Source organism: Artemia franciscana, chromosome 10 (genome assembly GCF_032884065.1).
Source record: "Artemia franciscana chromosome 10, ASM3288406v1, whole genome shotgun sequence".
Classification (NCBI taxonomy): domain Eukaryota; kingdom Metazoa; phylum Arthropoda; class Branchiopoda; order Anostraca; family Artemiidae; genus Artemia; species Artemia franciscana.
The window spans coordinates 10,244,982-10,388,419 of record NC_088872.1 but is presented as its reverse complement, the minus strand read 5'-3'; the positions used below and the strand labels follow the sequence as shown (position 1 = coordinate 10,388,419).

Here is a 143,438-nt window from a genome sequence, read left to right as displayed (position 1 = left end):
TTTCATAGCTGATTCTAAAATTTTTTCGTTTATCTCATGATTTGTTTTTGAAAGATCTGGTAAGCTCTGGGTTTTTATTTGGAAGCCAAAAGTCTCGTCTTGTGGGTATTTGGTTTTGGACGAATTCCAAAGGTCTTAGAACATTAGGATCTGTATTGTATAAGGTTCTTTTATACGACATTTTCCCCGGTTAGTATAAGCGATTAGTTGATTGGATTATTACCTGATTTGGGTTCCTTCTGGTTGTGGATCTAAAAATAATATTTCGTATTTAGAATTTAAAATTTTTGAAGATAACTCGTTTTTATATGCGTCTTTTTTTGACTGTTTAGATTTTTTACGTCTTAAGAAAATTTTATCCCCCTTTAAGGCATACTCTTGTGCTCTCGGATCATATAAAAACTTTGCGTAATACCGGATTTCCTCTAATGGATGATGTACCCCTTCATATTTGGCACAATTTTTATTTTCTTCGATTTTATAGCAAATTTTCGGGTTTTTACATTTATCAATTAAAAGAAGATCTGTTTGGGTCGGGCCTTTGCAAAACAAGTAGCGGATATTAAATTTTTGCTGTAATTTTCTTATTGTTAATTGTAGGCTTGTTAAGTTTTTACCTTTTTTGCTTTTGTTCGAGTATTTATTTTTTACTTCCCCTCTTGCGGGTCGATATTTTGGGGTGTTCGCTAATTTTAGCCCAAATTTATACGTGTGAGGTTTAAATTTCGTTAAATCATAATTTAGGTACCAGGCTTCTGCGAATACTTCTTTACCATTTTCGTCTTGAATTAACATTGCAGCCGAATAAATTACATTTTCCTTAGCATGAATAACTGAAATAAATTCTGTGTCTATAATTGCTTTGGCCATAATTACGAAGAAAATTAGATTATTAATTAATAGAGGTGGAATTAGTAACTAATATAATAATTTTAAAAACTATTTAGGCGCGACATTGATACCGCGGGGAGGATTGGATGGCGTCCTTAGGAAATTTTTAATGTGAATAATAAGTTGTTCTTACTTTGTCGGGTAAATTATCCGACAATAATTTCAAAAGGTCTTTTATTCGAGTAGAATTACAAGTCTTATTTACAATCTTAATTGAACAAAGTAGATTCGATGCCAAATGTAAATGCCTGTTAGGTATCGCAAGTTATAGCTGTATTAATGACGTTTTTAGCTAAAAGTTAATTTGTTCGATGCCACTAAATTTATTTAATAGCAAAAAACGAACTAAGAATATGCCCAAAAGGAATATGGGAATGATAATCAAAAAAAATTATTGTATAAGCAACTTGGAACAAGTTTGGTTTTTCGACCACAGTTCACGAGGACGCTCGTTGTCACTTGATTATTTGTAACTTATTATTATCTTCTTTTTGTTTAAGGCCAATGATGAACTTTAATTGACTTTTGTTTGATGGTTGTCTCTATAGGCCTTTATGTTTTACAATATTTCAATCTTACGTTAGATAAGAGGACAGCGACTCCTGTAGGGCAAGTGTTAGTTATAGTGGTGTTAATAAGCTTTTACGGTAAGGGATTATTTTTGCGGTAGAATATGTTAACAAAACAGTTGCACTTTTATGATTATTCTTGTTAAGAAAAGATGATTCGTGACTTACTTAAAATACTGATCGCTTTTTGACAAAGCAGGCCAACTTTTCAATTTTTGTCTTGGCAGACTTCCTGAAAAGTATTTTCTTTAGGGGTATTTTATTACGGGGTGGTTTCTTGGCGACAAAAAAATTTTTAAATAATTTTTTTTTTGAATTATCTTGAATTTTTAAATAAATAACTATTTTTTATTTTACCCAAGGCTGATAGATTGCTTATTAAAAATCTAATTTATCTGGTTTTTTGACAACCCGGCCTGATCTTGTTGTTACCTGTTCTTCTTTAGGCTCAGTTTTCTTCTTTGGTTTTGCTAGCGATGTTAAGTCAAATTTTTTATACTGTTTCTTAAGGAACTTTTGACCTTTTAGTTGTGCCCTTTTAGCTTGGGCAGCAGCACTATGTGGTCTTGTTCCTTCTGAGTCCTTGGGCTTATCTACATCTGATTCATTTTCAGTATCTGTGGAACTAGTACTTAAATAATTAGTTTCTGGTTCTTTTTAAGAAGAAGTTTGAGATTTAGGTGTTGACCCTGCTTGTCCTTCATAAATTTCTTCTCCTCGCGAAGTAGAGGGTTTACTAATTGACTCGTCTTGTAGATTTTCTTGGTTCGGGAGAATTGAAGGATTCTTGGGAGCTTTGGGAGGATTCAAATGTTCTCTTGGGGTGCCTCAATTGCTTGAAAGCCATATCTTCGGGGGGATGAGGAAATGATTGCATCATGGTTTCCTTCCAAGAAACCCAGTCCTTTGGTTTTGCTTTCGATACTGTTATGTTGTGATACTGTTGTTCACCCTTGGCCGGACTAGCATTAAATGTACTTTGTCTAGTTTTAATCGGATAATTAATAGGATCCATGGCTTCTCGTAATGTTCGTCTTTGGGGCTGGTTGACCCTTTCTGACTCTATGTCACCAGGGGTCTGTATAGCCTTATTTAATTCATCGTGTAAGGAAAAAGGTTTGTGGATCGGTGGAACAGGGTTTACCAAATTGTCGAGGAAATGTTTTGGAGGGTAAGGCGTTGAAATTCTATATGGGAAAAATTGTGTTTGTGGAGAAATCGTAGAGTCCAATGCTTCTGACTCCTCACTTGAAGATGAGTCGGTTTTTCTTTGTCTCTACGTGACGGAGGTACTTTTTTGGGGGGTAACCATATTTGTCATCGTTAAAAATTCATTAAATTTCTCCTCGTCACTACTATTCTCAAAATATCCTTGTTTAAAATTGAAAGGTTTAAGCTCGCTTAGTCTAGAGCGGGGTGGTTCATTTTCGTCTTCCGAGGTGTTCGATGTGGAAGATTGAGGGGTCCATGTTTCTGTGAATTTTGCCCTTTTTATACGACTGACATGCGTTTTATAGATTTTTCCCGTTTTTGGTTTAAATAGTTTAAATGTAACGTTATTGTAATATTTTTTAATTATTCTATAGGGTCCGGTGTATCTATTAGAGAGCTTTTTGCCGTCCGATTTGTTTTCATTTTTTAAGTAAACGCAATCTCCCACTTGAAACTCGAGTTCACCTTTGACATTCTGGATATTTTTGGCCTCTTGTTTCCTTTTTGATTTTTCTATTTCTTGTTTTACAAGTTTATAAGTTTTTCTCATTCTATTGATAAATTTTTGCTTATAATCTTCAGAGTCATTATAGTATTGTCTTGACTCTATAATTTCATTATATGGGATTCTAAAGTCTCGTCCGAATAATATATAAAATGGGTTATCACGTATAACTGGGGAGTGAGCTGTATTAATCACATTTGTTAAATAAGGTAAGGTTTCGTGCCAATCCCTCCGATTTTCTTTTGTATAAATGATTAAAATATTGGAGAATAGCTTGTGTCTGTTCTCGATTTTTCCATTGGCCTAGGGATGGTAGGGGGTCGTTACCAATTTATTTATGTGAAGAAAATAAATTAGATCCTTGGTTACTTTTGATACGAAATTAGGACCATTGTCGCTTAATGCTGTATTAGGAATACCGAAATTAAGAAATATTTTAGCAAGAGCTTTTGACGTCGTGTAAGCGCTTTGATTTTTTAATGGTTTAGCAAATGTGAAACCGGAAAAATTATCAATTACTGAAAGTACGCAGGTGTGTCCTTTATTAGACGTGGGTAATCCTCCACTGGTACCATATAAATCAAAAGAAACTATATCAAATGGAAATTTGGCCGTAGGAGTCCTTTCAATTGTAGGATTAGGGTAGGTTTAGGGATTTTTCCTTAAATTACATGTTTCACAAGTATTAACATAATTCTTCAACTTTGTTAAGGCTGAAGTGACGGAAAAGTATTGTTTTAGTTTATGGAAAATCTTATCTATTCCCAAAGGACCTCCCACTTCAGAATGAAAAAATTCAAAAGCGGGTTTTTCTAAAATTTGGGGTAAAACTGGTACAATGGAAGTTTGATTTCTGTTATTGCTATCGGTTATGATTCTACATAATATTTACTCATCTAAATCATAATAATAATTATCAATTTCTTTTTAAAAGATTTCATTTCATCAGGTAGATCTTTATTATATAAGAAATATTCTATTACAGCAGCGCAAGTATTGTCTTTCTTTTGATATATTTTTATATTATTTAAGGAAAGCGGGCTGTCTTTGTTTTCTTTCTTAACCGAATTATTGTTTTTTATTTTTAAACCTTTATTTTTTGGAGCATATTTTGCTTTTATTGTGTTGACTTCTTCGTTTTCATTTTCTACGGGGGTATTATCTGGAAATCTACTTAGATAATCACATGGGGCGTTTTGTTTTCCCTTAATATATTCAAATTCATAATCTAAATCCTGGACTTTTAGTATCCATCTTGCGAGTATTCCTGGTGGCTTTATGAAAGTATGTATGTATTGAAGACTTTTATGGTCGGAATCTAGTTTAAATTTTCTTCCTATCAAGTAATGTTTAAATTTTTCTAAATGATGGATAATCAAAAATAATTCAAGTTGTGTCGCAGAGTAATTGCTTTCTTCGGGTGTGAGTGTACGAGAAGCGTACGCTATTACTCTTTCTTCCCCATTTATTATTTGGGAGAGAATCGCCCCAATCCCCTTGGTTGAGGCATCCGTTGTAACAACGAATTGTCCTGTTTGGAAGTCGGGTAATGATAAAACAGGTTCTGAAGTTAAAGCCTTTTTCAAATGATCTAATGAATCTTGAGCTAATTTAGACCAAGTAATTTTTTGTGGGTTCCCTCTAGTGAGGTCCGTTAGAGGTTTCGCTACTTGTGTGTAATTTCTTATAAATTTTCGAAAATAACTCATTAAACCTAAGATTCCTCGTAATTGTTTTTTTAACAGATTTTATATTTTCAGGGTCTGGAGAAATTTGTCCTTGTGTTACAACTACTCCTAAAAATTTTAGTTTTGTTTGAAAAAGATTTACTTTTTCTGGTCTACATTTTAAATTACCTTCTCTGAATTTTTCAAATACTTTTGCTAGGGTTACTAAATGGTTTTCTGAATCTTTGTCCATGGCTATGATGTCGTCAACAAAATGAATTATGTTATTTAGACCTCTTAATAAATGAAGTAGGGGTCTACACAATGCACTTGAACTGGTTTTTAGTCCAAACGGTACTCTTAAATATTCATAAGAGCCACATTCTGTCTTAGAAAACGCAGTTTTATAAACATCCCCCTCTGCTATTTTTACTTGATGATAGCCTTGTGTCAAATCCAGGGAAGTAAATATTTTATTTTCATTTGATATTGAATCTAAAATTTCATCTATTCTATGCAGGGGAAATTTGTCACTAACTTCCTGTTTATTTAGGGCTCTATGATCTACTACAAGTCTAAGATCATTATTTGTCTTTGGCACGAGTATAACGGGTGCAGAAAATGGACTTATGCTCGGTCTTATGATTTGGTTCTTTTCGAGTTCCTGTATTTTATTTATTAGCCATTCTTTATGTTTATAAGGAATACGGTAGGGTTGTTTTGCCACTGGCAGCCCCGTAGTTTGGATTGCATGTTCATAAAATGGGATAAGTCCTATATCGTCTTCAGATGTCGAAAAAACATCTTTATATTCCCATAATAAGTCACATAATTTTTGTTTCAATGGAATGTCGGTTATGTGACTTAGCTCGAATTTTTCAGAAAATTGAGGTCTTGTTAGGGGGTATTCTTTGTCAACTTCCGATTTTTTTCTGAATTTTCCCAATTATTAGTATCGGTTTCCGATACTACTTGTATCTCTACTAGGCATGTTCCTTTGCTTAGGGTAATCAGGTCATTTTCGTGAGTGTTTGTTACCCAAATGTAACCTTCACCCTTTTCGTAATTTATAATTTGTTCTTCACAGATTACATTTTTCGGGAGATCTTCCAACGGCGAGGCTATCCAAATTTCATTTTTATCATTAATGGGTTCTAACATTTGACATATTTGCACTCTCTGCATTGATTTTGGGGGAATCCTAGTTTTTCGTACTACAAATCCATAATATTTTTCGTTATGACTTTCTTTTATTGAGTTTAGAATATTATCTGCTGGTTTTTTCCTGGGAGTTTCTATATTTGCTAGTTTTTTCCATAAATAGGAAATTTCTTGAATTTGTTTCTTTCTATACTCTTTAATGTTGCCTATGATCTCCTTTACCTTGTTTCCTTGTATGTTATTTATTACTGATTTGGTTCCCGTCGGATAGATAAACTTTGAATTTGCTACATCTAATAATATTTTATTGGCTTTTAAAAAATTAGCGCCTATAATGGCTTCGTAGGGAAAATTCTTACAAATTATAAATCGAGTATCTTGGCCTGTCAAGACGTCTCTTTTTTAATAAATGAAACCTGTGATTTTTAAGTGAAGACACGAGATCAGCCTTGTTGAACTTTTCTCTAGCAAGTACCAGTGCTAATCCTGGCTTAGGCAACCAGGTTTCAGTTGAAGATATAGTGTCCAATTCAAGGTCTGTGTCTCGTTTTTGTTCCTTAGCCTAGAATGTCCCATCCTTGTAATGATTGCTACAGAAAATGTGGAACTGGGTCATTCCAGTGTTCTAAGTGCAATGCATGGTTGCACCCAGCTTGTGCTGGCATCACAAAAAGTAGTCGCCTAAAAAACCCTAAATGGTTATGTGTACAGTGCCGATCAACAATGGTCGTAAATGACGAGATTATTACCAACGATAACCAACCTGAAGTGATCCAACCACCCGAGGTTAAAAAGCCTCACCTTATTTTTATTGAAGAAAATTCAACTAATTCCAAGGATAATCAACTGGAAGTGATCATTCCAATTGGTATTGTTAATTCCCCATCCATACCTCGTGTTTCGAATAATGATAAAAATAGTTCCCCTGGATCGATTGATTCTGCAAAAATTACCACCTACCATCAACCCCAAATTACCCCACAAATTTCTTGCTCCAGTAAAGATGAAGTCACGTGCAATGCAAAAAAGGCTAGTGTGTTTGAGCCCCATACCTGTGAAGATTGCCTAAAAAAAGATGCACAAATCGTCAATCTCAAGAAACGGATTATTAATCTCAAATTTCTTTATGATAGCTTGTCTGATCTTTACGAGCGCCAGAATAGTAATCTCTTCAAGGACAAAGAAATCAAATTGTTAAAAGTCGGTTTTCAGCTCGCAATTGTTGAAGCTTTACATACTTTAAATTCCCCTACACAGCCCAGAATTCCTCATTTAGCTGATACTTCCGCAAATATTCATTACCAAAATTCTTCGGTTCATCAAGCAAGGGCTAGTGAACTTCCTTCGTCAGAATTTTCTCAAGGGATTAAAAAGGTTACGCAACCTAATCATACTGACCTCGCTTCAACCGAAGATAATTTATTGTTGAAATGCAGTGTTAACGACACATCTTTGAAAAGTGACAATGCAGTTGAACTGACAAGCGGAAATTCTTACACAATGCAATCAAATATTCAAAAAAATGAGCTTAATGATTTTACGCGTAATAAACCTAATGTGTGTTTTAACTTCTTAGATAGTAGATGTATTTCTAATAATTGTAAATATTTACACATTTGTAAATTTTTTGTTTTTAGCCATTGTACAAATAATCTGTGTAAATACCCCCATGTTGATATTTGTAAAAAGTTTTCAAGTGGAAGGTGCTTTGGCTGTACAAAAGCTCATATTGAATCGCCAATTAAAGGTCGTAGTAGGCTCCACAAAACTGGGCTGCCCAGAAGCCACCTTAATCCTGCTAAATCTACAAAGCATTTTAAGTCGTGTAATTTTGCTCATGTATCATCAGACGCGGGGGGTAGGTTTAAAACCCAACCTTTTTAGGGCAGCGTCGAAGGCACTCACGACCTCCTCCTCCCCTTGGTCAGGTTCCTGTCGACTTTCATTATTATCCCCCTGCATTCTCAGATCAACAATTAATAAACCCTTCCCGATTACATACTCCCCCCCTTACCCCTTGTTATCTCCTCTCCCTCTCCGTATACAGAAGTCATATTTTCTTCCCCCTTACAGTATGCTGCCCCATACCCTCCCTACTCCGCCGCAAACCAGCAATTTTTTGACGGACATGAATCACTATTCCCACCCAGCCCCCCTTTCCCAGCACTTTACGAAACCCCAGCCCATTCGTTTTATCCCTCGTGCCTACCCTGTAAACGTGACTCAGGTCTGAGACTTTTTCCGTCCAATAATTGTCATATAATAAGTCCTCGTGCTTCGTCCATATCCTTGCCCGTCCCCCCACATCCAAATCCCCAAAGCAAATCCTTCCCTTACCCCTCTTCTCCAAAGCATAATAAAATTAAATTAAAACCCTACCCCCCAGGGACCTATAAATTATTTTGCCACCAAATTTAGGTCCTATGAATTTTGGAGGCTTGAATCGTTTCCCTGGGGTTCCCAGATGTCAGGTGTAGAACTTTCATTTGTTCTACTTTGGTTTCCTTGATTATTATTTGAGGTGGAGTTGTTATATTGTTGCCGTCGGCTTATATAACTACCTCTTGTATTTCTATTCCAATTGTTACTAGGTTGATATGTTCTTCCGCGATATCCTCCGCGATACTGATACGTATTGTGTTCAAAAGTCTGATTTTGGGTTGGGTAATTACCTCTTGTTAAAAAGGTGTTCCCTCGATTGCCTCTAGGGGCGTACCCACTATAATTTGTCCCCCTCCACAAATGGATACTTGTCCCTCTGAAATTAGGGCGAAAATTATTGCTTACAAAACAATTCCTGGTTACGTGGCCTAATCGGTTGCAGGTGTAACAACTGATTGGTTGGTTATTGGTTTGTGATTGCAATTGATTATTGGGGGCAAAGCGCACTTGTCTTGGAGATGTCGGGGTTCGAATTTGATTTCGAAGTGGTTTTGGCGATGTTTCTCTGGAGAAAAATCGCGGAGAGGGATCTCTTGATTTTATAGCCGTTTTGCTTTCTACTGCATTTATTGATAGTTTTTGATGCTGTAAGACTATTGAATCAATTTCTACGGCTCTCTCCACTTCCTGAACTGCTAATTCTAAGTTATCGATATTTTTAGCTATCAATAGGTGGTATAATTTTGGGTTGAGTCCCTGTTTAAATGTATTAAGTATTATTTTTTTTCATATAATTCTACTTCTCCTGGACCGTATCGCGCTTCTGTTGCAATTCTAATTTTATGTAACTACTCTCGAACGTTTTGGGTCTGTTCGAATGTAACTAGGCCATGTTTCAGTTTATTCAATGAACTTCTTTCAATAAATCTTTTCTGGAAGGCCTGTTGCAATAATTCTATCGAGTTAAGTGTTGAGGTGGCTTCTGTGCCTATTGTGTTTTCAATTTGTTTTAAAAACGTTAGCGCCTGTCCTTTTAGTCTTATAAGCAGCATGCTTTTTAATACTTTCAAGTCAATTTTTGTCATTTCTACGAATTGTCCTAAATGGATGTTGAATTGATCCACATCCATATCCCCTTCATACTCAGGTAATGATTTGGCAATTTCTACTGAGGTTGCAATAATTTGTTGCGCTTTTAATAATTCATCTTGTTCCTGAGTCAAATTTGTTATTTTAGTTCAGTTTTTCTTTAAAGGATTGTCGAAGGTATTCGGTATATAAAAATTTAGTTTTTTCAATTTTATTGGTATTTAATTTTAACTATTAAAGATTCTAATTATTTTTAGATGGGATACACACGTAAAAAAACACATAAGTAGAAATAAAATTATATTGCACTTAAAATAATGTAAACTTATACTGCATTTAAAAATCAAAAAATAATTTGTAAATAATCATATTTGTCTATGGTAGTAGGCAGTCATATTGTCTGCCTTCCTTTAATGTCTTTATTGAAGGCCGTGCCACTGTTACGGGGGGGGGGTTCTTATGAAGTTTAGTTAATTGGATGTTCGGATCTGAACATGGGAGCAGGGTAGTTAAGGGGCATAGACTGAGAGGGTTTTATTGACAAATCTCTATAACCATGGAGACAAAATCATTATCGTGATGTTCAGGTCTCCCGAGTTGGGCAGATTCCCTTGGGAACGATCCAATAGACAATAGGAACTGTACCTGATACCTTGACTCATAGACTAACACAATTATTGACAATAACTTTATTTTCTTACTTCATACACAACTTCAGATAAAATGACTTCAATATGAGTTAGCAATATGTTGCGCATCAAAGACAGAGCTTTACTGAATACTCTCCTGGCTTCCAGGTCTACCTTATATATCCAGAATCAACCCGGATTTCTAAATTGAGCGCTGGGTAGACTGACCTCAGAAATGTTGCAATACAACTGTTCTTTTAATTATCCAACATATTGCCTAACCTCCATGCAAAAGATGTATTACAATGAGGATTTTAACCTCTAGTTCGTTGACCAAACCAGTAATAGAAATCTGGTTTCTAATTGGCTTTAATCAAAAGTTACATTTTTGAATCCAATTTTGATAATTTAAAAAGTATCATTTTTGCTTGCTGTAAAACTTGTGCCAAAAGTAAAAATTATCATTTTTTGCTTGCTGTAAAACTTGTGCCAAAAGCACACATCCTATGATGAATTTACACTTTAAAATCTTTAGACATATAAGAGATTCTTATTTTAACTTTATAAAGTGAACAAATGAGGGATTTGGTTCTGAGTTCTGTAAGGGGGAAGGGGGTTGCTGGTCCATATGTTACACAATTTTCATAGTTTCTTGTTAATCTTATAATCTCAATTTTTGCAATTTTCTTGTTTCTTTACCACTTCAGTGGTATTCTTTTAACCTGTTCTTGTTCTTTGTAATATGCCTTTACCATATTTGGGATATACCTGTAGGCTTCTCTTTGATACTCTACAATAGCATCCTTATTTAGATCAGGTTGCATGTAGCTTTTTCTAAATGTTGTCAAGTCTCTTAAGTCACTTATACCTGATGCTTTCCCTACTGTTTTTAGTTGGTAAAAAAAAAAATCCAAAGAAAGTTCCCATTGAAAAGAGCCCAAAAGTGAGATTGAATTTGTCAAAGCTTGGAGGTTTGCTCCTTCAGTCTGTTTAAAGAAAACAGATTCATAATTGAAGCTTTGTTCATTTCAATCTTAAGAAAGACCTACATTTGTAACAATTCATTAAATGGTTGAAAAGGGATACTTTTATTTATTTATTTGTCTTGTTTGAATTCTAAATGATTGTTTTTTAATCTTTAAATTGATATACATTCCTTACAAATTAATTAGTCACACCACAGTTCCATCTGCAAGTTTTGACCTACTTTGTAACCTCTGGTCTCAAAATTGCATATAATTTCATTGAAGCTAGGGAACATAGAACTCCTGTCTGTTTGAAGAAAATGGGTGGATGTAAGTTGGTTTAATTACACTAAAGTCCTAGGGCCATTGCAATTAAAACAAAACAATAAAGATTAACTATAAAATACTTGACATTACATAAGTATAACAGTCACAAAGAAAAACCATTCACAAAATTTTACTTTTGTGCTTAGTTGCCAACCTGAGCAATTGCCCTAAATTTTTAAACCTTGCAAAAAATTCACCCCTGTTACATTCACCAGCCATCTCTCATGACCCACACTCTTGTCTATACATCATTAATTCATTGAAAAGGAACAACTTCCCTACTGGCATTTTTTCATTTGTTCTTATGTTTAATAAGTTTAAAAGAAAGCTTATATGGCTAAGTCAGTAGGCCAGTAAAGGACCAGGTGTTCCTTTAGTCAGGAAGTACAATAGAAAGCTAGGGGCCAGCCATCCTATGCTTTTGCATGCCCTTCCTGCTTACTGTTCCCACATTTCCTTAGGTAACCTTTTAAAGTTGGGCCAATTCTAGCTGAGCTAATAGAGTCACATCACTGATCCCTGTCCCAAACCAAATAAACTGGTAATGCCAGGAATTAAACCTGTGCCCTTTGGACAAAGGATTCTCAAGCTAGAGAGCCAGCCACTTAGGAAGGAACACAAATAAAACCACAGAACAACAATTGTTTGAAAAAAGAAAATATTGAAAAAAACTCAAGTCATAGTTGCTGCCCATAAATAATATGCATTTTATTTAGACAAATTAAATTTAAGACAGGTATCAACAAAACTCCATCAGGAATTGTATTTATTTAAGGTACAATAAGCAATATGAATGCTTAGTTTTGTGATATTCTAGTCTTGGAATAATACAAAATAAGAAAAATTACATGTTCTATTTGTTTTCTACAGGCTCATTTGAGACTGCAATATGCCCATGGTGCACTTATAATCCCTCTAAAATTCTTTAAACAGAAGGAATTTTAAAGACAATTGTTCTGATCAACAAGAAAAATATTAACATAACTCTCAAGACTTGGCACTTTTCAAGACAACATTTTATCAAAGCAAATGCAAAACAAAAGAGTTCAGCTAAAAGGTGGTAAAACATATGACAAACCTAATTGGTCTAAATATTCAAGGCCGTAAAACACAACTGCCTTCTAATCTCAATTCTTTGTGTTTCTGATTCTTAGCAGCAGCTTGGTAATGGAAAATCTCAGTTCTATTAGCCTACTAGATATGGTCTAGATGGTTCTGGAGACATTTACATTTTATTTTCTCTAGAGATATATTTAGTGCATAAGTGGATATGCACTATGTTATAAATCTAATGATCACCCAATTTGCATGACCACTAGATTTCAAGGGCCAAAGAAAATTCGATCCTTGAATCTAATGATGACCATCTTGATTGCCATCATAAGAAAGTCATGGGCCTTACTTATTGTTAGGCATAGGCCTACCAAAGACTATAGTGAATGTTATATATACCCAGTGTCTGACCTGAGCTATCCAAAATCAAAGTCTTGACAATTGTGCATGCATTATTTGTAAGAGAAAAAATTGCTCCTCCATCAGAAAGAGCAAAAGAATGTCCAGTACTTTAATTTGCAGTAGTAGCAAAGTGATCAGGAGTTACGCGATGGAAGCTGTTTTCCATCTGATGGTTGATTTCTGTTTCTTCCCCTGCTACTGAGTTGCTGTTGAGTAGGGATTTCAGGTTCAAAGAACAAATGATGAAAACAGCTTTCGGACTGAGTATTCAGAATAAACCCTGCATCCGGATGCAGCATTCTTTATGAAATAAGATTTCGGACACGGTCTATGACAACCCCTAAGGGAAAGAGAGATTCTTGGCATTGCCGTTAGATCGTCTATAAAAAGCGGCAACGGTGTAGTTGCTCATTGGGTGCGTTTCTTTACTTGTCCAATGGGATTTTTACTAATCGAGGTTTAACCCCTAAAAGATAGCAACAAATACTTGTCTGGCCACGTGTTACTGAAAACGGCAAGATTAATTGCGAATAATAACAACATTGGTCACGTGTAATTATTATTTTAATGCTATGTGAAGTTTTTACAAGGAAGAGGCTAGGACTTTGGGCCTGTCTCAAATTTTACAGGCAAATACAGCTTCAGCAATTATTTCAGAGCTGGGTAGCCTAATACAATTTGTGTGGCCAGAAGTTTAACTGTAAGATTTCAAATTGTGGTTGTCATTTGCCTTTTTAAGTCATTCCATTCAAGATGCTTTGGATATTTTTTATTGTGATAAATTGTCTTAATGCTCTGAAAAGGGAAAATTATTTCAATTGCATAGGATAGGAAAATTTTGGTAGGCTAATTAATTCAAAGTCCTAAATTAGCCAGGGAAGTGCTTTTTTTTTTCACTAAAAAATCACCACGTTCTTTGAACTCCAATTATATAGCCCTGTTTTTGGCCCCCTTGATCCAGTTCCTGATTGTCATTTACACTAAATTTCACTTTTTCTGTTACCTATTTATGTTTGCACCAGTTTTACCATTGGGTAAAACTGGTACAAACAGTATTACTGGCTTTCATATAATTTGAATATACCACTTGATGCCTTTTGTAATGCTGTTTACAAATATAATAATTGCTTCTACCGCAAGTTCATATTTAAGCACTTTTTGACCTCTTAAAAATGACCTATATATGGGGTCATTACAAATCTGTAATAGTTTAGAAACAAATTTGGGCTATATATTTGCACATCAGGGGGTGGGGGTAAAGTGTAGCATATATTAAATATGTAAACTAACCATTGCTTGAATTTTTTTGTCTGTGCTGTTGCACTGGTGATTTCTCTTTTCATTAAAATTTGATGTGCACAAACAAATTAAAAAAAAACAGCAATGGTTAGTCTACATATATAATATATGCTATGCTTTACCCCCACCCCCCTGATGTGCAAATATATAGCCCAAATTTGTTTCTAAACTATTACAGATTTGTAATGACTCCATTAATAGGTCATTTTTAAGAGGTCAAGAGGTGAAAAAGTGCTTAAATCTGAATTTGCAGTAGAAGAAATTATTATATTTGTAAAGAGCATATAAGAAGGCATCAAGTGGTATATTCACTTTATATGAAAGCCAGTAATACTGTTTGCACCAGTTTTACCCTTGTTTCGTGTTAATATTACTAAGGGGTCATAGTTAAGCACTAGAGAAGTCATTGTTAAATAACATGTGCTTATGTATATATAGCTTTTTGCTACTTGTTCTTCTTTGGTTATATAATGCTTGATGTGGTATAAGCCAAGAGAAGGACCTGTAGACCTATAGAAGAAAACCTGTTAAACAAAGATGATTCTTTGTAATTTACATAATAATTATAGCTTTCTACATGCAGCCCTGCTCTACTTTAGCCCCAACCCTGCTAATATGGAAATCTATAGCTGAAATTACATATTTTCTATTGATTCTGCCAATCTATCCCTCAACCCTTGTACCTGTTAATTGAGGCAACCGTGGCAAAACAAGAACTGGAAAAACAAGTAACAGGTGGCAGAAAACATTGGAAATATATAATTTGGGCTATATGTTTGCAAATTAGGCATGATAGAGGTGAATTTCTTGTTGTTCATATTTTGATTTAAAAATAAAATGAATATACCACTTGATGCCTTTTTGTATGTTCTTTACAAATATAATAATTGCTTATTTTGCTAGTTCAAGTTTAAGCACTTTTTGACCTTACTTAACCTAACAAATTTTGGCAGTGAAAAACATACATTATTTTGTCAAAAATGACCAAAAACACATACCTTAATTGAAAATTTGGCATCAAAGAAGAAGAAATACAGCATAATATTGTAAAATTTATTAATCCAACTTAATTGTGGAAAATCAGTGCTCATAGATTATACAACATGTAAAAAATGGATTAATAATGAAACAGTAAGTTTGAGACCAATGTTTTAAGCTTTCTTATACCCAAAAACTATTTGAGTATACTTTGGTCATTTTCAAGAGCTCAAAAACTTGTACTTGAAGCACTTATTATGTTTGTAAAAAATAAAAAAGGGCATCAAGGAGTATGTTCACTTTATTTGTAAATCAAACACATGAACAACAAAAAATTTACCAATTATTAGTATAGCTGCACAATTTTCCCCTGGGTATGTAGGCTTAGTGGAAGGTCACTTATACCTGATCATGTCCCTAATGTTTTTACTTGGTTGAAAAAAAATCCAAAGAAAGTTCCTATTGAAAAGGAAAGAGATCAAAAGTGAGATTGAATTTGTCATAGCTTGGAGGTTTGTCCCTTCAGTCTGTTTAAAGAAAACAGATTCATAATTGAAGCTTTGTTCATTTCAATCTTAGGGATAATCTACATTTGTTACACTTAATTAAATGGTTGTAAAGGGATACTTTTATTTATTTGTCTTGTTTGTTTTCTACATAATTTTTTAATCTTTAAATTGATATACATTTCTTACAAATTAATTAGTCATATCATAGTTCCACTTGCAAGTTTTGACCTACTTTGTAACCCTGGTCTCAAAATTGCATATAAATTTATTGGAGCTAGGAAACATAGAACTTCTCTCTGTTTAAAAGAAAATGGATGGACATAGGTAGGTTTTAATACACTAAAGTCCTAGGGCCATGGAAATTAAAAAAAACAAACAATGAAGATTAACTTTAAAATTCTGGACATGACATAAATATGACATTCACAAAGAAAAACCATTCACAAAATTTTACTTTTGTGCTCAGTTGCCAACCTGAGCAATTGCCCTAAATTTTTAAACCTTGCAAAACATTCACCAGCCAATTCTTATGACCTACACTGTTGTCTGTACATCAAAAATTCATGGAAAAGGAAGGACCACCTTACTGACATTTCTTCCTTTGTACTTATATTTAATGGGTTTAAAAGAAAGCTCCTATGGCTAAGTCAGAAGCCTAGTAAAGGACCAGGTAATCCTTTAGACAGGAAGTGCAATAGGAAGCTAGGGGCCAGTCATCCTATGCTTTTGCATGTCCTTCCTGCTTACTGACCCCAGATTTCTCTAGGTAACCTGTTAAGTTTGGGCCAATTCTGGCTGAACTTACAGAGTTACATCACTGACCTTCGTCCCAAACCAAATAAACTGCTAATGCCAGAAATTAAACCTGTGCCCTTTGGATAAAGGATTCTCAACCTAGAGTGCCAGCCACTTAGGAAGGAATACAAATGTCACCAGAGAACAAAAATTATTCGGAAAAAAGAAAATATTGAAAAAAAAAAAAAAAACTCAAGTCATAGTTGCTCATTGCTGTCCCACAAACAATATGTATTTCATTAAGACAAATAAATTTTTAAACAGGTATCAACAAAACTCCATCAGGGATTGTATTTACTTAAGGTACAATCAGCAATATTAATGCTTAGTTTTGTGATATTCTGGTTTTGAAATAATAAAAAAAGAGAAATTATATGTTCTACTTGTTTTCCACAACCCCATTTGAGAAAAATCATTTGTAACAACAATATACCCATGGTTGGCTCAGAATCTCTCTAAAATTCTTTAAACAGAAGGAATTTAAAAAAAAATTATACTCATCAGCAAGAAAAATATTAACATAACTCTCTAAACTTGGCACTTTTTAAGACAATTTTTAGCAAAGCAAATGCAAAACTTTAATGGTGTCCTATGTCATCTAAAAAAAAAAAAACATTAAAATGTGTCAAATGAATTTTGATGTAAGATGCCTCTAATACTTTCAGTTGAATCTGTGAAATGAAGGGCCAGGTATTCCTTTACATTTTATACAATATATAAAAGAAAAACAGTTCAAATTTTTTCACAAAAGAAGAAGCTTGATGTAAAAAAATAAATATATTTTTAACAGAAAGCAACTGACATCAATGAAATCAAATAAAACAAAAATTCATGGAGAATAAATAATATAAGCCATATATTTAACCTATAATGAGGTGGCATAAAAGATTATTTTTAGAATTAGAAAAAAACAGTGTTATGGCTTAAAGTTCTGCTCAATCAACAGGAGTTGTCTAAGGCCAGAATAATTAAGAACTAAGGCCAGAGAAAAAGAAACTGATAACCAAAAAAATAAGGCACCCAAAAATTTCAGGACCCTTTAGAGGGAAAATAGTAGAAGTAGGTACTTCAAAATACCTTCCTGGGAAATACTTTAGCCTGTAGACACATCCCTGAAAGTTTCATTTTCCTAGCCTAACCTCTTTCAAAGATAGCCAAAAGTAGCTAAAGTAAAATTTTACCCCTACTGTATCTTAAAAATCCAGTTTAAATAGCAGTCTCAACAAATATAGACTATATAAAAGGCTATAGGTATTGGCCTAATCATTCTAAATTTTTTCCAACTAATAATTATAGGATGGTTTAGAAACTAGGCCTGTTTGATATAATAACATTTGACTAACTCACCAATGTGATAGCTGCCTCCCTAAGAATCAACCTTTTTAATAACAAAAAAACTTTTCTTCTGACTCCTTATGAAGCTTAGCCTATGCAAGACAGGCCTAGAACACCAAAAACCCTTTAGATACTAAGGAATATGCATAATATTACTTACAGGTCACTGAAAAGCTAAGATTATTTCTATTATTTACAGTTTCCTTGTCTTTTCTCTAGACTTAACGATTTCACATGTTTATCCATTTAAAAAAATATATAGCATTGACGTCACAGTCCTCAAATAATCTTTTTATTTGGGGGTTATAAAGTGCCAGCCCTCGGACAAGTAATCCTGAGCGTTTGTGGGGATAATCCGACTAACCTCTGACGTCATATGTGTCTAAAGAAACGCTTGGATTAATCAGATTAATAATCGGACAAGTAATGAAACGCACCCATTGGCATTTAGGCTCATTTGCATTAAGGGTGCGTTTGTTTACTTGTCCAATGGGATTTTTACTAATCGAGGTTTAACCCTTAAAAGATAGCAACAAATACTTGTCTGGCCACTTGTCACTTAAAACGGCAAGATTAATTGCGAATAATGACAACATTGGTCACGTGTAATTATTGTTTTAATGCTATGTGAAGTTTTGACAAGGGAGAGGCTAGGACTTTTTTCCTGTTTCAAATTTTATAGGCAAATACAGCTTCAGCAATTATTTCAGAGCTGGGTAGCCTAATACAATTTGTGTGGCCAGAACCTTAATTGTAAGATTTCAAATTGTGGTTGTCATTTGCCTTTTTAAGTCATTCCATTCAAGATGCTTTGGATATTTTTTATTGTGATAAATTGTCTTAATGCTCTGAAAAGGGGAAAATTATTTCAATTGCATAGGATAGGAAAATTTTGGTAGGCTAATTAATTCAAAGTCCTAAATTAGCCAGGGAAGTGTTTTTTTTTTCACTAAAAAATCACCACGTTCTTTGAACTCCAATTATATAGCCCTGTTTTTGGCCCCCTTGATCCAGTTCCTGATTGTCATTTACACTAAATTTCACTTTTTCTGTTACCTATTTATGTTTGCACCAGTTTTACCATTGGGTAAAACTGGTACAAACAGTATTACTGGCTTTCATATAAAGTGAATATACCACTTGATGCCTTTTGTAATGCTGTTTACAAATATAATAATCGCTTCTACCGCAAGTTCAGATTTAAGCACTTTTTGACCTCTTAAAAATGACCTATATATGGGGTCATTACAAATCTGTAATAGTTTAGAAACAAATTTGGGCTATATATTTGCACATCAGGGGGTGAGGGTAAAGTGTAGCATATATTAAATATGTAAACTAACCATTGCTTGAATTTTTTTATGTGTATGCTGTTGCACTGGTGATTTCTCTTTTTGTTAAAATTTGATGTGCACAAACACGTTAAAAAAAAAAAAAACAGCAATGGTTAGTTTACATATATAATATATGCTATGCTTTACCCCCACCCCCCTGATGTGCAAATATATAGCCCAAATTTGTTTCTAAACTATTACAGATTTGTAATGACTCAATTTATAGGTCATTTTTAAGAGGTCAAGAGGTGAAAAAGTGCTTAAATCTGAATTTGCAGTAGAAGAAATTATTATATTTGTAAAGAGCATATAAGAAGGCATCAAGTGGTATATTCACTTTATATGAAAGCCAGTAATACTGTTTGCACCAGTTTTACCCTTGTTTCTTGTTAATATTACTAAGGGGTCATAGTTAAGCACTAGAGAAGTCATTGTTAAATAACATGTGCTTATGTATATATAGCTTTTTGCTACTTATTCTTCTTTGGTTATATAATGCTTGATGTGGTATAAGCCAAGAGAAGGACCTGTAGACCTATAGAAGAAAACCTGTTAAAAAAAGATGATTCTTTGTAATTTACATAATAATTATAGCTTTCTACATGCAGCCCTGCTCTACTTTAGCCCCAACCCTCCTAATATGGAAATCTATAGCTGAAATTACATATTTTCTATTGATTCTGCCAATCTATCCCTCAACCTTTGTACCTGTTAGTTGAGGCAACTGTGGCAAAACAAGAACTGGAAAAACAAGTAAAAGGTGGCAGAAAACATTGGAAATATATAATTTGGGCTATATGTTTGCAAATTAAGCATGTTAGAGGTGAATTTCTTGTTGTTCATATTTTGATTTACAAATAAAGTGAATATACCACTTGATGCCTTTTTGTATGTTCTTTACAAATATAATAATTGCTTATTTTGCTAGTTCAAGTTTAAGCACTTTTTGACCTTACTTAACCTAACAAATTTTGGCAGTGAAAAACATACATTATTTTGTCAAAAATGACCAAAAACATGTACCTTAATTGAAAATTTGGCATCAAAGAAGAAGAAATACAGCATAATATTGTAAAATTTATTAATCCAACTTAATTGTGGAAAATCAGTGCTCATAGATTATACAGCATGTAAAAAATGGATTAATAATGAAACAGTAAGTTTGAGACCAATGTTTTAAGCTTTCTTATACCCAAAAACTATTTGAGTATACTTTGGTCATTTTCAAGAGCTCAAAAACTTGTACTTGAAGCACTTATTATGTTTGTAAAAAATAAAAAAGGGCATCAAGGAGTATGTTCACTTTATTTGTAAATCAAACATATGAACAACAAAATATTTACCAATTATTAGTATAGCTGCACAATTTTCCCCTGGGTATGTAGGCTTAGTGGAAGGTCACTTATACCTGATCATGTCCCTACTGTTTTTACTTGGTTGAAAAAAAATCCAAAGAAAGTTCCTATTGAAAAGGAAAGAGATCAAAAGTGAGATTGAATTTGTCATAGCTTGGAGGTTTTTCCCTTCAGTCTGTTTAAAGAAAACAGATTCATAATTGAAGCTTTGTTCATTTCAATCTTAGGGATACTTTTATTTATTTGTCTTGTTTGTTTTCTACATAATTTCTTAATCTTTAAATTGATATACATTTCTTACAAATTAATTAGTCATATCATAGTTCCACTTGCAAGTTTTGACCTACTTTGTAACCCTGGTCTCAAAATTGCATATAAATTTATTGAAGCTAGGAAACATACAACTCCTCTCTGTTTAAAAGAAAATGGATGGACATAGGTAGGTTTTAATACACTAAAATCCTAGGGCCATGGAAATTAAAAAAAAACAATGAAGATTAACTTTAAAATTCTGGACATGACATAAATATAACATTCACAAAGAAAAACCATTCACAAAATTTTACTTTTGTGCTCAGTTGCCAACCTGAGCAATTGCCCTAAATTTTTAAACCTTGCAAAACATTCACCAGCCAATTCTTATGACCTACACTATTGTCTGTACATCAAAAATTCATTGAAAAGGAAGGACCACCTTACTGACATTTCTTCCTTTGTACTTATATTTAATGGGTTTAAAAGAAAGCTCCTATGGCTAATTCAGAAGCCTAGTAAAGGACCAGGTAATCCTTTAGACAGGAAGTGCAATAGGAAGCTAGGGGCCAGTCATCCTATGCTTTTGCATGTCCTTCCTGCTTACTGACCCCAGATTTCTCTAGGTAACCTGTTAAGTTTGGGCCAATTCTGGCTGAACTTACAGAGTTACATCACTGACCTTTGTCCCAAACCAAATAAACTGCTAATGCCAGAAATTAAACCTGTGCCCTTTGGATAAAGGATTCTCAACCTAGAGTGCCAGCCACTTAGGAAGGAACACAAATGTCACCAGAGAACAAAAATTATTTGGAAAAAAGAAAATATTGAAAAAAAAAACTCAAGTCATAGTTGCTCATTGCTGTCCCACAAACAATATGTATTTCATTAAGACAAATAAATTTTTAAACAGGTATCAACAAAACTCCATCAGGGATTGTATTTACTTAAGGTACAATCAGCAATATTAATGCTTAGTTTTGTGATATTCTGGTTTTGAAATAATAAAAAAAGAGAAATTATATGTTCTACTTGTTTTCCACAAGCCCATTTGAGAAAAATCATTTGTGACAACAATATACCCATGGTTGGCTCAGAATCTCTCTAAAATGCTTTAAACAGAAGGAATTTTAAAAACAATTATACTCATCAGCAAGAAAAATATTAACATAACTCTCTAAACTTGGCACTTTTTAAGACAATTTTTAGCAAAGCAAATGCAAAACTTTAATGGTGTCCTATGTCATCTAAAAAAAAAAACATTAAAATGTGTCAAATGAATTTTGATGTAAGATGCCTCAAATACTTTCAGTTGAATCTGTGAAATGAAGGGCCAGGTATTCCTTTACATTTTATACAATATATAAAAAGAAAAACAGTTCAAATTTTTTCACGAAAGAAGAAGCTTGATGTAAAAAAATAAATGTATTTTTAACAGAAAGCAACTGACATCAATGAAATCAAATAAAACAAAAATTCATGGAGAATAAATAATATAAGCCATATATTTAACCTATAATGAGGTGGCATAAAAGATTATTTCTAGAATTAGAAAAAAACAGTGTTATGGCTTAAAGTTCTGCTCAATCAACAGGAGTTGTCTAAGGCCAGAATAATTAAGAACTAAGGCCAGAGAAAAAGAAACTGATAACCAAACAATAAGGCACCCAAAAATTTCAGGACCCTTTAGAGGGAAAAGAAGTAGAAGTAGGTACTTCAAAATACCTTCCTGGGACATACTTTAGCCTGTAGACACATCCCTGAAAGTTTCATTTTCCTAGCCTAACCTCTTTCAAAGATAGCCAAAAGTAGCTAAAGTAAAATTTTACCCCTACTGTATCTTAAAAATCGAGTTTAAATAGCAATCTCAACAAATATAGACTATATAAAAGGCTATAGGTATTGGCCTAATCATTCTAAATTTTTTCCAACTAATAATTATAGGATGGTTTAGAAACTAGGCCTGTTTGATATAACATTTGACTAACTCACCAATGTGATAGCTGCCTCCCTAAGAATCAACCTTTTTAATAACAAAAAAACTTTTCTTCTGACTCCTTATGAAGCTTAGCCTATTCAAGACAGGCCTAGAACACCAAAAACCCTTTAGATACTAGGGAATATGCATAATATTACTTACAGGTTACTGAAAAGCTAAGATTATTTCTATTATTTAAAGTTTCCTTGTCTTTTCTCTAGACTTAACGATTTCACATGTTTATCCATTTAAAAAAATATATAGCATTGACGTCACAATCCTCAAATAATCTTTTTATTTGGGGGTTATAAAGTGCCAGCCCACGGACAAGTAATCCTGAGCGTTTGTGGGGTTAATCCGACTAATCTATGACGTCATATGTGTCTCAAAAAACGCTTGGATTAATCAGATTAGTAATCGGACAAGTAAACAAACGCACCCAAGATCGTTTTTAAAAACCGGCAACTCTGTCGTTTAGTCAGTCAAATTTCTCTGGCAGCCTAAATTCCTAAATTAGTGAGGCAGTATAGCCTAATATCTACTGTATGACATTTTAGTGCATTACATATATATGAGGATCAGATCCAAAGAGTCATATGTAAGACTTTACTCATGCTGCTTTATAACAGAATGATTATTTAAAAATTCATCAGTAAAATTCTAGTTTAGCCACTTGGGCTATTGCTATCTTGGAAAGGGGTTAGATTAGAAAATTGATTCTTTCAAGGATGGGTTTACCGACTAAAGTATGGCCTGGGAAGGTATATTGAAATATCTACCTCCACTTCTCACTCTAGAGGGCCCTGATCTTTGATTACCTTTAAAACCTTGGTAAATTTGCTGTAGGTGATATAATTTAGTTAAGGTAAAAGTGAAAACGTCATTTGATGCCTTTTTTATTTTCTTTCATAATTCAATAACTGCTTCTGGGGCTAAGAAAGTTTTGAGCCCTTAAAGGGGCCCCAAAGGTAGCCTAATTCATTTCTGTAGCCATAAAAAGAAGTTATCAAGGTAAAATTCTTGTTTATTGACTTTTGGCTATCTCAGAAAGGGGTTAGGTTAGGAAAATGAAACTTTCAGGGATGGGTCTACAGGCTAAAGTATGTCCTGGGAAGGTATTTTGAAGTACCCACCTCCACTCCTTCTCCCTCTTGAGGGCCCTGAAATCCACCTACATGACAGGTTTAGGTATACCTATTGACAAAACAACATTTTACCTTAATTTTCATTTACCAGGTGCTTTTTCTTTAACTTTAGTTCTGAAAATGCAATTTCTGATATTAAAGTAGAATTCTGAGCCATATCCATGTTTTTTTTTCCAAAATTTAGGAAATGAATTTGCACCTCTTTAAAACCTTATAAATTGGGACTGAGCAAAGTTGTGAAGCTGAAAACAATTTTGTTGTACTTCATTCAAGCAGAAGATCTATTTTGCAAGGTTTTACTTTCAAAACACACATATTTTAAAGCTCATCAAAGGTCAGGACCCTCTATAGGGAGAGGGAGTAGAGGTAGGTATTTCAAAATACCTTCCTGAGACATACTTTAGCCTTTAGACCCATCCCTGAAAGTTTCATTTTCCTAATTTAACTCCTTTCCAAGATAGCCAAAAGTCAATAAACTAGAATTTTACCATTATCAACACTAGTTAAGCTATTGAAAAGTGGCTAAAAACATATCACTAGTTTATAAATAAGCTGTTCAGGAGTAATATATTAAAAAATCCTTATTTATACAGATTCAAGCCTTATCTATCAGGCAACTGAAATATCTTCAAATATAAAAAATTTTTCTACTGTTTCAATTTAAGAAATAAATTGACTACCATTTCAATTCAAGATTTGAAACATCACCTACTTTCTAGGTGATATGATAGAGATTTACAATGGTTTAGCTGTTAAGATTTGATTAGCTAGCCAACCAGGCTACTGGGTATCATAGGGTACTTGGTAAATGTATCACAGTTCATATTACTGACTTACCAATAAAGTGAACATACCACTTGGTGCCTTTTTTATGCTTTTTACAAATATAATAATTGCTTCTATCCCAGATTCAAATTTAAGCACTTTTTGAGCTCTTAAAAATGGCAAATTTTCAATTAAAGTATCAGTTATTGGTTGTTTTCAACAAAATAATACCATATTTTCTCAGTGCTATATTCTTGGTTGTTTTTGACAAAATAATACTACATTTTCTCAGTGCCAAAATTATTAATATTTAGGTTAGGTTGGGTTAGGTAAAAAACAGCCTAAATTTGAATTTGCAATAGAAGCAATTATCATATTTGTGAAGAGCATAAAAAAAAGGCATCAATTGGTATATTCATTTCATTAGTAAGGTAATAATATAAACCATGATAAGTTTGCCTCATACTCTAGGATTTCTAGATTCATCCAAAGGAGTTAAGGTAGTTTACAGATCCCTAATGCTATGCTAGGATACTTGTTTTGATTAAAATTAAAATTGCATGCTAAAATAGTTAGATCCATGTAGGGTGTAGGTAAATTTGGAATCTACTAAATAATTTAGCTAGGATGAAGGTGAATATGTCATTTGATGTTCTTTTTTTTATTCTCTTTCATAATTTAGTAATCACTTCTGGGGTAAATTATAGTATGAGCCTTAAAATGGCTCAAAACAGCCCATAGTAACCAAAAGTTTAAAGATAGCCTATGTTTAAAAAGAAACTAGCTAGTGAGAAAAATTTGCCACTTGTAGTTGATTCAGCAAGGGTAATTATTATTTTCTTAATAGTAAAATGTTATTTTGAGAACAAATTTACAGGAATTATTAACAAGACCTTGACTCCTCAAAAATGATGTCAGCTTTGCTTGTCTTATTCAAGAGATTTTAGGCTCTTTAAAAGTTCCTTGTCTTTAAAATAACATTTTACTATTAGACTAAGGAAAATAATAATTGCCATTCCTGAATCAGCTGCAAGTGGCAGTCTTTCTTAGAAATGTTTTTTATCTTGTGGTTACTGGGTCTGGTTTACCTTGGGGCCTTGTTAAGAGCTTGGAATGGAATTTCCCCCAGAAATGATTATTGAACTGTTAAATAACAAGAAAAGGCATAATGTGGTATATTCACTTTCAGCAAAGGTAGATTACATTGAAAACTGTTAATTTACATGGAAATAATATTCATGATTAGGGTAGAGGCACCAATGATTCAACAGAGCAATTTTGGAACCACTGTCAAAATTTTCCTACAAAACAGGATAACTCTGCTTAGTCATGACTGGGAGTGCCATCTCTTGAAGCCATTGTTATATTTTGACTATGCAAAATGTGGACACTATTTCAAATACATCCAGATAAGAAAAGATTGATAAAACTAAACTGAAATAGCAGTGAATATTATATTGACAAATGTATGTTCCAAAGTGTCAAAAATTCTTGTCTGATATGGTAGAATACCAGACCAATCAAAAATGTTCCTTCAGCTAAATTCGAATGTAGATATTGGGTTCTATCATGGGATTTCTTTCTGTTGTGAATCCTTGTAGTAATCTTAATGCAATTTTGACAGACAGCAACATGCCCTGTTGAAATATAGGTGACTATTGATACTTTGCTGAATATGTAAAACAGATGAAAAACAATTGGTTTTGAAATTCAAGGGTCATCAGATAAGAACATAGTTGTCATATTTACAGGTGCTTTCTCAACAATGAGGGATTTTGATGGATATTATTTCTAATAATAATTCAGATGAAAAAACATAAATTTTTTTTATTGTAGTTTTATTCAGGTGCTAGATTTTTCCATCATCTAAGGAACTGTCACTTAGCTTCATGTTCATATTTTTAAGCATTTGACTTAGTTGTATACAATATCCTAACCAATGTATTCCTAAATAATTTAGAAATATACCCTCTATTAGTAAATTTTGTATATGTTTTCTTTCAAATAAATCCAAGTTGTAAAATACAAAATGTTTTCTCTCAACCCCTCTACTTAGCATGAAATTCCTATTTATAAGAGTCAAGAATAATGTTCCAAGCATTGAAACTGCTCATGTCTTCCTTCTCATGACTATTCAAAGGAGACCACTTGTATTTTGAACTAAGAACTCATCATTTTTTTTTCTTTTCCACTATTCCCAATTCAATACAAAGATTTAGAGTGCCATATCTCTCTTTTTTTTTTCTTTTTTTTTTAAATCCAGCAACTGTATTTCGAAGTTACCAATGTCAATTTCAAAAAAAAAAAAAAATATCAGTTCGGTTATCATAGCAATAAGAGGATTTTTGACAAATGCTAAGCAGCTTTGCTGTTTTTGGATTCCTGAAACCTGCTGAGAAATGCTTTTTTTATATTTGAAATTATTGTTTTACTATGGTATTTATCTATAGATGAATTATTTTCTTGGCAATGCTTCAACAGGCTCAGAAAAAGGAGAACAATGTTTCTCTCTCAATATCCTTACCAAAAATGGATATTTTTTTCAAATGTTATTGCTTCTTCTAACATAAACAAATCATTTCCCTTGTAGTTCACAATGAAGCTGATTCAGATGAGACATAACATCTACTATGACATAAAAGTTTTGGAGCCACTGATTGTCAGTTAGCTCTGGATATTGAATGCCATTCTCAAGGAGAAATGCATTCATTTTTGGAAAAGGGACACAACATTTTTTGAAACATTCCCTCTTGATAACCAATGTACTTGGTTATGAAGTAGAAGATCAGCATACTCACTCTCCATTTCAAATGAAAAATCTTTGAATTAGCAATGATTACTACCTTTAGCTAAAATGGAGTTGATGATTCTAATCACTAATTCCATAAGTTTATAAATTTCTTCTGTGAATGTTGGCACACAAAGCGTTTCTTGATGGATGACACAATGGTAAACAAGTATCTTGTGATTAATATTTTCTTTCAAATAACAACAAACCCTTTTTCTTATGTCAATCATACTTTTGGCCCTATTTGTTGTAATCAATGCAATTTTGTCAAGAGAATATGATATTTATCCATACACTCAATTACAGCACTTGTAATATCTTCTCACGTGTCTGACCGTTGAGTGGTAAATCTGGTAATAAATCCTAACAGTTCTTCTTTAAGATCTGAATGCAAAAAAAAATCTTACAAAAAGTTAAACTTGTACTGCATAATTTATGTAACAAGACTTGTCAACTGCTGTTGGTAAAGCTGAAACCAATTTCAGATCTTCCATGTGCTGCGTGTTTATATTCAACCAAATTTTTATTGTTTTAACTTTAATGGTTTTTGAAGGAAATTCTTTTCAGAATATCTGATTTGATCTTAAAATCCTTTAACTTAAACAAGAAATTAAACCTGTTCTTGATTTATAGAAGAAATTTAATTTATCAAAATAAGATGCAATTTTTTTCTTACCAAGTCTTTTTTTTTTGAAAATATTATCGTGCCTTCTGTGGATATTTGTGCTAGAGCTGCATTTAAGGAACCAAAGAGTCACATGCAGCTCTGGAGCTGCACTTTGCCAACCTTTGACCTAGGTCACACAATTACACTCTGTATTATTATCCAGTTTTCTTCCTGTACTTGAGACAATTGTGTCAGTTTTTTGCTTCCACTATCTGAATAATGTTTTATGCTTTTACACATTAAACAAAGTTGAGGAGAAACAAAGAAATAAAAAAGAATAGGTATGTTGAATGTACCAGGATCCACCCACAAGTATTGCCCAAGTATTTTGACACATGTTGAATTGGGTTTTGACTTGCATCAAAAATAGGTAATATCTTTTTTCTGTCAAATTTGTTGGTGAAAATGCTCCAATTTCAGAAAATCAGAGTTTTGTACCCTTTTATGATAAAACTTCAAACTTCTGATCAGTTATATTCCTAGATGTTTTCCTAAATACTGAAACCCTTCTCAAACCAAAAGTCTTTTAATTAAGCCTATTGGAGTAGAGAAAGTTTTTTTTTTTATATAAAAACTGTTGAATCATTGGTGCCTTTACCCTATCTATAGTAACATAGTAAAGGCAAGCTTACTGTCATTTAGGGTGGTAGGGTATTCTATTTATTTATTAAATGTATAGTAGGTTTTTTTTTTGTTTGGATAGGCCTAAACAGTAAAACTGAGGAATATGGCTTTTTCATTGCTTTTGTTTGTAGATGAAATTGTATTGGTGGCAAAATCTGCAGATGAAAAAAATTCTTAATCTTTTCTTAGATTGCCAATATTTCAAAAGATTGCATTTACATGGTGATTAAGTGGAAATTATGTTTTTTTCCTAACTAAAAAGCAATAATCAACAATTTTGCTGATTTTACTATAATAAGCCAATGTTTATTTCTGCAAAAATTAATCAATGTTCCATTTTTTGAATGGATTTTACAAATATATGCTTCAAAAACATAAATACTATGTAGTGACTCTTGGACTTGACATTGCTCGAAAGATGACATATTTAGAAGCTGCTTTAACTAAGTTTGGGAGGGACTATTAACCATTGAATACATCAAAGATAGTATGAGCCTTAAAATGGCTCAAAACAGCCCATAGTAACCAAAAGTTTAAAGATAGCCCATGTTTAAAAAGAAACTAGCTAGTGAGAAAAATTTGCCACTTGTAGTTGATTCAGCAAGGGTAATTATTATTTTCTTAATAGTAAAATGTTATTTTGAAAACAAATTTACAGGAATTATTAACAAGACCTTGACTCCTCAAAAATGCTGTCAGCTTTGCTTGTCTTATTCAAGAGATTTTAGGCTCTTTAAAAGTTCCTTGTCTTTAAAATAACATTTTACTATTAGACTAAGGAAAATAATAATTGCAATTCCTGAATCAGCTGCAAGTGGCAGTCTTTCTTAGAAATGTTTTTTATCTTGTGGTTTCTGGGTCTGGTCTACCTTGGGGCCTTGTTAAGAGCTTGGAATGGAATTTCCCCCAGAAATGATTATTGAACTGTTAAATAACATAAGAAAAGACATAATGTGGTATATTCACTTTCAGCATAGGTAGATTACATTGAAAACTGTTAATTTACATGGAAATAATATTCATGATTAGGGTAGAGGTACCAATGATTCAACAGAGCAATTTTGGAACCACTGTAAAAATTTTCCTACAAAACAGGATAACTCTGCTTAGTCATGACTGGGAGTGCCATCTCTTGAAGCCATTGTTATATTTTGACTATGCAAAATGTGGACACTATTTCAAATACACCCAGATAAGAAAAGATTGATAAAACTAAATTGAAATAGCAGTGAATATTATATTGACAAATGTATGTTCCAAAGTGTCAAAAATTCTTGTCTGATATGGTAGAATACAAGACCAATCAAAAATGTTCCTTCAGCTAAATTCAAATGTAGATATTGGGTTCTATCATGGGATTTCTTTCTGTTGAGAATCCTTGTAGTAATCTTAATGCAATTTTGACAGACAGCAAAATCCAAGTTGTAAAATCCAAAATGTTTTCTCTCAACCCCTCTACTTAGCATGAAATTCCTATTTATAAGAGTCAAGAATAATGTTCCAAGCATTGAAACTGCTCATGTCTTCCTTCTCATGATTATTCAAAGGAGACCACTTGTATTTTGAACTAAGAACTCATCATTTTTTTTCTTTTCCACTATTCCCAATTCAATACAAAGAATTTAGAGTGCCATATCTTTTTTTTTTTTTTTTTTTTTTTTTTTTTTTTTTTTTTTTTTTAAATCCAGCAACTGTATTTCGAAGTTACCAATGTCAATTTCAAAAAGAAAATAAATTCAGTTCGGTTATCATAGCAATAAGAGGATTTTTGACAAATGCTAAGCAGCTTTGCTGTTTTTGGATTCCTGAAACCTGCTGAGAAATGCTTTTTTTATATTTGAAATTATTGTTTTACTATGGTATTTATCTATAGATGAATTATTTTCTTGGCAATGCTTCAACAGGCTCAGAAAAAGGAGAACAATGTTTCTCTCTCAATATCCTTACCAAAAATGGATATTTTTTTCAAATGTTATTGCTTCTTCTAACATAAACAAATCATTTCCCTTGTAGTTCACAATGAAGCTGATTCAGATGAGACATAACATCTACTATGACATAAAAGTTTTGGAGCCACTGATTGTCAGTTAGCTCTGGATATTGAATGCCATTCTCAAGGAGAAATGCATTCATTTTTGGAAAAGGGACACAACATTTTTTGAAACATTCCCTCTTGATAACCAATGTACTTGGTTATGAAGTAGAAGATCAGCATACTCACTCTCCATTTCAAATGAAAAATCTTTGAATTAGCAATGATTACTACCTTTAGCTAAAATGGAGTTGATGATTCTAATCACTAATTCCATAAGTTTATAAATTTCTTCTGTGAATGTTGGCACACAAAGCGTTTCTTGATGGATGACACAATGGTAAACAAGTATCTTGTGATTAATATTTTCTTTCAAATAACAACAAACCCTTTTTCTTATGTCAATCATACTTTTGGCCCTATTTGTTGTAATCAATGCAATTTTGTCAAGAGAATATGATATTTATCCATACACTCAATTGCAGCACTTGTAATATCTTCTCACGTGTCTGACCGTTGAGTGGTAAATCTGGTAATAAATCCTAACAGTTCTTCTTTAGGATCTGAATGCAAAAAAAAATCTTACAAAAAGTTAAACTTGTACTGCATAATTTATGTAACAAGACTTGTCAACTGCTGTTGGTAAAGCTGAAACCAATTTCAGATCTTCCATGTGCTGCGTGTTTATATTCAAACAAATTTTTATTGTTTTAACTTTAATGGTTTTTGAAGGAAATTCTTTTCAGAATATCTGATTTGATCTTAAAATCCTTTAACTTAAACAAGAAATTAAACCTGTTCTTGATTTATAGAAGAAATTTAATTTATCAAAATAAGATGCAATTTTTTTCTTACCAAGTCTTTTTTTTGAAAATATTATCGTGCCTTCTGTGGATATTTGTGCCAGAGCTACATTTAAGGAACCAAAGAGTCACATGCAGCTCTGGAGCTGCACTTTGCCAACCTTTGACCTAGGTCACACAATTACACTCTGTATTATTATCCAGTTTTCTTCCTGTACTTGAGACAATTGTGTCAGTTTTATGCTTCCACTATCTGAATAATGTTTTATGCTTTTACACATTAAACAAAGTTGAGGAGAAACAAAGAAATAAAAAAGAATAGGTATGTTGAATGTACCAGGATCCACCCACAAGTATTGCCCAAGTATTTTGACACATGTTGAATTGGGTTTTGACTTGCATCAAAAATAGGTAATATCTTTTTTCTGTCAAATTTGTTGGTGAAAATACTCCAATTTCAGAAAATCGGAGTTTTGTACCCTTTTATGATAAAACTTCAAACTTCTAATCAGTTATATTCCTAGATGTTTTCCTAAATACTGAAGCCCTTTTCAAACCAAAAGTCTTTTAATTAAGCCTATTGGAGTAGAGAAAGTTTTTTTTTTATATAAAAACTGTTGAATCATTGGTGTCTTTACCCTATCTATAGTAACATAGTAAAGGCAAGCTTACTGTCATTTAGGGTGGTAGGGTATTCTATTTATTTATTAAATGTATAGTAGGTTTTTTTTTGTTTGGATAGGCCTAAACAGTAAAACTGAGGAATATGGCTTTTTCATTGCTTTTGTTTGTAGATGAAATTGTATTGGTGGCAAAATCTGCAGATGAAAAAATTCTAAATCTTTTCTTAGATTGCCAATATTTCAAAAGATTGCATTTACATGGTGATTAAGTGGAAATTATGTTTTTTTCCTAACTAAAAAGCAATAATCAACAATTTTGCTGATTTTACTATAGTAAGCCAATGTTTATTACTGCAAAAATTAATCAATGTTCCATTTTTTGAATGGATTTTACAAATATATGCTTCAAAAACATAAATACTATGTAGTGACTCTTGGACTTGACATTGCTCGAAAGATGACATATTTAGAAGCTGCTTTAACTAAGTTTGGGAGGGACTATTAACCATTGAATACATCAAAGATCACACCAAAGATCTTCCTGTGGGTTAAAGTCAGCTTCTGGGATCTTGGCAGACAGGAGGGATTAGAGTCCTTATGGGACAAGTCTCTTTCTGGCATTAAACCTGTAAACATCTATCCTGGGTAAATTTTGTAACATGTTTTGAAAGTTATTATAATCCCAAATTCAGTCACTGACCAGTTCCGAGCTTTATAATCTGGATTATTCACATGCCCAGAGTACAGACATCATGCCACTAGTGGAACATTGCAGTGCAGTTTGTGTCAGCAGTGGTTTCATCCAAAGTGTGCAACCATTTCTATTGAGGAGAGAAAACAATATGATGAGTTGTTATGTTTAAACTGCCAGTCCCCCATTATCTGAATGAGGACCCTGAACCATGTTTAAAACCACTTTAAAAAAAATTGTGGTTTAGAGCCCCCTGGCTCTAAACCATGCTGTACACCCAAGTCTGTCATAAAATCAACAACCCCAAAATCCATTTAAAAAAATCAAGCTTCCCAAGTCCCCCCTTGTGTTGACTGTAATAAATATATCTAACAGCTTGCTAATCTCTGAGTTCAACAAAATTCACTGCTTGAGAAGAATTTAGACCATGAAGTAGCCATGGAAGATGTAAAAAAAAACAAAAAAAAAAACAAGTTGACATATTTCTTAATGACCAAAAAAGGGTAATGATATACTCCATGAACGTGATCTGGAAATTAAAAAACTAAGTGAAGATATCAACTCCCATCACCTTCTTATGGAAGATGAACTTTTAATTCTACAAAACAATCAAGTGACCATAAAATCAAAAATCATTAAGTTACAAGAGGACTTGATAAACAACAAAGCAATTACACACTAGCAATTATTACGCTAGGGAATCAACTGTCAAAGCTCAGTAACTCCAGCATTAACTGCAAGATATCTCAAGAGAGCATACAAATACCTAGTTGTAGAATGACTGCCGATGAAGCTCTGGAGTTCGTGAATGGTTTAGTGACTTCAGGTTTGCTATAAAAAGTATCAGGTCTAATGGAACAAAGGAAAGGAATAACAAGGTTATTGAGGAGTCATTACCAGAAGATGATATAGTTATTATTTTTGAAAAATTTGGGAAAGAGAAGGATAAAAAAAAGAAATTTAAAAAGAAGCAGAAAAAAAAATGTGATCTATAATCATTTTAATGGTGGTTTCTTTAAGTTTTGCAAACAATGTAAGTTTCTACATATTTGTCGTCTTTTTATTTCTGGAATATGTGTGTCTGATAAGTGTATTTTTGATCATATTGACCTGTGTTCTGCTCTATCTTGTATTAATTAGTTGTTTAATTTTGCTCATGCATCATCAGTGTTGGAGGGTTGGTTTTACACCCAACCTTTTTTTAGGGCAGCACTGAAAGTATTCACGACTCCCTCCTCCCCTAGATCATGTTCCATTCGACTTTCAGCCTTATCCCCCTGCATACCTGATGCAGAGCTGTATACCCCAGGTATCCCCTCCCCTCTCAGACACCCTCCACTGTACTTTCCTCTCCCATCATCATCTTGCCTTCTCATTACCCCATATAAAGAACACTCCCAATTTGACTTATTCCCGAATCACCGGGAAACCTTCCCCCCATTCCTTGCACTTTATCCCCCCTGGCTACCCTACCAGTGTGACTCTGGTTTGAGAGTTCCTACATGCGAAAATTATCCTATAATAAATAGTCCGCCCCCCGAAAATTATCCACTCCATCCTATCGCCCAGTTAAAGCTTCACTCCAACTCCAACTATAGACCAGTTAAGGCTTCACTGATAACCCATAAATTATCCACATAAAAGATATAGTTTCCCCTCTTTAATAGAAGAAAATCTTGCAAAAGAGCAAAATTTTACCCATGGCCCTCTCAATTTACCCACAACTTTTAGAAGTGAACCTGAATAGAGGTACTTTATTACCAAGCAAACTCTCACAACATAAAACTGCTGAACTTGTTGCCTTCAGTCAGCTAGCTTACATAAACACATAAGTAAAACATTAAAACATTGCCTACAGCAATGGCCTGTCAATCAAACAGGCTTGTCAAATATAGTGAGTACAATGAATAAAAAAAAAAAAAAAAAAAAATGGGGACATAAGCAAAAACATAAGTACAATCAAACTGACACATTAACGTGATGCATTACAAATTTCATTTGTTCGTGATTCCAACAAACGCTGGCACAAAGCTCTTTCTGTAGTGATCAGTTCTTGCATTAATAGGATTTAAAACTGGGATTTTTTTGTGCTTTTGATCGGGGTAAACGGGCTTTGGTGGGCAATAATGGGCTGGGAGTATTTATTGAAAGTATGGGTTGCAACGCAGGTTATTTCCGAAATTGGTACAAAGAGTAACACGTCGGGCTGCCAAGGTAGAGGGGTGGAATTCCTTGAGAAGAATATAAGGCACTTTGCCCTAACCTTAATAATTCTCAGGGCTCTCTACTGGATAATTGCTAGTCTTTCAGACTGATCTACCGTAAGACAAAATGCAAAACCGGGCAAGCATACTCAAGCTGTTGATGGATAAAAGATATATAAAGGCAGAGGATATGTGCTTTTGGGCACGACAAGTTAGCAAATAGCTTAAGGAGAGACTGAGATGTACTAGCCTGTTTAACAATAGAGCAAATATGGGCTTCCCATTTCAAATCGCTAGTCAGTGTGACTCCTAAGAATTTGGTTTTTGTTATAATTATTCACTAGTAAGGCTATAAATGATGGCTTTCATTTAAGAAAACTAAAGTTCATAATATGAGCGTTATGGGAGTTCACTTTCATTTTTGACTGGGCTGCTTCACTTGCATCGTCTTCGAGAATTTCCATTGCACTGCTCTTAATATTTCTTCTGCTTTTTTTGAGCAATGACATGTCATCCACAAACTTCCATTTACTGGCTGAATCATTAGCAAGATTGTTAATCATTACCAAAAATAGTAAGGGATCTTAAAAGCGTACCCTGCAGAACTCCGCAAGAAATAGGGAGTGAATCAGAATAAACGTTTTTATACTTAACAACTTGACTCCTATTTGACAGAAAAGATGCAATAACATTGACTAGAAAATGGGGGACATTGAATTCATTCAGCAATTTTTCAACTAAAACATCATGACTAACTAGATCAGAAGCCTTTCGGAGGTCAATTGAAAGGAGGTTGAGCCAGTACAATAGCGGCAAGGTGTTTATTTAATGAGTTAGCTGCAGTTTCAGGGGGAACAACAAGATTAAAGTCAACATTTTTTGACTGTTTTACCAATGATTTTCTTGACTTTGGCCGTACTTTAAAGAGTTCACTTACTTTATTTTATATTACTTTATTACGGAGACACAGACCTTGAATTGGAAGCTATATCTTCAACTAAAACCTGGTTGTCTAGGCCAGGATTAGCACTGGTACTTGCTAGAGAAAAGTTCACAAGGATGATCACGCGTCTTCACTTAAAAATCACAAGCGTCATTTATTTAAAAGCAAGACGTCTTGACAGGTCAACATCTAGATGAATACGGTTTTGAAATGGGAGGGAAGACCTCTTTCCCTCCCACTTCAAAACCGGTATAGTAGTCCCTTGGTTCCCGGGTGGTGAGTTTGAGCCTTACGACAAACCTTCCTACAATACCCCGAATGATAACATTTCACTTCTAAGGGTTGTCCTCCCCACCCCCAGCATTAATTTTGATACTCACACCTTGTCAAAGTTGCTTCAGAATAAAGCTTTTTTGAAGAAATCTGTTGTTAAAGAGTTCGATAAAAACGTTATCATTTTCTCGTTTCCTCTTTACAAACGGCGAAAAGTTGAATTTTCATAAGTTAGTTGAGTTCTGTGTTATCTGTGCAGCAGGAAAATTGACCCATATTTATATAATTGCAGTTACTGAAGTCCAGGCACAAAATTCAGACCTCCTTAAAATAACTAATTTTCAGGAAAGTTGACCGGTTGACTGGGGAAAAAAGGAGGAGGAGTAATGAATTTCGCAAAGGATTACCTATCTCCTATCCTTATCCACGTGCCAGGTCTAGGTAATTGCATTGAAACCATTTGGATATCTACTAAGCCCAAATGCCTACTGCAGCCTTACACTAAGTTAATAATTTGCCTATTTTATTATTCACTCGGACAGAATGCTTGTTCTCGTCGTAATATTCATGACAGGCTACAAGCAAGTCTTGACTTTGTGACGACAAAGTATCCAAATGCCGGCATTTTTATAGCAGGAAACGCAAACGAACTAAGTCTTAGTTATATGTGCAAAGATCAGAAGCTTAAGCGAATTGTTGATTTCCCTACTACAAAAGGCGGAACCAGTTTGGATGCTATTTGCACCCACCATAAAACCTTTTACAATATTCTAACTACCCCCCCCCCCCCTCCTTGATGGTAGATATAATTTCATGCTACATTTGAAACCACTGCTGATTTTTAAAACAAAATAACTCAGATTCTGAATTTTCGTACTGGCCAATAACAAGTCAAAGTTTCTTTGACTTTGGATCTTGGATTACGTCTGAGAGTTGGGATCATGTTTTGTCATTTGTAAAATTCCTCAGATAAACTTTACATTAATGAAAAAAAAATAAAAGGACTAATCCATTTGAAACTAAAACCTTTTCGACTCGGAAAGAAAGAGGATGCCTTAAACCTCCGGAAAAAAAAGAAATACGTCATACTGCTTCTCGTTATGGTAAGAATAAATTTAATTACTTAAATAGAGCAAACCTCTGCAATGGTTTAAGAAAGTGCAAGAACTTCCTTGTGCAAGAACCTCTATTTTCTTCTGGATGAACCACCTGAGAAGGCAGCCAGTAAGCTTAATAAACACCGAGCAAGCGCTGTGTAAACATTCTTCCCTCTCTCAGAAAACCAGCTAATCCCTGAAACTCCAAAAGAAAAAATCCCTGAAATTTCAGCAAAGCAAACAATAGAAAAAATACAGAAACTGAAAAATACCAGTGTTTGTCCCATTGATATCCCAATTGATCTAATAAAAGCATTTCCTGATAAACTATTAACACCTCTTGTTATTATTTTTAATGATACTAGTAATTTCGGTTGTTACTCGTCATGCTGGAAGCTGGGCTATATTACTCCAATCCAAAAGAAGGGAGGCCTGAACGATTTTATTGGAGTAAGACCAATCTCCTTAACCCCAGCTTTTTCAAAAATGTTCAAGGGTTCTTAGATAATTGGTTAAAGGTAGAGATTCTTGAAGTTATTGACTTACAACAATTTGGTAACCTGAAGGAGACATCTACTTCAGACTACCTTGTTACTCTTCTTGGCACTGTTCTTAAAAACCCTGAAAATCCTGATACTTCGTTGGATCTTTTATTAATTGATCTTTAGAAAGCGTTCGACCTAATTGACCACAATACTCTTGTAAATAAACTGCTGACGGAGTTTCAAGTGAGCCCCTTTCTAGTTAACATTGTTGCCTCCTTTTTAATAAATTGTTCTCAAGTGATTAAATATACAAATGTTTATTCCGATCCCCTTCCTGTGTTTTGTGGGGTCCCCTGGGAACTCCTATGGTTCCGATCTCTCTGTTTATATTGGTTATTTGCCTCATGACTGACCACACAGAGCGATGGAAGTATGTGGACGGCCATGAAACTCCAATGAGTCCCAAAATCTCTGTCACACGCATTAAACTACTTGGAGTGACAATTACTGCTGACTTGAAGTGAGATGCCCATGTTCAAAAACATCCTGAAACAAGCTTCCTCTTTGGTTTCCCTTCTAAAATTTTTCATAAAAATTTCTTGCTTCCCTTAGGATCGTCTCCAACTTTATTGTTCTTTTATTCGGTCAATACTTGAGTATGCTTGTCCAGTTTGGTATTTCGGTCTTTCTTCAGAGCATATCTATATGATTGAAAATGTCCAAAAAGGAGCACGTAGAATCATAAATGGTGAAGGGAAGGTTCCATATCATTACCTAATAGGTAAGTTCAAGTTACCTAATAGAAAAGAAACCTCCTATGCTTCGTTTCAGTACCAAGACTCTGTCTGTTCCCAGATTACGTTCCATAATCCCTGAACCCTGCCTTCCCGCCCCTAACAGACCGCCCCTTATAAAATCCCAAAAAGTTCCCAAACTGACTCCCTTCCCCGCTTAACATGAAAGATATCGCAAAAGTGTTGTTCCAAGTTTTGTTGAGCTGTATAATAACCAGGAAAACTAGTCATTATGCTTACTGTTATTTATTTATTTTATATTTTTGACATATTACCTAAGTGTTGACTCTTCATCTTTTTTTATGTATTTGTACATTTATGTATTTTGTACAATGTGTTATGATTGACGTAAAGGTCAAGTTCTTTCGATATGATATATATATATATATATATATATATATATATATATATATATATATATATATATATATATATGTATACGAGTGGTTTTTGGATGTAAAATTCAAATTCGGCAACCATGCTAGTATAGACATTTTAAAATAAATTTTATTCTATTCTAGATATAAGTTCCTTGTGTTTTGATTTTTCATGCGATATTTTCTAGAAAACAAAAACATTATAGCCACTTTTTTAAGGAGCAAAGCAGCCATGTTTACACCATATAAAAATAGCAACTTAAAAGAAGCCAATGGTCTGAAAATACTAAAACAGGTGTTTAAATTAACGATAATGTCAGTCCTTTATTACCATGCTTGGGGGATACCCCCCACTAAACAAATGGAGACTTTTCAGCTTGTGAACAAAATTTCGACACAGATGGTAAACTTCGGCTAAATATGTTGTATCATCCACAATGGAAGCAACCGTGCATGACCAATTTTTTAGAGCTGAACGTGAGATCTTTGGTGCATTCCAGATGAAAAAAAACCCAACTGGATGAAAGTGGTTTCTATTACATATGGTATAATGGTCAAGACCCCACAGAAAGTGAGGATATTTTCTTAGGAATATAATGACTAGGCTAGAAGCACAATAAGTTCAGCATTGGTGTGCTAGCACAAGTGCTTCAATTAGATTATTTTTTGTGCATAGTTAAGGAAGAGAGTCTTGAGAAAGAATATTATTTATGCAAGCTACAACTTGGTTCTTTTTTTTAAGTTTCATTAGGCCTTGACAGTGGTGCTCAAATGCAACATCTTACCCCAGAACACCAATTTTTATGGCACTTGATATTAACCGTCAATTCGGCACCCGTCAATTCGTTAAAAATGAAGTATTTTTAATTTACGAACGGGTGATGGGATAAATACGTTCTGAGACCATATTGGCTATGCATGACGTATGAAAACAAAGAAAGGAAATAATAAATGAAAAGAGAAAAAACAGATAGGTGAAAAACGAGGATTGTATCAGCCGGTAGCAAAATATGAAAAACAAGCAAATATTTCGACAAGAACCTCCGCCAAGTCGTCCTCAGTGCTAAAAAAAAGTGCTCAAATATATATATAAACATAATCTAACTCCGATTTTACATGATTACGTGAACATATTTTTAGAACCCTGTCGACTAAAGAAATTACTACCCCTCTTTTATGGTATGATTATGTTAAAGATATTCTATTCTGCAATGGCTACCAATCAACCTCATTGAAAATATAATAGATAGACGATTAAAAAAGATAAAACAGGAAAATAGGGAGCCCGTACCCCTTGATTCAGTTACAATGGCAATTGAGAAAAAAACTTTCACTACATTACCATACGTCTCGAAACTCAGCGACAAACTTGGAAAAATAAAAAAAAACATAATCTCTCTGTTTCTTTCAAAACTAAACAAAAAGTCGAACATTCTTACAACTCGGGAAAGGATAAAACGGACCCTTGGAAGGACCCATCAACAACTAGGGGAACGATTGCAAGAACACAAAATTTCAATAGATAAGTCCCTGAGATTGGAAAATAAAAATGACAACTTTGATTCAGCTCTGGCCCATCATATATACGAAAATCCTGACCATTTAGTTCTTTTTGAAGGGGCAACTTTAATATCTACCGTAAGTAGCCTACCGCAAGAACACAAAATTTCAATAGATAAGTACCTGAGATTGGAAAATAAAAATGACAAATTTGATTCAGCTCTGGCCCATCATATATAAGAAAATCCTGACCATTTAGTTCTTTTTGAAGAGGCAACTTTAATATCTACCGTAAATGGCCTACCGCAATCTTTTAAAGAGGCAATTGAGATAAAAAAAAACATATAATTATAAATTTGGCTATAAATAGAGACACGGGAGATATTTCCTTAAGCCCAATTTATAATAATTTAATAGTAAAAGACTCTATGAATATTTTTGCCCAGTCTAATTTAAGACAACCTGTCCGCATATCTAATGAAAACCGAAATTGTAGACAGGCGAAATCTGTTGCAAGGCAAAGGATAATTATTCAATCTAATTGGTAACTTCTCTTTCGTTGATTTCAAGTTGGTTTTTTGTTGTTTGAGTCAGTGTCTTTCTTCTTCTTGTGTAGTTCACTTATAAAGGTTAGATTTTGCTGTTGTTTCCTTGTCGAAATATTTGCTTGTTTTTCATATTTTACTACTGGCTGATAAAATCCTCGTTTTTCACCTATTTGTTTTTTCTCTTTTCATTTTTTTATTTCCTTTCTTTGTTTTCATACGTCAAACTTTGGCGTAAAGAGCGGGGTGTTGAGGAGGAAAAGCCCCTTTCACATACGGAGTAATTTCTGTTCGTTCTAAGTTTTAATGTTGCCTCTTACTTTCATTTCCCGATTTGACCATCTGGGGGGGGGGGGAGTGGGGGGCCGTTGATTTGGAAAAAATAGAAAATTTGAAGTATTTCTAACTTACGAACGGTTGATCAGATTTTAATGAAATTTGATGTTTGGAAGGATATCGTGTCTCAGAGCTGTTATTTTAAATTCCGACCGGATCTGATGACATGGGGGGATTCGGGAGGGGGAAATCTAAAATCTTGGAAAACACTTAGAGTGGAGGGATCAGGATAAAACTCGGTGGGAAAATTGAACACAATTCCTAGATAGGTTAATTCTGAACAATTAGAAAAAATGAGGTATTTTTAAATTACGAACGGGTGATCGAATCTCAATGAAATTTGATATTTAGAAGGATATCGTGTCTCAAAGCTCTTATTTTAACCGACCGGATCTGGTGACATTGGGGGGAGTTTGGGGTGAGGGAACTTAAAATCATGGAAAGCGCTTAAATTGGAGGGATCGGGATGAAACTTGGTGGGAAAAATAAGCAGAAGTCTTAGATACGTGATTTACATAATTGGAACGGATCCACTCTATTGGGGGGGGGGGTAATTCTGAAAAATTAGATAAATGACGTATTTCTAACTTACGAAGGAGTGATCAGATCTTCATGAAACTTCATATTTAGAAGGATCTCGTAACTCAGATCTCTTATTTATATCTCAACTGGATCCAGTGTCATGGGGGGGGGGCAGTTGGGTGGACCAGAAATCTTAGAAAATACTTAAGCGGAGAGATCAGGATGAAACTGGATGGGAAGAATAAAAACCTGTATAAAATACGTGACTGACATAACCGGACCGGATCTGCTCTCTTTGGTGGAGTTGGGGGGGGGGGGAATTCTGAAAATTTAGGTATTTGTAACTTACGAAAGGGTGACCAGATCTTAATGAAATTTGATATTTAGAAGGATTTTATGCTTTAAAGCTCTAATTTTAAATTCCAACCAGATCCTGTGGCATTGGGGGGAGTTGGAGGGGGAAACCGGAATTCTTGGAAAACGTGAAGATTGAGGTATTTTTATCGTACGAATAGGTAATCGGATCTTAATGAAATTTGATATTTAAAAGGAATTCATGTCTCAGAGCTCTTATTTCAAATCCCGACCAGATCTTTTGACATTGGGGGGAGTTGGAGGGGGAAATCTTGGAAAACACTTGGGATGGAGGAATCGGGATGAAGCTTGGTGGATAGAATAAGCAAATATCCTTAATACTTGATTGATCTAACAGTACTGGATTCGCTCTCTTTGGGGGAGTTGGGGGAAGGGGTTCAGTGATTTGGCGAGTTTGGTGCTTTTTGACGTGCTAGGACGATGAAAATTGGTAGGTGTGTCAGGGAGCTGCACAAATTGACTTGATAAAGTCGTTTTTCGAGATTCGACCATCTGGGGGGCTAAAAGGAGAGGCAAAATTAGAAAAAAGATAGGTATTCATAACTTACGAGTGGGTAATCGGATCTTAATGAATTTTGATATTTAGAAGGACATCGTGATTCAGAGCTCTTATTTTAAATTCTGATCGGCATTAAGCCTCTGATTTTCCTTTTAAATCAATCTATTGATTCCTAGAATTTTGTTAGAGCCCATACCATATGAGCTCTTGGCTCTTAGCTCTTCTTGCCTCGTCACAAGTGCCATATGAGCTCATAGCTCTTGTTGTTTATGAATTCTAGGAAATGCACCCTGTTTAAAATTTACCCTGGAAAACTCACCCTCGGAAACCCTGTATCCCCCTCAAAAATAAATTTTCTCCGATAGAAGATTTCCCCTTCCCAGAGAAACCCTCCCCGTGCAGAAAGTGTCTTTACATTGCCAAGTAACAAATAGGCCACTATAAGTAAACAATGAACGAATTTCATAACTTGTAGCACTTTTTCCATGGGCTGTGGGGGGGGGGCTCTTGTCATCCGTAAAGGCATATTTATTGAAATTTTCAACTATGCTAAAGAAAATGAATGTCTCAAAATTTTAATAGACGACTTTGGGAAAAATTGGGGGGGGGGTCGGAAAGCTTGTCCCCATCCAATCTTTTTGTCACTTAAAAACAGCACTAGAACATTTAGTTTCCATTCAAATGAGCCATCTCCTAATCTTCTAGGACTGTAGGTTTGATACAATCATCCCTGGAAAGAACAAATAAACACTCATCCATGATCTTTCTTGTGGCAAAAATACAAATTTTACATTTTTGGAGATGGGAAACTGAAACCTCTACGGTACGATTATCTGATACACTAAATATAATACTGTGGTTTTCAATAAGACTTCTTAACTTTTATAGGATGTCCCCCTTTTTTTGAAAATCAGGCAAATTTTCTCAGGCTGGCAAAATTATCTTCAATATATTACTTTCAAGTGTAAACTATTTTAAAAGTACTGCACAAAGAGGCAGCCAAAGGAAATACTTCTCATACAAGCAATTTCAAATGTCATCAATGCATACCCTAGCCAGAATATTATCATCAGGTTGAAACTTCTGTTTCAACTTGGTGATAATATTTGTGTCAATAATTGACTTGTAATTTTCTAGATTTATAAGCAAGAATGTTGCTTTAAAAGTCAGTGTAGAGGTTTTCCCAATTAGGATGCCAAGATAAGTCTATGTGTCTTTTGCTTGAATCGCGTTCATATAGGTGCATATTTGAAAATTGGCCAAGACAGCAGGCCAAATATCATTCTTACTCCCGTTGCATTGAAGACCAATATGCTTGTACTTATTATCAAATTCCTAATAGCTTCTGCCAATCCTTACAATGTTCTAGGATGTCAGCCCCCAATGCGGGGATACGCCAGTAGCTCTCGTATAGAAGTAGTCTATTACTCTGTTGTATAGTAGGCTTCACAATTAGAACGAACATTATTGGAATAGTCGTATGGGAAAACTTGCAACTTATCAGTTTTGTTATAAAAGGTTTCTAAAGTTAGAAAGCAGGCCTCTCGAGGACAACTTTTCTTGAGCTGATTCAACTAAATGAGGTTTTTTAAATTCAGTTCATAAATTGTCCTGGAAATAGGCTTTCAGAAAATTACTGACATGCATTATATAGGGGGAAGATCATAAAGGAGGGGTAAGCGTTGTAGAATATAAGTGGGGCAGGGAAGAAATGCTTCTTTGCAATTGTTATTTATTTTCTTGAGACTGGCTAGTTTTTTTAACATAATATGCATTTCCATTAGGAAAGCAATGCAGCTATTTGGTTTTTAGTTAAGCTAATTCTTATTTCTATTCAGCTTTTGATGTTCTTATAAAAGTATTCCTCTTCATATTTGCCAAAACAGAGATCAAACATTTAACTTTTAACAAAGTTCAATGTGAGAAAGATAGCAGTGATACGCGTAGCTCTTGCAACTGTTTTCTAGTTAGATTCTGTATTGATGACTGTATTCAAATTTTCCCTTTTAGAAGCAACTTTAAAATGCAAACTTAGAGGATCCTCTCTCTAAATAATTTGCATTTTATTAACGTACTTAAAAGCTAGTTTTTTTATCAACTGATCTTTGTTGCACCTTATCTAATTTCCAAAATTTGGTGGCGGGGTAATCTATAGGTTATTTTTAGGCTTTTTTCTTCTTTGAGACAAAGTATGTTCAAATTCGCAAATTTTTCAGATTTTCAAGACCAGGAGTCACCAGGAGGCAAAAATCCATCAAACCACCAAAAAGAGTAATTTCATCATAAATTGGATTGTGGAAATAATGGATACAATTGAACTTCCGCTGCACGCCACTATTAAACAAGGTAATTGGTATATCTAATTATATAGATTAGAAATGATAGTTTCCATTTTGAACTAATTCTTGGCTCAATATATTAAGCACTCAACACACTAAAAATGAAGTATTAGTCTTTAAATAGGTTGAGTGGAAACTTGCACTCCCATAGGCTACGTCTAAAAAAATCGAGAAAACTTGGAATATCAGTTTTTAATGCAAAGGATGTTAGCTGCAGATATCCAGTTTTAACACTTAGCTGGTGCCAAGTTGAAAAGTAAAGAACGTGGTTGAGAAATCAGCAGGAAATGAGCGAACAAAAATATATCATCTTGCAGGTCTAGATTGTGCAACTTTCTTTATTGATATAGCAAAAAACAGACATTGTCATTAATTGGCAGCAAATTGTGTGGAAAAAACAACAACAAAAATAGTGACAGAATGATTAAACAGTGCAAGAATATAATTTTAACATCACGTTTCCAAAAAGGAATCAAACATAATTGTATTTATCATTGAGAATTTAAAAATTGAAGCTATGCATTAATTTCTTTGTTTTTAATGTCTTTGAAGATTAAACACTTAAAATTATCTGTTAATTGACTGAACCAAAGGAGAATATTTTTAGCAAGACCAATTATGCTATTATTTTTCGTTAAAAATATCCCTTTAGCTAACTCCTAATAAATCAATAGAATTTTTTCTGATTCGAAAAAAATCACTTATCCTACTAGATTTTGAAATATTCTAACTAGCCTATATTTTTAAAAGCTAAGCTTTGTACAATCCAATTGATTGTTGAAATTGTTGGTCTTTGGGTAAAAAGAAAAAGTTTTAACTTATTTTTCTTCATGATTCAGTGTGGCAATTTATGCTATGAGAAAGCTGTTAATTGCTATATAACAACCAAAATTAACATTGTAGAAAATCCTAGTTTTCGGGAATGAATGCACCTAATATGGACCTAGTAAGTAAAAACCGTTTTGCATTTGGATGCCCTTGGTACTTCAAGAGAATATAGTGAATTCCTACATGAATTAGCTGCTTTTTTTTCAATGAGTCCTGTCCTGATTTTGCATTTGTAGGTTATTTCATTCATTGATTTGAATAAATAATCTATTGATTATATAACTTTCTCGTCTTGATAATGTTATGCCTTTTTAAATTCAGAATTATGTCGAAATTTTTGTAGAGGAGAGTATAGACTTGAAACGAAGTATTAGTCTGTCAGGTTAGCTGGTGGAAGCTACTGTTTTTCTTGAGACGACAATAATTTGAATGATTTGTATTATTTGTAAGCTGTTATGTAGAATGTCCAAGTGTTAAAAAAAAAACCTTTCATGTTAACATTCAGATGTTTTGAATTAGGCTGGAAACATGAAGTTAGGTGACAAAGAATTTATTTATTCAGTTAGGACAGCTCGGGTAGGTAAGGAGGGTGTAGTGCTCATGATGAATAAGATAGTTTGTAATTCTTTTCCTAGGCTTGGAAGCTGTTAATATTAGAATTTTCGTGATTTAATTTATGACCAAAAAGCGGAAAGTATTAGTGATTTTAGTATATTCCTCTGAAAAACTGACTTATAGAGATAGTATTGACTTGAAAGAACTTTACATACAATTAGTTACAAGAACAAATAAAAAGATATATAATAAAGATATATAAAATAAAAAGATATATATATATATATATATATATATATATATATATATATATATATATATATATATATATATATATATATATATATATATATATATATATATATATATATTAGAGGATTTTAATGCCGTAAATTGGATCTAGGGAAGGAAATTAGCTATGGCCATAAACTGTTGCGATTTTGTATGCATATTAATGTAGTTATAACCAGCATAATCTTTAAGTCATGAAATGATCATAAAAGTGGTAGTCACACGATGGTAAGACAGTCAAACTTATTAATCATGTTATTGTTAAGCAAATGCCAGCAGGACTGAAGTAATAGATTATTGTATATAGGAGGGCTGTTGGTAATACTAAAAGTAAGGATTACCATCCAGTAGTTTTTAAAGATAATCTAAATTTAAAGGTTAGGCTAAGCTACAAATGTCTGTGAAGTTATGGCTTTGATAGACTCCAGGACAGTGGCGCAGCAATATTTGAACATGTTGGGGGAGAGGGACTGTATTTTTTAAAATTCTTTCTCTGTCCTCTCTTATTGCAGTTGCCACTGCTATATGATTTGAATTTGATAAGAACTCTCCAAGGAGAGTTGAATATGGAACTGGAGAGTTCAAAAAATGAAACTGAAAAAGATCGACAAAGTTCTTTTAGGAAAATGGTTTGTGTAGTAATTGAAAGTGGCATAGGAAGGAAAGTTAGACATCCAACAAGGAATATTTTTTAAAATGTCCTAAACTTAGTAGAAAAGAGTATGGATTTGTACAATAAGTTTTTTGAGTTACAGATCATTGAATAACAGGGAATGAAGGGAAGTAGGAAATCTATTAAAACGAGAATTAAGGATATGTAAAATTTAGGCCATAAATCAAATTTATGAGGGTCAGGAAAATACAGCCAGGTGGTATAATGAAGATGTTATAAATGTAAGGAGTTGAAAGGATGTAGTAGGAATGGGGCCTACAATTAGTAATGAAGAAAGTTAAAGAGGCAATGGAATCTGCTAAATGGTGGTAAGTTCTAGGAAATGAAATAAAAAAGAATGAAAAAGTTTCAAAATTTTGGATTTGAAGGGAGTTTGTCTTGTCAGGAGTTAGAGACAACACTAACAGATAAAAAAGGATTAGGCCTTAGGTGCAGATAGTTTGGTACATGAGCTTTGGAATGTATAATTACGAAGCTAAGATAAATTACTAAATATTATGAATATGAATTTAGAAAATTGGGTAGTACCTGAGAATCAATGATTAAATGTCTTTGTAAGGAAGGTGATAAATATTGAGTGTTGTACTTATAGAGGTATTAGACTCATCAGTAGGAAGGAAACTACACATCTTGATGATATTTATTAGATTAAGAGATGGCGTTGATAAGCTTTAAGGGATGGACAGTTAGGTTTTAGAAAAGTGAGATGTTGTGTCTAAATTTTCATTTTCACAAAATTTTCATTTTCAAGTTGATTATCGACAAATTTTAGAATTGTTAAGCTCTTTCTGTCTTCTGTTTATAAACAATGAACAGGCATTTGGTTCAGCTGATAGAAAAGCTTTAGAGGTAGCATACTTGTATTGTATACCAGATAAGTATACTAAAGTGATTGTGCTATGCACCAGAATATTTGTAAAGAAAGTGGAGGGAGTATCAAAACATGAATAATGGAAGTATGAAGGGGAGGCCATGGATAAAATTGTCGAAGATACGCAAGAGGCAGCCAGACGGTATAATAGTAAACTATTTTACTGATCTATTAATAAGTTTAGAGGGAATAGTAAATCAGGACTTTCTCAGTTAAAGATTTAAATGGGACTATAATCAGCGATAAAGAAAAAGTAAAGAATGAGCAAACATTTTTTAGAATGCACTAAACCGTGATAAATTTACAGGAAAGATAGAGAGAAGAACGAAAAAGTTTGTGACACTTTGGATGTGAGGGAAGCTTTATTTTTTGAGGAAGAATTAATGGCAGCACTAAAAGGTTTGAAAGATAATACTGCCCCAGGTGCTGATAGTGTGGTAAATGAGTTTCCTTAATATGGCATTTACGTGGTTAGAGATGCCACGTAGCTACTGAAGAAAGACTATTAATATAATTTTGAAAGAGGGGAAATACCTAACAATTTTAGGAGATCTGTAATTACATTCCTCTGTAAGAAAGTTGATAAGAGTGCGTGTGGTAATTATAGAGGCACTAGCCTGGTTTCCATAGGAAGCAAATTACTTAGTATGATTATATTAATTAGACTTAGATATGCTTTAGATAAAGCTTTAAGAGAAGAGCAGTGTGGTTTTAGGAGGGGTAGAGGATGCTTTGACCAAATTTTCACTCTTAGATTAATAATTGAAAGGTGCCTGAATTATCAAACGCCAAAAATTCTCAGTTTGATAGATTTTGAATAAGTGTTTGATTCAGCTGATAGAAGAGCATTAACAAAGGTACTAGCTTTGTATGGTATACCAGACAAATACATCCAACTGACTAGTGCTATGTACGAGCATAACCTTGCCGTGGTTACATTTGGCAATGATGTTAATTGTTGGTTTCATGTTAAAGAAGGAGTTAAGCAGGGCTGCGTTCAATCCCCATTTATATGGATCATTTTGATGGATTTTGTCCTAAGAAGCACGGAAACTGCATTGGGAGAACATGGAATCAGGTGAGGAAGTAAAACTTTCCTTGACTTTGACGATTCTCATGATTTAAGAATCCTTGATGAAATTCTTAGCAAAATGAATGAATTTTTAGAGGTTTCGCCAGTTCAGGGTGCAAAAATAGGTTTGAAAATTATTTTAAGAAGACTTAAGTCGCTATGTGAAGTTGAAAAGTGATGTTGGGTAACGACAAGATCGATCAAGTGGACAGCTTCCCCTATCTAGGTAGTATTCTTAGTAAAGACTGTGGTTGCAGTGAAGATGTTAAAAGTAGAATAGCCATGGCCCAGGGTCTTTTTTCATAGTTGATAAAGGTCGGGAAGAATAGGAAGATAAGCCTGCAAACCAAGATTAGAATATTGGAAGCTACAGTGATGACAGTGGTGAAATATGGCTCTAAAGAATGGGCGCTTCGAAAAGCGGATGAAGTTTTTCTAGATATTTTACAGACAAAATGCCTACTAATTATTCTGGGTATCCCGCTGACTGACTAAATGTTAAACAGTAGGCTGTACGAAAAGTGTGGTTCAATCCTGCTTTCAAGGGTAAAAAGTGACAGAAAGGTTGAGATGGCTAGTGCACGTTCTGCGGATGAAGCATGACGGATTGCCGAAGATTAAAGAATTGGTAGTAGTAGTGGTAGTATTATTTTCTTGAAAGTAAGTCATTAAAGGCATTTTATTTATTTTTTTGTCTGTTTTTTGTGTTTTCATTATTTTTTTTATAATGGTTAGAGATTCACTTTCTTGTGTGGGTTCTAAATGTGAATTTATGCTAGATGTTTTTTTCAGAAGTTGAAGACACATTCCCAATTGAAAACGACCCGGTTTTCGGTAGTACAAATCTGGTTTTATCACCGAAGCAGGAAGACGATTCTTTGATGAATTCGCACCATAAATATACAGAGTTCGAACCTGATTCAAACAGTCCTGACTTGGCTCTTGCTGCTGTCAAAGACAAAGGTATATTATCAATGGTGACCATATAAAACAAAACCCATTTAACTGAATCTCATGCTGTTAACCTCATTCTACTCTCTTCTACATTTTGTTAAATTTTGATTGTTTGATCTCCTCATATGTGATAATAAAACATTCATCTAAATCTAAAACTGGGATTTTAAAGGAGAGTTTATTTTGACAGGGCTCCCAAAATAACAATAATTATTTTTCTGTTTCCTAGTGGCTTGGAGCCTATATTGCTAATTTCATTTGTCAAGAGATCCTCAATACACAAAAGTAGCTGATAGAAAAATATAGTTGGCCTAATGTGAGCTAAAGATTTAGCTCGGGGTTAAAGAGCAATTTAGTTCTGCATACTGCACGTGCCTAGAGTCATTCTTAGCCTTGGCATCAGACAGTCAGAAGCTGTTTGTTTTGTGTTAGTGTTTTCGAACAACAGAAGAACTATTTGAGCTGCACTTTCTTTTAATTATTTTAAATGCAGTAAAAATTAAAAAGGTTAATTTACTCTCGATCTCTTTGGATGCCGCTAGTCCTCAGAGAAAACTTGCTTTCATAATATTACTAGATTATGCCTTGTTTGATATGAAGACTTGCATGAGATAAACTGTTAAGTTTTTGCATGTGAATACCCTTCTTACTCCAAGGCAGACTTTCAATTACTGTCTCAATTACTATTGAAGACGTTCCAATAACTATTCTTTCTGTAGACAGTTTTCACATGAGCATCATTGAACTTGGATTGCCGCAATAACTTTAAAATTGATTGCAAGTTATTTCTATTAATGTGAACTTAAAGATTAAAATATAAGACGGTCAAATTTGACGTATGATGTAATCCTTCTAATAATTATAGGAATTGCTATATATGATGAAATGTAAATAATTTTTATATAAGATTTAACAAAAACTAGCAAATTATGTAAAATTAAAGTTTTAGGCGAGTAAAATTTACTTTAATATTAAATCTATTTTAATAGGATAGAGATTGCTATACTTTAAGAAAATAAAACCTAAACAGAGAAAATTGTACGTTGATAATTGAGTGAAAATGAAGTGTTTTTTTATTTAGGTTTTCTTCTTTAATCTAATTCATTAAAATGAATAGAATAATAAAGCTGAACAAAATTACAAAGAAATTGAAAATAAATAGGATTTGGAGCCATGGCAGCATAGTGCCGCCACCACTCTTGAGAAGCTCCGCAGAGATTCCTTAGATGCCGGGACCTTAGCAGTTTTTCAGTTTCTCCACAACATTTTGAATTTCTATCACTGAAAAAGGTTCAGTGTCAACATTAACGAGGTTGTTATGGATCACAGGCTGGGAGATGCCAGGAGTTGTTACAGATGGAGAGAGAGAGAGAGAGGCGTTGCGTTCAGCGGAGATGAGAAGTGTTCATTTCACCTTGAAATGTTGGATACTATGTCTTCAAGGATCACCCTGTCCGCAGATAATACGTTTCTTATTGGTTGAGCACACGGGACAGTGAAGTCGCGCTAGTGTTTACACTGTTCCAACGATCTTCCTCGTGGCAGCTTTTTATAGCTCATCTGCTTTGCCGTCAACAAACGACTTGAGACCTCTATGTATAATTTTAATGTTGGTGCCGAAGAGATGTCGATAGGTCTTCATATCCCTCCGCAGTTTCGTCTGCTTTTTGATTGTGATGATGTCCATAGCCTCCTGTGAAAAAAACTTACAAAATCGGAACAAAATAAAAATTTTCCTTGCAACAGGCGGTATTGAACCTCCGTCCTGGTAGTTTCTAAGCGCGGTTTTATCCACTACACTGTCACAAAGCTTAACTTCTGGTGAAATGACAATCTCGGGAAATTCTTAGACCAAGCCGGACTTTTATGTCTGTTGCATGGGCCCTTGCTGTTGTTCGCCCCAGGTTGAGAAGGCTTACTACACTCAAAGCCACCCCGGCATGAGGATTAATTGAGAAACAAGTTCGTATTAACATCATTTGTTAGTATTTGTTGTAATGGTCTTTCTGTAAAGTGAAAACGGCATTAGTCTTTTCTTTGAAAGTAGGTCTTTGAAAGTGTTTCTGATCATATGAAATTGTCACTTTTCTGTTTTGTAGTTTCAAAAGAACAGCTAATGTAATTCCTTGTCTGGGTTCTGACCGTGAATCTGCTAGGAATTTTTCAGAGATTAAATACACATTCTCAGTTGAAACCAAATATGTTTTTAATCACTTTTTATTGCCTAAGCAGGAAGATAGCTCTTCGATATTTTCATGAGGCATGTGTACTAAGTTCGAACATGACATTGACTGTCATTAATTGAATTCAACTTTTAAAAAAACCAAGGTTTGATATCAAAGATAACCATGTAACATCACCATCCTCAACTCAGGCCTCATTTAGCTTAATCAAGTTCTATTCAAACCAAATTCATCTCATTCAATATTAATTACATCTCACGTAGTAAAACCTCATTTTAAATCAAGTATCGTGCAGCTAACCGGTTAACTGATATCAACGTTCTGTTAAATGTGACAGTTTAATCAACTCGTACTTCATCATAAAATTTCAATGTTTTTCCAAGTCATAAAGCTTTCTTTGCCAAATTCAGTTAATGTTTTTATCGCTAAGTCACTGGTTAAAAGAATCCTCCTTCTCAAAGAAAAAGAAAGTTCTAAAAATCTAATTTTGGCTTGAAGTTTTATGTAGGTTTAAGAGTGACCTACGCTTATCTTTACTCAGAATTCCACCTAGTTCTTGGAAGAATGTTATTCAACAACCTTTTCTTGCCTGTTGTCTGTCACCTGTAGACAACAGAATACTACACCTGCCTAGGACCCTGCATAGCCTTGACTATAATGTCTCTCACTTCTCTCGGCCCTCTTACCCTAAAGCAGCAACAGCATTGGAGGGTCTACTTTAAAGCTTCTAGCCCCTCGGGACGCTAATGCGCACACCTGGATTTTACGCAATACTATAGCGCATGTGTAACGGTATAGTACACCTGTATCTTACGTAATGGGGAATGTTTTCTAAGAGATGCAGGTGTATGTTACGTAAAAGGAAATGTTAGAGTCCACTAGTCAAGCAGAGAAGTCTCGGTTAAAAAATTATCATGGTCCAATATTTACATTTGAAGATGACGCAATCCTACGTGGCTGGTTTTGGTTCCGGTGGACCTTTTGTAATCTGGTAAAAACTGGTTTTGAAGGTCAGCGATGCGTGAGCTAGTAGATTTGCTTCAGTATTCAAAAGAGTCCAGTTTGTCAACATCAAGGATATTATTCTTTAGTAATGGATGCGTTTACTCTATTGGACATTGAAGCCGCTAGCAATGGTGAAAGGAAACCCAGAGTGCCTAACGTAGTTGTAGAAGTTACAAGGGGTTGCCGGCTAGCTCTAGAATGGGATATGTTCGCACGATATGTAATACCATTAAGTAACTTCAAGTCGGAAGAACAGTTATGCTTTGTAGCAGAAGTGAATATAATGCATATACAAAGTTTACAAGACGGATTAAATGCATTAGTAAAATATATTGAAGGAAACGGTCTGAATCAGTGAATAAAAAGGAGTAAGTTTGTTACTATCGAGAGAGCATCCTTGTTAGTCTAGTCGGTAGTGAGATTGTCAAGATTAAAAATGACTGGATTTGAGAAGCAAAAAATCATACGGATTCTACTGACAGTTAATTATAGATGATAATTTTCAAAGATTATCAGTGCAGAAGAGAATCCTTACTAAGAGAATGATTGACCTTATAATAAAAAATGAGTTTCTGTCTTTGGAGTTATTGTCCAAGACTTATGTGTCGTGGTCCAGATATATTTACTCAATTTATTGACTTATTAATTCAAGCAAAACAAAATGATATTGTGGTTTTCCTTTTAACCACTTCCTAGGTATTCGTTTTAGACGGCCATTTTGCAAGACAACAAGAAATAAGTCGATATTTAAAAAAATCCTGTCCAAATATGTTTTGTGACGGCACTCGATCCTTCCTTCTCCTAGAAGACATTCATTTTATTGTGAGCCGTTTTCTTTTTGGAAGCGAAACAGTCAACATAGAATTGTTTTTACACGTGTTTATTATGTTTGTATACATTGAGCACCTGGTCATCCCGAGAGAACTGTACTATTGTTGATGACTTTAATGAAAAGGCTATATTATGCAATCCATGTAAATTGGCTAGAGGATACGTAGTGTAAATTAAAGATTCTAATTCCTGTCCTGAAAATGTTTGTGACTCATACTAGAGGTATACTAGGCTGCAAAAAACCTTAAACGTGATTTCAGTTTATTTTTAAGAGACTGGCATCGTCGTGTTTTTAAATTGTTTTGGGAGGAAGAACCAAGTTTACGCTTCAATTGCTGGAATAGTAAGAGAGTCTGGTTTTCTTGACATCGCTGTGAAGGTACCGGTTGATATGATTATCAACCTAATGATTTTTATTTGGTTGTTACACAAAGTGATTCTTCTAAATTTCGTGTGTGAAATTGATTTAAATAAGCAATTTGAAACACGTGAATTTTATAACATGAATCAAAATAGTATTATTAACTTCACGAAGAGATAAAATAAAAATGAAGTTACATTATATTGTATAAAGTGTGACCCTGACTTTGCATGGCAAGATGAAACAAGTTGAATCCTGACGAGCTGCCGCTACTTATGATTAACGATTGTTACCTATATGTGGAAGAAGAAATCTAAAGGAAACAGACTTTTGTACATAGACGTTTTATTAATAAACAAATTCACATACATTTTTAAAGCGTTTTACTCTTAGGGCACTAAAATTTATGTTATACAGATATAAAAGAGTATTTTCAAGTAGAATGTCTTTCAATCAAGGATTGTCACCATAAGTGCTGAGAAATTCATTGTAAATATATCCACGACATCGAAGAATAAAATTTAATAATGCATGAAAACCACAGCTTTTGGTTGATTAATTTTGTACTCGTATCCGATTTTTAATAATAGAGTTTCCACTTTCCTGAAGAAAGTTTTTAATGGGAGGCGTGTAAATAGCATACGGTAGGCAAAGAGGATCGAAAAATTCAATATTATTTGATTTTTCGAAGATTTAAAGATGGAGATAATGCTCCATCTTTAAAGCTGATCGGCTACTGTTAGCACTGATAAGGTTATTGCTAACACTTTGAATATGGTCGAAGAAATCCGAGGATATGCAATAGGATTTTTATTTGGACATGTAGGGATCTAAACTGAATACATTGATTATTTGATTTGTGTTCATGGTGCCGAGGCTAGTAGAACACTGCCATTTGGGGTAATTTTCCAATAGATTTCAAATTGATTTAGGGAGATTAATGCTATTCTCTCCTCCAATGGTTTGGCAAAGGTACACTCTAAATGTACTCTGTGTGTTCGGACCATAGTAATATCTTGAATACCACACAAATCCAATACAATGATATCATGGGTTTTTGTAAACATTTCTTCGGTTATTCTATTTTCAAATAGTTGTGGATCTCTATCGAGGGATTGCATTGTCAATTCGTATAGGGTCCTATAGGATTTATCAAAGGATAAATTTTAGAGTGGAATTCCATTCTAGTAGAAGTCCAAACATTTCAAATTTTTATGTGGGGAATTTGTCCATGATCCAATGGCACTAGCGCTTTTTTAAAAAACCAAAGGAAGTTTTGAAGAAATTGCGCCATTGATAAAATAAGATTTATTCATCATGAAATACAGATACAATATTCCATTTATTATTCCCCAAAGGGTCTTTGGTCTGTTAAGAAGGGGATGACAAACGGATCACTTACAGAGAGAAGAGCAAAAAGGAAAAGGAAAGAAAATAACAAATCAAATAAAAACTATAGAAAAACTAAATAGATTGAATAGACTAAATTAATTAAGTAGATTAAATAAACTACAATTTAATAATATATATATATATGTATATATATATATATATATATATATATATATATATATATATATATATATATATATATATATATATATATATATATATATATATATATATATATATATATATATATATATATATATATATATATATATGAAAAAAAATTAGATAAAACAACTTCTAATAAGCCAAAGAATTTTTAACAGTTTATTTGAACAAACCGAATGAGAGGCACCTTTGAGCTGATTCGGGCAACTTATTCCAAACACTATGACTCGCAATTAAATGATTAAAATCTGACCTTACACAAAGAGTAAAAGGAACTTGAATATGATTTTTGGTATTACGAAGATTATAGTTATTCTGATCAGAGGTAAAAGATGGCGGAACACTTAGGGATGGGGGAGGTCACCATTAAGCTGAGAAAAAGTAAAATATGCACACGAAAGAATATACAATGACTCGAGATGAAGTACTGGGATAACTCTTGAACGATTGCTTTCCGTAATGAGGATTCTAGCTTTATTCTAAACCATAGAAAGTGGTTTTAACAACGAAGGAAAGGTTGTCGAATCGGTGTAGGTACGAGTATCCGTAGCAATAGGTCGTTGATTTCTGATTGTATGTGGAACGAGCAGTTTAATATTATTTCCACTAGCCGTTAATTTTTCAATTACCTTACCTTAGACCTTAGTTCCTCCTGTGCCGCCAGAGGCACCCAGGGCATCCAAAAAGAGCCGCCAGTCGTCCCTCATATGTGCTGCTGCCCAGACGTCTTCCCACTGGGGTTGGACTATCGCATTGATGTGTTTTAGGTCCCGCTGGTACGTACGACGAAGTGTATTCTTCGGCTTCCCTCTTCTTCGGGTTCCCTCTGGTTGCCACTCCAGTACAGTTCTGGGGAGTCTATCTCCCGCCATACGGATAACATGCCCCAGTTAGCGTCATCTTCGTTGGCGTATGACATCTGTTACCAGGGGCTGGCGCGAGATAGACCGAACAGTCTGGTTGGTTGTGTGGTCTCTCCAGTTAATGTTCAGTATTCTGCGAAGACAGTTGTTCTCGAAGGCAAGAATCCTCTTTTCTTGGTGTTGGTTTAGTTTCCAACATTCACAGCTATAAAGGAGGGCGGAGATGACGTTACTGTTGAACAGCCTCATTTTCAGTTTCAGGGAGTACTTTTTCGATCGCCACACTGGCTTTAGTCGATTAAAAGCTCCACTGGCTTGTCCAATCCTAGACTGCACCTCCTTTTCGCTGGATCCAGTTCGTTCGACTGTACTTCCAAGGTATCTAAAATCCACTACCTGCTCTACTGTATTGTCCCCGCACTTTAAGCCCAGTGGTGAGTCGCTCGTTGCCATGCTTTTTGTTTTGTCCGAGTTGATCTTTAGTCCCAATAGACTCGCTTTCTCTCGGATTACTTCGAGAAGATCCTGGAGCCTTTCCTTGTTTGCTTCCATCAGGGTGATGTCGTCGGCGAAATCAAGATCTGCTAGTCGTTTGTTGTCGCAGATTTGGATACCAAACCCCGTGCAGTCTCGGAGCACATAATCGATTACAAGGATAAAAAGCAAGGGGGAGAGGACACACCCCTGTTTGACACCGGACATGATATGGAAATACCTTGTATTTCCTTCGTGGGTCCGAACGCAGCACTCGGTGTTTTCATATAGGGCAATGATCAAGGATACAAGTTTTTCTGGAATGCCGTAATATCGGAGGATATTCCACAGCGAATCTCGGTGTATTGAATCGAAGGCTTTTTCGAAATCCACAAAGACAAGGTACATCTTTTGCCTCCATTCATTGCATTCCTCGATCATCATGCGTAGGACATATATAAGGTCGGAGCAGGAGCGGGATGGGCGGAAGCCATGTTGCTCGTCTCGCAAGTGCTTATCTAAGGCTGTCTGGATGCGACGAAGGATTATCTGTGAGAATAGTTTCCCCGGGATAGAAAGGAGACTGATGCCCCTCCAGTTATCGCATTTTGCTGCATCTCCTTTCTTAAAAAGCTTGATGAGTGTGCTTTTTCTCCATTCTTCGGGGACTTTCTCTGATTTCCATATACATGCAAAGAATGTGATCCACACAGTTATGCAAGCGCCTAAAGAGGCTTTAATCATTTCTGCTGATATCTTGTCGCTTCCTGGTGCCCTGCCGTTCTTCAGTTTGCGAGCGGCTTGTACCAGTTCTTCGGTTGACGGTTCTTCCGTATTGATTTGAAGTTCCAGGAAAGGGGTTGTGGGGATATCTGCTGTGTTCGGAGGACTAGGTCGGTTGAGAACTTTCTCGAAGTGTTGGGCCCAAACTTCAGAGATTTCATCGGGGGCTGTGACTGTCTTCCCGTTTCCGTCTTTTACTGGTCCATTTAGGTTGCGACGTTTCCCGATGATTTCATTGGTGATTTTATAGACGGCTCTGGAATCGCCGCGCTTGGCCGCTTCTTCTGCCATAGCTGCCTTTTGTTCTAGAAAGTTCCGTTTATCTCCCCTTGCGCTCTTTTTCACCAGCTTGTCTTGGTATCGATACAGCTGGTTACTCAAGACTGTGTCGCTGTTATCTCCTTCATTTAGAAGACGTTGTTTTAGTTTCCGACGCTCTTCGATAAGGGTCCATGTCTTATCGGATAACTACTCGTCTTTGGGTCTTTTTTTGTGCCCAATTGTTTCTATTGCTGTCTGGTTGTAGGCTTCTTTTAGGGTGGCCCAGGTTGTCTCCACAGTGGCTTCTCTATCCAAATCTAGGGCCAAGCTCTCAAACCTGTTTGTAAGCTGTATGTTGAACCTATGACGAACTGCTGCGTTTGAGAGCTTTTCAGAGTCGTAGGCAGGTTTCTCTTTGGTTTGGGATTTTTTTGTGGCTTTCAGTTTGAGGGACAGCTTTGCAATCATCAAGGCGTGGTCTGAGGCGACGTCGGCTCCTCTGTGGGCTCTTACATCTTGAAGGCTTGACTTCCACTTTTTGTTGATCAAGATATGGTCAATCTGGTTGTGGGTTCGACCATCAGGCGAGTTCCATGAGTATTTGTGGATAGTTTTATGCTGAAACTGGGTTCCTCCGATGATAAGATCATTTGTTAGTGCGAAGTCAACTAACAGTATCCCATTCTCATTTATTTCGCCGAGGCCTTGGCTCCCAAGAACCTCAGGACAATAGGACTTGTCGCTCCCCACCTTGGCGTTGAAGTCACCAACAAAGCAGACGAGATCGTGGCTGGGGATATCCTTGGCGACAGCTTGTAGGGTGTTGTAGAAGTTATCTTTTGTGGTATCGTCTGCCTCATTAGTTGGTGCGTAACATGCGACTACTGTTAACTTAGCTTGGCGACCTGTGAACCGTGCCACGATGATCCTCTCATTTATAGGCGTCCATTTCGTTAGGGCTCTGGACGCAGATTTCGACAGCATTATGGCGACGCCTGCTTCTTTCTTTTTTTCTGTGCCACTGTGCAGGATTGTGGATCCCTTCTTGAGGGTTTGACTACCTGCACCAGTCCAACGGACTTCCGACAGAGCTAGGATGTCAAGGCCATAATTGTCCATCTCATTCACAACCTGTTCAGTTTTAGAAAGTTGAACCATGGTCCTTACGTTCCAAAAACCAAGTTTAATTTCGCAATTCGTTTTCAAAAATCGTGTCCGGGGGCGGTCCGAATTCGTCGTCAAGGAGTCCGGGGGCGGTCCATAGTCGTCGGCAGGTTGCATAGTCGGTATCATGTTGGCTCTCAATTAGACGGTTCTATGGCAAATCTTTTTTTAGGGGCAGGCTGCTAGTCTGCCGCCAAACCCTCCTCCTTTATCCAGGCTTGGGACTGGCTGTATGATTACAGGCGGAGTTTACTGTAAAATTGCCACTGTAATAGGTTTTTTTCTTAATAGTAAGAATTTTTTATTAATAAATTGTTTTGATAATACTAAAGTTTTTCAATAATAGTAAGTTTTTCCTAAGACTTAACAATTTTTTTTTATATTAACAAAATTTTTCTTGATATTAACGGGTTTTATTGATACTAACAGGTTTTTTCCAAATAGTAACAAGTTTTTTTCTGAATACTACAAAGTTTCTCTTTTAATATTACTAATAATTTCTATTTAATACTAACAAGTTGTCTGTTAATTGAAATACGTTTCTTCTTCATAGTAAAATTTTTCTTAATAGCAACACAGTTTTTCGCAATACTAATTTTTTTTTCTTAATAGTAAAAACTCTTTTCTTAATACTTTTTCTGAATTGTAGCATGTTCATTTTCTTAATAGTATCATATTTCTTCTTAGTAATAAAGTTTTTCGTAATAGTAACAAGGTTTCTCTTAATAGCAACAATTTTTTTGATAGTAGTAAAACCTTTTTTTAATGGTAACAGGTTATTTATAACAACAGCAAGGTTTTTATATAATAGTAAAAGTTTTTTCTTAACAGTAACAAGTTTTTCATAATGCTAACAAATTTTTTCTAATAGTAAGGAGCAATAATAGCATTTTGTTCTTGAAAAAGCATTTTCTTAATACATACAAGTTTTTTTTTAATTAATACTAATAAGTTTTTAGTTCATAATAGGAAAAAGTTTTTTTCTTGATAGTAATAAGTTTGTCTCTGAATAGTAACATGTTTTTCTTAATACTAACAAATTTTTTCTAGTAGTAACGAGTAATAATGCTCGTATTTTGACAAAATCATTTTTGAATTTTGTTCTGGGCAAAATCATTTTTCTTAATAGCAACTTGTTCTTTTTGTATTAATACTAATACGTTTTTTCAATAGAAAAAAACAAAATTGTGTTTGTTTCTTAATAGTAAGCTGTTTTTCTTAACACTAACAATTTTTTTCTAATAGTAACGAGTAATGATAACATATTGTTCTTCATAAAAGTATTTTTCTTAATAGCAGTAAGTTCTTTTATTAATGCTGAGAAGTTTTTTTTCATAATAGTAGTAAGTTTTTTCTTAATAGTAGCAAGTTTTTCTTTTAGTAGTAACATGTTTTCATAATACAAAAAAGTTTTTTATAACAATAGCAAGTTTTTTTCATAATATTAGCTAGTTTTTTCTTAATTTTTAACATTTTTTTTTGTTAAAACTAACAACTTTTTTCATAATAGTAAAAATTTTTCTTAATAGCAACATAGTTTTCGTAATAATACGAATAATAAAACGTAATAAAACAAATAATTGTTTTTTCTTAATAGTAACAAGTCTTTTCTTCGGAAAATTCGGAAAAAATAAAAAAATTAAGTATCTTTAAATTACGAATGGGTGTTAGGATTTTAATGAAATTTGAAGGGTGGAAAGATATCGTGTCTCAGATCTCATATTTTAAATCCTGGCCGGATACGGTGACATTGGAAGGAGTTGTTGGGGGGAAACCTAAAATCTTGGAAAACGCTTAGAGTGGAGGGATCGGGATGAAACTTGGTGGGGAAAATAAACAGAAGTCCTAGATACGTGATTGACATAACGAGAACGGATCTGCTCTTCTTGTGGGAATTTGGGGGGGGGGTTGATTTAAAAAATCAGAACTTACGAAGGAGTATTTTAAATCTCGACTGGATTCAGTGTCATTGGGGGGGGGGGGACCGGAAATCTTGGAAAACGCTTAAAGCGGAGAGATCAGGATGAAACTTGGTGGGAAGAATAAGCAAAAGTACAAGATATGTGACTGACATAACCGGATCGGATCCGCTCTCTTTGGCTGAGTTGGGGGGGGGATGTAATTCGGGAAAATTTGAAAAATGATCAGATCTTTATGAAATTTTATATTTAGAAGGAGCTTGTGCTTTAGAACTCATTTTAAATGCCGACCACATCCGGTGGCACTGGGGGAGGTGGAGGGGGGAAACCGGTATTCTTGGAAAACGTGAAGATCAAAGTATCTTACGAATGGGTGATCGGATCTAAATGAAACTTGATATATAGAAGAATTTTATGTCTTGAGATGCTCCATTTTCAATTTGAATCGGATCGGGGGACATAGAAGGTTGGAGGGGGGAAAATAGAAATCTTGGAAACCGGAAATCTTGGAAAACGCTTAAAGTGGAGGGATCGCGATGAAATTTAATGGGAAGAATAAGCACAAGTTATAGATACGTGATTGACATAATTGAAACGGACCCGTTCTCTTTGGGCGAGCTGGGAGTTGTTAATTTTGAAAAATTAGAAAAATTGAGGCATTTTAAACTAAAAAACTTGTGACCGGATCTTAATGAAATTTGACGTTTAGAAGGAAAACATGTCTCAGAGCTCTTATTTCAAATCCCGACCAGATCTGTTGACATTGGGGGAGTTGGAAAGGGAAACCGGAAATCTTGGAAAACGCTTAGAGTGGAGAGATCGGGATGAAACTTGGTGGGTAGAATAAGCAAATGTCTTAGATACGTGATTTACGTAACCGGACTGGATCTGCTCTCTTTGGGGGAGTTAGGGGGGTTCAGTGCTTATGCGAGTTTGGTGCTTTTGGACGTGCTAGGACGATGAAAATTGGTAGGCGTGTCAGGGAGCTGCACAAATTGAATTGATAAAGTCGTTTTCCCCCGATTCGACCATCTGGGGGGCTGAAGGGAGAGGAAAAACTAGAAAAATTGAAGGTAGTTTTAACTTACAAGTGGGTGATCGCATCTAAATGAATTTTGATATTTAGAAGGACCTCGAGACTCAGAGCTCTTATTTTAAATCCCAACCGGCATTAAGCCTGTCATTTTCCTTTTAAATCAATCTTTTGATTTCTAGAATTTAGCTAGAGCTCATACCATATGAGCTCTTGGCTCTTCCGACCTCGTCACAACTGCCATATGAGCTGTTAGCTCTTGTTTTTAATACTAATAAGTGTTTTTTCTTAATAGTAATAAGTTGTTTTTTTTAGTTGTAACAAGTTTGTCACATAATATGTTTTTCTTAATATTTTAAAGTTTTCTATAACAGTAGCAAATTTTTTTCGTAATAGTAGCAAGTTTTGTCTTAATAGTAACAATTTTTTATTAGTACTAATAACTTATTTCATAATAGTTATATTTTTCTTAATAGCAACAAACTTTTCCATAATACTAATAAGTTTTTTCTTGATAGTAACAAGTCTTTTCTTAATACTAATAACTTTTTCTGAAAAGTTGCAAGATTATTTTCTTAATAGTATCATCTTTCTCTTAGGAATAAAATTTTTCTTAATAGCAACAAGTTTTTTTATAATAATCAAGTTTTTTTAATGGTAACAATTTTTTACTAGTAGTGACCAGTAACAATAACATTTTGTTCTTGATAAAATCATTTTTCTTATTAGGAACAAGTTTTTCGCCTTAATAGTAACATGTTTTTCTCAATGCTAACATTTTTTTTCTAACTGTAACGACTAATAATAATATGTTGTTCTTCATAAAAACAAATTTTTCGTAATAGCAACAAGTTTGTTGGTATTAATGCTAATAATTTTTTTTCATAATAGTAATAAGTATTTTTCTTAATAATAACAAGTTTTTCTCTTAATAGTAACATTTTCTTCATAATACTAAAAAGTTGTTTATAACATTAGCAAGTTATTTTCATAACAGTAGCAAGTTTTTTCTTAATAGTAACGATTCTTTTATTAATAGTAATAACTTTTTTTCATAATAGTAACTTTTTTTCTTTATAGCAAAATAGTTTTTTGCATTACTAGTAAGTTTTTTCTTAATATTAACAAGTCTTTTCTAAATAATAACAACTTTTCCAAATAGTTGCAATTTTATTTTTCTAATAGTATCATGCTTCTTTTTAGGAGTATTGGTATTAACCAAGTGACATATAGCGATCGCAAATTCTGTCGGTCTGTCCCGGTTTTGCTACTTTAGGCACTTCCAGGTAATCTAGGACGATGAAATTTTGGAGGCGTATCAGGGACCGGACCAAATTAAATTAGAAATAGGCGTTTTCCAGATTTGACCATCTGGTGGGGAGTGGGAGGCCGGTTAATTCGGAAAAAATAGAAACAAATGAAGTATTTTTTACTTACGAACGGGTGATGGGATCTTAATGAAATTTGATGTTTGGAAGGATATCGTGTCTCAGAACTCTTATTTTAAGAGCTCTGAGACACGACCAGATCCTGATCCCGACCAGATCCGGTGACATCTGAGGGAGTTGGAGGGGGGACCAAAAATCTTAGAAAACGCTTAGAGTGGAGGGATCGGGATGAAACTTTGTGGGAAAAAAGCAGAAGTCCTAGATACTTTATTGAGATAACCGGAACGGATCTGCTCCGTTTGGGGGAGTTGGGGGGAAGGAGGGTTAATTCTGAAAAATTAGAAAAATGAGGTATTTTTAACCTACGAAGGAGTGATCGGATCTTAATGAAATTTGAAGTTTGGAAGGATATTGTGTCTCAGAGCTCTTTTTTCAAATTCGGACTGGATCCGGTGACATTGATGGATCGGGATGAAACTTTGTGGTAAAAATAATTGTAAGTCCTAGATACATGATTGACATAACCGGAACGGATCCGCCCTCTTCGGGGGAGGAGGGTTAATTCTGAACAATTAGAAAAATGAGGTATTTTTAACTTACGAAGGAGTGATCGGATGTTTTTGGAAGAATATCATGTCTCAGAGCTCTTATTTCAAATCCTGACCGGATCTGGTGAAGGGGAAGTTGGGGGGAGGCGGAACCTAAAATCTTGGAAAATGCTTAGAGTGGAGGGATCGGGATGCAACTTGGTGGGAAAAATAAGCACAAGTCCTAGATACGGGATTGACATAACCAAAATGGATCTGCCCTCTTTGGGGGAGTGGGGGGGGGTAATTCTAAAAAAAATAGAAAAAATGAGGTATTTTAAACTTACGAAAGAGTGATCGTATCTTAATGAAATTTTATATTTCGAAGGACATCGAAACTCAGATCTCTTATTTTAAATCCCTTCCAGATCCAGTGTCATTAGAGGGGGGCGGAAATCTTGGAAAACGCCTAAAGCGGAGAGATCAGGATGAAACTTGGTGGAAAGAATAAGCACAAGTCCAAGAGCAGCATATGTCAGGACTCTTTATTAACCCCAAGAATGGGGTATTTTCATTGTAATGAAAATCCTATTAAGCAATGCCCTCAAATTCCCCTCCCTGAATAGGGTTCCCCTTCGACAGCGCTCTAAGTTTTCAACATTATAATGCAGGATGTTAGAAAACACCTTTTTCAAATCACCTCTAATCGCTAAAAGAATGGATTATTTTTAGCTATTTCTTTTAGGGGTTCTCAACCCTCTCAAAACTAGCGTTAGGGTCCATTATTAAGTTGAAAAGAATATTATTAATCTAAGAATTAGGATCTTGAAATCCCCCTCTTAGAACATTTTCAGAACACTACTAATCACTTGAAGAATGAATTCATTATAACAAAATAAATTAAGTTCCTAGTATTAAAGAATGATGAAAAATCTATTTCCTTTAGAACCTACGGGTTCCTCGAGAACTACCAGGAGGGACCCTTTATTGGGGTGAAAAGAATATACATTAGCTAGAAAAAGATTAATTTTTTCACCGCACAATAAAAAACTTTACGGAAAATATCAATAGTTTTACTTACGTTGGTAATAAAAGAGCCCTGAACTTCATTTTTTGGGGACTTGGGAGGCCCAAAAGAGGTGGCAACTCCATCTTTGACTTACGCTGATGGCCTAGCTGTCAAAGCCTCCACAACTTTATTGCAGTTGGGAGCCGAAGGGACATTATTTTCACCCTGTAATGGGGCTGTATCTTGGGTGTTGTGCACGATTCGGGTGTCTCCCGTCCTCGCCCTCTTGCTGGGGGGAATTTCAGAGTTTTCCTGAAATAGAAAATAAATTTTAGTTTTTTTCATGTAGTGAAAAAATACGTCTCATTTGATCATTTATGGAAATTAGATTTCATAAAAAGGACATATATGGTTAAAATACACGAAAATATACAAGCATTTCAGAAGCATGGAATTTAGCCTTCAGAAATAACCCCATTGCCCCCCACCCACCTTGACGTGGCCCACACATAGGAAAAATGCCGTATTGATATGTGAACCATGGGGGCAAACATTAGCAAATGCTGTGTAACCCTGGGATTAGCGAGTGGAATTTAAACTTTAATAGTGATTCAAGGGACTTCGCTAACTTTAGTAAGAGGGGAGGGTAAGGCGAAAAGGGGTATTTAGTGGAAAAATTTGAATTAGGGAATATTACAGACCGCAAATATTTTCTTTGCGTTTTTATTCTTTCTATAACATATTAATGAAAACACTCTTCACACTTGAGCTACAAAAGTTTTATGCAAGAGTGTTTGAGACCCCTTAGTCTGTAGACCCATCTCTAAAAGCTTCATTTTCCTATATTGTTTATAAGAGGCAACTATTTACGAGAAATGTGTTTAATAAACAGGACGCTCTAGAGGAAAAAAGTCAGACAACCAGTAAACTTTTAGTCTTTAGACTAAGGTTACATCTGACCTTATTAAGGGCCGGAGGCTCACATAATAATTCATTAATACAGTCAAATTTTCCATTTTCTTTTACTATAAGGAAAGAATATTACTCGCACTTCAGTTTGAGGCATAGATATCCTACATTTATATAGCCATTTCACACTAAAATTTAATTTAACCTTTGTTTCTTATTTCTAGCGAAAATAATACGCTTTTCCATTGAAATGTCGTCCCCTTTTCATAACTGGGATTTAGCAGACATAGCAGGTGTTATAAAAGTTTCCCTTTTCACGATTAAGTAACGACTCATAACTTGATTGCCCTCCATAGCGAATAGCTGTTGACGGCTTAAAATAAAACTAGTCAGAATTTAGGTCGCCCCCTCAAAAATTATGGATTATGTTCAATCATAACTCGTCGATTCGATAAGAAAAAAAGTATCTTTATTTGAGGTCTGCTTGCCCTGGTTAAGCGCTATTAGAGAGTTTAATTTACCATCAGGTAAGAAATTACCCTTTTGCCCAACTATCACGACACCGGCTGTTCGCTTTAAGACCGAAATCTGACGGAGATTGATTAAGTTGTGTTTAACCCTTGCTTTTGGTAAAACCAGACAAAAACTTTTTATGTGAGAGAGGGGTTGGGTTTTTAACTGTTTTTTGGGGTTTTTAAAAAAATTGGGGGGTGGTGGAAAAGGGTATATAGAAAGAGCCTCACCTGTTGGTATCTTTGGTACTTATCCATTTTTTAAACTTGAGTTTTATCACCTTCAAAATCTAATTCAAGACTGACGAGAATTCCATTCTAGTACTGGGTTTTATACCCCCGGGGACCAGTGGAATTAATAGCGGATTACGTGACTTCTGCCTCCTGGAAATAGCGACACGCCCTTTGTTTGCTAACAAACTTTTGTTCCTAGAAAAATCAAAAGACGTCTAGGCTCTTTAACAGTTCTGCTCATAGAAAATTGCCGAAAATCCTTTGTTTGTTGACACGAAATGGCTATGTTTTCGTGAAGCATGAAAATATTGGGTGATGAATAATTGTGACCATGCCCTAACTAGTGGGGGGCCCTGAGGGATATTTCCTGGCCTTCGTAGATTTTTAAACAATTAAGGTAAAACACTCTGTTTAAAATCTTAGTTCAAAATTAGACATAACGTTTGTTGATATCTTCGATCTAAAAATTTCAGTATTAGTTCTCAGCTTTTAGACTTTACCACCCATATTGGATTTACACCTTATATATGGGTTTGGGAAAACTCCTCTGTTTGAAGGAAGTTTCAAATACGTTAGACGCAAGAATAAATTATTGCCATTTTTGATACAGTGGGAGAAATAGATTTCTGTTAAAGTAAAATGCAATAAGAAATACTTGAAGAGTAATTACTGAAAGAAAAGGACAAATTCATCGAAGTCAAAGTTTAATTGTTTGCAACAATAGTCGTGTTGTTCATTTATGATGTTAAGTTAGTTAGGTTAAATTTGAATGGGAGTTGTTAGTGAAATCGGGAAGAACTTAGTTGAATTACGGAGGTTGATTTAGATTTAACTAACTTTAGTTGTACCACGGCTGACTGAATCAGGTTAAGTCCCAGTGGAATATGGTGAGTAAATATAGATATAATATCGAAAGCATGATTTTCTGTAGTGGTGTGTGATTACCGAGGTAGCAGTCAAAACTATTAAGCTTAAATCGTAATATTTTTGCAGTAAAGTTTTCGGAAACTAGAGAATGATCAAAGACTTCGAGGACTACATTTCATTGAAAAAGAGAATCCACAAAAAAACTACTCAGTTTTATATGAGCAGATTATATATTTTTTTTTAGGCTCTGAACATGAATGTTTTTTTTTTTAGAAATTGAAGACGTATATCAAAATGAAAATCCTTCCGGTTTTGAGGCTTCATTTGCTGTTTTATCGCAGATGGAGGAAGATCCTTTGGCTGTTTCAACAAGTATATCTGTAAAGCTTGAGTCCAATTTTGATCGTCCTCAATTTGATTTAACTGTTAGTAGCAACGAAGGTAAGTTTTTGAACATCCAGAGCTTCTGCACTTCTATGTTTATTAAATCAAGTGTTTGTTTGTCCAAATTCTGTTTGTCATTAAAACAAACAAACAAAGTAGTTAAGCTGTGAAGTTGAAATTATATGGATAATAGTTTAGGAACGATTAGATTAAACACAGACTGTAAAAATAAGAGGAATATGAACTAAAAAACAGAAGGAAAACAAATTAAAGAAACGAGAAACCCTGGCCCTCGCCACGGGTTAGTGATAGTTTTAAGTTGACTTCGGTTGAAGTCAGACCGTTTTAAAGGCATAACGCTTGTTTTGATGAACCGAATAGTTTTGCACAATAGAAAAACTCAGAAAAGAATTCTTTTTTGAATATTTTTATTTCTCAGTTGTAGGATAAGCTTCACGAATGCTTCCTTTTTGTCGCAATCAACGCTCAAATTTTTACTAATGATATTTTTTGAAATACTTTCAGAGATGATTCTTTTGATCGACAAATTGAGTGTTGCACTGCTTTTACTTTTGAGTTTAACAGGTAAACACTGAGAGAAATCACCTCCAGTGACTAAAGTCTTTCCTCCAAATGACAATTTTTGATTTACTTTGGATCAAAACAAATGATTAATATTTTATAAACCATTGCCAGCAATGCCTCATTCATAAGAACATCAACCTGAGCTAGTTGGATTGCTCTGACTGAATCAGGTTTAATGGTGAAAACTGAATCCGACGAAAGCGGGATAGGGCAAATGTGTCGCGTCTTATTTGTTCAATAGGTGGTAGAGTGGATTCAGTCACAGCAAACACCATCCATTTTACTTTGCTATTTCTACTAGATGATGCAATTTTTTATGCATGGTTTTATTGTTCTTGTACAAGGTCTTATATATCTATGAAATAACCTTTTATTTTAAAATAGTTAGAATCATTGGCTGCACCGAAAATGTTGTCTAGATTTTTATAGCTGCAATCTAATGAAGATTGAACCCTGGTCCATAGAAACCAAATATTAAAAAATATTAAAAAAAAAAACTGGCTAGAGAGGAAAATTTCCATTTGTAGTTGATTAAGGATGGTAAATTTATATTGATTAGTATTTATTGTCGAATGTTATTCCAAAGATATATTTTGAGGAATTTCAAAACTAGCCTGAAACCCCTTACAAAAACTTTGGATTGAAACAAAGAGTATGCCTTCGGAATTATTATGGCTATAAACCCATTACAGTCTCCTGGCTTGACTAACAAGGAAAATTACTTTTTTTGTATGGGTAGCACTTATGTATCCTCTTTTTTTCTTTACTGCTAGCAGAGCACTGGGATATCATATAGAACATCTTAAGGGTTCACTTTAAAGGAAAGTGCTTTATCTACCTGTCTTTGTCATTAGCAGAAAATCATGCTAAAAATGTAATTTTATTTTACAAAAACAGCAACTTCGTATACAAGATGATTCTATATTGATTTGAGGTCATATTGGAGTGATTCCTGCTAAGAAAAGGCCGAAGAAAAGGCATGATATATGCTAAGAAAAGGCATGGTATATGACGTAATTAAACTGGAAAACAGCAGGAATCAAGCTAATGTGAAGCTATGTAGTGGTGTTATTCTTTTTATAAGTTTCTGCTCGCTTCAATGGCAGGACAGGATGCAATGACATGTAAAATTGGCATATGTCCATTGTAACAATGAAAACGTCTAAAGACACTCTTTATTATTTCACCTATTTTTTTTCTGCCGAAACTATTCAGCTTCAAAAGTCAAGATTTTAAACAGTCAAAGAACACTACTTTCAAATTCGTCCTTTAAAATATTTTCTGATGTATAGTTTTTTCGAACAATGAACATAATAAATGAGAGACAACTGTTGGTTTTGAAATTGAGAAGTGCCCTCTTATGTACTTTATTTATCAATTAGATTAATAAATATTAAATTAAAAAAAATTTTGCACTCAAAAAGTTATTCAAAGAAAAGTCAAGAGCTCCATTTAAGCCAAGAATGACCAGAAATAAAGTCAAATAATCTTCGAAGCGTAGAACTACCACAAATCACTATCAATAAACAAATGAAACTCAAAACGAATAGAAATTACAATACATAACCAAGTCAAACTCAAAACGAGCAAAAAATAACATGAGTAGGTCTAATAACCCCCATGTCTTCTCAGGGCTAGAACACAAATTGCGCTTTACTGAAAATAAAATACATTTAAAAATTTTCACTGTTCTTACTTTCATAAATAAGAAATTATCAAAACTTTAAGGAATAATTATCAGTATATATCGCTTAAACCGGCAATCCATGGTCATCTTTTTTGTTATAGTTTTTTTCAGTAAAGTGCAAATTATGTTCTGGTCTTTAGAAGGCATCACCGCTCATCTTAATTTCTGCTCGTTTTGAGGTTGACTCAATTATTTGTTGTAATTTATTTCGTTTTTGGGTTTCACTTATTTATTGATGTAAGTTGGTTTACTTTACCGAAGCACATGTCACAAGAAATAAATGGGTAGCAGATTTGTCACTTTTTGATTCATTAAAGTTCGGTTCGTATTATAAAATGCATCTAATTTACTTTACCCAAACGCATTCAATATTCATTCTTTTCCATGGTATTAGAATACTATTAGGAAAAATAAACTCTGGCCTATGAAAAATTTAAAAAATCTTCTGGTCTTTGTTTTACCTTTTAGCGCAAACAACGCGGCATTCAATAGTCGTTCTGTCCCATTGCATGTCATTAAGAAAAATAAAACTCTGCTCTGTGAAAATTCTCAAAAAAAGGTTGAAACAATTTTTAATTCAAAGAAATGGGGGGGGGAAGTTGGAGGAAGGCCACTGGGGGCCCTTAGAGGTGGGACATGGATGACTATAAGTTCCCTCTAAAAATGCCATAGCATTGATTTATTTGGGCACAGAAGTTCGCTGGTTTACTTTACCCAAGCGCATGTCATAAAAAAAGGGATAGCAGATCTGTCACTTTTTGAATCACTAAATTTTGATTCGTATTATAAAATGTGTCCGTTTTACTTCACCCAAGCGCATTCAATAGTCATTCTTTCCATGGTGTTATAATGTCATTAAGAAAAATAAACTCTGGCCTAAGAAAAATCTTATTCTCTGGCCTACGAAAAATTTCTTTCAAGGAATAAACCGCGTCAAATTTTATTCTTCTTTTCAAACTTTGTAATCAACAGAGTTAAGACTATTCATTCTTGGGAAAATTCACGAATAAACCACATCAAATTTAATTCAGCTCTTCAACCTCTATAATCAACAGAGTTAAACTGCTTATATTAAATTTTTGGTATTCAGCTAGCAAGTTAAACACTCGGAATTTATCAACTACCTGAATTAATTGTAGTCAAAAGTGCTTTTAATTAATTTTTCATGCTCAGTCAGCAACGAGGAACTCGGAATTTACCTACTAGCTGAGTTTGTCCTATGCAAAAGTGCTTTTTTATTAATGTTTCTTTGATATTCAGTCACCAATTAAAAGACTTGGAATCTACCAAGTAGTTGAGTTTGTTGTAGTCAAAAGTGCTATTATGAACTTTGCCAGCAAGTAAAACACTCGGAATTTATCAACTACCTGAGTTTATTGTAGTCAAATGTGCTTTTATTAAATTTTTGATACTCATTCAGCAACTAAAATCTCGGAATTTATCAACTAGCTCAGTTTGTTGTGCTCAAAAATGCATTCATTAAATTTTTGCTACTCGGTCATCAACTAAAACACTCGGAATATACCAACTAACTGAGTTTGCTGTACTCAAAAGTGCTTTTATTACCTTTTTTGGCACTCAGCCAGCAACTCAAACGCTCAAAATTTCAGTCAGCAACTATAACACACTGAATTTATGTTCATCCATCTCATACTCCCGGTGGGAGAGGGGCTTTACCTAGAGTAGGGTTTTACCTATGAGCTAGGACTATTATAAAAAAAAATGGGTTAAGCTTAATCATATTTATTGTTTATGCATAATTAAACGGATTTTTTGAAAAAACCCACATATTTACATAAAAATGATACTTAAAGTTCATTATTAAACATCCACAAACGTGGGATCCCATGATATAGCATGATGTTATTTTTACCGTGTCGTTTGCACTTATTACGATTAGGTATGTCCCTCGGTATCCACCGGGCGAAGAACCTAACCTCATCGTCGGGACGGCGATAAGCTCCTTCAAATTTTGGACGTTTAAACTCCTCTAAATTGAAAAGTGGAATTTTAGGGTCACAGTTTTTAATTAAAACTCTAGTGCTTCAACTTCGACAAAATTTCATATATCTCGGACTTCTTCCTGTACAGTAGCCAGTTCTATACCACTTCTATTATACGGTGTAATCACTCGGTCATAGGATCCCTGTCTATTCATATGACGTAATATAGTACTCCACAAGCTTTTATCATACGCAAACATATTATACTTCACTTTCCAATAATAACAGTCAATTTCTTGATGTTGCACAGACAATAACAAAAATGCACGTTCGAGTATAACACCACAAGATTATTTTTTCAAGTCAATAAAATCAGTGTCATAAAGTCCAATCATTTGATGAAGCTATTGTTTCGTAATTGTAAGTACTAGCTAACTGATCCCAAAAGAATATGTTACACAACTAATGAAATTTAGGAAATGCTATAACGTTCATATATGGTTGCCGTTTGCTTTGTCCCACTTAAATAATCACGTTCAATCTAGAATACTTTATTGCACACAAAATTGCTCAAATCGAAAATGGAATCAAAATGAATTTTAGAAAACGCTTTAACGTTCAAATATGGTTGCCGCAGGCTTTGTATCACTTAAATATCTAAGTTCAATCTGTGCTGCACACTAAGTTGACAAGAATCGAAATTGGAATCAAATGAATTCTAGGAAATACTATTTCGTTAAAATTTGGTTGAATGAAGCTTCGTCTCAATTTAATATTCAAGTTCAATCTGTATTGCACACAAAATTGACAAAAAATCGAAAATGGTTTAAAGATGAAATTTAGAAAATGCTAAACGTTCAAATTTAGTTGACGCACGCTTTGATTAAAATCGAAAATGGAATCAAAATAAATTTTAAGAAATGCTATAACGTTCAAATTTGCTATACGGACGCTTTGACCCCCTTAAATATTCAAGTTCAATCTTTATTGCACGCAAAATTAACAAAAATCGAAAATGGAATCATAATAAATTTTAGGAAACGTTGTATGGTTCAAATATGGTTGACGCACTCTTTGTCTCACTTTAATATCCAAGTTCAATCTGTATTGGACTCAAAATTGCTAAAAATCGAAAATGGAATCTAAATAAAATTTAAGAAATGGTTTAGTGTTCAAATTGGGCTGCTGTACGCTTTTTCCCACGTAAATACTCAAGTTCAACCTGTATTCCATACAAAATTGACAAAAATCAAAAGTGGCATCAAAATGAATTTTAGACAATGCTATACCGTCCAAATTTGATTGACACACGCTTTGTCTCACTTTAATATTCAAGTTCAATCTGTATTGCAAACAAAATTTGTTAAAAATTGAAAATGGAATCAAAATAAATTTTTGGAAATGGTATACCGTTCAAATTGGGATGCTGTACGCTTTTTCCCACGTAAATATTCAAGTTCAACCTGTATTGCACACAAAATTGACAAAAATCAAAAATGGCATCAAAATGAATTTTAGACAATGGTATAACGTTCAGATTTGGTTGACGCCCACTTTGTCTCACTTAATTATTCAAGTTCAATTGGTATTGCACACAAAACCGATAAAAATCGAAAAAGGGAATCAAAATGAATTTTAGGAAAAATGCTATAACGTTCAAATTGGTTGACGCTCGCTTTGTCTCACTTAAATATTTAAGTTCAATCTGCATTGCACACAAAATTGCTAAGAATCGAAAATGGATTAGCTAGGTATTCAATTGCCGTTCTTTTCCATTGTATTACAATGTCATTAAGAGAAATAAACTCTGGCCTATGAAAAATTTCAAAAAACTCCTCTGGTCTTGGTTTCACTTCTTAGTGTAAATACATTCAATTGTCATTCTTTCCCCTGTTATTAGAGTGTCATTAAGAAAAATAAATTCTGGCCCATGAAAAATGTCAAAAAATCTTCTGATCTTGGTTTCACCTCTTAGAGTAAACAACGAGGCATTCAAATGTCATTCTCTCCCATTGTATTAGAATTTCAATAAGAAAGATAAAATTCTGGCCTATGAAAAATCTCAAAACAAATGGAAAAAATTTTTTGAGTTCAAAAAATGGAGGTAGGTAAAAAATCGGGGCCCTTGGAGTTGGAACTTGGATGACAATAAGTTCCCTCTAAAAAATTTCACAACCATTGGGGAACTAAGTTTGCTAGTTTATTTTACACAAGCGCTTGTCGCAAGAAAAAAAAGGGTAGCAGATTTGCCACTTTTTAATTCATTGAAATTCGGTTCGTATTATAAAATGCGATTTACTTTACCCAAGCGCATGTCAAAACCAGTTTCATACAACCCAAATAAGTATTATATTCGTATAATTGTCATGGCCTGAATAGTAAGTATTATAATAACTGATCATTCTTCTTATTCAGTGAAGGTCGAATGAATGTTAATCAAGTCCTGGCAGGAATATGTTGGTCATTCACCCAAATTTTGTGCTAATACAGTTATGCTAATGATGTTCTCATGAGCCCCATCTGGCCCATACTATTAATGCCGAAGGGAGTGTTGAACTAACCAAAACATGTTATGTTCACGGATTGGGCGTAACTCATGAATTACTGCGTATATTAATTTGGAACCTTCAGGAATGATAAGGGGGATGATAAAAAGGAATATTTGTATGATACCCCTGGTGTACTGCTACCACTAGTACTACTACTACCACACTACGCCATTTAGGATATTGTGGGGAAATGTGAACTAAATCAAAAGACGCTATGTACATGTGTATTGTCAAAAGAACGTATCTGAAGAATTGAGTTGGTCATTAAGTTTGAACTTTCAGAGAATGCTAAAAGAGGAAAATCATCTGATGGAAAGTGTAATATATGTACATTACAACTAATACTTCTATCACTGTTGCAATTGCTACTACTACTGCATCTATTGCAACTACTTGTAAATGCAATGCGCTAATACTGTTGCTGCTACTATTACTACTATTACAGCTATGCCTAAGGGTATGAAGCTGAAATTTTCTAGAATTTTTTGCCGGTGGGAGGGGGGGGGTTGAACTTCATCACAACGAGGACGTATCAAGATGCTTCAGGAACTAAGAATAGATATAGGCGTACTTTTCTCCCTAAGTTTATTGTCATCACGAAGTGTAGTTAATTGTTGTGCAGTTAACTAACCCTTAAAGTTTCATGCTAATTGGAGAAAAACGATGTTTGGTCCCTTTTTAGTTTGCAAATTTTTAATCCATTTGAACCTGAGATTGACCTTTAAAATTTTTACTCAATTATAGACCTATCATCAGACACCCCCTTTTTATGGCAATTGGTATCTACCAAGTGACATATAGCGACCGCAAATTCTGTCGGTTGGTTGGTCTGTCTGTCTGTCTGTCCCGGTTTTTATACTTCAGGCACTACCAGGTGAACTAGGATGATGAAATTGGGCAGGCGTATCAGGAACCATACCATATTAAATTAGAAACTGTCGCTTCCCCGATTCGACAATCTGGGGGGAGGGAGGGGGACGGTTAAATCGGAAAAATTAGAAAAAAAGATATTTTTAACTTATGAACGGTTGATCGGATCTTAATGAAATTTGATGTTTGGAAGGATATCGTGTCTCAGAGCTCTTATTTTAGATCCCGACCGGATCCAGTGATATTGGGGGGAGTTGGGGGGCCTAAAATCATGGAAAACGCTTAGAGTGAAGGGATCGGGATGAAATTTGGTGGGAAAAATAAGCACAAATCCTAGATATGTGATTGACATAACCAGAACGGATCCGCTCTCTTTGGGGGAGTTTGGGGGGAGGGTTAATTCTGAAAAATTAGAAAAATGAAGTATTTTTAACTTACGAAGGAGTGATCAGATCTTAATGAAATTAGATGTTTGGAAGGATATCGTGTCTCAGAGCTCTTATTCCAAATCCCGACTGGATCCGGTGACATTGAAGGGAGTTGGGGTGTACCTAAAATCTTGGAAAACGCTTAGAGTGGAGGGATCGGGGTGAAACTTGGTGGAAAATAAGCACAAGTCCTAGATACGTGATTGACATAACCGGAATTGATCCGATCTCTTTGGGGGAGTTGAGGAGAGGGTTAATTCTGAAGAATTAGAAAATATTAGGTATTTTTAACTTACGAGGGAGTGATCGGATCTTAATGAAATTTGATGTTTGGATGGATATCGTGACTCAGAGCTCTTATTTTAAATCCCAATCGGATCCTCTGACATTGGGGGGGAGTAAACCTAAAATCTTGGAGAAGGCTTAGAGTGGAGGGATCGGGATAAAACTTGGCTCTCTTTTGGGGAGTTGGGGGGAGGGTTAATTCTGAAACATTAGAAAAATGAGGTTATATTAAAAGGACCTCTTAACTCAGATCTCTTACTTTAAATCCCGACCGGATCCAGTGTCATTGGGGCGGGGGGACCGGAAATCTTGGAAAACGCTTAAAGCGGAGAGATCAGGATGAAACTTGGCGGAAAGAATAAGCACAAGCCCAAGATACGTGACTGACATAACCGGACCGGATCCGCTCTCTTTGGTGGAGTTGGGGGGGGGGGGGTAATACGGAAAAACTAGAAAAAATGAGGTATTTGTAACTTACGAACGGGTGATGAGATCTTAATGAAATTTGATATTTAGAAAGATCTTGTGCTTTAGAGCTCTCATTTTAAATCCCGAACGGATCCGGTGATATTGGGGGGAGCTGGAGGGGGAAACCGGAATCCTTGGAAAAAGTGATAATTTAGGTATCTTTTTCTTACGAATGGGTGATCGGATCTTAAGGAAACTTGATATATAGAAGGATCTTATGTCTCAGATGCTCCATTTTCAATTCGAATCCAATCCAGGGACATAGGGGGTTGGAGGGGGATACAGAAATATTGGAAATCGAAAATCTTGGAGAGATCGCCATGAAACTTGATGGGAAGAATAAGCACAAGTTATAGATACGTGATTGACATACTTGGAACGGATCCGTTCTCTTTGGGGGAGCTGGGGGGTGTTAATTTGGAAAAATTAGAAAGATTGCGGTGTTTTTAACTGAAGAACGTGTGACCGGATCTTAATGAAATTTGATATTTAGAAGGAACTCATGCCTCAGAGCTCTTATTTCAAATCTCGACCGGATCTGTTGAGATTGGGGGGACTTGGAGGGGGAAACCGAAAATCTTGGAAAACGCTTAAAGTGGAGAAATCGGGATGAAACTTGGTGGGTAGAATAAACAAATGTCGTAGATACGTGATTGAGGTAACCGTACTGGATCCGTTCTCTTTGGGGGAGTTAGGGGTGGGTTCAGTGCTTTGGCGAGTTTGGTGCTTCTGGACGTGCTAGGGCGATGTATATTGGTAGGTATGTCAGGGAGCTGCACAAATTGACTTGATAAAGTCGTTTTCCCCGATTTGACCATCTAGGGGGCTGAAGGGAGAGGAAAAATTAGAAAAAATGAGGTATTTATAACATTCGAGTGGGTGATCGGATCTTAATGAATTTTGGTATTTAGAAAGATCTCGTGACTCAGAGCTCTTATTTTAAATCCCGACTGGCATTAAGCCTCTGATTTGCCTTTTAAATCAATCTATTGATTCTTAGAATTTTGTTAGAGCTCATACCATATGAGCTCTTGGCTCTTAGCGTTTCCAGCCTCATCACAAGTGCCATATGAGCTCTTAGCTCTTGTTTTTATTGTAAATTGTATCTGTAAACAATTGGGAATTTAGATTATTAATAATCCTAGCTTTTAAACTTTCTACTATTTTGATCTAAATGACATACTCCAAATTTTGATGGAATGCCTTTGGGAGGATATTGTTTGCGACAGGGAGGGTTCCAAAGAGCATGGCACGGAGGCTCGTTGTCCTTCAGCCACTATCGATTCTGAAAAAGGTGCCAGAAGTTTAATATCCGATCGTTCTAGCCCCCATTAGAAGTTTTTGTGATCAACTCCTCGCACCGAAGAGGTCAGGAGGGAAAAAAATGATAAATTTAAGGTATTGAGTTATATACGTCAAGAAAGACAAGAGCGATGCCTCTTATTTATTCTGATGTCTTTGTTCCGAAGTTAAGTGTACTTTCTATTTTAGATTGCCAAGCTTCGCTGGCGTTTTTCAATAATGAGTGTTTGGAAGCCCTATCCTCTAGCATAAATGCGAAATTGGAAAAGGGATCCGTTTATCGACCGAATGGGGGAGATAATAGTGATTTAAGGAATACTTCTTACCAAAAAAGTATATACTTCTTACCGTCCTGTAATAAGAAACGGGTCTCTTCAGTAAACATTTCAAATGCTGTAAAGCATCATAAACTTGGGAAACATCAAAAGAGTTACCTCGGAGAAAAAATGTACAAGTCTGAAGCACGCAGTGTAAAGTTTCCTCGTCCCTCAGGCTTGAACAGTCATCCATCCAGGCACGGAAGAGAAAAACCGTACGAATGTGAAACATGCAACAAATATTTCAGTAAGCCAGCATATTTGAAATATCATCAGAGAATTCATACTGGTGATAAACCCTATAAGTGTGACATATGCAATAAAAATTTTAACCAAACAGCAAATTTAAAACGTCATATTAGAATCCACACTGGGGAGAAACCCTACAAGTGTGACATATGCAATGCAAGTTTTACCCAGGCAGCAAATCTAAACAATCATCAAAGAATTCATTCAGGGGATAAACCCTATAAATGTAATGTATGCAATAGGGATTTTGCTTTTGCTTCAAATTTAAGATATCATGAAAGAATCCACACAGGGGATAAACCCCACAAGTGTAATATATGCAATATAAATTTCGCCCATGCTCCAAGTTTAAAGTATCATCAGGGAAAACATACCAGTGATAGACCATACAAATGTGACACGTGCAATGAAAATTTTAACCAAGCAGCGCATTTGAAACGTCATCGAAAAATCCACGCAGGGGAATAAACCTTGTAAGTGTGATATATTCAATATGAATTTTGTCCATGCTCCAAGTTTAAAGCATCATCAGGGAAAACATACCAGTGATGGACCATACAAGTGCGACACGTGCAATAAAAATTTTAGCCTAACAGCGCATTTGAAACGTCATCGAAAATTCACGCAGGGGATAAACCTTAGAATTGTGGCTGATGCAGCTAAAAATTTACCCTCGAAGCAGGTCTAAAGCATTATCAAAGAATCCATAGATAACGCTACAAGTGTAAAATGGACAGTAAAATCTTACCCGAACTGAGTATTCGATTTATCTTAAAATGTATGTGGAGGATAAGCCATCTCAGCGTGTTGCATGTTTGTAAATACCTTGTTTGAATATGAAAGCTTGGATTTAAGTAGATATCGAAGAATCTATAGAGAAGAAATACCAGGACAGTATTTGTATGTATGATACATTTTCTCCTGAAGTTGACTTTGAACCTACACTATAGAACAAGCCTCTGCAATATAACAAGCGTAATATATTTTGTGTTCCCGCTTTTCCCCCTTAATTTCTGCTCCAAATATGAAGCAGCGATAAAAGAAGTTCTAGATCTATTTGTGAAGAAGAAAAAGGCGCTCATATTTTTGGCCTTTTGTCAGTGTTGTACTTAAATAGATCCCATCAGACTGTGAATACATGATGACATTCATAGATAATATGTACTTGCCATTATAGGTAATAATCTAACGAACATTTTCCATGAAGATTGTGAATTTTTTACATGGCGTCCTCAATATTTAAATGAAAAAAAAATTCTCCACAAGTATGTGTGCTTCTCAGTTCTATTAAACAAGATTAAAATTAATTTGGTTCTTTGCAATTGTTTTATTTTATTTTTAAAATTTTAGCAAGTTCTTTAATCTCTCTAATATGCTTTTGCTAGAAAGCTGTTGTGCAGATAAATACTTGGACTGTTTGACCCTTCTAGCCCTAATGGTAACCTATGTAAAGTTAAAACATGGTAAAAATGTCAGATGGAAAATAATATATGCAATTTTCTCAAGGCTATAAGACTATGATGGTCATAGGGCTAGAGAGATAAATTCATTATTTCACCTGATAAACTATAGTTCTAGTAGTCTAAAAGATTGAAAATTTTCTTTTGATCCTTCCTTGTTTTCTTCTATTAATATAATCTAGAAAAGAAAAATATAATACTTATAATTAGGTTTAAAAAACTGAAATCGTACAGACCATTCGAATCTAGATTTTTAGGTGCTAAATCATTAAAAATGAAACGTGGAAGGGCTTTATTTTTTATTTTTCCAAAGTTGGTATGTCTATTAACATTTCCTATTAACAATTACTTCTTTTTAGTAATGTAACTAACAACCATATACCTATTTTACGCCTGACAACTGTGTATTAATCTCCGTTAGATTCATTGATCAAAGTGAAGTCAGTAAAATTGTTCAAGTTTGTTTTTGGTTTTAGATTTCTTCCTTTACAAAAGTGGTAAAAACGAAGGCAACGTGTCAGTGTTGCCTGTATTAAATAGCCATAATCCTCCAATGTACCTTTTTTTCTAAAACCCGTTCATATTGAAGGGATGGCTGTAAATACTCTCGAGGGCTCATTCGATTGGAAATTGAAAGTTTTAGTGGTCTTTTTAGAGTAAGAAATGATCGGAGGCAAACCATTCTCACTTTCTCGCTTTTTAAGCTATCCTCTCGCAAAATGCATCTGATATGCGATCAAAATTTTGATATAGTCGTTTAGTTCAAAAATATACTTAAGGTCAAATACCTAAGTACCTAGGGATGGCGTAACATCACTGATGCTGCTACTGCGACTTTTTGATAGTGCAACTGGTACTGCCTGTGACTACTTGTGATTATTGTAGCCATGATTGTAATCATTGTAACCATGTGACCATGAATACTTGCACCTCTTACTTTGACCGCTTTTGACTACGACTTTGACCACGACTTATTGTGACGGCGACTTTTGTGACTGACGGCTACTACTGCTATTATTCGCTACTATGATTGTAACTACCTACGAAGGTTAGTGTAACTACCTGCGATTGTTACTACTGGCGACTGCGATTGTACAAAAAGTTAAATTTTGTTGGTGTTCGGAACAGTGGACTGTAATCCTCTTGTACTGGGTTTACGACTATGGTGATTCCAACTAGGATTTTGCTGTGATCTTGAAGCGGAATTGGCGTATTAGGCACTTCTAAGCGAAATTGAGTTATCACTGCCATCCAGTGTGAAATTTTTTGCTCTTTCTGAATCTGAACTCCGTTTTAGCTTATCCCACTCCCATGTAATACTACGAGTTAAAACTGTTTTGACGTAACTTGCATATTTTTTTATTCTGTTGGAACCATAATTGGCGTATCAGTTATGCAATTTTAACAGAGGACTTTTTGAAGTATATGTGTATTCGCCTGTATTTTTTAGAAGAAAGGATTTAGAAAACATAAACCAACAAAATGAACAACAGAAGAATAAATAGAAAATTGCAAATGTGGAGAAACTTCTGAAAGATAATGGAAGGTACGTATGGTGCCGGAAGTTTCAAGTTTGGGTTGAATAGTGTTTAGAACTCCCAACTGAGTCACCTCTCAGCTTAATCTATGAACTTAGCCTAGATCTAGAGTAGGTGATTTTGATGAAATCTTGTAAAGCGAATTCAGGCACGCGAACATAAATAAGCGGTACTTTTTGTGCAAGAATTTTTAATGCTGCACACTAAACAATTTAACCTTGTATTGCAACAAAACATGATAATGCTAAGGAAATGCTTTTCTGGGTATTTGCCTAGAGAACTGGAGAGAAGGAAACGTGTTAAGAAAACAATTCTTACATCATAATATGCAGAACGTGACTAATCAGAACTATGCAGAACAAAATACATTAAAGCCTTATTAATCTTTACCATGAATACCGCTAGGGCGGTGCCTCTGATGACATGTTTATAGTGGTTTCTAGCATAAACAATGAGATAAAAAGCAATATTAAAATCTCTACACCAGCAAAGTGCTTGTATTACCTGAACATGAAGCCTCTTTTACTGAGAAGGGTAATTTTGAAAACAAGATTGTTGGATTCTGTGTCTGTGATCATTGTACATATTGAAATGTTGTGGTATGCGATGTTGTGAATCTTAGCTACATCTCTGAATGTTGTTAAAATGTTCTATGCTATGAATACCACTATATTTTTGCTGTGTATGCAATCCCATGTTGTGTTTCTTTTTTGTTTGTTATTTTTGGTAAGCATCTCTTTACTTTAAAAAAAAGCTCCTCATTTTTACACTTATCATCTAACAAGCCTTTGTGTTGTAAAACTTTTACGCAAACAATTTGCAGTTAGCATTTTATTGACGGTCCATGCCTAAAGCCATGCAGAGTCTAGCAAAAGCTGGACACATTTTGACCTTAATTTTGATTAAATATTTTGGATATTTGATGGAAGGGTATGAAGAACCAAGAAGTAATAATAGACACAGCGGGGGGGGGGCTGTCGGTTAATTACTGTTGACTTTTGAAAATCGGTATTAGAACGTAATTTTATATATAACTAGCGTGCTTTGAAGTCTTAAAGATTATCCATTCAACTGGAAGTCATTGGAAGAAAAAATAACATATTGGAGACATTTGCTCTTTACTATAGGGGACACTACATCATTCTCTTCGATAATAAATCTTTAAACTTTTGAAGCTTATTGTACTTTCTATTTTAGAATCTCAAGCTTGGCCAACGCTGTTCGAAAATGAGTCTTTGGATGTCCTTTCATCTAGCTCGAATTTAAATTTGTATGAACCGAGTCTTGGAAGTGAAAGGGATGATGTCAATCAGCAAAATGGCAGTCATTGCAAATCAGAAAGTGATAACACATGTAGAGAAAGCTTTCCCAAAGATTATTCATTGACTAGTTATGCCAGAAGAATATATAATGCTAATGGACGACATCAGTGCCAAATATGTGGGAAAAATTATCCTTGGGCTTCAGACCTGGATAGACATCAAAGGAGACATACAGGAGAAAAACCGTATAAGTGCGAAACGTGCAACAAAAATTTTAGCCAGGCGTCAAGTCTAAAATGTCATCAAAGAGTCCATACAGGTGATAAACCCTACAAGTGTGATATATGCCATAAAAATTTTGCCTTTGCCTCAACTTTAAAACATCATCATAGAATCCATACCGGGGAAAAACCCTACCAGTGTGAAATGTGCAACAAAAAATTTACCCGAGCAGAGAGTTTAAAATATCATCAAAGAATTCATACAGGGGATAAACCATACAAGTGTGAAGTATGTAATAGGAATTTTACCCAGGCCTCAAATTTAAACTATCATAAGAAAACCCATGAAAAGATAACTCCTACTAATGTGGAATAAGTAATACAAAGTTTGCCCTTGCTCATTCAAATTTAAAAGATCATTGAAAAATGCATGCCAACACTAGAACCTTGCAAGCGTGAAACGTGCTACAAAAGGCAGAAGATTTATAATGGAATCACATAATCCGTATAAGGGGAAAGTGTGGGGAATAGGTCATAGAAATTTTATCCTGGTATTAAGTTTAAAATATCATCAAAAAACAGTACAAGGGATAAACCCACGTGAAAAATGCAACACGAAGTTTGTCATACTTCAAATTAAAACATCATTGAAAAATACATGCCAATAATAGAACCTTACGAGCGTGAAACGTGCAACAAAAGGCAGAAAATTTAAAATGAAATCACAGAATCTGTATGAGGGGAAAGTGTGTGGAATAGGTCATAGAACTTTTATCCTGGTATTAAGTTAAAATATCATAAGAAAATAGTACAAGGGATAAACCCACGTTAAAAATGCAACACAAAATTTGTCACACTTCAAATTTAAAACATCATTGAAAAATACATGCCAATAATAAAACCTTACGAGCGTGAAACGTGCAACAAAAGGCAGAAAATTTAAAATGAAATCACAGAATCTGTATAAGGGGAAAGTGTGTGGAATAGGTCATAGAACTTTTATCCTGGTATTAAGTTTAAAATATCATAAAAAAATAGTACAAGGGATAAACCCACGTTAAAAATGCAACACGAATTTTGTCATACTTCAAATTTAAAACATCATTGAAAAATACATGCCAATAATGGAACCTTACGAGCGTGAAACATGCGACAAAACGCAGAAAATTTAAAATGAAATCACAGATTCCGTATAAGGGGAAAGTGTGTGGAATAGGTCATAGAACTTTTATCCTGGTATTAAGTTTCAAATATGATAAAAAAATAGTACAAGGGATAAACCCACATTAAAAAATGCAACACGATATTTGTCATGCTTCAAATTTAAAACATCATTGAAAAATACATGCCGTATAAGGGGAAAGTGTGTGGAATAGGTCATAGAACTTTTATCCTGGTATTAAGTTTAAAATATCATAAAAAAAATAGTACAAGGGATAAACCCACGTTAAAAATGCAACACGAAATTTGTCATACTTCAAATTTAAAACATCATTGAAAAATACATGCCAATAATAGAACCTTACGAGCGTGAAACATGCGACAAAGCGCAGAAAATTTAAAATGAAATCACAGATTCCGTATAAGGGGAAAGTGTGTGGAATAGGTCATAGAACTTTTATCCTGGTATTAAGTTTAAAATATGATAAAAAAAATAGTACAAGGGATAAACCCAAGTTAAAAATGCAACACGAAATTTGTCATACTTCAAATTTTAAACATCATTGAAAAATACATGCCAATAATAGAACCTTACGAGCGTGAAACATGCGACAAAACGCAGAAAATTTAAAATGAAATCACAGATTCCGTATAAGGGGAAAGTGTGTGGAATAGGTCATAGAACTTTTATCCTGGTATTAAGTTTAAAATATCATAAAAAAAATAGTACAAGGGATAAACCCACGTTAAAAATGCAACACGAAATTTGTCATACTTCAAATATAAAACATCATTGAAAAATACATGCCAATAATAGAACCTTACGAGCGTGAAACATGCGACAAAACGCAGAAAATTTAAAATGAAATCACAGATTCTGTATAAGGGGAAAGTGTGTGGAATAGGTCATAGAAATTTTATCCTGGTATTAAGTTTAAAATATTACAAAAAAAAACAGTACAAGGGATAAACTGACGTTAAAAATGTAACACGAAATTTGTCATACTTCAAATTTAAAAGATCATCAAACAATCCATATCAATAATAGACCCAAAAAGTCTGTAATGTTCTACAAACGTTTTAAAATGTCATAAAAGAAACCATTTAGGCATAAACTATTGTGGTGGTTTAGAGGCACTCAAAGCTCCCTCCCTAAAAAGAGAAAACTGAAGTCAACTTTTCACTTCCAACAAAGAAAATTTCATTGTGAATAGGAGTCTTTCCATTTGAAAATATAATATATGATGCCATCCCACAATTTTCACCTATATTATGCTCCAAGTGGTATAACACCGTTAGAACAAATAGGTAAATACCGGTGACCTACTATAAAAGAAGAAAAGAAAACAAAATCTCGAATCTGTCTCAGTTTTTGGTGGCTTTATGTGTATTGTTGCTTGGACAGATTCTTGAACTGGTCAATGCTTTTGATCATGATTTCTCAATGTGTGTCAAATGCTTCAATAACAATTAAACTCTTGAAGCAAGAATACGTTTTGGTTCTAATGAATTAGAATTAGGCTCTATCAGTTCATTTTATTTTAGAAACTTCAACAGGTTCTGGAACCTAATATTTGTTACTTCTTTTTCGTATTCTGCTTTTGTTTAAGTAAAAATTTTGGTTTTTGGGCCCTGAATCTCAAAGCCCTATTGAATTGGCTCTCTAGGGTAATTCTGTTGAGGAAACAATAAAATTGTTAACTACATCACATAGTGGCAGTTCTCCCCTTGCCAGCCAGCGTGAACTCAAGTTGCCTACCCCAAACAAGTCAAATAAAGACACTAAAACAAAACTTAAAATCTCAATCTCGATGGGAGAAAACAAGATCTGATGTCACTCAAAATTAATAATAAATAATTATCCATCTTGTTTTATTTTTTCCGACATCATTTTGGATTATTTACTATTTCGTAACGCTGATTACTCAGATATTTTTTGATTTATTTTAAATGATGCAAGACTCGGTTTTCGTCTAATTGCCTCTGGTAGGCCATTCCAATCTCGTGAACATACAATGTCAAGTGTCAAGTGACCGAGCACATGGCGTATGCGGAACAACCAACAGGCTTCTTTCCCGTGATATTTCCTGGCTTGTTTCAGTCGCAGAAAAAATTCCTGAAAAGCTTTATGGTAGTAGAGAATGAAAGTATTTGTAAACAATAAATGAGCAATTAAAAACTCCAAAACTCTAAAGAAAATAAAGAATCTGTTTTGTTAATTACGTTTAATGCTTTTTGATTTATTTTGTTAATCATATTTGTATGGGTCTTAAATACTGCCGTCCAGACAAGAGAGCAGTATCGGATATGGGAGTGTATGAGCGAAAAATAATGAAGATGAAGGAATTTAACAAGAAAAAAGTGCTTGAGTTTTTTTAATATTTCCAGATTTCTGGAAATTCTTAGGCCTATCACTGCAGAATGTTGTTTGAAAGACAAATGTTCATCAATGCACACACCCAGGTACTTTACAAATCCATTTTTTGGTTTCTGAATCATGCCTCTAGTCGTTAGGAGATCTGTGAAAGGGGGCTGGAGCCTTCGTACTCGTGGGATTTAGCAAAACATGGGCATTTTTAACATTTATAGTCATATTGCTTGCATCCACCAACAAGTAAACAAGGTCCATCGTTTGTTGCTGTCGATAAACCGGTACCTCAAAATCACCATTAGCACATCCAGTGACGGTGTCATCTGCAATGCCCTGTAACGTGACGTCAGAACTTGAATCCGAACTTGGGCCTGACAATGAAGTCTGAGGGCATTGTAGCAACAAACTAGGGGGAGGGGTCAGAAATAAACTGCAAGTCGTTGGTGTGAAAAATAAATAAGAGACGGCCAAGAATCAAATCTTGGGCACTCAGCAATTCATTATCTTCGAAGATGTATCATTATTCCCAATTATAATTACTCTATTTTCTAGATATCTTGAAACCATGAAAAAAGACAGCCATTCCCCCCAATATGGTCTAACTTACTAAGCAGAGTATCATGGGACAATGAAATGCCTTCTTCATGTCCAAAAGTATTGCCGAAAGTTTTTTTCATTCCAAAAATTTTGCTAGTTGTTTATGCATTGGTTTTTCAAAAATTTGAGAAGAAGTAGATAAAAGTGAAATCGGCCTATAATTAGACACACACGATGGAATAGACACATCTCATACTTTAAACAGAGTGATTACTCTCGCTTGTTTTAGATCATTCGGCAAAGTATCCGTTTCGTACGAAAGTTTCAACAAAAAAGTAAGTGGCTGAACCATAACTTGAGCATTCACAATTTTGGCAATAATTCCATCTTATTCTGATGAAGAACTGCTTTTCAGATTTTTAATTATATTCCCAACATCATAAGCACAAAACTGGAACGAACCCCGTGGATTCCCTGCACGAAGGAGGACGAAAATGTTTGTAACTGTGACGAAAAATCGGAACTGCATCTATCGTTGAGGAATATATTCAACCTCACTAAGAAAAAGGTGCTAAAACCCCTGAAATTTCACTTTCATTCTCTATAGCTATACCCTTTTGGATCATTTTTTTTTGCCAGAAATTTTAGAACCAGATTTTAAAAGAGACTTTTATAACACTCCATATTTTCTTACCATTGTTCCACAAATCTGGAAATTATTAAGTAAAAATGTTTGAAAAAAACAGAAAAAGTCATCTGTTGACAGATCTGTCAAAATATGACTGAAAATATGAACTAAAAGAATAGAAAGTTGCTTAAGATGTACTTTGAGCAGTACAGAAATATTAAGAAATTAAATAATACTTAGAGATTGTTCGCATTCGTGTTGTAAGGTGCAATAAGGCGCATAGGATGCAGTAAGACGAGCAAGGGAAATAGATTTCAATTCTGTTTTCTGTTATACATGACCAATCAGAGACCAATGACCAATCATAACACAATCATAACCAATCATCATAATCATAATCATAACCAATAATCATTCATAACCATAATCATGTAATGATTATTATCAATTATAATCAATTACTGATTATGTAATGATTATGATCATTACAATAATCATAATCACAACCATAATCAATCATCATTACAAGGCCACATTGCTTATCACCCCTATGTGAAAAATTCATATTTGCCTCTGAATTTTGTTATATTGATATACAAAAAAAATGTTTTTAGTCATCATATTCAATATCTTTTTCCCTTTTTCTGCCCACGAGTGCATGGGACGCTTTACTGAGCCTACTTCATACCATAATTTGTTTAGTGAAATCGGCCTATAATTAGACACACACGATGGAATAGACACATCTCATACTTTAAAAAGAGTGATTACTCTCGCTTGTTTTAGATCATTCGGCAAAGTATCCGTTTCGTACGAAAGTTTCAACAAAAAAGTAAGTGGCTGAACCATAACTTGAGCATTCACAATTTTGGCAATAATTCCATCTTATTCTGATGAAGACACCATAAGCACAAAACTGGAACGAACCCCGTGGATTCCCTGCACGAAGGAGGACGAAAATGTTTGTAACTGTGACGAAAAATCGGAACTGCATCTATCGTTGAGGAATATATTCAACCTCACTAAGAAAAAGGTGCTAAAACCCCTGAAATTTCACTTTCATTCTCTATAGCTATACCCTTTTGGATCATTTTTTTTGCCAGAAATTTTAGAACCAGATTTTAAAAGAGACTTTTATAACACTCCATATTTTCTTACCATTGTTCCACAAATCTGGAAATTATTAAGTAAAAATGTTTGAAAAAAACAGAAAAAGTCATCTGTTGACAGATCTGTCAAAATATGACTGAAAATATGAACTAAAAGAATAGAAAGTTGCTTAAGATGTACTTTGAGCAGTACAGAAATATTAAGAAATTAAATAATACTTAGAGATTGTTCGCATTCGTGTTGTAAGGTGCAATAAGGCGCATAGGATGCAGTAAGACGAGCAAGGGAAATAGATTTCAATTCTGTTTTCTGTTATACATGACCAATCAGAGACCAATGACCAATCATAACACAATCATAACCAATCATCATAATCATAACCAATCATAACCAATAATCATTCATAACCATAATCATGTAATGATTATTATCAATTATAATCAATTACTGATTATGTAATGATTATGATCATTACAATAATCATAATCATAACCAATCAATCATCATAATCATAACCAATCATGACCAATCATAACACAACCTTAATTGGTTGTGTCAGCACATCAGTGGATATGGTAATCAAAATAAGTAAATATTTATTTTATATGATTATTTATGGTAATTTGTGTTACAAGGCCACATTGCTTATCACCCCTATGTGAAAAATTCATATTTGCCTCTGAATTTTGTTATATTGATATACAAAAAAAAAATGTTTTTAGTCATCATATTCAATATCTTTTTCCCTTTTTCTGATGGTAGCTGAAGCCTTGACTCTTTTCATGTACAGCATCAGCCCACGAGTGCATGGGACGCTTTACTGAGCCTACTTCATACCATAATTTGTTTTCAGGATTCCATGTAACGTTGCCGTTTTAAGCTTTGATTTGCTGTCCGTCTTTATCTTTTTTACTCCACCGAAAAATCTTTCAGCGACGACGTTGGAAAAGGAAAGAGCAAACACAGATACATTACTGCCAGTTTTAGATTTGTGTACATCTGGACTCAATCAATCAATTTCAATTACTAATACTAAAACACTATTAAAAACGTAAAAACATTATTCGGCCCAAGAAGCTTTGCTTGTTATGGGCCATACAACACAATAGTAAAGCACTAAAAGAACCATAAATAATACCCTAAATCAAACAATACATATGAAATGAAGATGAGGAAGAATAAACACTAGCATACAGTAGAAAAAAACCTGGTAGTAATTATAATAATAGAAATAAGTAGAAACCAAGAAAGTAGAGAAACACGAAAGACAAAAAATGACATTAGAACATCAGAAAAAAAAACAACGAAAAAACAAGGACTTAAAAAGTTAAGAGGATTCCTGAAAACAATTTTAAAAAGAATAGGAGAGAGGTACTTCAATTAGGAAAGAATTCCAAAAAAGTAGAAACAATAAGAATAGAGAAAACAGGAAAGTTAAAAATAAAGGAGAGAGAGAGAGAGAGAAACTGCTAAACAGGAAAGACCCGACTTTCTTTGCAGAAAGAAATAGAAGGACATCCGAAGGGATAGAGTTCCATAATAGAATTGATTGATATACAGGCCTCTGGGCTGCTGTAGATGATCGTTTTGATAAAATAAATCGTCGAGAAGAACTATGTAAAAAAGATGAGTACCTAACTGAGCCTGTCCCGGAAAAAAATTGCTGCAGGGGTGGTGGAAGAGTACCTAGAATAGCAGAATGCGCTAAACAAAGATTACTTTTACCTACCATACGATCCAGCGGAGCTACTCCAGTATCATTATAAAGATCAGAGGAAGGGTAAAGCCGAGGGAGAAGAAAATTAGCCTTAATTGCCCTATTTTGGGTTCTTTTAAGTGAGAAGAGAAGATATTTATTGGCATTACCCCAGACAGAGCAGCAATAAGAAAGGTAAGGATAAATAAAAGCACAATAAAGATACCGTAATATCAGGAGGCAGAAATGAGTTAACTTGGTGCAACATTGAAAACTGGCGGAGGATTAGGGAACGGGTGTGAGTTATATGCGGTTTAAAAGAAAGAAAACAGTCAAGATGCAGACCAAGAAATTTCACCATAGTAACTTATGGTATAATATCGTTCCAATAAGTCAGGGTGATTGGCTCCTGTGCGTCTCTCATACGGTAATCCTGAAATTGACAATGGCACTCTTTCGGCTTTTAAGAGCCATACCATTTGACCAGCACCAATGCTTTACTTTATCAAAAATACATTGATCTATAGAAGCAGGTCCACTGCAGCAATGAAAAAGTTACTGTCATCAGCAAAAATAACAGGGTGAACATGGGGATGAAGACCATCAACAAGATCATTAATGTAAATTAGAAACAAAAGTGGTCCAAGCACAGAGCCTTATGGGACACCTTTTAATAAAGGCAAAATAGAGGAAGAAGTACCATTAACCGAAACAAATTGAGATCTCCCTGACAGAAAAGATCTTAACCATTCTAGTGGGACTCCATGCACTCAAAATAAAGGCAGTTTAGACAAAAGAACAGAGTGATCAACCATATCAAAGGCCTTTGAAAAGTCAAGAAACAGACCCAAAACACACAAGCCCTTGTCCAGATTAATACGCACAAACTCTGTTGCATCTGAAAGTACATACAATGAAGAGAAACAGGGACGAAAACCATACTGATGGTTAGTTATGAGAGAATTTCCAGCAGTGGTATTAGTACTAAATACAAATGAAGAGAGTCTACGATACACTATTTTTTCAATAACCTCAGAGATGACAGGAAAAAGAGAAATAAGTCTGTAGTTTGAAATTAGAGATGAATCACCTGTTTTAGAGATGAATTTTTCATTTTAAAAATCATGCCCCGGTAGGTGACCGCATCCATGTTTTCAACATTGAAAAGGCTTTGCTTCCTCCACTCCTGTATTTTTAAACGAAGTGTTTGGGAGAACCAGGCCGTAGTAACTGAACAGATACAGGGTTAAGCATTTTTGCCTGTTTCTAAATGTCGTCATCTAAACAGAGTTGAGTTTGGATCTACTGCACAATTTCTATGTAAAAAGATTGTGCATCTCTGAGGATCTTTTCAACTGTACCATGGGGAATGCCAGGATCTGGATTTAGTAACAAGAGACAGTCCTGCCTATTTTTACCGAAATTAACACTCCAGGGGAAGGCAAATACAAGTGTCATTCGGACTAACAAGAGTCATTCGGACTAACTTGAAATGTATTCACCTTCTTCACATAGTCTTTTTTTCACGAAGCTCAACAACAGTTCCTTGATAAAAGATTAATTCTCTACTTTCAGGTGATAAACAGTGGTTTATCAGCTTGAAGAGCTACATTGAATTCAGTAAGCAATCCCAATGTAAAGGCAGCAAATTCAAATATACGACTGGTTTCACATCTGTGCAGCCTGCGTGATGTAGTGGATAGCGTTCTGGAATTTTAATCCGTCAGATTTGTGCATACAAGCTCGTTAAGCATTGTTGGATCCTAAACTATTAGAATTCTGTAGTAGGAACTTAAAGCATCCCATTGTTCCAAAATTTTGTCCACAGTAGCTCTGCCTGAAAACCATCCAGTCTGCCAAGCCTGCAGAATATTCTGCATGTCAACTTAAAGTTCAAGGAAAGCATGTTGCCTCCTGTAACTATGTGTGAAGTGACTATATATGAAGTGACAGGTGTCTTCAATAGATTTTGGTAATTTATTAAATGTGTATGAGGCAACAAGATGAGCCATTTGACGAGAGGACCACGTTGACTACCCACGGGAACGCTTGTTTTACGATTTGCTTTTGTTGGCTTCCATTATACAGTTTGTAGTGTCAGAGCGAAACCCTATAAAATTTTCAGGGGGAAGCTTGGATATTTCTATTATTCGCTTCTTCAGCTCCTCAAATATCGCCTTGGCTGATGAGCCTGGACACCCAACAATTCGAATTCATCAACTTCAACTGATAGGTGATTTTCGCAAAATATTGCTCAAACTGCTTGAAACTTTTTGAAGATACATCAGTGGACTCATCAATTATAACAGAGAAGCAGCGATCCGGTAAGATTTCAATGAAACAACCTTCATAAAAGCCGCTCAGTCCTGTTAGTACGATATTGGTACCCTTTTTCATTTCTTGAGTTGCAGATTCTCCACTTCTTCCTTTGAATGTAATTTTTTTTTAAGCTGCAAAAGGCTCAAAATTAGAAAACCTTTTTGCAGCAGATCAATAGTTTGCTCATTTATGTTCATCAAGTGTGGGAAAGACATATTGAAACTTGTTTTCAACATAATGGTACTCATGCAAATCAGGTTATTTGAAAAAATTATTTTTGAAACAAAAGAAATCGTTTTTTCTATTTATGGTGACTTATGATTATTGGCTACACTGTTAAATTAACTAAGTTTATTTCCAATGACAAATAAACTATGCTGCAGGGTTTGTCCGGAAAATGATAGGACTGATTTTCTACCGCCGCGGCTGTAATTTGGAGCGTGTGTGCGCCGATTGAATTTGGTAGAGGACGTTCCTAGCTAACGAACGAATGGCTAATCAGCTGTTTCCGAGTACCTGGAGAGCCAATAAAGCTGATGTCATCGTACTTAGTCTCACAATATATCCTTCAACAGATCCACATTCACAACTAATTCTTTAATTTAGAGGATGTACAAGCTGTTCGTCAACAGTATCACCGGAGTCAAAAAAGGACATTTAGCAGAATGAAGGTGATTCAAAGTTGGGAATGGTTTGTGTCATATGAGCTATCGCATTCTTATATAATAAACTGTCCAGCAGATTTGAAGCTAAAAATATTACAACTGATAGTTTTATCATCGCTTAAATTGCATCAAGATAAAGCGACACATGATTTTAAGTTCCCAATCTATCTGCGGAAATCATTAATGAGCGGATGATTTTGTAAACAGGTAAACAAATTAATTCGGAAGCTCTGGAAGTGGCACACCGTGACGTCATAAGGAGGACCATAGTGTGGGAAAAATATATTGAAATTTGTTTCCAACATAATGATACTCATGCAAATCAGGTTACTTTAATAAATTATTTCTGACATAAACGTAATCTTTTTTTTCTATTTATAGTGACTTATGATTATTGGCTACTCTGTTAAATTAGCTAAGTTTATTTCCAATGACAAATCACACTATGCTGCGGGGTTTGTCCGGAAAGTAATAGGCCTTACTTTCTTCCACCGCGGCTGTAATTTGGAGCGTCCATGCGCTGGCTGAATTTGGTAGAGGACGGTCCTAGCTAACGAACGAGCGGCTGATCAGTTGTCTCCGAGTACCTGGAGAACCAATACAGTACAGGCAATTTTGCGTGACGTGTTTCTGTGAGTGGTGCAGCCAAAAATGTAGCGTTCACTAAGGAGAGGTACGCAATTTAATTGTGTGTAAGTAAGTATAAAACACTAGACCCTTAAGGTCCAAAACGGCGGTGCTGATCTCCATACCGTGACCCTTCAGCCAGGAAGTGCAAGGGGTGAAGCTCGATAAAACTTCGACAGAGACGTTTGATATGATCAAGCAGACCTATTCAGATGTTGCTTTTGTAAGAAGTAGTGTGGTATATTTCGGTGGCACCAGGCCTTTTTGGAGGGTCGGGAAGAGGTCACTGATGAAGGCTGCTGGAAGACCTTCGACAAATACCAACAATGTGACTCGTGTGCGCAAAGTTTTTGAACTCAGACCGTCGACTAAGTGCATTTGTTTAATTGGCCAAATGCTAAATTCAAAATATTTCGTTCATGACATTCTGGTGATGCATTTGAATATGAACGAGGTATGCGCGAATATTCTCCAAAAAGTACTTACTGAAGACCAGAAATAGCGGTGCGTGTGCCAATAAAATTTGAACGTATTGAAAGCGGTCCCCAATTTTTGAATAATGTAACCACAGGTGAGGAGTCCTAATCTTTGAGTATGATCCTGTGACATACAATGTGAAAACGACGCTCGTTGTCTTTTTTGACATTAAAGACATCGTTCACAATGAATTTCTTCCTCCTGGACAAACCATCAACGCCAAATTTTATGTTGAAGTATTCAAGGGACTCAAACAAAGGGTCAACTGGGTCCGGCAAGACATCGCAGCCGACTAGAAGTTGCATCGTGACAACGCCCCAGCTCACACCGCCTCTCTCGTGAACAGCTACCTGACCAAGGCCGGCTTCCCAACGCTTTCGCAGTCGCTCTAAAGCCCTGATGTGGCCCTCAGACTTTTTTTTTTATTTCCTCGCCTGAAAAGGCCGATCTAAGGCAAGCATTTTAAGATGACAGAGAGGGTCCAAGCAGCATGCTCCACAGGAAGTGCAAGGAGTGAAGCTCGGTAAATCTTTGACGGAGACGTTTGATATGATCAAACACGCTTATTCAGATGTTGCTTTAGCAACAAGTAGTGTGGAGCATTTCGGTGGCACCAGGCCTTTTTGGAGGGCCGGGAAGAAGAAACTGATGAAGACTGCTGGAAGACCTTCGACAAACACCAACAATGTGACTCGTGTGTGCTAAGTTTTTGAACTCAGACCGTCGACTAAGTGAATTCGTTTAACTGCCCAAATGTTAAATTTACCCAAATATACCGTCCATGACATTGTGATGGTGCATTTGAACATGTGCAACGTGTGCACGAAGATTCTCCCAAAATTGCTCACTGACGACCAGAAATAGTGGTGAGTTTGCCATGAAAATTTGAACATGGGTGAAAGCGACCCCAATTTTTGAACAATGTAATCACAGGTGACGATTCCTGGTTCTTAGAGTATGATCTCGTGACAAAGAGGCAATCTTCCGAATAGCACAAGTTGGTGTCTCCTCGCCCAAAAAAGACAAGAATGAGTTAATCCAATGTTAAAACGATGCTCGTTGTCATTTTGGACATCAAAGGCATCGTTCACCATGAATTTGTTCCTCCTGGACAAACCGTCAACGCCAAGTTTATTTCCTCACCTGAAGAGGCCGATGAAAGGCAAGCATTTTAAGGTGACGGTGTAAGGCATTTTAAGGTGTAAGGCAAGCATTACAGTCCAAGCAGCATGCCCCACAATTCTCAAGGCTATTCCGAAGAATGCATACTGTGACGCTTTCAATGCTTGGAAACTGCGCTGGCAGCGCTGCATCGGCGCAGAAGGAGCCTATTTTGGGAGTTTTAAAGAATTGTAACGATTGGCTCAATGAGTGTTTTTAAATCAAATCAGTCCTATTACTTTCCAGACAAACCCTGTATTTCAATATTGTATAGTATATCATACTTTCAAAAGCAGGCAGCCAGGCTAAACAATCAAAACTACCCCGTTATAGAAACAGGTATATACAACGAAACAGGCCTTTATCCGTTAGGTGCTGTATAAACATCATAAGCTGTGTTTTGAAAAAAGAACCCCCCTAAGGAACAAAAGAAACTGAAATTTTTTGTAGCTTTTTGCATATACTAGCAATTTCATTTTTTTTCTGAAGTTCAGTTTTTAAGCCAAGTAATATAACCCAGTTTACCTAGTAATATAACCCATTTACCTAGTAACATAAAGTAATATAACCTAATTTCATATGGCAAGTTTATAGGTATAAAGTACAACAGCTAGGACTTTCAATGAGTATCAACTCGCTTAAATCATCTCAAGCTAATCATCTTGTAAATGGAAATATTCCTTATTGACAAGAAAGTCAAGGTCCTGTTGAAAGAACGAAATGTTTGAAATCAGCAATACAAGGTGATAGATCACCTGGTAGACCAATTTTTTTTCAAAATTTTCGGTGTCATTAGTTGGTAGCTATCGATTGCAGTTCTATTATGAAGAATCACAAAAATAGACCGGGACACTTGGAAACAGGAGGCAGATATATGAAAATAACACGAAAATGGCTCTTATCTGGATAAGTAACCAAGTTTTCGTCAGAGGTACAGAAAAGGGCGGAAAAAGGGACTCCCGATTAAAACATCGCATTTGTTATTATATATTATTCAGTCTATTGGCCTCTAAAGGTGCAGAGGAATGTCCTGTAGGAAAAGGATACGAACAATTTATTTATTACTGCTTGTCCTGGTTCAATTCGGCAGTATCTCTGCACCTTTGAATGCAGAGGTCCCTAATTTACACCTTTACCAAGTTTCTTCAAATGATTAGTAGCGTTAAAAGAATTTTGGATCCCTCTTCTTTTGACTTCTGGGTCAATTTAGTTGTTGGTGTCGTCGTCTAGACTGCTAGAAGGCTCAATCTAGCATAGGTAAGCATTCAAACATAGTAGGTTCCCAAATCGACTACGCAAAAGATCCTTAACTCTTTTATGGCGCGGCCAGACTATCAGCCTTATAGAAAAATGAGATGAAAAATTTCTTAGTCCTATTTTCCTTTTTCGGGACGGAAAAGTATTTTCTAGGACCAGAAGCCTAGAAATTCCTTAAGAATTCAGAATACTTGTGAGAATTCCCAAATCCCTAAATGAAAATATTTTCCCTGAAAGACCCCGGAAATTCCCATTTTAGGGGAGATGAATCCCCAGAATGGAAACAGTGAAGACAAGGCTCAAGTGACCACAACATAAGTAAGTTAACTGTTTTTAAGCGGGACTCCAATGAGTTTAAATCCCCTTTCCCAGAACAGATGTTTTTCTTCACAAATTTAATTTTACACATTCAACATTTAGAAATTCTGGCAACAAAAAGAATACTGCAAACATATGACTTGCTTCGATAGTAATTGAAACTCTTAAGGATGAACTTGTGACGACAATAATTCAATCAAAAGAATGTCCTAGTCAAGGTAATTCTAAATATATAAATATCATATTGGATCCGAGTTTGGGAGAAAATTAGGAGATAACTAATCCGCTTGGGACTACAGAAAAGTTATATGAATATCGTCCTAGTTTAGAGGTTACATTGCCACATGGTGTCATATTTGTGTATAAACATTTAGTTACACAGTCCACACGAAATAGAGGGACGGTTATCAGCTATTGCATTATTGCACGCAAGTATTGGGAAAGTTTGGAAAGGCAGTAAATCTCCTTTCTTTGGGAAAGGGGTTCCAGAAACTCAAAGGAGTAGTTTTCAGGGCTAATTTCTCGTGAGCGGTTCTCCTATCAATGTGGAGAGGTAACCAAAATTCTAGTATCTCTTCAGATGGATGAATAATTTTGGACTATGCATGTGATTAGGCTATAAAATGGATTTTTACTCCTAAACTATTGTATATTATTTTTTATAGTCGTGTAAAAGATTATATCTACATTATGCTATTAAGCGTCTTTTAAATCTATTTATATTGATGAGATCCTATTTAGCTACATATTTTTTGCCCTGGCCCAGTGAGTTCCGGCACTATATGACACGGAGGATTCGCTAGGAATAATATTTTTCCTGTGAATTCTCCTCTAAAAATGTATACGTTACAACCTGAGGCTGAAGAGAAGGCTATAATCTCAGGTGGTGTCAGTGAATCAGCTACTCAAACTATTGTCTGAATGGGGCTTTGGGGTTTTCTAATAAGAGGAGAAACTCTGAATTTCCTCGTGATTCATAATAATACATCAAAGAAAAAAGGGCTGATTTATCAGATGATGTCAGGGCAGTGCGGATGCAGAACAGGAAGAAAATGATGACATTGACATTTAAGGCTCCCTTTTAAAAAATATTAGGAGGACAGTGTTTAAATGGACATTTTTTTTTTTAGTTTTGAAGCATTGTGAATACAAAAGTTTAGTTTTGGCGTAACAGCTAAGGGTGAATTAAACTGAATATGATAGTGAAAATGAATGTAAGTCAATTATAAAAAATAATTTTGCAAAAGTAGAGAACAAGATTAGAATTTAATGGGCTGATCCTTCCGAACATCTAACTCTCAACGCTACAGTGACTGTTGTTTCTCATTGCTTTACGATTGAATCCTATCTCTTAGAAGTAATGTTATAAAACTTTCGAAATAGAGCACGACTTAGCCAATGTTAACTATGATATAGGCCGGGGCTGAATTCTATTGACCTTAGAAGTTTGGTGAAGATTTTACATATAGGCTATTTGATCAACCTAAAGAAGAAAATATTTATAAAGAAGGTATTGGGGAATATATGGGCTGGTCGAAACTCACTTTGATTAGAAATTATTAAGTTGTAGTGAAGAGGACAGAAACAGCGACGGCACGCCAAAGCCTTTTTGAAGGCGACGTGACACTGGTTTTCGGCGCGGCTTCGGACTAACACTTCAAGACAGTACGTCTGACGTTCATTTTCAGGGCATAGTAAACTTTAAAGATATTTTGTCGTTTAATGCGTGAAAATGGTGCGTACAACATACCTCACTTTTGGAACTGTAAACTGACACTAATAAAAAATAAGAATTAAGAGAGATAAACAAACATATGAATATAGATACTAATTCCAGAAACGAATTTTATTTACAGACAAATGGGTTAGTAGGCAAAGGTGCAACGGGAACAACGTCAAAATCAGCTTCGCTTCCGAAAATCCTTCGTTTTTTAGAGGTTGAATAGCTTGAAGAACCTCGAGATTGCTTCCTCTTGGATGTCTCATTTCTATTTTTACCAATGCTGCTTATTTGCTTGGGAGGGTCTCTTAATGAAAATGATTTTGCGTGATGGCCCAAGTGTAGATCTTGGAAAGAGAAGATATCTCGGGATTCTTTGGGATAGGTTGCGTAGAAACGAACAAACGAAACATAAGCTAAAAAAAATGTATATATCTATAAATAACGAAGGGATATAGTGCGACATAAAACACAATTAGTGGTTAATGAGTGAATAAAAAAAAACATGTCATGCTACCAAAGGAAAATTTCAGTTTAAACAATAGCGCCAGCCTGGTACAGAGCAAAACACGACCCATAGTAACCAAAAGTTCAAACTCATTCAAATAAAAAAAAAACTCTATGGAGAAAAATTTGGCATTTGAAGTGTGGTAACTATTATTTCAGTTCATCTTAGTAGCAAAGGTTTATTGCAAAAATAAATTTATGGGACTTTTAAAGACACAGAAGTCCTTCTACAATAGCGGAAGATTTAAATAAAAAGCGGGCCATTAGAATCCCATATCAGCGCCATGCTGTTCATGAATGAACAAAAAGGAAAATCCTTTTTTTTTTACATGGGTATTACAGATATACAGTAGCAGATCCAAGGTCATGGGGAGTGTCTTTATTCCAGTATGTGCACAACTAGTTTTAAAAGAATCTTTTATTTAATTTTTAATTTATTTATTTATTTTTAATAGTTTTAAAAGAAGGTAAATCAAAATCTGTCAGATAAAATAGCCAGACAACCTGAGAGGCGTATCTGTAATATCCTGGGAACGGCTTTGGAGATAAAGCAGAAATTTTTTGTCAATGTAGGGCGCGAGGGCCAATGAACCTCGAATCTTGATATATATATATATATATATATATATATACATATATATATATATATATATATATATATATATATATATATATACTTTCTTAAGATTGACCGGTAATAATATATATATATATATATATATATATATATATATATATATATATATATATATATATATATATATATATATATATATATATATATACTAGCTGTTGGGGTGGCGCTTCGCGCCACCCCAACACCTAGTTGGTGGGGGCGCTTCGCGCCCCCCCAAGCCCCCCCGCGCGCGTAAGTCGTTACGCGCCATTTTAGTTGTGTCCCTATGTCCCACCTGTGAATATAGATAGATATATATATAAATAGATTGTCAGGTTTACCGACTCTTGAACATGCAACATATAATGGTCAATGGGAAAACAATCCGTATTCAGATCTATACCTCATGATTCTAATGATTGCCCTTGAGCTTTGTTGATGGTGATTGCTAATCGACCATTCCCTGAGTCGCCATCGTCATTTATATATCCCCCTGTGCACCCCGGCGTCCCCTTTGTAGTTATGTCCCTGTGTCCCGGTCGTCATTTATATTCCCTGTGTCCCGGTCGTCATTTGTGTCCCGGTGTCCCAGTCTGATTTCTCTTTGAGTGTCCCGGGCGTCATTTATATTCCTTGTGTCCCGGTGTCCCGGGCGTCATTTATATCCCCCTGTGCCCCCCGGCGTCCCCGTTGTAGTTGTGTCATTTATATTCCCTGTGTCCCGGTCGTCATCCCGGTATACATTCGTTTTTGAATTGGTATATGATGAAATAAATTTTTAATTTTTTCCCTTTTTTTCCTTTTAGTTTTTTTTTTATTGGTTTTGACCTTTTTTTAGGTTTTTTAGTTTTTTTCTTTTTTCTTTTTAGTTTTTTTTGAAGTTTTTATCTTTTTAGTTTTTTTATTTTTATTTATATTTTTTTAGTTTTTTTTTCTCCTTTATTTTTCAGTTTTTTTTCCTTTTTTTAGTTTTTTTTCTTTTTAGTTCTTTTAGTTTTTACCTTTTTTAGTTTTTTTTAGTTTTTTAGATGAAATTTTTTTTAGTTTTATTCCTTTTTTTCTTTTCAGTTTTTTATTGGTTTTTACGATTTGAACCTGGGACCTTCATTCTCCGTTCTGACACCCTCTCTCACCGAGTGACTACTCCAGCATGTTCATTTTGGTGTTTTAAATGGTATATTATTAACCAAATTAATGTGTTTTACAATATACTAAGCATCGTCATAACAAAAATGACGACAACTAATTTCATAACGTCAGTCAACACAGAAATTAAGTTCTGAAATTAAGTCATGAAATTAGTTGCCGTCATTTTTGCTTTGACGGTGACGTCATTCAAGTTATATAAGACATATGTTCACGTAGAAATCTATTAATGTTTAAGTTTACAATGACTGATGAAGATGCTCAAAGAGTCTATGCCAAAAAACTTGCTGCTGATAGAGAAAGTCAGAAAAGAAAGCGTGCCGAGGAACTATCAGCAGCAAGTTTTTTGGCATAGACTCTTTGAGCATCTTCATCAGTCATTGTAAACTTAAACATTAATAGATTTCTACGTGAACATATGTCTTATATAACTTGAATGACGTCACCGTCAAAGCAAAAATGACGACAACTAATTTCATGACGTCAGCCGACACAGAAACATGATGTCACCTGATCCACAGATCCACAGACAACTTATTTTTATATATATAGATATATATATATATATATATATATATATATATATATATATATATATATATATATATATATATATATATATATATATATATATATATATATATATATATATATATATATATATATATATATTCAAACTTCAAAGTTTCCAATTCAACAAGAACCCTCCTTTTCCTCAATCGGAAGCCCTACAGCAAAAATATTATTGAAAAGATATTGCACAAATTACTACTGAACGAAAATTTTGACTGAATACTCGAATTCGTTTTAAAATACGAGATAAAATCTGAATTTTTAGCCCCCAAGCCAAAAAAAAAATACTATACACTTTCTTAAGATTAACCGGTAATAAAATGTGTCGATTAAAGCCAAACCGAAATTAATTTAAAATATTTTACATAAAAGATGCTTTGTGAGAAAAGTGAAGAGCCATAGCAATACCCAAGATGATCAGAAATAAATTCAAATAATAATTCAAATTTACGACACACAGGAATTACTATTAATATAAATGAGACCAATCCAATGAACAACGAAACGGAAGAAAAATGATGGAACAAACCAAACTTAGCGAAAAGAAATTACTCTAAGAAGGAGTAGGGCTACGGCTCCTTAAACCACCTAAAAGGCAGACAAGGCTTTTTAAGGCTTTTTCAATTAGTAAATTAATCAAATTTATGTATGTTATACAAATGTCAAGAATCGATCCTTCCAATGTATTTTTTTTTAATAATACAATAAAGCACTTAATCAACATATTCTGCTCCTTTCGAGGCATAGTCTTCTTAATACATCCTGCTAAGGTATGGCACTAGCCTACTTCTTGTCTTTTTGTTTATAGTATCAAACAGTTCGCGGTAACTGTTTGAGAATCTTACCGCTAGACCAGCAAGCCACACTTAAGAACAACAATCATTTGTTTTATCGGCAAATAAAATTCTTCTCAACTATCTCGTTCGCTCACCGATGGTCGAATCGGGGAAGCGACTATTTCTAATTGAATATGGTCTGGTCCCTGATACGCCTGCCAGCTTTCATCGTACTAGCTTATCTGGAAGTGCCCGAACTAGCAAAAACCGGAACCGACAGATAGACAGAAATTGCGTCTGCTATATGTCACTTGGTAAATACTAAGTGCCATAAAAACAATCAGAAATTAGATAAAAAAGTTTTTTCACATGAAAGTAAGGAGCAACATTACAACTTAAAACGAACAGAAATTATTACGTATAGCCTATGAGGGAGTTTGCCCCCTCGTCAATACCTCGCTCTTTACGCTATGAGTTTTCTGGTACTTTCAAAAGAACTATTTATTGTAATTAAATAGCCTTTTTGATTCAGGGTTAATTCTTAAATAATTGGAACAAAATTCGAATTTTAGCGAAAAGAGCGAGGTATTGACGAGAGGGTGAATCCCCTCGTATACGTAATGATTTATGTTCGTTTTAAGGTTTAATATTGTTCCTTACTTTCCGCTGAAGAAACTTGTTTTTTTTTATTTAATAGCTTATAGCGTCTTCCCCAATGCAAAGTCATTCATTATATTTAGCTATGAAAATAAAAGTTTTTTTTAACAATACAGGCAATGCTAATACAAAGTACCTTTAGAAGCCAATTCGTGCATCTCTTTTGAATTCATGGTACAATCCTCGCATAGTTGCTGAACCTCAGTAGCGACTTTTTCCATTGGCAAACCCAACCTATCATTCAATGTCAATGCCAAGGGAGCCAGTATCGATTGCAGCGGCCTTTCCTGCAATCTAAATAAAAATTTACCAATAAAAAAAACAATTCAAAAGAAATAAATGTTATAGAGTAGGCTTAAAAACAAAAGATAGAGTAATCATTTTATTATGACACAAGTTCTTCCAGAATTAATTTTCTATAAATTTACCAACACCCCTCCCATCCCTGAATTTCAATTAAGATACAATTAGAGTAGGGTGGGGAGGGGAGCTAGAAGCAATTAATTTTGAATCGAAATATGCAATTTATATTTTTAGACAGAAAACAAGTTGAATATCCGAAATACTCCTACAAAACCGGTTATTCTAGCTTGGACAAATTATCATCAATACTTTTTTTTCTCAAAGAAACAGTCATATTTAATTTCATGTGATTCGTAGGTGACACAGTTTTTGCTTTTACCACTAATTCTGAACATAAGTAGGATTAGAAGTAGGAGTGTCCATTGACCTAAAACTAGTCTAAACTGATTGTTTGAAATCCCAAGCGTTAAAATTTTGGTAATACACCAATAACGCGTAAAACTGACTTGTTTTATCTTCGTACATTTTTCAACGGATTTCTCTAACATTGGTCTACTTTTTTACTATAACCAACAGTTATCCTGATGTCAATTAAATTAAAAAAGAATAAGTTTTTCGACTGAAAGTAAGGAGCAACATTAAAACTTAAAACAAACAGAAATTATTCCGTATTTGAGGAAAGTCACCGCTCCTCAATACCCCGCTCTTCACGCTACATTTTTTTAGTAGCCTACTTTTAAAAGAGCCTCTAATTAATTCTAATTAAACTGGCCCTGTGTTTCATGAGTCGTTCTGAAGAATTGGGACAAAAAGTCAAAGTTATTTTTTTAAACTAAATTTCTAATCGTTTTTAAAATAATGCCAGGAAATCCGACTTCCCTTCCATAAAAAAACTCTCTCCCCCACGGAAAGTTTCTCCCACTCAAAATACCCCCCCCCCCCCCAGGAATATCCTTCCTGGGCAATCCCATCCTCGCTGAACATTCCCTCGGAAAATTTCTTGCGGACGATTCTACCTGAAAAATTTTCCTTAGCATACCTTTATTTGAAAGGCTAATTTCTAATGCAAATATAACCCTCTGTGGAAAATTTTCTCCGAATACCCTCCCCAACCCCCAGTAGAGAGTTGCTCCCGCGGAAATTCCCTCTATGGAAAAATCATCCAGACACTTCCAATCCCCCTGAAAATTTCCTCGGTGACGATCCCCACGGAACATCTCCACATGTAAAATTGAGTTGGTAAAGAGAAAGTAAGACAAATAAAAAGGATTTCGTAGGCTAAAGGAATTTTGCCAAATTCCCACAGTGTAAAAATTCTCTCAGGAAAGTCCACACCCAGAGTCTTCCGTCTTCACGGAAAATTTTACCCGTGGAATCTCCCTCCAAGCGTAAAATTCCCCCCCCATCCCGGAAAATGTCTGTATACTTCTCAATAATAAATACAAAAAAACGCATCCGTCACCCTTCTTCTGGCAAAAAATTACAAAACTACACATTTTCAAACATGGTAGCTTCAAACCTCTACATTATCATTCTCTCTTACGCCGAATCTGATGGTGCTGTTCACATCAAGATTCCTTGGATTTTGGGGGGTGTTTCTCCCCTTTTTCAAAAATGAAACAAATTTTCTCAGGTTTGTAGCTTTTGATGGGTAACACTAAGCCTAATTAATCCTATATAATTGAAATCAGCATGAAATCTAATTTTTTTTATGCATATGTTGCTATCAGATGTAGAGTTACGGTTACTATTGAGCCGAGTTGCTTCTTATGGTTCGTTACCACGAGCTGTTTGATAATAAGGAATATATACCCCATATCAGGGACGAGCCCAGGAAGGGGAGATTGCGGTCCTCTTCCATCATACTTTTCTTACCATATAAAAAGAAACAGGTTTATATGAAAGATCAACTATTTTTACTAAGATTAGACGCGAACTCCCTTCCTTATTTGGACGCGAGCTCCCCCTCCTCAAGGCTTCACGACTAGGAAATACATCTGAGAACAAACAAAGGCAACACTTTTTGATAACAGTAGAATGATGATATAAAGACAAAAAAGAAAAGTCAAATTGGAACCAAAAATTATCTCAGATTTTGAAGTACCAAGGACAGTAAAAATAAAATATGAAAACCAAAGAACTCAAATTTTTAACTAAAAAGATCTTCAATTGCCCCTATGCAGTTTTAGTACTCAACGGTCACCTAGTTTGAAAACAAGGGACGTGTGTAAAAAAACAGCAGAAAATGAGCAAAAAAACAGCACTAGAAAGAGTAACTTTTCAGATAGCTGTAGTAAAAAAATGTTGCCACTAATTGGCAGTAAACTAGATAAAACTAGTGATTGAATGAGTAAAAGTTTCTAGGAATATAACCTTAACATCTTGATACCAACTAGAAATTGAAAAGAATTTTATACCATTGAATAGCTAAACAGCATTAGTTTGGAACAGCTAAGCCTTAGTAAAATTATTGTAAACAACATTCTTGAGCCCAAAAACTTGAGCTGTTAAATAATATTATAACAGCTCAAAGAGTAAAAGGTGTAATTTAGCAGTTTAAACAAATCAATACTTACGTTATTCCTTTGTCATTCATTCTAGAGACAAAGCCAATTTCACTGGGTAGGAGAAAAATCACAGCAGACCCATGCAAGCCAACTCTAGCAGTCCTGCCGACCCTATGAACATATTCCTCCACTGTTGACGGCGGGCTGAACTGGAGTACCCAGTCAACCTTTGGTAGGTCCAAACCTCTTGCAGCAACATCTGTACATATCAATACTCCAGATTTGGCATTCTTAAATTTTTTGAACACATCACATCTATCTTTTTGACCCATACTACCATGCAAACGAGAAATATCAATATTTACATCTTTTGCTTTCAACAGCATGGCAACGATTTCACTATAATAGTCAACCATGTCCTGGGTGGCAACAAACACAAGACTTTTGGCACTGTTTAATCCGGATTTCTCAGCTAAAAATGAAATAAGAGCAACAAGGCGCAATTTCGCTGGAACAATTACAAACTCTTGGTGCAACATTGTAGGCACGACAAGGGTTTCTGGTGCATCAGACATCAAGATATTTTTCGATTCTTTCATGGACAAAAATGCCAATGATTTTAATTTTTTGCTCATGGTTGCGGACAGCAAAACTGTTTGTCTCTTGCTTACAACTTTGTCAATGTGCTCGATTATGTCACTGATTTCTCGTTCGTATCCTTCATCTAGAATTCGGTCCGCCTCATCTAATATTAAAAATCGCAATTTGGAAATATTTAATGACTGTGTGTGAAGTAGATGATCTTTCAATCTTCCAGGACTAGATATTAAAATGTTTATACCCTTTCTGATACGAGCTTTCTCAGATTTTTTCTTCTCTCCTCCGATCAAATAGCCCGGAACAATCCAAGTGAAAGACTGGAAAGAAATAATTAACAATACAAGCCATCAGTAGAAGAGAGAGGTTTTTTACTGTAAGTCATGTAATGCTTTATAAAACTTCAAGAAAGAAAAGAACAAGAAATTTACTGCCGGTGTTGCACAAAGACTAAAGCACAGCCTATATAGACACCAGTTGCGCGGATTCGTACCTTGCTCATAGAAGGATTTCAACATACATCTTTTAGACTAGGCGTTAACCTCCGGCGCTCATACAGCCAATCAGCACCAGAAAGATCTTGGCTCTATTCCGGGAGTGGCTCTATTCCGCCAATCAGCGCGGAAAGATTTTGGCTCTATTCCTATATCGCGACGATAGCTACGTGTTGCTTTTAAAAAATGTTTGCGCAACTGGCCGGTTAACCTTCGGCGCTCCCACAGCCAATCAGCACTGGAAAGATCTTGGCTCTATTCCGGGAGTGGCTCTATTCCGCCAATCAGCGCGGAAAGATCTTGGCTCTATTCCTATGTCGCGACGATAGCTACGTGTTGCTTTTATAAAATGTTTGCGCAACTAGTGTCTGTAAAGGCTGTGAACTAAAGCCTCATCTTGGTTGAGATCCTTCACCCTGCCAGAAGCAAAGCCGACTTTGACTGGACAGCCAATCATAGCCGTCGGAACATTCGAAGACTGTCCAGTTGAATTGATTGTTCAAACATAGCCACCAGTTCAAAAATGATCCGCTTACAAAAATGCTGCTGGCAGGGTAAATGATGTCAATCAAGACTAGGCTTAAGGGACAAACACAAACTTTTGTGCCAAACTTTTTCCTTGTTCAAAATTAGAGAGTTAAGTCCATCGCCTATTGCCTCAGTTTTTGCTACGTTTAAAAAATATTCAAGAGCAAACAATAAATAAATTCAAAGAAATGACACTTCATCAATTTTTTATTTTCAGTAAGGAAGCACAGTGATTATGCCATTTCAAATATTAACTTCAACTATTTACAAATAATGAATTTAACAGCTAAAATCTTCAATTGGCAATAAAACTGAACAAATCTTTTAAAACAGTCAAATGAACAATTTTAAACTATTATTTTTGTTTAAAAATTAACATTTGTCTTATTTTACTGCTGGGATAAAAGTGAAATAACCATAGAAGAAATATATCATACATACTATATGTTCAATTAAATAATCATTCAATAGAGAAGGTGATTAAAAAAATAAACATATACCTACATAGATATCAAAACATGCAAAATATTAAGTAAGCATATAACCGATAACTTTCAAAATCTACAACAGTAAACACTCAATTAAATTACTATTCAATAAAAGAACTGATATAATTAAATAAACACATAGCTTCACATCTCCTTGAGATTCTTAAATATTCCGGAGGGTAATGAAGGGGGTTGGTTCTGGGTTAGTCGCTAGTGCAGAGAGATTCCTCGAATTGGAGCTAGAGCTCTATATAAGTCTTAGAGCATGGAATCAACATTGGCGGATTGAAAGGAGACGAGACAACAAGTAAATACTACGAGAAGCAGTTACAGATTCTTCCACAAAACCATCAGTAGGGGATTTGTGAAGATATGCAGCCAAGTGCGATAGATATACTAGGGGTACCCTTCTAAGATACAACCCAGCCATGTGACCCTGAACGAGAGTTCTGTACTGGAAAGTGAAGATCCCTCGACCAAAATCTGTTGACTGAAACAGTAAGATAAGGAGCAATATCAATAATCGGATGTTGAAGTAGAGGTGAGCACGTGAGTAGCCTCGTAAAACTGGGTTCCTTTACTAGCATCAGATCATTTCTCAGTTATTAGATCAAATGAGTCCTAGGTCCCTTGAGCTGTTCTTTTTTTTGGGAATATTTAATCTTTGTTAACCCTTTGGTCGAACCTTGATGCCAAGGAAAATGTGAAAAATAGTAGGCACAAAGCTTGGTAGCTCCAAATAATAGCAATAATATATGTCAGGGAGGATTTTCCAATGATTATGATCGAAAAAATCTTAATAATTCTATATAAGGGATCAGGGGAGAGAACAAGGTCTAAGCGCCATCTTAGGCTCTCAATCCATTGAAGTTGCTAATTTTGTTCCGGTTATGATTTCAATATGCCTTTCAACTAATTGTAGTATCAAAGTAGAGTATCAGTGAGATTAATAGTAGTCAAAATCATTCGCTAAATTTAATTCGAAATAAACATAATTTCTTGATATTCAAGTTAGGGGACGGGGGAGAGGGGACTTTACAAATACTAGTCGTCCTTTCTCTGACTGTTAGTTCAGGCGCAACTTCTTTTACTTACAGTTTCAATGAAGTGTGACGAAAATTTTCAGGGACTATTCCCCCAAACGATCCTGACCTGAAATAATTACAACTCGTATACTTAGCCTGGATCAAGTACCCCACCAGATACTGTAAAAGTTATTCAGATATTCAAAAGCGATAAGATTAATAGCGGAAATCCTGTCTATTCTCAATTAAGACAAGTAATTTTTATCTACCTTTCGAAGAGTGAGTGTAATTTTTAGGGGACATTTTTTGCATGATTCAAAATCAAGTTGGTTCCTGTGAGGTTGAACACGTCCATAGAGCCGAATCTGGGGGGGGGGGTTCGGTACTACGGCCATAACTTGGGTCCTCTAAATATAAAAAATATCCATCCTGCCGTATTTTAGATTTCAAAACCTAACAAGTCAACGTTTCCACCAAATATAACTATGAAAAGTGGCAATAGATACCTTAACTTTTACAAAGTCTACCTTGTTATGCAGACTATGGTAAAGTGCTACTTTGAAACGATATTTTTTTTTTTTGATTCTTAGAAAGAAAACCAGGAAGGTTATTTACGACTACCATTCGTCTTGTTTTCTGTTAATAGCTAATATAGTTGAAGAATCATTATATTGCGGTCTTTAGTCAACTATTTTAAACAGAAAACAATCAAAATTCCAAGCGTTATTAATAAATTAACACATTATCAAATGACACATGATTTCCAGGTTAGAAGCTAATGTAAGAATACAACAACAAACAGACAACAGCTAATAAATTATGACTTTATCCTTCCCTTTTGTAACAGTTTTCGGTACAAGCTATCAAGATTATTCTAGTAGGCTATCCACAGCAGAATAGCCTTCAGAGTTGTGATTCCCAACATGGGGCGCATGGATCATGGACAGGATGTGCACCCTTCAGCTGACTATACTCTAGACCCTTAGTTAAAAAATCACATTTTTCATGTGAGGTCACATTCATAGGCACTTGAACATCAAAAAAGATACATGACAACATTGCAGTGACGTTACACGATGTATTAAAGGTGTTATCTTGAGACAATATTTTTCATTAGCATAAAATATGCCTAGAGGACGACCAAAAAAAAGATACCAAGTTAACGGCCTTTTAAGGCTCCTTCAAATGAACACGTGCAAAACTTTGAGTAAAAAATTTAAATAACACAAGGGGGCATTGGGATTTTAGAAATTCCTAGGCATGGCCTGAAATCGGTTGGAAACTGTTGCTTAAGAGGCAAAGACATCTTATATTACGTTTGCTCTTGGTACTATATACCAGGCCCCCAAAGCCCTCCCGCGCGCGTAAGTCGTTACGCACCATATTAGTTACGCGCCATTGTAATTGTGTCCCTGTGTCCCACCTGTGAATTTAGATAGACATTTATATGTTTTTAATTACGTAAAACTTGCAAATGGTGATTGCTAATCGAACATTCCCTGTGTCCCCGTCGTCATTTATATATCCCCCCTGTGCCCCCTGGCGTCCCCGTTGTAGTTGTGTCCCTGTGTTCCGGTCGTCATTTATATTTCCTGTGTCCCGGTCGTCATTTGTGTCCCGGTGTCCCAGTCTGTAATTTCTCTTTGAGTGTCCCGGTCGTCATTTATATTCCCTGTGTCCCGGTGTCCCCCTCGTTATTTGTGTCCCGTTGTCCCGGTCTGTAATTTCTCTTTGAGTGTCCTGGTCGTCATTAATATTCCCTGTGTCCATTTATATTCCCTGTGTCCCGGTGTCCTGGTCGAAGCCTTATATACTTATATCTTACGAATATACAACATTCTTCGCTGTCCCATTGTCTGTGCATATAAATAGATTGTCAGGTTTACCGACCCTTGAATATGCAACATATAATGGTCCATGGGAAAAAAATCCGTATTCAGATCTATACCTCATTATTCTAATGATTGCCCTTGAACATTCCCTGTGTCCCGGTCGTCATTTATATATCCCCCCTGTGCCCCCCGGCGTCCCCGTTTTAGTTGTGTCCCTGTGTCCCGGTCGTTATTTACATTCCCTGTGTCCCGGTCGTTATTTGTGTCCCGGTGTCCCAGTCTGTAATTTTCTCTTTGAGTGTCCCAGTCGTCATTTATATCTTCTGTGTCCCGGTGTCCCCGTCTTCATTTGTGTCCCATTGTCCCGATCTGTAATTTCGTGAGTCGACAAACATGACGTCAGTCGACAAACAACTTCATGACGGAATAATGCTCAATCCTCATAAAGTCGACAAACATGACGTCAGTCGACACACAAACATGACGTCAGTCAACAGACACACATACAACTTATTTTTATATATATAGACTAGCTGTTGGGGTGGCGCCCCCAACACCTAGTTGGTGGGGGCGCTTCACGCCCCCCCCCCCGCGCGTAAGTAGTTACGCGCCATTGTAGTTGTGTCCCTGTGTCCCACCTGTGAATATAGATAGATATATATATATATGTTTTTAACTACGTAAAACTTGCGAATATACAACATTCTTCGATGTCCCATTGTCTGTGCATATAAATAGATTGTCAGGTTTACCGACTCTTGAACATGCAACATAAAATTGTCCATGGGAAAAAACAATCCGTATTCAGATCTATACCTCATTATTCTAATGATTGCTCTTGAGCTTTGTTGATGGTGATTGCTAATCGAACATTCCCTGTGTCCCCGTCGTTATTTATATATCCCCCTGTGCCCCCGGCATCCCCGTTGTAGTTGTGTCCCTATGTCCCAGTCGTCATTTACATTCCAAGTATCCCTGTCGTCATTTGTGTCCCAGTGTCCCAGTCTGTAATTTCTCTTTGAGTGTCCAGGTCATCATTTATATTCCCTGTGTCCCGGTCGTCATTTGTATCCCGGTCTGTAATTTATCTTTGAGTGTCCTGGTCGTCATTTATATGTCCCGGTCGTTATTTGTATCCCAGTGTCCCAGTCTGTAATTTCTCTTCGAGTGTCCCGGTCGTCATTTATATTCCCTGTGTCCCGGTTTTTAGTTTTTATTTTTCCCCTTTATTTTTCATTTATTTTCCTTTTTTTAATTTTTTTTCTTTTTCAGTTTTTAGTTTTTTTTAGTTTTTTTATTTTTTTTTATCAGTTTTTAGTTTTTTTTTCTTTTTAGTTTTGTTTGTAGTTTTTACCTTTTTTTAGTTTTTTTTTAGTTTTTTTTCTTTTTTAGTTTTTTAGCTTTTTTAGTTTTTAGCTTTTTTAGTTTTTTTAGTATTTTCTTTTTAGGGTTTTTTTGTAGTTTTTACCTTTTTTTAGATTTTTTTTTCTTTTTTTGTATTAATGCTAAAGCCAAGGTTCGAACCTGGAACCTCTCGGACCTAGAACCTGGAACATTACGCTTTACCAACTCAGCTACTTCGGCTTGAATACATTCGTTTTTGAATTGGTATATGATGAAATAATTCAGACGTCATATGCGGACAGACAGACAAACAAACAACTTATATATATATATATATATATATATATAAATAATACAGTGAGATCCATACCATATCATGTGGTCTTTGCTGCCTTAATGTTCTTCCTAACAGTCACGTTTTTGTTTGGTTTCTTTACTGCATTATTAAAGCGAGTCCAAGAAAGGTGCTTTTTCTATGATAGGCAGAATGTATTTTCTATAAACTCAACCTATAATGCTGGGAATCAACCGAAGCACAGTCCAGGGCTTGCACTGAGCCGTGTAAGGGATAACTCACCTTTGTTAGCTTTTGGAACCAAGAATACGTCTGTAGCACCAGTTCCCTTGTGGGCAAGACAATTAATGCATATACCCCATCACTCCGTTTAATTTTTGGCCTAATCTCTTGCAGCTCCTATAAAAATAATACAATTATTTTACACAAAGAAAAACACGTTTAATCTTTATGGGAAAGATGAACGATAAGAATGTTTTTTCATTGCGGAGAGGAAGGAATACATGTCCGGTCACAGTTTCTCAATTTATCCTGAAACAGGTAATATAAGAAAATAACGATTCCTGAAGACAGTGAATAAAATATTTGTTTTTTATTCCAACCTAAAATACAAATATTATATCACAACCTAAGCAAATATTTCGGTTATCTAACCTACAGCAGCCTTCAGAAAGTATATTGTAAAACAAAATAATCTTACTCGCTCAAAGCCTCAACGATAAAAATAATTTCCTACCTAAACCACATACTAAAATATATTTACCTATATGCAGATTTTGATAGTATCCTAGTATCATTATCTCAAGAAGGTTCAGGCCAAATTGACAAAAAAAAGGTTGTTTATTCATGATGTTCAAACTAATTAAAAATTGGAACAATTCATTATACAATACTTACTCTTTTTGCAGCTAGTCTTTGCATACCTTTCGGATACAGATTAATTTTAATTGGCAAATAAAAATAATCAATTAGATTTTTTTTTTATTTAATTTTTTTAAATAGGGTAAAGTGTGCACTCGCCTAAGTCTCTATTTAAGCATTATCTAATTTCCATTTAATTTCAGTTGTCAGTTGTCATGTCATGCCATTCCTAGTTTATGGCTAATTAAAATTGTCTGGTCAAATGGTACAGTACAGCTGGGGTTATTAAAAATGTAATCTTTTAAGGCTGAATCGAAAGATGTGGAACTACTATCAGAATTCAAAAAATATGTTACATAGAAGACGGCTACTGGTTATATAGCGATTATTATTCGCTTACATTGTATAATTATTGTTTATTCACTGTCTTCAATCACTTCCTGGTTATCTTTTTATATTTTGTATGATGATATGGACTCCCAGAGTTTGCACTGAGCTGCCTCTCGTTTGATATCTTCAAAAAGTATATTAGTAAATTTGTTAATAATTAAGTTGTCCGCAGTTTTTCTTAGAGTTGAATATTTCCGGATTGGGTATGCTGTTTATTTGAGTAGGTGGAATCATGTGCTACTACCCTCTCGACCTTGGATATTTTTTTAGGGGGGATTGTTTAGGTTGGTGACGTAAGTGTATTATGTTAAATATGCTTATTGGATTATTTGTTGCATTTTTTTTTTGTTTCTCTCGTGTTTTTTGCCCTAGTCATGGAGCATTACAGGAAAGACTAAGTTGAAGAGCTTGTTGTAGTTGTGCTGTAGTTAATCAATGTATACGTTGTCAAATTTCTCACTGGGTATGCTATTTATTTGAGTAGGTAGAATCATGTGCTACTCCCCTGCCAAGCTCGGATTTTTTTTAAGGGGGGATTGTTTAGGTTGTTGAAGTAAGTGCATTATGTTAAAAATGTTTATTGGATTACTTTTTGCATTTTTGTTTTGTTTCTCCCCTGTTTTTTTTTTCTTGGCCATGGAGCCTTACGGGGAAGATTAAATTGAAGAGCTTGTTGTAGTTGTGCTGTAGTTAATCAACGTATACGTTGTCAAATTGCTCACCGGGTATGCTGTTTATTTGAGTGGGTAGAATCATGTGCTACTCCCTTCACGAGCTTGGATTTTTTTTTTAAGTGGGGATTGTTTAGGTTGGTGATGTAAGTGCATTATGTTAAAAAATTTATCGGATTATTTGTTGCATTTTTTGTTTTGTTTTCCCTGTTTTTTTTCCTGGCCAGAGAGCCTTCTGGGAGAGACTAAGTTGAAGAGCTTGTTGATGTTGTGCTGTAGTTAACCACAATACGTATACGTTGTCAAATGGCTCATTTATAAATTAATAGTTGCTATTATGTTTGTTACCATGGATTTGTCAATTTTCTCACAATAAATATATGTCTATCTCTCATTATTTTGATCCTGAAAGGAAGAGAGGTGTAGTTCATATCCCATTGTGTGCAATTATGTCAACTGATGCAAAACTAACAGAAACAAAGAAACAAAGTTTTATTTCATGCAATTTATTTGTTAAAAAAGGCCATGAAGTGAGAACAAGACCATGAAACATATCTTTGTAAATATAATAAAACACAAGATTCAGCATATAGATGGGCTATTAAGGGTAATTGTACTCTTAATATTTCCATTCTATTCAATAGTCTGAAGTATTCTATCTCTGAAGAGACCCTCAATTCCCTGTAAATGAAATTACTCAAGCCTAAAAGTAACGAAAGTGGACTAGGCTCTCCTCAATCCACAACTGTTCCCTGAAACTATTATAGAAGCCAAAAATTGCTACTTTGACATTAGACGTTTTTAGAAAAAAAGTTTTTGGCAAATTCGTGGACTAGATGCACCCTAGTCCACTTTCATCATTTCATCATAGGATAGTTTTATTTGGAGTAATATTTTCATTCGGATGGTTTATGTGTATGATAATTAGAATAGTAAATAATTGGATAGTTATCCTAATTAATAATTAAGCACTTTCATTTGGATGATAAAGAGCGTCTCATGTCTCAACAAAGGCATGATTATGCAATTGACTGTAGCTGTAAAAATTTTTCACGCGACTGTGCTTTTTTTGACACATTACATAAATGAAGCCACGTCAAGGCCTTAATCAAAGGGCACAAATGTAGCCTCTAGATTTGACTACATAACTTCGACTGCAGAATTTTCAGTTAACCTAAAGATTCAAGTTTGCTGAAACAGTGGGAAGGATTATATAACTTAGATTGAAACATAGGAAAATCTCTTTGGACATAGACATGCCCTTTTATTCTTTTGATTATTTGTGATTTACCTTAAAGTACCAATTTTAATATTTTCCCTTAACAATACAAATCAGGTCAACAATAAAATCATTCATCTCATATTCTCCCTACCCCCTCTAATGCACTATATAGCGGTTTGAGTCAAACTATCTATTTTGTCAGTTTGCAATATTTTGCACCACACCCCATCCATATATTAAAAACAAATTGCATTTCATATTCAACATAAATAGACCCCGAATAGAATCCAACTACACGTTGAAGAGTTCATAGCCCCCACCATTGTATCTGTCCTTTAGCAGTAGGTTGGATCCTTTTTTCTTCAGCAACAACAAAGCTCTATTCATTGGCTTCTGTGAAGGGAAATAGCCTAATTTCAGGTTGTCTAATTTCAAGAGGAAACCGAACATGATCTATTGGTATTTCGAGAGAATGGGCATCCTTCATTCAAGATTCAGACAAAACGTCCTGTTTGAGCTATTTCCTTTGACCCCCCCCCCTTCCTTGCCCGTGCCAGGGGTTTACAGAAAGAAGGTGAGCAGTCAGCTGTAAGAAAGTGCTAAATCGTCACCAATCTTATTCTGGTGAAAAGCTACAGAGTATAATTGGAAATAAGCTTCGCAATTTGAGGTTCCACTAATTATTTAAAGTTTAATTCTTGGGTTTCAAACAATTGATTTTAAACAATCAATGGATAAATATGTAATAAGACGAGATACGCCATCTACATTTGAAGAAACTGAAAAAAAAACATGATTTACAAAAGTCGATGCTTGAGGCAAGGATTTATTTAATCCAATGATGCATCAGAGTGTGTTATTTCTGTCAAGGCAATGTTCCAAGCCTTCACAGATGGCGTAAATCCATAAATTATAAAAATAAAAATTTCAAACTCTAGAGAAAAGAACAATTTATAGTCATATCTAGTAGGGCTAAATATGGAAAGGGGATCGTCACCTAAGATCATTTTAGATATTCTCATCTTGCCCCTGTTGTTCCTCTGTCAATGCTATGATAGGTCCTGAAGAAGCAAAAAAATGGCAAATTTCAAATGAAACAACATCAAGATGAGCTAATGAATTTTTCACAAATGTTCAAAATGAATCAATAGAAGATCTAAAGTTAAGTGAATCTGTTTCATTTCAGTAGAATGAATTCTAGTCCAATCACTTGGATGTAATATTGTCAGCATGACAAGGTTTTTTAGTTCTGATTCGAGCAAGTACATAGAAGAATAATAAAAAACACGATGTAATAGGATAGAAAATATAAACAATGTAATAAAAACATAACAGAGGCCACGACTAGAAAAAAGTTAATAACGTAATTACCCATTAAAAAAAAAAATTTCAAAATGACAAAATCTAAAATGTTGGAAGAGAAAAAAATTATACTTCAGAGTTCTGGTAATGGGAAAACAGCGACATGAAGCGAAATTTAGAAAAATTGAAGTTCTCACAAGTGAAGCAGACACACTGATTTCATCAGGTATCCATACATAAGATACTATGAGATCAAAGATCTAACAGCTGCATCATTCAATCGGGGAAAACCCTAAATGAATCATCATATTTTGAAAAAGCCAAGTCTTTTACCTTAGAGGTAAGCATGAGCTGCCGAGTTTGAATTTTTGACCAGAATTTGCGAGTTCGAATTTTTGACTACAGATACAGAGTTATCTGTAGAAGTAGTAGTAATAGTAGTATTACCGCCGTTTTTCTTTAGGTTGAAGCTGGTATTTTGATCAATTTATTATGCCGAGTTGAGAATTTGTTTTCGGGATTTTGTCTGCTTTATCTTCTAACTTTTACCAGACAATTAATATTCTATTCATAGTAGATTTTTCTTGCAAGTCTTTGTCGTTCTTACAAACTTATAAATGAAAGTAAGTGGCTTAATTTTAGACATTTAAGATTGGGAGGCTATATCTTAGAAGTTACATTTTACTGGACATGGCTTTAATACCGAATCTTCAAAATTTGGCTTTTATTCCGAAGCTTAAACCTTTATTTAAGAACTATATACCTATCTATTGATTGCTGTCATGACGGTAGAAACAAAAGGTTGTTGTATTTTTTTTCATTCTGACTCCTCAGGGCACATTTACTATTTAACAATTTTATAGTATATAGTATACTATTATATTAAATACTATTATAGTATATACTATTCTATTATATATACTGATACTATTATATTATTTACAAAATTCATCCCCAGCAGTGCGGATTTAACCACAACACAGAAGACTTTTCTATAATCTGCAAAGAAGCGTACACCAAGATCAAGCTATTACTTCCTATTTTTTTCATACTTCATCTGTTACTGAGGAAAAGTTCAAAACAAGGCCTTCTGAATTACATTATTTAAAATAAGATTCATTCAATTCATTAAAATAGTTTTAAAATATAATTCCCTGACAAATATGTTTGTGTTTAAGATGACAAATGGTTGATACTCTTGGCTTATTTGAGTGATGAATTCTCATATTTCAATGACTTGAAGATAAGCTAACAAGGTTGTGACAAAATATTTATAGACAATAAATGATTTTATTAATGAAAACTATGGTCTCTGTCATTCATTTTGAAAAAAAAGAAATTTTAAGGAATTTTATATAACACTTATTAGCATTGAAAGAAAAAACTATTCTAGATTGTATCTTATTCAACATTATATTTTTTTAGTTCAAAATTCAGTTGCTTAATTACTTTCAACTTATATGACTTTACAGAAAAAATGAATAATAAGAAAAAAAGCTGCATTTCCCTGAACCAAACGGTTAGTGATATGCCTTCTTCTGATACTTATCCACATTGTTCTGGCTAAGAGAATTTGGCTGTGTGAAGTCTAAAAGTGACCGAATTTGGGCTTAAGATAATCTCTTTTTTTACTTATCCTGTTTAATATTTTTTAAAGGCTTTATAGAAAGAAATTCTTATTTTTTTATGATTACGAATTACTTAATTAGAAGAATAATACATAGGAAATAGAAGGGGACTACCCTTTATCCCCTTGTAACAGGATCAAACTAATTAACATAATACTCAGTTCCTTCCACTACCTGCATAGGAAACAAAAATTTAAAAAAATATATGTTATTTAAAGCACACTACAAAAGATAACTTTCTGAGTTACCTGGATTATAGGAATAGCATAAACCAAAGTTTTTCCACTTCCAGTTTGACTCTGAATGCAGGCATTGTGTTTTTCAAGCAGCTCTGGAATCGCTTTTGACTGTATTTCAGTCATAACTTCTAAGCCCATATCTTTTTCTAATGTTGATTTAAGATAATCATGGATTGCCAAATCTGAAAATTGGCTTGAAGAGAATAACTTTTCATCAACTTGTGTCACATCTTGGGTCTCCATAATTGGTATCTCTGGATTTTTGTGAAACAGAGAAGAGATAATTGGTTTGTTATTAAATTTTTCAGGAATCCTTTTTGGCTTCTCTTGAGCAAAGGAATCCCTATTAGGCTCATTTTCAGCATGTAAAAGGTTCAAAAAAGAAAAAGATGTTTTTGTATCACAGTTTAAGTTTTTAACCTTTTTTTTCTTTGCAATAATTTTTCCATCATTATCTTTTCTCACATAGACTGGCTTTGAAGCAGCCTTGGCAACCTAAAAATTAAAACAAATAAAGCAATAAACAGGTGGACTACACATTTGCAGCTATAGATATAAACTTAGGGTTGATTCCCGTAGGTCAAAGACTCAACCAATGACAATAACATCAGGCTCACAATAACAGCTTAAAAATTAGCAAAATCATCAACTAAACTTTTATGTCTAAGTTATCATGAAATATCCTCCTCTATAGCACCAAACTAAATACAGTAAGGTTTATAGAAGTAAACTGAGAAGCTTGAAATCATAGGTCTAAAATTAGCCCACATTTCTAAGACTCTAAATAAAAATTCAAGAAGATCTAATCACCTTCCCCATAGTTGCTGGCATTTGACTGTTGCCCATTGTACAGCCAGTTTGACTCTTTCACATAACTCTACTTTCTAAGACAATAAAAACTTTAGCGTAAAGAGCGAAGCGTTGAGGAGAGGACAGCTCTTTTCATATACAGAATAATTTCTATTAATTTTGTTTTTATATTGCTCCTTACTTTCAAATAAAAAAAAACTTTTTTTTTAAATTTAATTTATGAACGTTTTTCCACTAATGGAGATGTTCTAAGCCCAAGTCTTGGAAGACAATAGAGTGAGCTTGTAGGATGATGCAGCTTGTCATACCCAACCATCTTCCACACTCAATCCAAAGTTGCTGTTGTGCGGCACAGCCAACTCTAAATTGCTGGAGAATGGTTCTTGAACCACACCTACCATGTGATCACCATTACCCAGTGGGCTTAAATTGCATCACTCCAGCAATCTCTAGTCTGGATGATTCGTCGATTGACCTTAACACAATGACCAGATCTATCGCCATCATTAACTATTGAGCATGATAGTTCTTGCAACTAATTCGCTCAGAAGTGCGAATTAAGGTAATTATGGTAATAATACAAACTAATGCCAACCTGAAAATTGCAAGCAGGAAACTGGCAATCTGAAAACAGGAATTAGGGAGATATTGGGATGTAATTATTGCAGTAGCAACCACTGTAGTTAGACAGGTTGGCCACCCCTAACAATTTGTCACTATTTCTGGTGATTTTTAACATTGCCTAAACAAAAAATCACTAAATTTTCACACAAATTACTACATTATTGAAGAAAATCACTAAAAAAATCAGAAAATAACTAAAATCTTGTGACTTTTCTGTCATCAGATGGCAACCCTGTTTGAGAGCATTGAATAGGGAATCTAGGTGGCATATTGAATGGTGGTATATTTCTTCTTCTTTTTTTCTATCTATTTCAGTCTTGTAAGCAAAACTAAGAAAAATGAAATTAAAATCATGGCCTTTTTGGTAAAAAATGAATGAAGATTTGAGCTAGAAATATCTTTATATTTGACAAAAAACACAAATATAAATAAAAATGGCCAAGAAAACAAGGGTTTGGTCTTCAAACGTATGTATGTCAATATTTTTACATACACCAATTTGTCTGGACTGCCTCCATGTCATTAATGTTTTCTTGATCATTCATTGCTCTAAGAGGGGAATGAACTAGAAGGGAAGTGATACAAGATCTTTCTGTTTTGTTTTTTTTTTGTTTTTTTTTAAATTTGTTCTCCTGCTAAAAGATGAAATTACCATCCAAACCACCTTTTAAGGCACATTCCCAATATGCTAATAACTAAGGTAGAGCCACTGGTTTCAGCACATAAATGATTCCCTACAATTTTATGTCTGTAAATTAAATTATGCTCTTATATGGTTTTGGAAATTATAATAACACTAAAAATGTCAGTTATCAGACTTATCATAGCTTGGAAACATCACCATTTTTGTTTTCATCATTTGTTGGAAAAAAAGCCTGAGATAGATACCATTCAGGATTGCAATTTTTTCTGTATACACATTGCTTATTTACATATGTTGTTTTCACTCCAGAAAATTATCATATAGTGGCTAAGATGATTGTGAATTGCAGAATTATATCAAATTCTGTTTTTGTGTTTTGATTGGTAACAAAAAAATAGAAACTACACTGAGAGGGATGATGCACAATCCAATTCCACTGAAAGACAACACTTCTATTGATAGATATTTTATCAATTTCACCATTGCTTTCCAGATAAATTATAAATCACATTTATATTAATTGAAAAAACACGCTTAGGAGTCACATGCTGAATTTTGAAGAAAGCTGTAGCAAGTTTGCAAATTTTGATATTTAGCTGAAGAATGCAAATTTGCGTGCACTGAAATTTCTCAATGGTAGCAAAACCTATGCGCAAGAACTAAATAAATAACTGACTATCAAAAAGGACTGTGTTCAGAAATTAATTATTTCTGTAAATAAACATAGGGTTAGTGCATCTTATTTTTCTTCCTTCCAGTTCTTCGTGCTTCTTATAACACATAATGATTTGTTAGCGCTTTTCCGATTTATTCATGCCAATAATAGAAGTTCAACAAGAACGAGGGGATAGAAACCTATCTTTTGTTATAAAAGGCAATTTGTGATTTTTCAGCATTGTGCCTGTGATTTTCAAAGTGTTATTTTTTTAAAATAAATTAAATACATAATCCAAATGGCATTATTCTCCAAATTGCAACTAAAGCTTCCTAAGATATACCCCAAAAACTAACTTAAGGCCATTATTTATGAGTTAGCTATTGAAACCACCTTGCTTTTGATCTGATATTCATGACTAGCAGAAAGTAACAAGGCGATTCTTAATCATTAATAGCCATCTTGTCCAAGAAGTTACTAACAAATGACACTGTCACATCTTATCTTCAACTAGACATCCAGTGGAAGACTAGAGCCTATTCATTGAATCTCTTTCAGATGAGAGTCCATATATATATACAGGCCAACCAGTTTTTTGTCAACATAATTGTGTCCAATTAGAAATCATTGACAGATGAATTGGTAACAGCCCCTACCATCAATCCCTCCAAATCTGGAATCACATGATTAACCTTTTTGCTGGACATTGTGATTTTAGGTAACTATTACAAATTAAATGTACCCTGCCATTATCTGTAGAAGAAGGCAAGAATTATTTAACTCGGAAAGCAAATCCAGGCCATTAGTAGGAACAGTTTCATCATCAAATTTTTATTTTTATGCTCATGACTTCAATAAACGTTCTAATTTTGACTTTCCTTGCTTGTTTTGGAATAAAAAAATTCAAGATAGGAACAGTAATTTTGAAAATCTTGCAAAATCAAAATGAGATTCAGTTCCTCATGCTGGGCTAGATTTTGAGTTCTTATCTTGAGATCAATTACCTTGAACTGACAATTAGGCTGTAATTCCTGAGATAAACACAAGGAATCGCTACCCTTTGGGTAGGTAAATGAGTGACCTTTATTTTCATAAGCTATGTGATATGATCATGAGCTTAGTGATTCTATTTTGCCATTTATCTGGGATGTTTTTTGTAGCATAGTCCATGGAACAGGAAAGCAAAATGAATCATAATATTACTACAACTAAATCTAAAAGAAAAAAGGGGAATCATTTGTGGAAAAGGTATTTAGAACAAGCAATTTCTGAGTAGTGTTTCATTTAGTTTTTGGACATGATTAGTCTATAATTATAATCCTAGGTTAACTTAAAACTGCCAGTTCAACTTTACTCTTGCAAATGCAACCAAACTCCTAATGGGTCAGATATAACACTTGGTCTTATACATAAGTTAGCTAATTTGTTATTTTTGCTTCAATATATTTTTGTATAATAAGAAAACCAAGATATGTTTTAATCCCCCTTAGAATTTAAAATACCTTTTTTAGTATTTTCATTGAAAAAAAATTAAACAGACAGCAAAATCACTCCTCTCACAGACTTTGAAAAATACCCCTCCCCCTACATCCTCCCTAATTTTTGTGAAATGGTGTTGCTATCTGTCCCTATCTGAAAACTCTATTAGCCTACAATTAACCTTGCTCAACACCTTTGCCAAAACAGCATCAAATCCCTAAACTAGCTAGGCATAATTTTCCACCTCAAAAATACACATAAACATTAACATAATCTGGATTCACTGAAGTGATATTCAATTGCCTTCTTTCAACTTTTAGTATTCTTTTATTGGAACATATGGGTTTTTGAGTCAAAACCATTTAGCCCCTTCCCTTTTCTCTGTCTCACGAGGGCAATTTGTAACATGCCATGACTTAGCAGCAGAAAAGTGCCAGCAAAAAAAACAAACATGCAAAACTGGCCAAAGACAGGCTAGCAAAAATTATACCACTTAGTTGCAAATAAAAAGTCAAAAGGCTAGTTTTTGAAAATCAACCATGCTTTTATGTATAAACCCACATTAACAATAGACCTCCATCATTATTTTGCAAGATTTGCAAAAAATTACAATTTATTTTTAAAATAAATTTGCAAGTTTTCCAACTTAAAAGGTCCTATGACCTTGAGTGTTGGTCTCTTACAATTTGCTTCAATTTATGTATTGTAGAAGGTAATTGGATTCAAATTCAGTGCAATATTCTTTGTTAGGGTTTGGCAAAAATAAACTGAGGGTGGTAGTTTGTGGTGCTATGGGCACGCTATCAAATTATTATTTATGTTGGCATATTACAGTAAAATAGGCAAAGGTAAACAGTTAATTTTTTATATTGTAGAATCTGTAATATGAGAATGAAGGGTTGAGGCAGATTGCATTGGGAGAGGGGGGGGGGTACAGCCATCCTGAGCATTAGCACACCCTTTCTATTTACCTTCCATAGGTTTTTCAAGTACCCATTCAGAGCTGGGTCAACTCTGGCTAACCTTACAGAGTCCAACAACTGACCCCTGTCACAAATCAAACAACTGGTAACACCAGTAATCAAACCCTTGTCCTTTGGACAAAGGATTCCAGATCCAGTGCACCATCCACTTGGCTAGGAAAGCTCTTGGACAGTGGTTTAGGACAGCACTTAGGCCAAAATGAAGCTTGCAGGAATGAGTAAACAGAATAAACAATCTCCCTTGAAGATATTTTGGAGTGTCTATCTCCATCCCCACCCCTCTTCTAATAGGACTGGTCTTTGACAATCTTTGTTTTATAGAGTTCAATCTTGGGAAATAGGTCTACTGCTCAAATGAAGCCAGTATTTTGAGCTTGGCATGTTTGCTCAGTTCATACTTCTAAGATATTGCAACAACCAAAACAAGACCCATGAAAATCGGATTAAAAACAAATTACAGTAAAACCTTTTTGTCAAAATTTAGGTGGTAATAGAGGCTTCTTCAATGTAATGTTATCAGCCCCAGATATTTTAAAGGGTTGAGAATAGTAGCTTGACAACACCATACCTCCCTAGGTACATTTAAAGCCTTGGATTCATTCTTGAAAGTTTTATTTGCCTAATACAACTATTTCTCAAACTAGGAAGAAGTCTCTCAACTAGAATATTACCAAGAAAACCTGCATGTTGAGGCCATTTGGTCCAGCACAAATTCTACAGAATATTTTGGAGTGAAGCTGGAAAAATTTGGGTTGTCATTTGTTATATGGGCCAAATATAATCTTTATTGAGAGACAAAGCTCTACTGAGAAATATCTTTGGGAGATGAGTGTCCTACTTTGCTTGTCAATATTTAGGATTTTGTTTCTAGCCATGTCATCTATACAATGGTAACTCAAAATACCTGAGTGGCTGGGAATATAGCAGAGGTATATCTTTATACCATTAGAAGCAAGTTAGTGATAGAAAACAAAAAGTATACATGTCTAATGTACAAAATGAGGTCAAATCTAGGAGTTCAAGGCTTGATATTGAGTCTGAATAAATTAAAATATTGTCATTACTAGAAAAATCATATTTATAAACAATGTCAAATGGAATTGAACTGGAGTTATTACAGAGGATTACCCTAGCCTAACCTGAAAACTTTATGAGCCTTTGTGCTGAGTTGTCTTTTCATACTCTTTCCAAATATACTGATTGCTTCCTTTGCACATTTTTGTTTTCTACTCACAAGGAACCCTCAAAGTGACCCTTTCTTACTCATTGGAAAAGTAAATAAGAATTCTAAATAGGGGCTTTTGTCTATCTTAGAAAGTAGCTGAGCTAGGGGAATAAAACTTAAGAATAGACCTAGATTCTCATTAGCCCTCTAGGAAGATCTTTTGAAGACCCTATCTCAGCCCCTTTCTCTCAAAACAGCATTAGCCTTTTTATAATCTTTGTGTTATAAAATTGAAACCTTTAGAAATGGATCTACTGCTGAATTGACCCAAAAGAGAAGTACTGTGAGCCCTCCCTACATCTTTGCTTAATTCCAGCTTATAATGTTTTAAAAAATTGTAAACCTATTACTCTAAAATAGGGAACTAACATTTATCTCTCACTTGACAAGGAGTGGAGCAATAAGGAATGGGGCCTGGAATGAGACACCTTGGGGTCTCAGACCAGAGCATAAATCCTAGTCAATCAAACCAACTTAATATTCAAAACAATTCCAAATCAATCCACATGGCAATTTTTGAAGAAATGCTGAGTAATATAACATGATGGAAAATCCTTCAATTGCTTCAAGTTGCAATTTAAGGTATTTAAGGTATGGCTAAAAATATAACTGAAATAACAGAATTACATTTCCAAAACTATAGCCAATGAAAAAGCAACTAAATGCCTAAAATAAAATAAAAAACGTTTTTTTACAAACTTTGATAGGTATAGACCATGCCATTCATGGAATCTCCAATGCCCTAGAAATATGGAAAGGGCAGATATAGTACCTTGACAACAAAATTCCTTACTGAAAATTTTGTTCAACTAACTCAACTACCTTCAAAGGTAGCAAGAAGGCTATCAAATAGAACTTTACCACACTCGCTGTTACGCCTAAAGGTCGTAACTGACATTTTTGGCGAAACTGAGTTAATCTGTATTTTAGACTCCTAGGATATTGTGGTACAAGTTTGCGACCACAGGGAGACATAACATCCACTTGTTGCCGAAATGGCCAACCCCAGCCTGGATGTATCTGCAAAACGCTGTTATGCCTAAAGGTCGTAACTAAGTTTCATCAGTTATTTGTCAGTTATGCAATTACGAAATCTGGAGGTTGGGAAATACAAAGTCATAGTTCGGAAAGTTACGGGGCTAAACCTGATCAGACTACGTATCTGGAGGCAAGAGACTTCCACATTTTCCAGTTTTTTGAAAGGTTGATCTAAGAAAAAATGCGCCTGAAACCTTCCTCCTAAGAGGACTTATATACTTACAGTCAGGGAACTTATAATTCTATTTCACTTGAAAATTGTCAGACCCTATGCTTTAAACCATATATCTTGATTGACCAAATGCCAACCCTTTGCTTTAAACCACATACATTGAATCAGGCTGAATCAGGATTCAAGGTATGTGGTTAAAAGCAAAGGGTTGACATTTGGCCAATCAAGGTACATGGTTAAAAGCATTGGGTTATACTGTTCCACATCACTTGAAAATGGTCTAACACTATGCTGTAAACCATATACCCTGATTGACCAAATGCCAACCCTTTACTTTAAGCCACATACCTTGAATCAGGCTAAATTAGGATTCAAATTGTGTGGTTTAAACCAAAGGGTTGGCATTTGGTCAATCAAGGTATATGGTTTAAAGCATAGGCTTAGAATATTTTCAAGTGATATGGAATTGCAAGTTTCCCTGACTGGAATAGTTAGGCCTATCCGTATTTTGTTTTATAATTTTTGAGCAGCAACCTGATTGGAGTCTTGTAGTCCAGTTTTGATTTATCTTCTTTCCAGCATTACCTTGTTGAAGAACTTTGAATGAAACAGAACTCTCTTTCAAGCAGCAGAATGCCAAAGAGGACTGCACTTTCAGAGGAATAGCTTTGGAGGCTCATAGAAGATGACAATAACGAAGATTTGTCATCTGATTCAGATGGTGATCCCAAAGACAAGAATTGAGTGCCAGACAAGGATGGCTCAAGCTCAGACAGTGACGGGAAACTCCCAATCAGGAACGTTTTATTGAAGTAGACATTAGCAACTGTTCCAGAAGTGACTGCCACAGAACTGGATGTTGTTAATGATCAGGCATCAGTTGAAAGAAGAAACATAGAAAAACATCCCAAAAGAAAGAAAGAGACATATATTGACAGAAAAAAGAAACATGCTGCCGGACAAAAATACACAGCACAGAAAACACAAAAAGCTCTTCAAGCAAAAGAACTAAAGAAATTTAGTCCTGTGGTGGCACAGTGGATTTGACCTTAGCTTGGTAATACAGGACCCAGAGATCAAATCACGCTGCAAGAATGCACTGCAGGGCTGACACAGGGACCATAGTAGTCAAGAAGCGTCGTTAATTCTTAAATAAATAAATAACTAAAGAAATTTAGTTGCAAATGCAAACTCGGGTGCAAAACTATTGATCAAGATGCTTGAAAAGCTATATTCAAAAGCCTCTGGCTGCTAGGCAAGGAGTTATGTTCCATGGAGTCACAGAGACAGTTAGTTTTGAAGTGTGTGATGAAGAAGCCAGTTGGTCAGAGAACAACAGTGCCAGCAGTTCTTGACGGCAAAACTCACTCTGTTACACATTAGAAGTGAATAGTACGTGTAAAAAAGTCTGCAAGAAGATTTTCTTGGCAACTCTGGGACTTGGTGAAAAGTTTGTTGCTGGATGTGTCAAGAAAAAAAAAAAAAAAAAAATACTGGAACCGCTGGCAGAGATAGAAGAAACATGTTGAGTCCCAAGAATCTAGTCTCTAAGAGACTAGTGGATGATCAGTTATCTTATGCTAGAGATGACATTAGCAGTTTTCCTGCAGTCAAGTCGTACAATTGTTGGGCAAATTCTATGAAACTCTATCTAAACTCTGAACTTAACCAGTCCAAAATGTATAAAATCCACACTGATACCTGCTTGAGCAACCAACGAGTACATGTGAGTAAAAGTATGTACAGAAAATGTTTCAAATTGTTGAACTTATCTTTCCAAACTCCCAAAAAGGATCAATGCCATACATGCACTCAATACTACTTACTTATTGAAGGAGAAAGAGAATGCGGCTGAGTCACTTCAGCAGCACCAGTCAAGAGCAAAGCATCCTAGTGAAGTTAAAAATGCAATAAAAGATGGTATTCTGCACAATGAGAAAGGACTGGAGGGTGCTATGTTGCTGAATATGGACTTACAAAGAGACCTTGAAACTCTCAGAGCAGAGACCAGTCCTATCTGTTACAAAAGAAAACTAGCAGTTTATAACATGACAATTTTCAATTTGGTAACCAAAGAGGCTCATTGCCACCTTTGGGAACAGACAAAAGGCCAAAGGGGCCTCAATGAAGTCATTATGCTGATTTATAACATTCTGAAAGACAAGAAAATATATTTTGTTACTGGTGGCTGCTGTGGGCAGTTCAAAAACCAATTTGTTGCCTCCATGTTTTTATATGCTGTTTGGACACTGCATCACGTCCAAGAAATAAATCATATATTTCTTGAAAGTGGCCATTCTCAGCAGGAAGGGGACAGCATGCACTCATGTATCAAAATAGCAGCCAAAAACTTACCTGTGTTTTCTATCGAAAACTGGAGAACCATCTGCCTAATAGCCAGAACTAACACTGAGCCATATAAGGTGCACGTGATTGATGACTAGTTTTTGGCTGGACTTCAAGCAAACTGCTGACACTATCTTGAGAAACAGAAAATGGGCCTACAGGGCCAATGGGGAAAGTCTGCAAGTGAAATGGAATTTGATGAAGTGGCTCAACTACTCAATTGAGCAGCCAACCAAGATCAATTTCAGGTACAACTAAAACTCTGAATTTTCAGTCATAAAAGTGAATGAATCGCAATGTAGAATGACACCCAATGAAAACTCCTTGCAGCTTGTCAGAGCATACAAGGGACCAATTCCTTTTCCTCCAGCAAAATACAAAGATCTGATTGACTTATGCTATACTCTTGTAATACCCAGGACTTTCCATGAGTACTATGCTGCTCTTCCTTCATTGGAACTGGCCAGGGACACCTTGGATGAGTTAGATGTTAAAGAAGAGGATCCAGAAGATTTTTAAGTGTGTCTGTTCCAGATTGAGTTCCTTTTATTCTGTTAGCTGAATAACAATAAAAAAACTTTAATCCTGTTGCACTTTATATGTTTGTATTAAAACTCTTGTGTGACATCAGGCTAAAATTTCTGTTACAAGTAGATGTTGTATCTGCCTTGTAGGCCAATTGGTTTAACTTAGCAAAAACCTCTGTTAACCAGTGGAAAGCCCATATTTTAAATACTCAAAGTTTGACTGAACATACATTTCCCTGCTGATTATACCTTTCGAACAGCTTAGCAAACAGTTTTTGTCAAATATCTCAGAAGTGTGAAAATGTCAGTTATGACCTTTAGGCATAACAGCAACAACATGACAACTAGATATTCTGCAAACTACCTTAAAACAATCATAAATAGCTACTTAACTAATTAGTATAAGTGTACTACTTTCCTTTACCCCTCCCCCCTCCTAATAGACAACTATACAATCCACTATACATACTCAGCCTTAATTTTTTAATAGTATAACTAGTAGAAATGTCTTAGATGGCATTTTGCAGGATTCCAGCTCCACAAGATTGTCAGAATTATGACCAGGAAAATAGAAAAAATTACAAAATAATGAATCTAATGGACTGGCAAATAACAAGAAACACAGTGTTGCTTTAAGAATCTGTTTAAGTGTCCAAAATAAAATCTGCAAAGAAAGTGATTATTAGCCTTAGACAGAGCATTAAAAGATGCAATTAGTGGTGTGTTCTTATTCTGCCTAGCTAGGGTAAAATTCTCAGAAGTTGGATAGCAAATGTACACCAATAGTTCAACCACTGGAAAATTTTTATAATGCCACCTTCTTCTTCTTCTTATTCAGCAGACAGGCTTTTCAGTCGATACTATTTAGCCCTTTTCCTTTTGGCTCACTCTGTGGGATAGACAGAGCTATTGAGCTGGTTTGTCTTATATGATTTGTATCTGCTCAGATTTCTTGAAGTATATCTTTTGATACCAGCAGTTGAGTTATAAGAGAATATATATTGAGCTCTGTGCTCTGCAGAAAGTATGGTCAGCAAGACTCTTGGCTGTTAGTGGAATTTTGTGGTGTTTGAAGCATTCTAACATTTTACATTGCAGGGTATACTGTGCAGACATCAGCATGTTACATTCAAATAGGTCACAATAGCAATGATCTATTGTTTCATTCTTAAGATTATGTGACCTGCAAAGGGGGGATGAGGGAACTTTGCCACTTGAATTAGGGATCTGATATGAAAATGCCTGAAAATTCAGCCCATTTGAACCTGACCAAATTCTATGATAAATCTTGGAAAGGTGCTTACTTGGGAAAGGTGATAGGGTAGAATTCTTATTATTTAGCAGTAGCAGTACCTATATAGCAGATTATTTCACCACAAAATTTTTCTAGATTTTCTAAAGTAATCAGCATGAATATTTTAACCATATGCAACAGTAACAATTCTAAATCTATTGATAGTGAATAAAGGATCCTAATCACACACACACATACATATGCTTTAAGCTTGAGCATAAACTTGGAAAATACTACTCAGTCTTAAACATGGGACCTTTAATCTAAAACAAAATATACAGGTTATAGACAAAGTCTAGTATGGGTACATTTAATCTAAGAGAAGTGTTGTGAAGCAATGGCGTGATTTTATCACACTCCTGGGGAGGGGAGTTGGAGGCAATTGTCCCAAATCAAGTAAAAATGACAGTGAAAACTTAAAATGAAAAACACAGTACAATAAAGGCAAAATATGCTAAAGAAATCCAACCAGCTTATGTGAATGCTTTAATCATGTAGGCATATTTTAATTATGGCTGGGGGGGGGGGTAGTTGCCCCCTGTCCTATAGCATATTATACCCCTATTTTGAAGCAGAATAATTATGTTAAAATTTGGGTAAAATTCTAGTTAATTGACTTCTTGCTATCTCAGAAAGGGTTTAGGTTAGGAAAGTGAAACTTTCAGGGATGAATATACAGACTAAAGTATGTCCTGGGAAGGTATTTTGAAGCAACTACATCCACTCCTTCTCCCTCTAGAGAGCCCTAACCTTTGATGACCTTTAAAAATATGTGTGTTATAAAAGTGAAACCTTGCAAAATAGATCTTCTGCTTAATTGAAGTACAACAAAATTGTTTAGAGCTTCATAGCTTTACTCAATTACATTTTAAGAAGTTTTAATGATATGCAAATACATTTCCTAAATTTTGAAAAAAACATTGATATGGCTAAAAATTCTACTTGAATAACAGGAATTGCATTTTCAGAACTAAAGGCAGAGAAAAAGCAACTAGTAACTGAAAATTAAGGTAAAATGTTGTTTTGTCAAAATTTCAATAGGTATAGACTTGTCATGTAGACAAATTTCAGGGCCCTCTAGAGGGAGAAGGAGTAGAGGTGGGTACTTTAAAATACCTTCCTGGGACATACTTAGCCTGTAGACCCGTCCCTGAAAGTTTCATTTTCCTAACCTAAACCCTTTCCAAGATAGCAAGAAGTCAATTAACTAGAATTTTACCCTACAACTGACTAGGATATGAGGTTAACTTTTGTTTATGCTTAAATTTAAGAAAAAAAAAATCTATATTATAGTCAGTAAGTCTTAGTTATCTAAAACTATCCATAGGCATCATATCTAAGATTAGGAGCTTCCTGCCAATTTGTCTGTATGATATACTTAAATCAAACTACCTAGGTACTAGAGTAACACCCTTAGCCTAGGCTAGTACATGTAAAGTTTCTAATCTCAGGAATATATAATGGTTAAATGTAGAGGCCTATTTGTCATAAACATGGACCATGGATTCCTCATCTTGTGTAAGATACTTATAGGTTCAGACAGTTGAGATTGGCTGACTGTAATCTTTGAAACCTTTGCTTTTCAACAAGTTACCCCTGTAGCCTAACCAATTTATATATAACTATTCTGGTTTGTGACACTAGTCTTGGAATAAACTTATCAGTATGGACTAAGTAGTTTTGGTCAAAGTGTAGAATAGGGGCTATTGAAAAGGGAAACATGTTAAGTAACAGTTCTTACTTCAGAACATGCAGAATAACTGTACAGTAGCTAACAAAATTCAACTATAGTTCCACCATATTTTACCCCCTATCCTGCATAAAAAGCAAATACATATAACCCTTAATTATACATTTCCAATACATTTCACCACCTGTCACTCTTGTTTTGTCTCAATGGATTTAATTTATGGGTATATGGGATAAAACAAGAGACTCACATACCTAGAGAATCTACAGTCATTTAATAGTCTAAATGGTGTTTAGCTGTCTGACTAGTCAAGCCTGCTATGTATCTTGCCCCTACCCTAAGCTTTAATTAAACTCGAAATGTAGCCTACCCCATTAATAAGGCCAAGTTAAGGGGCACAATTTCCATAAAAAATTCCATATAAACAAACATCAGAATGATCAGGCTTCAAAGACATAATATTCAACTGCAAATTATCCATTTTTTTCTCTCTTGTAATTCACACTTGGACTTGTTGTACTCCAGTCAAACTTTCTGCGGTAATTTCTTTTACTTCTTGTTCGGTACTTCCGAAAACTGCCAATACTTACTACAAATACTAACTTTCTTATTCAAATGTGACTTAGCAGGGACAAAAAACACCAATTTCCGACGAAAAACCTAGAAAATTACCTATTTTATAGGAATTGATAGTGGCCGGCCACCCACCAAAACACCCATAAGTTTTTTCTCTGAATACAGCTCTTTAATTTGGCAGAAAAAGGCAGCCAATTTTGACTACTATTATTTATTTTGGCTAAATGCGTTTAAGGATATTTGTTACCATTGTTTATTTATTTTCACATAGTCAAGAAGTTTCTCGGCACCGATTTTTCAAATCAACAATGGTTCTAGTTTCTCTTCGACAGGGAAGTCAAAAGAACTAAGTAATAATAAACATAATCAGATCCTCAAAGGTAAAAAACCGTTCATAAATTAATAGCAAAAGAATTAAAAAACTCAATGACTTTTAGATGAAATGAAAATTAAAAAAAAAATAAAAATTTTAATTACAAAACCAATTAACAACTAACATAAAAGCAATAGAAAGTTAGTTTATGTTAATCATACAATTAATGATAATCTGTAATTGGTTAATGATGTCCATAATATTTAGTTATGAAAATCTCGCACAAAAGGCATTGTTTTTGTTTTGCTATTGTTTGCCGATTGATTTGCTGAAATCTGTGCTCGAAATAAGCTACGAATTTCTAGTCCTTAAGAGCAACTTGATGCAGGTTTTTAAACTTTAAGGGTTATTCTTCTTTTAAGGGAATATGAAAGCCTTTGATGAGGATTTTTATCCTTAAAATAGAGATTTTATTTTAGAGCCTACGAGCCCATATCCATTTTTAATTTCGGCACTTATAATTGAAGCTTAATTGGTGTTTTCAGGACTTTTCAGAATCAAAGATCGGATTCTGCTATCAAAAATTTATTAACTATTGATTGAAATACTCACCGAAATAAAGCTGAGGTTAAGTTTTCAAGAGCCTAATTTTGCATTTTCAAAATTTTGTGTTCTTAATTTAATAAATGTATTGGTCTTGAACCCATTTTTCTTTATCTAGACAAATTTGGCAGAAATTTTAAGAACTGTCGAAATGAAACTAATATGGCCTTAGATTTACTGCAATTGTTTTAAATGGTATGATTTCAGTCACTAAGAGCATTTAATTCAAAATGAATAGGAAACAAGATATTTGTTGCCTTTTATAAATATTCCCTATCCAGGATTTTTTCAGTTAATAGAAAATAAGAAGCAAGTGTAAAAGTTTTTAATTTCATTAGAATGAATTTTTCAATAGCAGAAATAAAGAAGAGGTCAAAAAATACATAAGTAAATACGTCAACTGGCTTGCAGTCCGAAATCAAAGATATCGACGAAATCGTACAATACCAGGCTGGAAGATACATAAGCAGTAATGAAGCTGTTTGGTGAATTCTTTCATTTCCGATACATGAACGTAGTCCAGCTGTTGTTCACTTAGCGGTACATTTACAGAATGGTCAACGTGTTTATTTTTCGGAATCCAACGTGCAACAAAGAGCCCTGAATCCACCGGATACAAATTTAACTGCTTTCTTTTCGCTATGCAAAAATGATTCTTTTGCAAAAAACTGCTGTATACTGAAGTGCCCTCGTATTACACGTGAAATACTAAAAATAAAGTATTTGAACGTCGAAAACAGGGTAAGTCAGTCGACGGCCAACCTACCATCTTCAAAGATACCACGATAGGAAGACTCTACACTGTTCACCCCAATCAACATGAATGCTTCTCTCTACGCCTGCTTTTGGTGAATGTACCCGGTCCGACGTCCTTTGAGTATTTGAGAACTGTAAACGGTACTATAAATGACACTTACCGTAGTCCATGCCAAGCTCTGAATTTATTGGAGAACGACCAACACTGGGATAACTGCATCAATAACGCGTGCGAAACGTCAACTCCAAGTCAAATTTGTGCATTGTTTGGAATCATTCTAACAACTTGCTATCCTTCAGCTCCTACAGAGTTATGGGGAAAATATAAATCGAAAATGTCCGAAGATATACTCCATCGAAAACGGTTAGAGACGTCAGATATGACTTTTGATTTTACATCAGAAATTTATAACTACACTTTAGTTATTATAGAAGATTTGTGCGTATGTATGGCAAACAAACCTCTTCAGGATTTGGCAATGCCTTTACCTAATCGTAACGCTGCTGTTTCGACATGTGTAGAATTGGATCGTGAACAAAGTTACAGTACGAGTGATCTACTGTCGTATGTACAAAATAACATTTCCAAGTTAACGTCGGAACAAAAAGACATTTATGATACGATAATGCATTGTGTCGATAACAACGTTGGAGAAATTTTCTTTTTAGATGCGCCAGGAGGTACTGGTAAAACGTTTGCGATAAAACTGATTCTGGCATTGCGGGAGATTTCAGGCAAACATTACCTATAATACCTAGATCAACCCCTGCAGACGAAATGAATGCTTGCCTGAAAAATTCTAATTTATGGGCACACGTAAAAACATTAAAATTAACTACAAATATGCGTGTCCGATTTCAAAACGATGACTCTGGTCAAACATTTTCAGATCAATTGCTGGCAATTGGAAACGGAAAGCTCCCAGTAGACTCAATTTCAGGACGTATACAACTACCTGCTGAATTCTGTAATTTAGTGACGTCCAAAAATGAATTGATTGAAAAAGCATTTAGGAATATTCTAAACAATTATAAAAATAATAAATGGCTAAGTGAAAGAGTGATTCTTGCACCCAAAAATATTGACGTCCACGAAATCAACAATATTTTTTTGACCAAGATTCGAGACCAGGCAGTCCTTTACAAGTCAGTCGACACAATTTTGGAACCAAATGAGGCGGTTAATTATCTATCTGAATTTTTAAATTCCGTGGATCTTTCAGAGTTTCCACCACACGTGCTACAACTAAAAATAGGCGTTCCAATAATACTGTTAAGAAATATCAACCCACCAAAGCTTTGCAATGGCACGCGACTTGCCGTAAAAAAAAACAAAAAAACAATGGAAAACGTAATAGAGGCCAGAATCTTGACAGGGCCTTTTGAGGGTGAGGCTGTTCTTATTCCTCGCATTCCCGTGATTCCAACGGATCTGCCTTTTCAATTTAAAAGATTGCAATTCCCAATTCGATTAGCATTTGCAATCACCATCAACAAAGCTCAAGGTCAATCATTAGAAAAATGTGGTATAGATCTTAATACTGATTGTTTTTCCCATGGACAATTGTACGTTGCATGTTCGAGGGTCGGTAAACCTGACAATCTATTTATATGCAGCGACAATTGGACAGCGAAGAATGTTGTATATTCGCAAGTTTTACGCAGTTAATTTGTATTCTATCTATCTATCTATATAAAGCGAGTTGTGTGTATGCAGGTTTGTTTGTTTGTAAAAAGAGCGTTTGCATATGACGTCATTATATATATATATATATATATATTATATATATATATATATATATATATATATATATATATATATATATATATATATATATATATATATATATATATATATATATATATATATATATATATATATTTATATATATATATATATATATATATATATATATATATATATATATATATATATATATATATATATATATATATATATATATATATTATATATATATATATATAAAAGGTAAAGGTAAAGGATACGGCATTAGACTTTACAGTCAGTACCGGCGGTACTGATCTCCGTTTCTTGGCCCTTCAGTCAGGAAGTGCAATGGGGGGTTGGGGGCCATCCATCCTGTGCTTTCGCACACCCTTCCTGTTTACCTTCCCCAGATTTCTCCAGGTAACCATTTAGAGATGGGTCGACTCTGGCTAAGCTTACAGAGTCACGCCACTGATCCCCGTCACAAACTGAAGAATTGGGTACACTGGGATTCGAATATATATATATATATATATATATATGTATATATATATATATATATATATATATATATATATATATATATATATATATATATATATATATATATATATATATATATATATATATATATACTAGCTGTTGGGGTGGCGCTTCGCGCCACCCTAACACCTAGTTGGTGGGGGCGCTTCGCGTCCCCCCCAAGCCCCCCCGCGCGCTTAAGTCGTTACGCGCCATTGTAGTTGTGTCCCTATGTCCCACCTGTGAATATATATATATATATATATATATATATATATATATATATATATATATATATATATATATATATATATATATATATATATATATATATATATATGTTTTTAACTACGTAAAACTTGCGAATATATAATCGACGATTCCCTGTATCGCCGTCGTCATTTATATATCCCCGTGTGCCCCCCGGTGTCCCGGTCGTCATTTATATTCCATGTGTTCCGGTCGTCATTTATGTCCCGGTGTCCCAGTCTGTGAATTCTCTTTGAGGGTCCCGGGCGTTATTGATATTCCTTGTGTCCCGGTGTCCCGGTCGTCATTCGTGTCCCGGTGTCCCAGTCTGTATATACATTCGTTTTTGAGTTGGTCTTTTTTTTAGGTTTTAGTTTTCTGCCTTTTTTTTTAGTTTTTTAGTTATACCTCATGATTCTAATGATTGCCCTTGAGCTTTGTTGATGGTGATTGCTAATCGAACATTTTCTGTGTCCCCATCGTCATTTATATATCCCCCTGTGCCCCCCGGCGTCCCATTTGTAGTTGTGTCCCTGTGTCCCGGTCGTCATTTATATTCCCTGTGTCCCGGTCGTCAATTGTATTCCGGTGTCCCGGAAATGGTAAATGATGAAATAAATTTTTGTATTTTTCCCCTTTTTTTCTTTTTAGTTTTTTTTGGTTTTTACATTTTTTTAGTTTTTTTAGTTTTTTTTCTTTTTTCTTTTTAGTTTTTTTTTATTTTTATTTTTTTAGTTTTGTTTTTCTCCTTTATTTTTCTTTTTGTTTCCTTTTTTTAGTTTTTTAACATGACGTCAGTCGACACAGAAACATGACGTCACCTGATCCACAGACAGACAGACAGACAACTTATTTTTATATATATATATAGATATATGTAATATATATCTATCTTTATAAAAATAAGTTGTCTGTGGATGTGTGGGTCTGTCTGTCGGGTGACGTCATGTTTGTGTGTCGACTGACGTCCTGTTTTCGACTGACGAAATTACAGACCGGGACATCGGGACACAAATGACGACCGGGACACCGGCACATACGGAATATAAATGACGACCGGGACACTCAAAGAGAAAGCGACCGGGACACAAGGAATGTTCGATTAGCAATCTAAAAAAAAAAAAAAAACTAAAAAGAAAAAAAGGGGAAAAATACAAAAATTTATTTCATCATATACCATTTCAAAAACGAATGTATATACAGACCGGGACACCGGGATACAAATGACGACCGGGACACAGGGAATATAAATGACGACCGGGACACAGGGACACAACTACAACGGGGACGCCGGGCGGCACAGGGGGATATATAAATGACGACGGGGACACAGGGAATGTTCGATTAGCAATCACCATCAACAAAGCTCAAGGGCAATCATTAGAATCATGAGGTATAACTAAAAAAAAGGTAAAAAACTCAAACCTAAAAAAAGACCGATTCAAAAACGAATGTATATTCAGACCGGGACACCGGGACACAAATGACGACCGGGACACCGGGACACAAGGAATATAAATGACGCCAGGGACCCTCAAAGAGAAATCACAGACTGGGACACCGGGACACAAATGACGACCGGGATACAGGGAATATAAATGACGACCGGTACACAGGGAGACAACTACAACGGGGACGCCGGGGGGCACAGGGGGATATATAAATGACGACGGCGACACAGGGAATCGTCGATTAGCAATCACCATCAACAAATCTCAAGGGCAATCATTAGAATCATGAGGTATAGATCTGAATACGGATTGTTTTCCCATGGACCATTATATGTTGCATGTTCAAGAGTCGGTAAACCTGACAATCTATTTATATGCACAGACAATGGGACAGCAAAGAATGTTGTATGTTCGCAAGTTTTACGTAGTTAAAAACATATATATATATATATATATATATATATATATATATATATATATATATATATATATATATATATATATATATATATATATATATATATCTATATTAACAGGTGGGACATAAGGACACAACTACAATGGCGCGTAACTAATATGGCGCGTAACGACTTACGTGCGTGGGGGGGCTTGGGGGGACGCGAAGCGCCCCCACCAACTAGGTGTTGGGGTGGCGCTTAGCGCCACCCCAACAGCTAGTATATATATATATATATATATATATATATATATATATATATATATATATATATATATATATATATATACTAGCTGTTGGGGTGGCGCTTCGCGCCACCCCAACACCTAGTTGGTGGGGGCGCTTCGCGCCCCCCCAAGCCCCCCCGCGCGCGTAAGTCGTTACGCGCCATAATAGTTACGCGCCATTGTAGTTGTGTCCCTATGTCCCACCTGTGAATATAGATATATATATATATATATATATATATATATATATATATATATATATATATATATATATATATATATATATATATATATATATATATATATATATATATATATGGTTTTAACTACGTAAAACTTGCGAATATACAACATTCTTTGCTGTCCCATTGTCTTTGCATATAAATAGATTGTCAGGTTTACCGACTCTTGAACATGCAACATATAATGGTCCATGGGAAAACAATCTGTATTCAGATCTATACCTCATGATTCTAATGATTGCCCTTGAGCTTTGTTGATGGTGATTGCTAATCGACCATTCCCTGTCCCGGTCGTCATTTACATCCCCCTGTTTCCCCCGGTGTCCCCGTTGTAGTTGTGTCCCGGTCGTCATTTATATTCCCTGTGTCCCGGTCGTCATTTGTATCCCGGTGTCCCGGTCTGTATATACATTCGTTTTTTAGTTTTGTTTTTCTCTTTTATTTTTTTCCTTTTTTTTTCTTTTTTAGCTTATTTAGATTTTTAGATTTTTTAGTTTTTTTATTAGTTTTTAGTTTTTTTTCTTTTTAGTTTTTTTGTCCCGGTCGTCATTTATATCCCCCTGTTTCCCCCGGTGTCCCCGTTGGTTTTTCTCCTTTATTTTTTTCCTTTTTTTTTCTTTTTTAGTTTATTTAGATTTTTAGATTTTTTAGTTTTTTTATTAGTTTTTAGTTTTTTTTTCTTTTTAGTTTTTTTGTAGTTTTTAACTTCTTTTTAGTTTTGTTAATTTTTTTTTTTACTTATGTCCTGGTCGTCATTCATACTCCCTGTGTCCCGGTGCTTCCCGGTGCTTTGTTGATTGCTAATCGAACATTCCTTTTGTCCTGGTCGCTTTCTCTTTGAGTTTCGTCATTTATTTTTTTCTTTTTTAGTTCTTTTAGTTTTTACCTTTTTTAGTTTTTTTTAGTTTTTTAGATGAAAATTTTTTTTAGTTTTTTCCTTTTTTTCTTTTTAGTTTTTTATTGGTTTTTACCTTTATTTTAGCTTATTTTTCAGTTTTTTCCTTTTTTTTAGTTTTTTTTTATTTTTTATTTTTTTTAGTTTTTTACCTTTTTTTTAGTTTTTTTAGTTTTTTTAGTTTTTTAGCTTTTTTACTTTTTTTATTAGTTTTTAGTTTTTTTTTGTAGTTTTTGCCTTTTTTTAGTTTTTTCAGTTTTTTTTTTAGTTTTTTATTGGTTTTTACCTTTATTTTAGCTTATTTTTCAGTTTTTTCCCTTTTTTTTAGTTTTTTTAGTTTTTTTAGTTTTTTAGCTTTTTTATTTTTTTTTATTAGTTTTTAGTTTTTTTTGTAGTTTTTGCCTTTTTTTAGTTTTTTTAGTTTTTTAGCTTTTTTATTAGTTTTTAGTTTTTTTTGTAGTTTTTGCCTTTTTTTAGTTTTTTTAGTTTTTTAGCTTTTTTATTTTTTTTATTAGTTTTTAGTTTTTTTTGTAGTTTTTGCCTTTTTTAGTTTTTTCAGTTTTGACGTCACCTGATCCAGTTTTTTCAGGTGACGTCACCTGACACATCCATCCACACATCCACAGACAGACAACTTATTTTTATATATATAGAAGATATATATATATATATATATATATATATATATATATATATATATATATATATATATAACTAGAAAAACTAAAAAAGAGAATAACTAAAAAGAAATAAAAAACAAAAGAAAGGGAAAACTAAAAAATAAAAAAAACTAAAAAGAAAAAACTACAAAACTAAAAAAAAGAACTAAAAAAGAAAAAAAAGAGAAAAATAAAAAAAAGAAAAACTAAAAATAAAAAATAAAAAAACCAAAATAGAAAAAACTAAAAAAGAAATTAACAAAAAAATAAAAAAAATAAAAAATAAAACAAAAAAAAATAAATAACCTAAAAAGAAAAAACTAAAAAAAATAAAAAAGGTAAAAAAGTAAAAAGAAAAAAAAGCTAAAAAAGCTACAAAACTAAAAACAAAAGAAAAACGAAAAAACTAAAACACAGAAAAAACTAAAAAAGAAAAACTAAAAAAAAGGAAAAAACTAAAAAAGAAACTATATCTATATATATAAAAATAAGTTGTATGTATGCATGTTTGTTTGTTTGTGGGTTTGCATATGACGTCATTATAAATATATAAAGCTTACGACCGGGACACAGGAAATCTGCATTGGATTAACGACGCTTCTTGACTACTAAGGTCCCTGCGTCGAAGGACACAGGGAATATAAGTGACGAACGGGACACTCAAAGAGAAATTACAGACTGGGACACCGGGACACAAATCACGACCGGGACACGGAGAATATAAATGACGACCGGGACACAGGAACACAACTACAACGGGGACGCCGGGGGAATATATAAATGACGACGGGGACACAGAGAATGTTCGATTAGCAATCACTATCAACAAAGCTCAAGGGCAATCATTAGAAAAATGCGGTATAGATCTGAATACGGATTGTTTTTCCCATGGACAATTATATGTTGCATGTTCAAGAGTCGGTACTGGTCTTGTTCAAGATGTTCACATGTTCAAGAGTCGGTCTTGATCCGTCACGATGTCAAGGATTGAAAAGGATAAAGTTCAACTGGCTGCAAAGTCAATTCAGTCCCTTCTTTCGATATTCTTCTGTTATTGTTGTTTTTTCAAAGCTGAGGAATAGCCTTTGATCATGTGATTACTGATCGCGTTCTTCTTTGAACATAACGTTTTAAAAGCTTCGATAGGCTGACAACTTCAGCGTTTAACCGATAGTAAAGAAAAAAAAAACAAAGTGTTGCTCTCGCAACACTTTATTCGGCGAAGCCGGGCAAAGGTTGTCGCAACACTTCACGTTGCTCAGGCAGCGTAGGTCTAGTTAGTTTTGTCTTTTTTTCTTTTCTTCTCTGGTTTTCTTGTTTTGCTCTCTGTTTCTTTAGATGATTTAACTATTTTTCTGTTGAAAAGTAATAGTTTCTAGTGCCCTTTTTAAGAGTCACCGTGATCAGAAAGCATCAAGCCTCCCCACACCCTCATATTT

At 34.8% G+C, this 143,438-nt stretch overlaps 2 protein-coding genes across 10 annotated transcripts; one reads left to right on the top strand and one right to left on the bottom strand.

The window, feature by feature from the left end:
* The first annotated feature begins 23,124 nt into the window (after nucleotides 1-23,124).
* LOC136031768 (zinc finger and SCAN domain-containing protein 2-like) lies at nucleotides 23,125-86,437 on the top strand. Of its 8 annotated transcripts, none has more exons than XR_010618577.1 (6): nucleotides 23,125-23,203; nucleotides 44,992-45,121; nucleotides 50,197-50,367; nucleotides 68,512-68,679; nucleotides 83,501-85,002; nucleotides 85,163-86,437. XR_010618577.1 is itself a non-coding variant. In XM_065711516.1 (6 exons), the coding sequence occupies exons 3-6, from the start codon at nucleotides 45,079-45,081 to the stop codon at nucleotides 79,771-79,773; spliced, it is 1,227 nt and encodes a 408-aa protein (XP_065567588.1). In that variant the 5' UTR covers nucleotides 23,157-23,285; nucleotides 38,440-38,608; nucleotides 44,992-45,078; the 3' UTR covers nucleotides 79,774-80,627. The 8 variants fall into 8 exon arrangements, 6 of the variants coding, with proteins under 6 accessions (XP_065567589.1, XP_065567586.1, XP_065567592.1 ...); XR_010618576.1 differs by having other exon boundaries at nucleotides 23,135-23,285; XM_065711516.1 differs by lacking the exons at nucleotides 83,501-85,002; nucleotides 85,163-86,437 and adding exons at nucleotides 38,440-38,608; nucleotides 78,929-80,627 and having other exon boundaries at nucleotides 23,157-23,285.
* A 13,507-nt stretch (nucleotides 86,438-99,944) lies between these two features.
* LOC136031766 (ATP-dependent DNA helicase DDX31-like) lies at nucleotides 99,945-133,890 on the bottom strand. Of its 2 annotated transcripts, none has more exons than XM_065711512.1 (6): nucleotides 133,751-133,890; nucleotides 119,844-120,329; nucleotides 113,804-113,920; nucleotides 106,988-107,835; nucleotides 104,245-104,402; nucleotides 99,945-100,249 (listed from the first exon to the last, which is right to left on the bottom strand). In XM_065711512.1, exons 1-6 carry the CDS (start codon nucleotides 133,799-133,801, stop codon nucleotides 99,960-99,962), a joined length of 1,950 nt encoding a protein of 649 aa, XP_065567584.1. In that variant the 5' UTR covers nucleotides 133,802-133,890; the 3' UTR covers nucleotides 99,945-99,959. The 2 variants fall into 2 exon arrangements, with proteins under 2 accessions (XP_065567584.1, XP_065567585.1); XM_065711513.1 differs by having other exon boundaries at nucleotides 133,691-133,806.
* Between the last annotated feature and the right edge of the window lie 9,548 nt (nucleotides 133,891-143,438).

Coding starts and splice junctions, on each gene's coding strand:
- LOC136031768 (XM_065711514.1), top strand. CDS start 23,259: ATGAGGATCAGATCCAAAGAGTCATAT. Junction 23,286..44,991: donor TCAGATCCAAAGAGTCATAT/GTAAGACTTTAC, acceptor CAAATTTTTCAG/ATTTTCAAGACCAGGAGTCA. Junction 50,368..68,511: donor TGCTGCTGTCAAAGACAAAG/GTATATTATCAA, acceptor TTTTTTTTTTAG/AAATTGAAGACGTATATCAA.
- LOC136031766 (XM_065711512.1), bottom strand. CDS start 133,801: ATGGATAATTTGCAGTTGAATATTATGTCTTTGAAGCCTGATCATTCT. Junction 113,921..119,843: donor ATGCTATTCCTATAATCCAG/GTAACTCAGAAA, acceptor TTATTTTTATAG/GAGCTGCAAGAGATTAGGCC. Junction 100,250..104,244: donor GCACGAATTGGCTTCTAAAG/GTACTTTGTATT, acceptor CATTTTTTTTAG/CTTATGTTTCGTTTGTTCGT.